The following is a 121896-nucleotide window of genomic DNA, read 5'->3' as shown; positions in this document are numbered from 1 at the left end:
TTTTTTTAGAAGCAACTTGACATTGCATGAAATCATATGAAATATCTTTTGAACAAGAAAAAAAAAAAGCAATGTTTAGATCTACACAAAAGGCACCTCTGAACAATGGAGAGCATTTTCTCACAGCTGTAAAGTACGTCTACAAAGTGAGGATGGAGACAGACAGCCAGATTACAAATTATTTCAGATTTCTCATATTCATGATATCATACACACGTTTACCTTTAAGTAAAATTTCATTAGACTGCTTCCATTCCTTCTTTGTCCCTTTCTTTATCTATTCATTTGATCGATTGACAAACTACCCACGTTTCAATGCAAATATGCGTTGCAAATTTCACATGGTTTTCATCCAAAATTTGTGCATCACCACATGCACCACTGGCGAGTAAATCCATGCCATAGTCCCGCATGTATATTAATTGTAACTGCCTTGGACATAGTCCTCCTCAGTGTAGGAAGAGTATAGCGGAACCTCATTATAATGAGGTTGGATATAATGAGATACCTGATATTTCACGGGAATTTTACAGGTCCCATTCCTTTAAAATTTGTGCTTTTATCCCTGATTTAAAAAGATTTTTGATACACCAAACTAATTTTAGAAATCCCTAGCCACTTATTATAAGGAGGTTCCCTTGTACTAGTTTATGAATATGATTATGCTAACTTCTACAACTTTCATCTCCAGAACTTGGGCAAAGTTGCTGCAAGTCAGCTGAAAAAAAAATGAATCTGTGCATTTTTCCAGTCATAAACATATTCTTAAAGAAACAGATGTGATATTACAAGAGTTAATGAAATTCTCATTTCCAGAATATCTAAAAATTTACTGGATTCACTGTGCTAATCATGACCACTTTCCTTGATAAAAGTTGCATCTTGGAGACCTAGTTCTGGTCCTGTTACAGCTGATAGAAAAATCACATTTGTATATACACATCTACACATTGCTTCAGCATACTGTAAAAGTGGAAATTTTTGCGGTGTTGAAATTTTTGCACGTTTTTTTGCGCGTTTGCGTTTCGCGCAACCAGAAACTAGCGCAAAAATAAACGCATGTGAACATTTTTGCTTGCCATATGTTCCTGTACTTGATGTCTTGATTCAGCGGAATTAAAAACATGCGAAACTCCTCTTACGCGGCTGAGCGCAAAAAATTAGTCGCGCAAAAATCTCCACTGTGACTTTTACAGCAAGTTTCTCTGCATTTATATACTGCTTAATCGCTTCATGTTTGGCATCATAATAACAAATGGACTATGGGCAGCACAAAAGCAAATTAATAAAATACATGTATTGTTTAAAAAATAATGCAGAAAAAGACCATTGTACTGCTTCTGTATATTCAGTAAAATATAGGTATTTCAGTGAGGTTAAAGGTCAACTTTGGCAGGAATGTCGTCCATGGCATAGTACTGGTGCGAGATGCTCGTTTCGTGAACCTTGACCACTCGTAGACCCGACGGCGCCTCACCAAGTGGACAGCCCATTGCTGAGGTCACGACCTCCTCCATGCCTTTGTAGACCCCGCCCGCATTCCGGTGATAGTGACCACAGAAAATTGCATTCACACCTAGAAAGTGTTGCAATGGAGCAGAGAGAGGGAAGTGGACGAAGAAAGCCAAGTGTCAGTTGTGGTGCATCTTCATATATTTGTTTCAGTATTATGGAACATTCTGAGTACCATCCACAAAGACAAGAAACAATAATTTGCTTTTTTCAATGAAGCACTTAAGAAGCACATTTATTTCCTATGTTTTATCACACCCTGATACTAGTAATGCCACTACGGGGCAGAGGCATTAAATGCACCACTACACATCACAGCTCTTTTCCCCAATATAATACGCAGTGTTAGCGCACAGTATTTTACGAAGCTTTGAAAGCCCTTCAAACTGACAATTTGGGTACTGAAATGAACCGAATCAAGACTGTAAACACTTATGTTATACTTTCATTCAGCTATTTCATCTCTCAAATGACTGACTTCAGAATGGAAGACACAAGCAAGTGGCTTTTTATCATTTATGGCTTTAAGAAGGCAAAACTAGGAGAAAGTAAACAATGATTGCATGAAAATGTCCATTGCAATGTGTCTTAGTTTACAAATTATTAATATCCAAGGATGGATCACCACAGAGCCATAAATACTGGAATATTCATGACCATATAACCATTCTACATTCTGTTCTAAAGCATTCATTAGTTTTCACAAGTGACAGTAGCTAATTTTTCTTCAATTTCATCCGGTAATTGGGGGCTTCTTCTTTCTGAACATATCTACCCAATTTGCTGCCAAGTTGTTTCAGAGCACATCAAACATGACCTGGGGTTATTTCAACTCACCCGCAGCAATAAACTTATCCAGCATGGGTATCCTGATGTCTTTATCAATGTTGAAGTAATCATTCTCCTCATCGGCAGTCTTTAAAAACCAGGGTATGTGCTGAAACAAGACTAGTTGCTTGCAGCCTGAAGACTTCGCATCTTAGGACATTGGTGCAGATATGAAAACAAATCATTGTCAAATACTTCTTATTTTACAAAAGCAGGACGAAAGAGGCAACAAATAAAGATAAAAAAACATTATATGGGTGATACAATAAGACTGCAACAGACCAAAACGGGTCAGGAGAAATATGGCATGAATTTTAAGTTTAATTTGCATCTTGTGACCAATTTTATATTCACGCTTTTCTGCACTGTTTCAATATTTTTATAAGGTGAATCTTTACAACTGGACATATATCAACTTCGGCACTGTCTGATGTACCATCAAACTGTGAGGAGAACACTTCTCAAACATCAAACATGATAGCAATCACTGCTGACAACACTGGCAATGCTGGATGGAAATTACATGTGAGTCTTGAAGCAAGACTAGACAGTGAATTAAAACCATGTGAAAAAGCCACAAAACACAAAACAACAACAACAACAAAAACAGTTATAATCTTCTCAGGACCACAAACTCAAAATACCAGTACCATTGACAATGGGTATGCATAATTAGCATGTGGTAATTATCAGGGCTGCCAACACTGGAAACTAGTTGAGAGTGAGACTCCCATAGGCCAATGCTATAATTTAGGAGTCAAAATGAGTGAGATCAATAGAAATGCATGCAAATGAAATAAAGTTCTAGAGTGAGAAAGGACCAAAATTCGTGAGTCTCATGCTCAATGCGTGAGAGTTGGCAGCCCTGAATTATTAAGCTAATGGTGCTTAAGTCACGAATGCATTATGAAAATCTTGTTCAATAATTTACAACACTACAACGTAATTCATATTGATAATACAACCTAACTAGGTACCTGCCAAACATCTTCAATTGTTGTGTTCTCTTACATCTGAATAATCTTGGCTATGTTTTGTAGAATATTTTACCAGTATGTAGGGAAACACCACCTACAAGGGCTGACACCCTGGGGCCCGTTGCATAAAACTCCAACCGGATTTTTTTCCGGTTGAAATCACAAAATTCCGGTTGGAAGCGCCCAACCAGAGTTTCTATGCAACAGATTTTACATTCTTATGTTAGCAACCTTAAAAAATTTAGGTTGGGCAAATCCCAACCTGAATTTTTTAAGGTTGCTAAAAAAGTTTTATGCAACGGGACCCTGGACCATCTGTTTTTAAAAAGATGAAGATGTTGAGTGGGTCTGTATTGAGTAGAATAAATTAATTATCTATCTTGGTAAACTAAATTGTGCTTGCAGAGTTCAGGAAATTTATCACTGATGCAAACTGACGTCGTTACCTTCCAATTCTGCCTCCAGCCATGCATCTTGCTCTTTCTTGAGATCCTCCACCTTACTCGCATCTTCATACAGCTGGGAATTCAGCACCAGAAATCGGATACCACCAGCCCAGAATCCAAAATAGTCATCCCCAAACCTGAATGGGTACAGATAAGAGGAGGGAGAGTGTGTTATATGGTGACACGACATTTGCTCCTGCGACAATTGCACCGGTCTTATTTTCTCCAACAACTTAGGGTTAGGGTTAGGGTTGTAATAGGGGTTTAGGTTTAGTTTGATGTGAGGATTAGGATTAGGTTTAGGGTTATGCTTGTTGGCAGAGTCAATGTTCCACTTAGCATGCAGATATTTCATGGGAGCAACTGTCACAGAAAATGTCATGGAAACATGTAATACGAGCATTTCCAATGTCTAAAACTATGACTATCAAATCTTACAAAGATGTTCCCAGGAAAATTTCCCATGGTGTTCTGAGTAATATTACTGAAAGTGAAGAACTGAGTAACAGTAATAAATGACCCAAGAGAAGGAAAGAAGTACTAAAGGAATAACGAAATGAATCCAAGTATTCATAAAGGAGTAACATCAAAATTTACAGTTTAATCTTTAATTTACTACTTAATAAACCTAAATATGGTTTTGGACAAAGCATAAAAACAAGTAAAGTTTGGGTAAGTCAGAACACATCAAATAATGATGATTCTATACTGACACTGTCTTAGCCATCAAATAATTTCATTCATTAGAGCCAGTCCCATATCCACATATCCATGTAAAATAGCTCTCAAAATGATACAGTCTGAGGAGTTGGTACCACAGGCCCATTTCATTTCGGAGTGTTTGTTGGACGCACAGATGCCTAACTGATCACTTCATTCTCAGTTTACCTTACCCTAGTCTTCTGCAAAATTATGGTTGATTTCCATAACAGACCAGAAAAGCACTTGGAGAGTGCACACCTTCACCAAGCAGCTCATTCCCACTCATACACGCATGCTGAAAATCGCCCAATTTCGCCTTGTGTTCACTTCATCAGCTTCCTGTTGTGTGGTGCCTCGAGCAGAGCACGCGCTTTGGTACGCATATCACGCAAACCTCAAATGCGCGCAGCTTGAACTCCCAAGTTCATAGACCCTATTTACAAAAGATAAATAATTCTTCAGAAATTCACAAAAACTCCTAGATCACTACCAAAATTGAATCATCTGTTCCTTGAGTCATTATCAACTTTTCCTGTACGTTTCATCCAAATTCATTCACAAATTTTTGAGTTATTTACAAACAGACAGACAAGCAAACCAATGGTGACAAAAACATAATTTCCTTGGTGGAGGTAATAACTAAAAGGAACTTTTTTTCACCCGTTTGATACCCCTGTCATGACACGGAGTTGCTGTTTGTTTGTTTTTGTCATTGTCGTTGTTGTTCTAGTTGACTGTTGCTTTCTTTTCTCCATTGACACATGGGAAGGGATGCACAAACATATCAAGTGGCTTACATGTGTAACATAACAGCAGGTCTGGAAATAAAACCCAAAATATTGCCTTTGTGAGTAAGACATGTTGTTCACTGAGTAACACCATCTTCTTCCACTAAACTGATTAGGGGAAACTTGTTCCTTTTCCCCTTTTCATGAGGAAAAAAAGTTATATTCATTATTCTTTCAGCAGGTTTTCTGGCAATTTGGGCATATCTCTGACAATGCAAGAGCAGCACAGTAATCCTAATACCTTTGGATTTTTCCTTACCCAAACTTTTTACTTGGTTTTCTTCTGGACACATGGAAAGGGGTGCTGAAACATAAATGCAACTTATGGGGGTGGGTAACCACTTACTTTTAACCCCCTCCTAGCCAGCAGCCCCTAACCTTTACCCCTCACCTTTCATTAAAGTGTTGAATAGATGCACGGGTTGGAGTGTTCCCTATATCATGGTTGCCACACACACAGACTAGGGGAATACTGGGGTCAACTTTGGAAAATTCCTCCCTGAAATCCACCTCCTGCTTTTCTCGGCCTGTCTCCTCTAGAGTAGAAGGAAACAAGCACAATATTAATTCATACTGATTTTAATCATACTCGCCCATATATCTTACTCCTGCATTACATACAACAATGTGATATAATCCCAAGATAACATCGAAATAGGAATTGCACTGGTAAATGCATAAAGTCCACTTGGAATGTGTTTATATGCTTATCGGGTACTTTCCAATAACAATGTTAGTAACATTCACTCTGTACAACCTCTTCAAAAAACATCATTAAAACATCTGTTGCAACATTTGATGACACAGACAGAATTTCATCTATTTAAAAGTATACAGTCACTCAAAGCAATATCATTTCACAACATCAATTATTACAACTTGCAAAAGTTAGTTCATACAATCAAAAGCTATCATGCCACATGAATAGTATTTTGGGCACTGTTCAAGATGTCTTTCATGCATAATGCATTTACTATTGCCTTGTTAACACAACAAATGAAAATCAATGCTTTACTGCAAAAATATGATTTAAATATCAGTCCATGTATAGACAGTAATAATGTCTCTTGTGCGTTTTGGTTGAAATTTTAGATAACTGTGTATATTACAGTACTTCTGATCAGCAGAAAATTGTAGTGTTATTTTAGTTACCAGGCATGGCATGTACCAAGTCTCCACACAAGACAAAGAATTTGGGCTTTGGCTCCATGGTGTTGATGGCTGCCACAGCTTTTCTGGTGAGCTCGATCTCCGTCGCCCAGCCTATGGGGCTCTTCTCGGCCATGTCGTCTATCATACCGTACTGAGGGTCCGCCCCCTGGATGAAGCAGAATGGTCCTGTCCATTCCTTCTCATTATCTGTAGTATGAAAGAGAATCCGAACAGCACTCACACACATATATAATACAGGTAGGAAGGACTTCCAATTATGTCCACCCCCCCCCCCCCACACACACTAATTTTGCTACTAAGATACCACTCTACACTACCCTACCCTTGTTAAGCTCACCACTCATGGATTCGGATGCAACACACAATCACATGCATTTTAAAGTATTTGGAAAGTGGTGGGGACAGCATGATTTCACGATAAGATATGCAAGATAAGATGACATGTGATTCATTGATTTGATACATTTATAAGAAAAGGAAATGGAAGAGTGTTGGTCATCAAACTCTGGAAAAAGGTGAATTATATATATATATATACATATATATATATATGTATATATGTATATATCATGTATAAATATATATATAAATAATCACAAGTATGTAGCTGGCTGTGGCATTTTGGTTTTGAAATGTTAATTGTAACATAGCTCATATTATATTCATTTTCCAAAAAAAAAAAAATAATAATACATAACAGGAGCCCTGAGCTGGGCCTGGGCTGGGGTATGCATACTTCTAAAAGTTAAAAAACTAGATCTAAATAGTAGGGGCAAGCATGGTGTCACCGGACACCATGGTATTACCGGACACGCACATTTTTGCGTACTAATGACATTCTGTACGCGCGAGACTTCGTAGATTAGCCTTACAGAACTTTGTGTGGACCGAAATCGCAAAAAACGCCACATAAAAATGTAAAAACACGAAAAAATTCACATTTTACCTCAAATTTATAGTTGAGTGACCCGCACCTCGTTTATAGTTAATATTTATGCATGTTTGAATCACATTTCGCGACTGAAATTCCATGAAATCCCACTCACATACAGGAAAAATGCTGAAGATTCTATTAGAACCAAAAGTTCACTGATCAATATCGGGAAAATTGTAGCTATCGTCCTCAAACGCGAACGATGCGGAATAGTTGTGCGCTAAGGGGCACGCAACTCATCACCCGCGCGTGCAGCTCCCATAGACAAAGCACGTATACTCTAACCAGTTGTCGATTTCTCACAAGGTTTTATTGCGTGAACTGTTCGAAATGGTCAAGACAGACATTTTACTGTAAAATACGAAATTTGAGCTTCATTTGCAGATTTTTTTGTGTGTCATCCGCTCGGTGAGAATGTGTACGGTGATTTGTGGGATGAATTGTGATTCTGGTGCAAGGATTAGGTGCAAAAGACCTCGATTATTCGATTACGAAAATAGCGTCCGGTAATACAATGCGATTTTGCACCGCGCAAAAAACCACTATTTTTAGAGGGGTATGTTTGAAGCATATTTTCTAAAAACTGGAACCAAGAAATGACGTAAGTTGGCTGAATTCGTAATTTCCATGAGTCTGTGAATAAGTGGTGTTGTTTTTAGCCGAAATTTCATTCTATGAGTACGGAATTCAAAGCCACAAAGAAAAGCGTCCGGTAATAGGATGTTCCACCCTACTTAAAAGTCATTACACAGAGCAGAGTTTAGTGAATCTGTGGTAGACATGCAAACTGATGGTGACACTTATAATTGTCAGAGTATACAGGTAATACTGATAGTAAATACAGATCGTCTTTCTTGCGCATCTCAGCCACATCAATATCATTTTGAAACATGATTCTGTCACATTTTTACTTAGATACGTTCGTCTCTCTTCTGGAAGGGAAAATCCAGTTCCTTACCTCCTAATCCCTCATACTGCCGGTTTCTTGCTTTAATCTTGAACTCAGCCATGGAAGACAGTAAACAGGCCTGGTGTTGGGCTAGGTTGGCTCTTGCTGGCAAACTTGCAAGAGAAACAGCTACGTACACGTCAGTACGTGGTCGTGGATATAGTTTTTCACATTCACGTATATCACAATCTGTCCCAGACGTATCCGCCCCCACTACAGTTCTAAGCATCGGTAATTGTCAGTTACAGTACTGTAGGCGTAGGACTTTAATAGGAGAAAGTTCGGGGGAAAAAAGTTTAGTTAAAAGTGAATACTAGTATAAACAGGGAGTCGACAAGGGTCATCAACCCCCAGGTCCAGGAAGAAGTTACTCAGGGGACGCACTCGCGCCCGAGCTCCAGCAGCAGACAGGAGGGTATACCGGCTCCGACGAGGACGCCGGAGGGCAGCGAGGGGGCGAGAGCGGGGTATCGGTGGGCCGACAAAGTGTACAACGTGTGGTGCGCTTGGGGAACGTGGGTTTCCAACTAAAAACCGGAGCAGGTTTACGGATGCTCAGTCGATAGTCTCAACGTGTTCTAAGTGCTACAAGAGAAATCTGTACCGGTGATGACATCATACCAATGCTTGATAAATGAATCGACAGATTCGTCCAAATCGGCTCGGGAACAGTTCAAGGGCTCACTTCGATCACCATCTGTGCTGTGGTTCCTACAAATCATTTTGCTTATGTGACGGACTGCCAAAACGTTCCACACATAATTTGGCCGGTAGAGGGAGGTGGGAGGTATTGCTTCCGGCCCGCTTCGCCTAGAGTATACTAGTAACTTTTTGAACATCATTTTATATAGCGCCTGACAGCATAGGCCTACTTTATAATAGATATAATTGTTATGCAAATATAATACACAATGCGCAAATTAATTCCTTACCTATGGATAAATGCTGAACTTGACCTAACTGAACTGCGACCAGCCCGAACGCCACAACAACATCTAGACCTATCTGGTCAGCCACCACGCAGAGCATTGGAAAACGTTAACGTTGTTGTTGTTGTTGTTGATGATGATGTTGTTGTTGTTGTTGTTGTTGTTGTTGTTGTGTTTTTTAATCCATGATTCCTATAGAAGTTCTCAAGGCAAGGCTGTTCAACATTCCAAACGAATGAAAGAAACGAGGCGATGAAAGGAAGGTTTTACATTCTTGAGATTTGCATTTATATGTAAAATCGTGGACACTAGTTTAAAAAATAGTACAAGTATAATTGGCCTAACTGCTTCACGAGGTGGCTGTTTTTTCAATAACCAAAAAGCCTTTCAAACATAGCATGAAGAGGGCAATATCTTTCCGTTTGTTAACATTCTTATAACAACAGAATCTAGACCGCTAGTATAACTTGATTCTGATATAGCACGCAAAACATTGGCCATGGAACATTGACAACCTGTTTTATAAAACGGTTGTGCAAAGTTGATGTCAGAAACAACTTTCAAACATCAACGAAGAGTGGGTCGTATAGGCCTATACACAACTAATTTTATAGGACCGTGACATGTATACATGCCTATCTGTTAACACTTTTACGTCAAAAAGAGTCTAATCGGAACCCAAAATAGATCATATAGGGGGCCTATAGAAATGATGATTGTACATAAGTTTATTGGTATCTTATTATGAAATTGCATCAAGCAAAATCGTCCATAAGTATTTTCATAGAAATCGTTCTCAAAATGATAGTCCCTAATAAAATTCTATTCAAATTTTGTTTCCTACAAATATCATCTAGCTATCATTATTCTATTAAAAGCTTGGAGTGGTACTATCATCATTTTGGTGTGTTTCGATGGAAAGTGCGTCATGATTAATGTTCAAGAGCGGAATATTACCCCGTATGTAGAATACGTCATTACAGTGAAGAGAAAACTCTGAATATTAACACATTTATGCTTATCACAAATTGAAAAGGTCTACAGATAGCATCTTCGAATGAAGCGCCAGCTGAAGTTGTTTCTTTCAGAAACTATAATCTGCCTCGCTTGTTTTATCTGATGACTTTCTCTCTTTATGCTCATGCGACGGTCACTGACTACCGTTTCGTGTTGTTTTCTCATGCAGTGACTGTGATGTGCAGCAGATAAATGCCATCCACAAACGCAGAGAACTTGGGGGACTCGGGGTTAAGATACTATGAAGGCTCGCCATTCACTGGTCCAATGGCCAAAAAATTCGCAATTTCATATTTGTTTAATATTCATTTTTTGGCCTATATGTAATAATTTTGTTATTTTGTCGTGTTTCTTTGTCTTTTTTTCTTTGCTTTTCTTTACACGTGTACGCAATTATATTTGTCCCATAAAGAATTACAGGCCTAATGTGGAAATGTCCTGGATACAACCCCTTCATTGCTGCGTACATGAAGATATAGGTACAGATATCTATAACAATGATTATTTTCTTTATTCGTAGTATAGTGCAACTGTCAGGCAGTGTCATGATATTATACTGGGCCACTGCTTGTTTTTATTATTATTATTATTATTATTATTATTATTATTATTATTATTATTATTATTATCATCATCATCATCATCATCATCATCATCATCATCATCATTTTAAATAGCAAGTTCAGTTTCTTTAAAGTCTCAGTTCTTTTTTTTTTCTCTAAACATAACTTTTTTTTTCCGGTATGCATGTATAATTCTATTTTTTAACCATTATCTATCCTGTAAGGTTGATGCCTATGTTATACTGATTCCTGGTTTATTCTGTGTCATGATTTGCTGGGAAAAAATGAAAATAAATGAAAGAATGAATGTGCAAGTGCCGGGGTCTTTTTCCATATTCTAGATACGGCGGAGATGGTGAATTCACATGAATTTTAGATAAAAATTTGAGAAGATAAACTCTGAGACTCTTCGATAAGTCAGTTCATTTTGTTGTCCAAGTATTTATTGGCCATTCAGAACATAATTTAACTTGCTTGAAATAGATTTTGGATACGACACAGAAGAAGTCTTCTTCAATTATCAGAGAACAGTCCTTAAACAACTCACTGAATGTAGGGACCGGGTAACTGGGGGCCCTCCCCCACCTACACACATTTTTTTTGTCCCCCCCCCCCCCCCCCTCAATCAGTAAAACAAAAACTAACGGAAATAACACTTAGACATACAAATTGTAATAACAAAAATCACAAAACCCCTGTAGTGACTCACCGAGAGTTCTAACCGGATGGAGATGTTTCTTGGGCCTAATTCCTCCATCAAACCGAAGGAGGGGGGGGGGTGGCTAACAGGACCCTAACCCTAACAGGACGGGGCAAGACTTTAGGTAAAAACAAGCAAACAAACACACAAACAAAAAGGAAGAACGGGAGAAGAAGAAGGGCGAAGTACAGGTAAGAAGACACGAAAAGCTAGCCAAAAGTTTATCGACATTATTCGCATATTGCCAATCTAACAAGCCTCACTGCGTTTTCATGGCAGAATTGCGTCAGGGAATTATGTATCCATGAACTTGGAGAGTTTTTAGAGATATCTAATCATTATTTCTTTACTTTGATTGTCCTTAACAGCAAGGTTGCGCTCATTACTGCACCTGTTTTGTTTTGCTCCCCCCCCCCCCCCCCCCCCCCCCCCCCCCCCACCCGAGTGCAATCCCGCGCGAAATTTGAAGGCACCTCTATGAACGCGCGCGGAACCCATCTACACTGTGGCACCTAGAACGACCGTGCATGCACAGCCGGCTGCCAGCTGCCCGCTGTATGTACTGTATATGTGTGGTTCTCGCTGCTGATGATACACACAGCTAGCAGAGCACTAGTAGCATGCATGACAGTCGTAGAATTATACAATCTGCACCGCTTACTTGTGTTCTACTTCAACGCCCGGCCCATCAGGATTGCTAGCAGAACGATACATCGAGGCCAGGGATGGTGCAGTAAATATGTTGCAGCAACTGTATAGGATCCGTGTTAGGTGACCAGATCAATTGGTGGTAAGTGCTCGAGCCATTTCTTTTACTGGATAATTCTGAGTTGGATAGGCCACATTTTGGTTCTCATGTCAAGTCATGATCATGTATAGAGTGTCTTGTAAACACACAGCCCAGTCGCTGTAAAATGGCGTCTGGTCGGGCTCATGTAATCATGGTAATGCCTAATGGTCATGTAAGTCATCGCCGCCATCCTAAACTGTAACCAACATGAAAGAAAACTACAAATAAAATCCTACATCACATGATGTAATCATGGACTTACTACACCTGTACACATGGGGCTTTCATCGCTTGTTAATTCATGCACCTGTTTCTGTCAAAACTTAGAAGTGGCACAAAAGCATTTTAAACATTATCGTGATCTAGACCGTCCCCACCTAGCCCCGGAGACCGCACCGCAAGGCGCGGTCCTGGCGGCTACCTCGCAGCTGAGCGGGAGCAAAAATCACGAATAACTCCATTGCCACATTCACGGCGACTTCACAAATAAAGCACGGCTAAATTTCCATCATAAACACAGTGACAATAAAAAATGAAATATATATACATTACCTTTTCGACTTGGTTTTTCTCACCCATTTATCTAGAAACTGCAAAATTTTCTACATTTTTTAGGAGTAATATAAGCGGCCTGCCCTAGTGCAACAGTATTGGAGAGACTTGCTGCTATATCCATTTACGCATTACGCATGCTGTCAATGCACTGCACTGCATGCATGCTGTGCGCGCGCCTGGGAGCTGTGCGAGTGATTGTGAGTTTCAGTGAGCATCGGTGAGCTGAAGATATTCGAGTTATAAGACAACATTTTCTGCATCATAAGCGATGAAATGCATCAAACAGTCGCCGAAATTAATCATTTAGGTTTAATCGACCCATGTAAGTATTCCTAGTAGTTTTTGTTCAAAAATTAAGGAAATATAGTGCCGAAACGGCACCGTTTTGTACAACTCCTCGATCTGAATGCTAAAACGTCACAGCCCCAACGCTGTACGTTGGGGCTCCCCAGTTAGTCCCTACCTAGATCCCCACCATAGTGCGCGTGCACTCGTGCGTTTAGGGTTAGGGTACTTATAGGGTTAGGTAGGGTTTTATTTAGTACGGACATGCAGCGGTGGGGACTATGTATAACATATATATATATTCCTAATTAAGATTTTCGCGAAAAACTCTTGGGTGTTTACCACGGTTTGCTTGGTTGTGGAAACCCTGCCAAGTTTCAAGCGTACCGGTACAGAACACAGCCCCGGCCCAGCCTACCTAGGCATAATTTTTTGCTGTAATAATTTTAAGCAGGGTGACGGTATTACTAATTAGGGCCCCTGATGAGCTGCGGGCATCTCACTATACTAGTAGTTTTACAAAAAAACAAACAAACAAACAAACAAAAAAAGCTAGGCTTATATGTCAGGAGATGTAGTAGATCTAGTAGTAGATATATCATTAATCTGAATCCAGTAGACCCTCTAGATCTAGAGTTCTCATTCACTACAACTTCACAAGCTAACAGTATTCCTGTTTACAGTTTAGTAACACACCAAACCTTTTAACTCCAACCCAAACCCCTAACCCTACAGTATATCAATCCACATCCTGACCCTTGGCCTTATCACTCGGGACTCTGTGTACCACTGTACCTGTAAGAGCATTCACCTTAGTTTAAAACTTTTAGACCCCAAAACTGTTACGTATTCACTAAAAAATGAAGTTGTTAAAACTGTTAGAATATATTTTTATTTTCAGTTTGGGTGGCTGTCCAAAAAGAAAATCTTGCCAAGGCAAGGTGTGCATTTCCATGACTAGTACTAGTACAGTAGTAGCCAATATCGAGAGGATAGTGAGCAGTAATGAATAGTATAGAGATTATCATGAATCAACAATGGCTATGAAATTCAAACAGCTAATGTGTGAAACTTCAAGTCTAACAGTATCCTTGATACTGAATTTCTGTGGGACTACCAGGTAATTTTATTATTTGCTTCAAAATTGCAGCCAAAAGACTCTTCACAAGCCAGCAACATCTAAGGAAACAGAGATGGGAATTCAGGGACTCCTCCCATTTCTCAAAGAGACTTCGGAACCTATCCATATCAGAAAGTACAGCGGCTACACTGTCGCTGTGGATACGTACTGCTGGATCCACCGTGGGGCTGTGGCCTGTGCTTCCCAGCTGGCAAAAGGAGAGCCTGCTGATCAGTAAGCAACAGCAAGAACTTCGGATGTAATGTCATTAATTGTCTATTGAGAAGCAAAAGGGTGTTATCTTCCTGGCATTAAGGGTACAATGTAGCTCCTTAAATTCTGCCCTTGATATACTGTACGTAATTACACCATAACAAAGTTTGAACAGCGTCCATTCCGAATTTGTGCACTGCATGTGTAAAAGATCACAGGGTTCGAAATTGGCGATGGTCCGCTGGCCATTGGCCACCCAAAATCATGTCGGACTAGCTAAAAATCATAAAATTCTGAAGTAACTAGTCCGTCTGGCTAGCCAAAATATTGCTTCAGTGTCAAAATTGATTCTAAGTAGTCCGCCTGGCTAGTTAAAAAAAAAGTTAAGTGCGACCCCTGGCTTAAGGTGTTAATTGCAAACAAAACCTGCATTACTGAGAGCATACAGTACATTAAACTAATCTTGTAGACAGGAGGGAAACTGTTTTCTATCACAAAAATAGTGATGATACCCAAAGTCTTGATTTTGCCCATTTTGATTTTCTAATTGTCTACCCTAATAAAGTGAAGTGAACTTGAGAAGATATCTTAATTTTCATGTTGAAAGTACACATGTGTAAGTTGACTTAATGAATGTTATACATGTAAGTATTTGCCAAGTTGTAGTGTTAGATGATACATCATTTCACATGCATTTCTTATTGCCAGATTTTGAGTAGTGAGGAATAGTGCAGTGTGAATTTTATTGACATGCTTATGTCCTTCCGTATCTATCGTTATGATTGTTTGAAATGCATTTCTCATTTTCACGTTTCGACCAGCTATGTGCGCTACTGTTTGAAGTATGTCAACATGCTCAAGTCCCTGAACATCAGGCCGGTGATGGTGTTTGATGGAAAGAATCTGCCCGCCAAGGCTGCAGTGGAAGAGAGTAGACGAGAGTGAGTCTACAAGCAGTAGAACTGCAAATCAAGGGAAAACTAGAAAATCTTCTTAGATATATGAATACAGTGTACTCCCATTATTTTGTAACAAACATGGTTATAACGAAATTCTTGTTAAAACGCAGTAAAAATTCAGGCCCCAAAAGTATTGCCAATATACTTTACTGTTTGGCGTAGAACAAAATCTCAATGTTACGAAAGAAAACTGCCCGTCCAGAGGACTTCATTTTAATGGGAGTTGCCTGTTTAGAGATCAGTGACTAGCATCAATGTCACCTCAACACATGCAAACTCACTAACTAAAACTGCGTTGTTCTGTGATTGAATGGGAAAGAAATATTGTTTTGACTGAATCGTGCTGTGGGATATTACCAAGAGCACACACAAAAAAAAAAACAACTTTTAATGATTACAAATGGGGTATTTTGCAAGAATATTGCTGCAGTGTTAGACTTTCCACACATCTGATTATATTTGTAAACATACAGTTTTTCCAGATCTATTGATTGAATTTAGCCTTTGGATATATTCAAGAAAAAAACAAATATTTTTTAATAACTCAAACTGGAAGAAGGGTACGTACATAGTGTAGGTACATTGTGAAATTATTGCTATGGTGTTAGACAACAGAAAAAAATAAATATGTCATTGTTTTCCATCCATTCATATTAAATTTTGTCCCCCCATTTTTTTTTTTTTTTTGCATATTCTTCAGTTACAGTGAATATCTTTTCAAACAATGGTAATGTTTGAAGCTATACTGTACTTTATAATTACGACTTTATAAAATCTAAACTTTTTATTTCTGAAATATTATGATCGGATAAGATCATGTCCTTTCGTCAATGTTTTGCAGGCGGAGGGAAAACTACAGCAAGAAAGGCCGTCAGTTCCTGCGTGAAGGGAAGGCCAGCGAGGCCCGAGACTGCTTTGTGAAGTGTATCAATGTCACTCCTGAGATGGCTCTAGATGTTATGAAAGTGAGAAATTTTTCTTCTGTATAAGCTGTTATTTTTGCATACAGATATTTTTGCGAATGAGCAGGTCACAGACATTTTCGCGAGATGTTGTTTTCGCGAACTGACATGGAGGCTACTGTTGGTGCAATATATGATAGCTTAGCGCATGGCTACATTTCGCGCGTTGTTAAATTCGCGGTCCAACAGTGATTTGTGATATTAGCGAAAATTAACCCTCGCCATACTAACAGCTTATAAGTTGCTTGGTCTCTTTTGGATAAGGATCCTGTGATCAAGTACAATGTACATGTATTCAAATTTGAATGGTCATGCATGTGTTCATCGTTTTGTCAAAAGTTATTTTTGTGAGGGTTTTTGTAAGAGTATGACTGTAGGTTGCAAGTGTTTTTCTGAAGTGGAAGTTGAATAGTAAAATGTGTTGAAATGCTTACATTTTTGTGTCCCATTCCTTTAGCACAGTGAGGTCGGAAGTTAGTCCCTTGTCAAATGTAATAAAAGCAACGTTATCTAAGTGAACAGCTGACATGACAACACATCAAAACCATTTTCATTTACCGATCGCAGGCTGTGCGATCTCTAGACGTGGATTGTATAGTGGCGCCATACGAGGCAGACGCCCAGCTGGCTTATCTGGAGAAGAATGGATTCGTCCAAGCCGTCATCACGGAAGATTCTGACCTCATTGCATTTGGCTGCAAGAAGGTAGGCCTTATTGTGCCTGCATACCATTCCTAACAAAGATGGGATATCATACAGCAGTTTAAATATTTCTTTTTTGTTTTGTTTAGATTTGTGAAGACCTACACTTTGTACCCATAACTCTCCATTTATTGTCAGTACTCAGTGAAAGGAGATACGAAAAATTCCTGTAGCTTGATAAGAATGGCAAATATGAATAGCTCTGAAAGATTTGTTGATGTGGTGTGAGTTCCTGAAGGTAATTCACACATACTTCAGTTTACAATTAGGCTTTTTCCTGAAAGTGAAGACAAAATGGAGCCATTGCAAAATTCAGAGCATATGATGAACTAAGAGTTTTGAACTTGGTTTAAAGTTCAATTAACTACATGACTGTACCCTAATATAAGAAAAATGTTGTGTTTCAAGGTCACTTACATCCCATTTCTGAGCAAACACATTCTTGCTGTGCTTGCCTCAAAAAGGTCATCGTCAAGCTGGACCTGGCCGGCAACTGCCTGGAGGTGGACTCCTCGCGCCTCAACCGCGCCATGAAGGCTGGCAGCAAGTTCACGCCGGACAAGTTCCGCTACATGTGTATCCTGGCCGGATGCGACTACCTCTCCTCTCTGCCGGGCATTGGCATCGGCAAGGCGCGCAAGCTCTTCCAGCTGACCGACAATCCAGATATCTCGCAGGCAAGCAGTTAGCTCTTGGGGGAAAGTCATTGCAATGAGCCTGTTTGTAATTAGCTCATGTGCACATCTTCCTTCTCTGTTCTCAGTTGGTTGGACACTTCTGCTGTTTTCAAAGTGACATGATGAATTGATGCATAAGCTCGCTCGATGCATTAAACAATTTATGGAATTCATGTTCAAACAAAGAATGAACATGCATAGACCAGGTGACCAGAATGGTCCTTCAATTAAAACTTGGAAAGGCATCCATTTCATTGTTTTACAGTGAATGCATTAACATTTTGTTTGTATCGTTATTGCCAAATACTAGGCGGCTGTAATGAATGCATTGTTGCTGTCAGGTGGATGTGCTGGCAAGCAGCATTTATAAGGATGACATGAGTAATCATTTCATCGCAGATGCTCATCTCAGTGCATTTAAAAACCAGCATGCCTGTTGGTACAAATGGCCTGTTTCTACTCATTCACAAAGTGGAACTACAAACTGACTTTTTATTGTTTTCAGTTGTAATGATAGGGATCATGATGCTGAGCAAACATAGTATCAAGATATTAACAGTGATTGATTCTGATAATTTTGCATGATGAGAAGTTACCATATCGTTGCTTAATATTTCTTGACGGAATGTTTTGAAGAGCTCCAGCAATGATATCACCGATTAGGAAATTTTCTTTTCCTGCAAGATGTACACAGCATAAGTTTCTTAGGTTCACCAAGTCATCAAGTTTTACACATGGGTGTGGAAATGAAACACCACAACATGGCAGAGATCTTGTCAGCACCATTCCTTTGCAACATATCTTGAATGTCTTAATTACAACAAAGTTGACCTGTCATTTTATGAATTTTCCCAGCATAAAGAGATGCAAAATTTACATCCAGATGCCAGTGGTGCTGAACAGTACGAGTTTTTTACATTGAAGAAGAGAAATTCATCACAGTAAGTTACAGAGTGATAAAGGGCTTTAAAGAGTAAAATGTATCACAAAGAGCAGTGAAGGTCCTCAACATTAAGAGTTGCAAATTGGCATGAAATGCAAGGAACTATTCAAGCGAGTGCATACAAACTTATGTTTTATACCAATAGAATTAGTCGGATTACATGAGTGAATTTAGCAAATAAATGGATGCACAATCTTGTGACTAAGACGTGAGACTTCAGCATTTCCGCCATTAGCATAATGTCTTTGCAATTGCTATTTGATGCATGCAGGTCGTCAGGCGGATGGCCACAACGCTGAAGATGAAATTCACTGTGCCACCAGAGTATCTCAAGGGGTTCTTAGAAGCCAACAACACGTTCCTCTACCAGCTGGCATTTGACCCCAAGCTGAAAAGGTTACAACCTCTGACCCCGTACACTCCTGAAGTGGGCCCCTCTACATTGACGTACGCTGGAAAGTGAGTACTGGTCTGAAGGAATATCTTTACGCCCTGATGCTAGGTTTACATTACATTCACGGCAGCCGTAGCGGTCATTTTTGGACCATCATAGACAAAACGAGATGGATGTGAAACAATGCGGGAGAATGGGATGGTCAAACATGACAAACCACGATTGCTCTGGATGTCAGGCCAGATTATTAAACTGTCAAAAAATCTGTCATAGCAGTCATGGTGTGGATGAGAAACACATTAGGACGTAGTAAAACATGGTGAATGACACATCAATGCATCTACAATACAAGGAGAGGAGACCGAGATATGATGAAAGAAGGCCAAAACTCAGAATGTGGAGGGGGGAAAAAATGGTCAAAATCCCATGGCACACTATGTTTCAAGCAAAGAGGGCTGCTGTGGCCACAGGGAACATAATGTTAACCTTGTTTTTTCTTCGCATACGGTAACTTGTTACTTGTCCACTCTTTCTTCACTCTAAGTGGTTGAAATGAAATTGCCGGCTGAGAATGAGAAGGGCGTTAAGGTGCCTTGAACACTATGGCTTTAGTGGCAACTTAACGCCCTTCTAATCCTCAGCCGACGAAATGTTGACTATTTAGGCAGTTTCTTTGACCAACCAACTCTTATGTGACATATACACATTTTGTGGACACTTCTCAACTTCAAGATACCATGACCATCTGCTTTATCTTCTGACAGATATAATGCAGACCGTGAGGCATACCAAATGGCTCTGGGAAACCTAAACTTCAACACATTGGAGACAATGTGGGACTTCAAGCCACAGATTGACAAGGTACGCCCATCTCCACGTGAGGCAGCAGCACTTCCTTTTTTTTTTTTTGGTAGTTTGATGCAGTGATGGTATAAGGTTGACCTTTGGTATAATGGATGGACCTCATTCATTTTGAAGCTTGTGTGTCTAAACCGGTTACTTTTGTTGTGTGTTTTTTCAGATGCTAATTGGAATTTATTATTTTTTTAGAAGAAATTCTGATGTTGTGACATGATTGTCATCACTAGAATGGCATTCATTCGACTATGATGTCTATCTATGTAGAAGTGTCTAAGAATTTTTGTATCATTTGAGAGGTTGCATCATACTTCACAGTAATGCCTTCACTCCCGTATGTTTGCAGAGACAAAGATTATAAAATGCATCATCACTTGTAAATGCTGAAATGCAGAAAATTCTCCAAATTACTCCACACAGGTACATGTCAACAACATGTTGGGATTATACAATAATCCAAATATGTTTTAGATAGTGTGTATGATTTCCTGTATGAGTAGGAAAAGGAAATGCATTGTTATGATTCATTGAATTCTATGAAGTCTGCACCTTTGAAATCACATACATGTCGTGTTTGAAAACACTTAGAAATATTGTACCAAGCACTTTATAAATGTACATTATTGATTTCATCTTTTCAGCTGACCATATTAACATACTTGTGACAATCATCAAATTCATCAATTGCTTTTGTATGCATACTGAGTAAGATATTTCCTCTAACTTCACTGATAGCCCTATGACAAGAAGAAAACACCCAGACACATGCTGAGTATATGGCACCAGGACTACAAGCCAGGTCCTGGTCTAGCGAGCGAGGACCAAGTCCAGGCGGTAGACCGCAAGAGTACCAGAGGGAAGGAAGTCACTGTTGATACCAGCCGACAGAAGGTCGTCCACAGGAAAAGGCAGATAGAAGGTTTGTCTCACAACAAGAATGCAAAATTCTTACAGTGTACTTCTTCTACATAAAGTATACCAAAGGGGTCTTTCAAACTTGCTGACATACATCATATTGTGAGGTAAAGTTGTTGAATATTCAAGCCATTGCTCTTGCTTTGATCTAGTTTGGGGGAAATGAATGGCAAACTGCTATTCTTCAAACTGACTCATAGCAATACTTTTACAAAATCTAACTGAATTAAAAAAAAGAAAGATAATTGATATGACATGGATGAGCTGTTGCAGTTGATTCCATTTAGAGATAGACAGCTCTTTAGGTATGACCTGGGGCGTGGCAAATTGTATTTCTTCCTATTGCCTGAAAAGGAAATTGTACAAGTGTCCTGATGTCTTGCAAGTAGATACTATGGCCCAGCAGGTACGCAGGTTTACCACACCTTATGCATAGTGCATGGATATCATGGATATAAGGCACACTAAGAAAAGTGTATATAGGAACATGTAAACAACAACCACAATACTGAATATGTGCAAAGAGAAAAAAATAAATGAAAAACAAATTTTGTTTTGGTTGAGGACATATTTCTGTTTTGAGGGAGAAAATTGGAAAATGTTGGTTTGGGCTTTTTTTTTTTTGGGGGGGTATGGTTAAGATTTGGCTTTTATAACTGAGGGTAATTGCTATTGTAACATTGTGTGAATATGTCAAAGACTAACAGAGTTTCTTGCTCATTTTCACTGGGAACTGTAAGAGTCTGTTATAGCAAGATCTTTCAAGAATAAAGCAAATAAGAGTCTCTGTCTTTCATCAAAGATGTCGAAGAGTCAGCCCCGCCCTCCGATGCACAGCTGTCTGACATGTATGCCAACCACCAGCCGTCCAACCACACCCAGCAGATGGAATCCAGTGTGGTTGTCCCGGAAACCCCTGACAAGGATGCGTCCAAGCCAGCCAAGAGGAACAGATTTGCTTCCAAGATCCTGTCCAAGAAGAGAGCAAACATCTTAAAGAGTGGCGAAGTGGTCACGAGCAGGTATCCAAACATGTTTGTCCACCCTTATTGTTTAGTTTGTTTACATTTTAGTTGAGTTTGATTAGTTTGAATGAAATTTGTAGTTTGAATTTAATAGTCCATGGCAAATATGAGGGTACCTTGCCCGTGTGCTTGTCGGTGTGCATTCATTAATGAATGTCTATTGGTATAACTGATTTGTTGTACATATTTACGCAATTGACATTTGGATAATTCTTGGATTAATTTTAAGCTTTCTTTGTAGTTTCTGGCCATAGTGATTAGCAATGGGCTTTTTATATGCATTCAATGTTATGCATTTATATTCTTCTTTCACAAAGGTGATTCAATGCAAGACAATAGGTAGTCAAAGGTATGTTTTTCATGTTGACTAATAGAGCAAAACTAGTGCATCCCATTTGAATTCATCAGGCATAGAAATGATATTCATTAGAAATAAGTGAAATGAATATCTTGTAATGGGCATGTTGGCAGAAAACACAAATACTTTACTCGTATGCTACATCTTTATTTCCTTTGCTGTAACTTTTTCATTCAGTCCATAAAGAACCTGTCATGGAAGTTTACAAAACCTGAAATTTATCTTTCACTTCTTCAGACATTATGAAGTTGTCCTTTCCTTTTCACCAAAGTATTTGTAGACCAATATTTTCTGTGTAACATGAAAGCAACTATTATCTCAGCATACAAGATGCTTGGTCAAAATGTGTCAAAAGCATATCGTCGCTGGGGCGATAAGACCTCGTATCTACAAAATGTCAAATGTTCAGGAGAGCCAAAAAAACATGGCGGCCAAAGCACTGTGGTGAATGGAAGAGCCTTTCCTTTGACATGCCGTGGTGGCTTCTTTTTGGAGTAAGACAGTTGGGATTTGGACAGGACATCACTTAACCCATTATTTGACCATTAATCCAAAAAACTCATTTTCACCAAAATTGCAAATACAAGGTCTTATCACCCCAGCGACGATATAGCACATTACGAGGAATATATCCAAGTTTCATGTTTCACAGTCTACAATATCTGCCAATACAGAAGACAAAGGAGCCCATGATTTCAAGGACCAACAAATGACTGATTTATACTCATGGTGTTTTTCACTCCTGTGTTTCATTTTCATACTTTTAAATATAATGTGAAGGAGGAATCCTGAAAGGCATCCAATTTTTGTCAACTCTTTAATATATCTGTGATATTCCTCGCCCAGGTTTTTTAACTCAAATAAGCCTGCTCCTTCCGAGCCAAAGAAAGCACCAAGTGTCAAAGAGGAAGGCTATGCCAGTGAAGGTGACAAAGAAAATCATGGTGATCAACTGAACAACTCTGGTCTCCTGGAAGGGATTGCAGACATTGAGATGGAGCAGGAGAGGCTCACCAAGAAGGAGGAGGATGAGGATGATGATGACGATGCAGAATCTGTTGTCAGAGATGAGAATATATCGCTTAGAGAAGTGCATAAGCAGACACATGTGTCCAAGAGCTTGGATGCACTGCAGCGATTCCAGAGATCAGCATCTAATCCCATCCTCAAAGCCAGCTCCGATGTGCCACGCCATCATCCTCAAGGCATAGATGCAACCTTGTCCAAGGCTCCCTCTGACCCAGTCCTGAGACGGGACTCGCAAGAGAGTCGAGCAAGTGTCACTGACATGGACTCCTCACAGGAGGACGCGGGCAAGTCCTGGAGCCAGTCCTCACTGGACTCTTCTGCCAGCAGCCAGAGGCAGGGTACCCCTCGACCCAGAGGTGCCTTCTCCTGGAGCCGCAAGAAGGAGCTTCAGGGGAAGCTGGGAGGTGGTGAGGCGAAGAAACAGAGCTCCCTCAGTAGTTTCCTCTTCAGACCGAGCAACCAGGCCAGGAGGATGCCGAGGAGCTCCTCGAGTGTGAGTCAGTCTTCGGGTGTGGAGTCTCTGAGGAAGGTAGACTCCTTTGAGATGCCCAGTTCTCAGGATTCAGCCGATGCAGCATTCTTGCCTCAGTCTTTGCGAACTGGCAGTATGGATATGATGGATCTAGAAGATAACTGCTCTGTGGAATCAGTGGTAAGTGTAACATTTCAGTTTACTTCAGATTATTTAAATGTTATGTCTGATGCAGACATTGATATCCCAAGACAATAGTACACACCTGATGCTGCTGAGACATGGTCCATGAAGCAGGCACTCCTAGTATGAGGAAACTGATAGTCTAGAGGGGCTAGAAGGGAAAGGAAGGGAAAGAGATTTGTAAATGCTCAGTCATGAGCCTTGACTCTGCCAATGTACCTTTTAGACATTTTCATTTCACTACAATAGGTAAAAATGTGGAGTCTTGTCATCATCCACAGTGCGTGGGGATATTACACACGCTTTTGATATTGCCTGAGATAGCACCTACAATTTATGCTGAGATGTCGTCTTACAGCACAATATTTGTTTCCTCTCTCTCTTGTTCAAAAACCTTTCTAGTAGAATAAGATAGTAAAATGATAAACCTTGAATAAACGTTTGATTTAAAACTGCAAGTGTCTGTTTATCGACCATGCAAAAAGCATGCATTTCTTCAATGCCAGAAGTAGTCGCACTCGTTTGCCTCATTTGTTATCCACAAGGAACTTCAGAGCAGCACCGGTGGGAGTCAAGGTCCCTCTGTCCAGTCAGCTGTCCAGTTGCCGACCATTTGTGACCCTCCGCTCCCCTGCCTGGACTTGCCATCATCACCTGGCGGGGTTGAATCAAAGGTTAAGGCAGACATCACTTGTAAGCGTAAGAATGACTGCAGCAATGGCATTAGAAGAACCGGCCTTTCAAGGAAGAAGAGAGTAAGCCATTCCCCTTGTGCTTTGTTATCCATAATATTCTGGCCATTCTAATACTGTATACGCAGAATATTTCGTGAGGTTTTTATTTTCGTGAATTTCGCGAGTCGGGTGCTATTCGCGAAATTAAAGACACGCGAAAATATTGACTCTGATCCTGATGTGAATGTGAGTACGCGTGTACATTTCTCCGTTCAGTACAGGACTCCACGATCGCGAATTTAACCACTTGCGAAATCGTTGGGAATTCCCGATTCGCGAAAATTTAGACTCGCGAAATATATGGCGTATACAGTAAGTAACTGTACCAATGGTATGTCAATCAGTTGCAATGTCAGGACAGTGTTTACTGTTTCATGCTTGTTTCTCAGAAATTGGCTATGAGTGCTTATACTTTTCTGGTGTGTGTGTGTGTGTGTGTGTGTGTGTGTATATGCATATGTGATTTAAACAGATTGGGGGAAGGAACATTTTTCATTAAAGATCATTTATTCTAATTTATTTCATCAGCATTTGAAGAGAAGAAATGCTAAAGTTAAAACACTGGGGGTTTTGTATGCTCTCTATTCAGTGAAACGATAAAGTCATCTTCAACATTTATTTTGTTCGTGTGAAGATTACAAAAATCATAAAGACAGTCGAAAGAGACATGTGTTCATTTGTTATTGATTTCATGTATGATAGCTTAATAAGACAAGGAAGAAATGCTGGCATACGGGGAGCCGTACTGGGTGGTCATGGGAGGATAATTACCGAGACTCAAAGGCAAAGATGAAGAGAATACTTTTAATTTTAAAGCTTTTTGTGGAAAATACCATACCCTAAGAAATCAATGTATGCAGGCAGAGGTTCATCCACCTCCGGCAAAAGTGGGTAGGCCTGCAGGGTTATCGGTACACATGCTGTTGGGAAAGGAGAAGTTACCCTTTTCATCATCTACAGTATCAATCAGATTCAAGCAAAAGTCACAAATGGACCCAGAATTACATATCAGTGCAACTTCTTTTCTGACATTCTGTCCTCCCCCACAACAAAGTCATTTTTCAGTATAATGTATTTAAAATTTAACTTCCTGACACTATGTCTTGTTACTATCACAATGGTGTATTCTCACTTTACACACTCACCATAATTTATACAGCTCTTTTGAGCACATGGAATGAATTTACCCGAACGTGTCTTTGCAGCTTCAATATATATTCATTCATTTTCGATGTCTGTCCCCTCTTCAGTCCTTATCAAACTTGTCTCGGGAGGGATCCCAAAGCAGCGAGACCTCCAGCCCAGACACTGACGCCATCAGTCTCAGCCAGTCATCCTCCCCATCACCACCACTGCCGTCGCCTCCCGCATCATTGAAAGACGACCCACAACGCTGCGGGATTTTGGATACGGGACTATCCTCCTTACCGTTGTCATCCAACAGTCAAAGCGTCATCGTGAACCACCACGAAGAGAGCGACACGAAGAACTCTCCTCCGAGTCAGGGTAATTCCTCCAAGTACTTTGGAGCAAAGAGACGGAGGAAGCAGCCGGAAGAGAGTGAAGGGAGCGAGAACACCCCCCCAGGCAGGATGCAAGTCTCGGCTTCCCCCACATCAGAGCGACAGAGAAACATGACGTTACTGGCTCCCAGAAATTCAAATGTAAGATTGTCACACAAGGTTATGTGATGTGTGGAACAGAAATATCTGGGCCCCGTTTTATCAGAAGATATACTGTAAAACGAGGAATTTTCGCGTGCATTTTAATTTCGCGAAATTAAAATGCACGCGAAAGTTCTTATCTACACTATATGCATTGAATGCCAATGGCAGTTCGCGAATATTTCATGCCACAAAAAAGGCCGTCGGCTCCAATTCGCGAAAAATTCATGCCGCGAATATATCATGTTTTACAGTAATCTATTATAAATTTCCTTACCACACAGGCTGCCATAGACTTACAATAGAAATCAACTATACAGTATGTCCCCAAAAAAATTACAACGGGACCCCCCGCAATGATATCTTTAAAAATAGTGAATCAATCTAAATACAAATTCAGGGTATGAAACTATAACTCATTGCCCACATCTTACAGAAAACCCCATTCGATTTGCTTCAGTGGTCAAAGAGAAATGAGGAATTTTATAGAGGATGTCAGAAATCCCTTTTGTCCAAGTTCTATCTATTATTCACGCACTAGAGCATTGAATTGCAAAAATTGGAAAAATTAGACTCATGACATGCTTTACAACAATCTACATCTGTCTGTGACCGCTTAACCAAATTGAATGAGGTTTTCTGCAAAATAGAGCTAAGATGTTATATTCTAAGGCCCCGAAGTAGCACTTAGACAGGTCAATCATTTTGGATGTTATCAATTCGAAAATTTGATTGTAATTTTTGAGGGACATACTGCAGTATGTCCCACAAAAATTACAATCAGATTTTCGCATTGATAACATCCAATATGATTTTTTTTTTTTTCAATGCTACTTCAGGGTCTTAAGATATAACATCTTAGCTCTATTTTGCTGAAATCCCCATTCGATTTGGTTAAGTGGTCACAGAGAAATGGGGATTGTAGTAAAGCATGTCATGAGTCTGATTCTTCTAAGTTTAGCACTTCGATGATTTTGTGTGTGAACAATAGACAGAGCTTGGACAAAAGAGATTCCCGACATCCTCTACAAAATTCCTCATTTCTCTTTGACCACTGAAGCAAATCGAATGGGGTTTTCTGTAAGATGTGGGCAATAAGCTATAGTTTCATACCCTGAATTTGTATTTAGATTGAGGCAATATTTTTAAAGATATCATTGCGGAGGGCCCCGTTGTAATTTTTTTGGGGACATACGGTATAATCAATTATAATTCTTCCTAAAACAGGGCCCTGGTTAGTGTGTTTGTCTTCACATTCTTGTGTCTGTTATACTTGCAGGGTATTTTTTTTCCCCTTTTGATTGCTGTTGTTGATGGCATGTCACATATATGTTAGACGGTTTTTAAAAAAACCGAAGAAAAGGAATGTTGTAAAAGCAAGTGTTTTTAATGCTTAACCCAGCCTGGAGAAGTGCTTTTTGGATTGCGTGTTTATCTGATGGGATTGAAGATTGAAGAATGAAATCAAACTAACCATGATCAAATTGATTTATTTTTATGCCCGGTATGTATTTGTTGTTTTAATGAGAGCCCATTTTATACACACATGTAGATCATTTTCGCAGGGTTCATTGCATTCATTTACAACAATTGCTTTTTACAATTTTCAAGTCAAGTCTTGCAAGATCTTTTGACTGGTCCAAATTTGTAGAAGGTAGAAGGGATAGAAGTTCAACTGTGAAAGAGACTGCAAATTTTTATTTGGGATGTAGTTAGGGTTTGGCCATTATATCACATTACAGATGTATTTGTCATGTCTGTGCTGTCATCGAGCAAACAGTAGCATCAGACAAAGCAGCCTTAAATTTTTGTCAGTTCACATTTCTTGCTGTTGGACTGAAAGTACCCCATCTATTGACAAGCCTGTACCAGTTAGGATAAGCATGCAACCATGTTAACTTGATGTGATGTGGTGTTACACCCATTTTCTTAACCCTGACTTACCTGGGGGGGCATTATTGCCCCCCCCCCCCCCCTCGACGAATTCCTCGACCATTCCGGCGCGCAAAATTTTTTGACCGCGCCGCTCACTGACTTTTTACTTTCAAGTCTCGCGCAACTTTTGAGACCGGGCATACCGTTCCGAAGCCATGCCCCTTCAAAAAATTTTCGTCAACCCAAAAATTGCTCAAAAACGTGATTTTGTGTACAAAGTCAATACAAATTGTGTTTTTTCAATTAATTCATATAAAGATTCATATTTTTTATTTTAATGGCTGAAATTAATTTATTTTAGTATGATTATGCTTCAAAAAATGTGTATGACAAATTCTGCTGAAAAAAACAACAAAAACCAAAGTTCGAAAAAACAAAAAATACATAAAAAATTGATAAAACATTAAAAAACATAAGAAATTAATTTTGATACTGAATTTTTTTTTTACGCACAAATGTTCGGAACGTCACTAGGAATATTTACACCAAAAATCAGCATTCCATAAGCTTTTATAAGCCAATTACAGACGAAAATGAGGTTTTTTTGCATATATTTGCATAATTAATTAATTTAAAATAGAAAATGCACATTTATTGAAAATTTAACTGAACAGTCTTGTAGATTACATCCGGCTTTATGTTCATGCAAACTTTTGCAGCGATCGCGCGATCAACGGCCGAGATCTGAAGGGGGGGCCCATAATGCCCCCCCCCCCCCCCCAGGAATTCAAGCTCGTTAAATAGCCCAGGTAAGTTAGGGCAGGCCACCTCCTTGGTTAGGGTTAGAAAGAACCTGAAAGTGTGCATCGTAGCAGATGTGTATTTCCAAAATAACTGTCAGGAAGGTGGTTTCTTGGTAAAGGGGAATTCCTGCTTTAACCAGGTATGCTTCTTACAGACGGCACTTTGTTCAACACTATGTCTAGTGTACGGAAATGAAACTCCTGTTTAATCATGGGCATCTCAAGGTGCATGGACAGTCCAGTCATGTTTGCAAGGGTCAGCTCAGTATGCTTCCTGCTTGAATCGAAACAGAAGATCTGTTGAGTTTCCTTTCAAGGAATACCTTGATGATTGATTATGAGTTAATACTGATGTTGAGGTAACCTAGAACTGCGCTGGCCATAGGTTTATGAATGAAATCGGCTCATCTTGGTACTTTTGTTTCTCTCTCTTTTCTAAAAGGACCAAACGGAGAAAACCAGAAGTATTCCCAAATCAAGCATCCCTGCATCAAAAAGTAAGTTAGGAAAGTGAGTACTAGCAGGCCTGTCCAGTGTGCTTGCAAGGCTGCTAGCGTAGCATCACTTAACTCTTTATCTCTAGTGCATAATGTATCTCTCTGAAGATTTTAGAACTGCTTGCATCAAGATCTATCTCTTGCTGACACAGTACAGTACTGCTGTGCTGCATTTGGGGGAAAAAAACACCAAAAAAAAGAAAAAAGAAACAAAACAAAACCCATTCCTGATTTGTGTAATGTCAGTCAAGTGGCATGTATCTAATATGACATTATGATGACATGTGCAGCTATAGAAGCATACATTTTATATATTGTAATGAATGTTGCAAAAGCTTCCACAATACAAGTTGATCAGTGTATGCACCCTGCTCCACTGACCTATTCTGGGCATTTGATGTCCTTACATCTTTCAAGGAGCTGCCTTGATACTTTTGTTCAGATTCTTTTGAATAACTATAATCTGTAACTTTGCAATTTTTCACAGTTGCAATATCTGATTGTTGGAGCATAATAGTGACAGACTTTATCAAACCACCCAAAGTTGCTCATGGAAGTGCAGACATGTTGTAAAAACACAAAACATGAGGCTATTCTTCACTCCTCAAGTATCGAGAGGAATGACGTGCATGTTGTCTTTTCTTTTCTTGTGAAAATCCTGTTGTGTCTTGTTCATTTTTGCTGATCTGATGCTGATCTGATGCCATGCTTACAAATGAGCAAAAATTCCCCCAAAATGAGCTTTTTAACTACTTTTCAGTTTCATGGAGATTGTGCAATGAGTAATGCATGTTAGGTGCATACATCGTTGCAGTTGTTGTCTCTGAAAGAGAGGGCTTTGCAAGCAGCGAAAACAAATTTGTCAAACAGAACGAGGTAGATTTTAGTCTAATCAGGCTGCAGTGTGTTCTGATAATGATGGTGGGAAATGCTTCAAAGCTAATCTGTGAGCCTGCTTGCTTCCATCTAGAATCATCGGCTCTCCTGGGGCAGTGTAAAGTGGCTGGACTCTCGAAGAGGCGACGCCCGAGCGACAAATCTGCCAGCGGTACACCCAAGGGGCAGACTTCCCTTCTCGCCTTCATGACCAGATCCAAACCAAAGTAAGGGCTTCCACTACTTGATCTTTGAAATTTAAAGGAGATTTTTAATTCTTATAAGTTTAATGGTTACCGGTACTAATATTCTGTGCTATTATCCCATGCTGGTAGTTTAGTTACCTGGATAAGAGATGGTATATTTTCTTTTTATCTCTTTTCTCTTTCTTTTGCTTTTGTTTTTCGAGAAGGAAGAGAGAAATATCTGCATATTCTTCATTTTACCCCAAATCACCTAAAAAATCTTTATCATTCTTTTCCTAACCACCATATTTTCATTATTTCACTTGTATGACTGGAAAAAAAAACAAAAAAACTTGCATATTAAATAAAAAATCACTCGCCAGATTACTATACATCTGTACTTCTCTTAGCGTCCATTCCTTTGGTGTATTTCAGTTTTGTAGGCCCATATAAGCACTACATTTTTTCTTTAACTGGAAATTTCTATTCCCTGCATTGTTTTTTAGGTAGTGTTATGCATTTCGGACATTATTCATGCTCTTGCTAAAAAAAAATTATTACTTTTTATTGTTTTATTATGCTTTTTTTATCAGTAGTTTCTATAGCACTCATAGGTGTCTTCAATCGTGCACCAAATTTTTAGTGTATACGAATGATTTAGATTATCTGTTAAAGAGCATTTCACTGCACTGCCTCTCCTTACGATAGTGACATGAATGCATCGTTCATATCTGTGCCCCTCCCACAGAGCCGAGATGTCACTGGAAATGGGGAAATCCCCCACTTCCCCGGAGGAGACAGCTGGCCTCTGTGACCTTACCCCAGAACTGGAGGGTAGTCTTCTGTCAAGGCAGGCTGCTATTACGACCAAGAGAAATATATTCACCTGATGCCGTATCCACTGTCGGCAGATTAGACATGAATTTCTTTAAACTCTATTCCTTTAAGTATTTGAGCAAGGTAAGTGTGCTGATTATGGATTTGTTCTTATCACTGCAACCTTTGATTTTTGTTGTCAACACTGTTTTATGAAACAGGAGTTCAAACTGAGAACCTTTTATCATTCTAAGCTTGTTTTACAGTACTATTTTGGTCATCATTTTGTCAATGTTTAACTGATGTGAATATCTGAGAGCTTGAAGGTCTTGTTCTCAGAGTTGTGTGACTGTACTGTGAATGAGAAAGGGCTGACAACCCATGCAAGCACAAGAAAAAAAAAACTATTTCCTCCTCATCATTACTCTATGCCATCATTACCATGCCACATTGTATTTGCCATGACAAACCAAATCATTGACACAAGATGTGCTGAAGATAAAAGTACTAATTGACATGCCTTCCCAAATATCAATTCTATTCGACCAAGTGTCGGCATGTGCCGGTAGTATCTTTATGGAATTTGCAACCTATTATGGGTTCATGCTATCTTCGCATTTCTTAGTAGTAAGATGTTAGCCAGTAAAGGTACATTTCATGTAGCTCATGTATGAATGCTCGAAAACTGTTGTAGGATGTATGTGCTTGTTTAATTTAAGTCTTGTTGCCTGTGGTGGGATTTTGTGTGAAAGTGTGGGGGTAGCAGTGATGTTTTACCTTTATGCAGTATTAAGTACTATTTTTTTTACCAAAAATGCTGCAGGTTTCATGGAAAATACATGTACTGTCTTTCCCAGATTGTATTGCTACACATGTCTATTGCAGGAAAGGTAAAAATACTGTTTTTCCACCCAAAATATGCCCTTTCAGCCCTCAGAATGTTGGGTACTGCAATATGCTGTTTTCAAGGTTAGCACTCCAAAGGTAACCTGTAGTTTTCTGTGAAACAGCTTGAGGTGCAAGTAGATATAATTTACCACCTTTCAGATGTGATGTAGATGATTCTGTTTGCAAAAGTATTCGTGTTGCAGTAAGTCACTTCAGTTAGTTAGTTTCAGGTTGCACAATGAACAGTAATGACACGAGCACAAAGTTTTTCTCACCCAAACAAAGCATGTGTTGTACCGTATTTGTGACAGGCACAAAAAGGTGGGCAAAACAATCTGATAAAAAGTACACCATTGGATAATAGAAATGAAATTGATGCTATGGTGAGAGTGACTACCTCTGCCAACATGCCAAATGTGACTTTAAACTCATCCAGGGAGGCTGCCGTCCTGTCTATTAATTCGTATGTCAGTGTGTAATTGTATGTACAGTAAATCTAGGCGTAAGCCAGCATCCTGTAAGTCGACAAATCACGCAAGTCGATGCAGTGAGAAAGTCCTAAATTTGTTCTTGTCTGTGTTTTTTTTAATTTTTTTATTCTGTTTTCCAACTTTGCATATGTCATTAGATTGTTCTCTGGTCTCTGCATTTTGACTTGTGCATGCTTTACTTTATTCGTCTTTTCTCTCGTCGTGTTATGGGATCCTCCTTGTAGAACTAATGTCTATATTTTAGGTGAATCCAGTTCTGTTGTCCGTCAGCTAGTTGTTTTATTCGTATCAGGGCAGTTACCCCCCAAGGGCAATTAACCCCCCTGCTAATTACTGGTTAGTGATAAAGTTAGAGTAAAGATAAGGGTTAGGTTTAGGGTTCAGAGTTTTGGTTAGGATTAGGTTCAGGATTGGGATTAGGGTTAGGGTCAGGGGAAGGGTACAGGGTAATTGCCCAGGGGGTAATTGCCCTAGACCCGTTTTATTATCGATTTGTTTTTAATTTGTCTATTCATTTCCCTATGAAGATTATTGCAGGCAGATAATTATGAGATTTTTGCAATTTTTTTGATACCCATCGATTTGGTAGGTAGTGTGTAGAACCAACTAGACGTTCTATGATGCTATGTTCATGTAATGTACAGTCACAAGCATATGTAGCAACAGTTTCTAGTACCTAATTACTGGCATGTGTGTGTGTTTTATTGAGCAAAGTTGGACCTCCAGTGTATTTTTAATCATGATCACTTTTCTCGCCACAGTATTCACTTTTGAGGGTTGTTTCTAATGTAAGTGCCAAAAATCAGCTCGGTGAATTTTATGTTAACCAAAACTATGTGTAAATGTTGTAAGACATTGCAAACATTAAATTCATTTCTTATCACTTGTAATGATTTTGTGTCGGCTGTTATGTCCAGTTTTTGTTAATTAAAAGTGTTGTCATTGATTTCATATATACTCAGCAAAAAAAGAAAGTAAACACTTTTTCGATTTGAAATTTTTTGTAGGAGAGTTTGATGAAAATCAATTTTCCTCCATTACTTTTTGCCTTTATTGATCTTTTGGGCTTCGTGTAATGTTATACAGATCATAGGTTTATTTTTGCAAATAAATTCATTTTCTTATTGTGTTCAATTTTTCTTTTGTTCCTATTGTTATATGGAAGAGCACTTACCTACGCATGAATGACAATTTGTTCATATTTGCAATTTTTACTTTTCTGCCTTGAAAGAGAAATATAAAGGTGTTCACTCATGTGTAGAGCTTCCCTTTTTATTGACCTAGCAGGTTGATAGCCATATGAATTACTGTTTGTAATAGGTATATAATAAATTCACTTTTAGCCAAATATCTCTGAGAAATATAAACTTGAAAAAGTGTTTACTTTCTTTTTTTGCTAAGTGTATATAAACCAATATGTATGTATGTATATATACATACATGTATATATATATATAAATATAAATATATATATATATATATATATATATATATATATATACATATAGTTACAGTGTATATGTGAATATATACAAGTATAAAGCATATAGATATACATGTGTATACAATGTATATACTTCTACCCTACCCCACACACATCCACTCCCAACAAACAAACAAACAAACAAAATGAAAAACTTACATTCATGGCATCCTACATGCACATTTTTTTTTTTTGCACACATTCATCATAGCAGCACATACATTCTTTTTTCATCAGTATGGTAATGTAAGTTTTTATTTACACAAATGTACATTAAATTATACAAACATTTACAACACATAAACACTATCACTCTTGGTTTTTTTTTCACTATACACATGTCACTTTAACAACACAGAACAAGAGACATACAAGGCTCAAGTATTTTACATTTGGCATATTTCGGACATACATGTAGTGATAAACAAAATGGGTCTAAGAATGGCAGGTTTTCAGTGGACGTCACACACAGTCATGTCTTTGTGATGTGTTCAATTCCTGCGATGCACAAAGCGATAATGTACAGAAAGATTGCCATGTGTCTAAAGTAGAGCGAATAATTCTTACAGGTTGCCACCCCGTGCAAGTCGAGCCTTTCATTTTTCTTTATAGTACATGTATCACTGAACGCCCTTCAAGTAACATAAATGTCCTAATTAATTGATCCGTGTGTATTTCCATCACAGGCAATATCCAGGAAAACATTCGACCCGTTTCATGTTGCAATTTGTTGTCACGATGAGTTGAGACCCTTTGGCATGCCATAACTTGTTATTTTATCTTACATTGTTTTCATTGTTCATTTTCGTTGTCATGTAACATTATCAAAGGTAGCTCTTGTGTCTTTTTACCAAAAGACATTCTGAAAAAAAACAAACAAACAAACAACCTTTAACTGACGAGGGTGTTCCACGGTACGCCGTGAGTGGAAGATCAAACTGATTGGATTGATTGAAGTAGACGTGACATCCTAGTAAGCATCTGAATTCATAATCACGAGAATTTTAACTACATAGCAGGTGAAGTGAACTGTGTTTCACCTTTCACGTTAGCGAGAGGACACAGACTTAATACAACTTAATCTTGGCTGAGATCTTCTTTGGGCTTCCCTTGCCAATTGCACCTCCATTTTTTTTTTCCTGAGAACCAAGCAACACGCAATTCAATACACTGTTTTACCAGTGTCCAAGTACATCTGTACCATGTACATCGTAACAACCAGAAAGCTTATCCCAGACATTGCAACATACAAGTGCGTGCAAGCTGAATTCCTTGCACAAGGAATTGATATGTATGTTATAGGGAAAGATGAATGGAATAGCTCGGAAATCTGTCTTCAGGGTTAAAAGATCGGAACATTCTTTATTTAATGAGGAAAATGTCCTATGTTGCACAAGCCTGGTAAATCCAAAGGTGCTCCATATAGGACACTGAACACATTTCCACACGTTTTCGTTGCAATCGAGCAACATGCTTGAGTAATGTGTATTTGCCAAGCCTCGTGCAAGCTTTCTGCTTTTCGGAAAGAAACTGTAGTCTGATCAGGCATGCTTGTAGTTTTCGACGTTCCTGAACCGGTTTATTATTTCCTTCACTAACCTTCTGCTTGCCACATTAATTACGTGTCAATAGGTACAGTATGTGTGTGAAATTAGTACACATTCAACTGATTGGCACAGAAGGGGTTAAAAAAATCGACTCACTGTATTACCTACTATCACTGTACGTTGCGGCAGCATGCATATGGGCCACACAATCACACAATAGTTACTAAATGCGGGCGTACAGGAAGCCTTCTATACAGCTGCAATAATTTCATTACCGATAAACACGGGTCAAAAAAGGAAACTTTGATAAAAAATTATCTTTCTTTGTGCCTCTATCCCTTCTCTCCCTCTCTCTCTCTCACTCTCTGTCTCCCTTTCTTCCTCTCTTTCTTTTCTTCTCTCTCTCTTCATGGTCATTCTCTTTTGACTCACTGAAAATTCAAGCATAATACATGCCTTCGTCACCTAGTCAATGCAAACTATCTCTCGATGTACATTTATAAGTCAACTCATTAACAAAACTTACATATTGCAGAGTATAATGAACGATCTCTTACAGCATTTTTTGGCCATAGTCACATCTTTTCTCAAAAATTTAAGGCCAAGAGGACATTATCTTTTGCGCATGACAATTGAATATTTATACAGTACTAAATCACTAGCGCAGGCGACAAAACATACTCAGTGGTGGTACAACAGAAGTAGGAATGCTAATTGTTTCACTTTCCTGATGCATCTGATTGTTTTTATGTCCAATCAGCGAGCGATTCGGTATTCATGCTGAGTCTCAGTTGGCTTTTCTTCAAGTGATCCGGCACTTCTAAATCAGGTGCGCTTAATAGTTTGCAATGTTATATACAAGCACCATAGAGTTTAGCGACAGTTCTGCTTCAAAGTGAGCAGATAACTCAGACTGAGCATAAACTAACTTGTCCTCATTTAGATACCAGTATGGCACCTCAGAACGTTGAGGTGACAGAGTATAAAAATATGAAATAATCAATATTCGATTTGATATTAGCATAATTTATTTTGCTCTGTATATCGCAGCTTCGCTGCCACGAGTGCCACTTTAACGCATGAACATCCCCGTGGTATAACGAGTTTTTGGTGTTGTGCAAACTAAACGGCAGTCTCAAAAAAGGAACGCTCCGTTATCGAACTGAAATCTCGGCAACGACGCGCCTGACGATGAGTCCGCTCGACTATGACCGCCATTGAAGCTGTACCGAAAAACATTGCTCTGCGGTCTCGAGATAACACCACTGTTTAGAGGTAGCATGTGCTGTTCTGCCGACCCCGCTGTCGTTTGTCGGGAGCCGGTGGTTAGCGACGTTGACGCGGTTACCTGACCTTTCCGTTTGGGACTTCGCGGTAACGGCGCGGTAGACATCTGGTTAGGCGGTGCAGGTGACCGCCGCTCAGCGGTGCTCGCCATCTGACGTTCAAGTGTGCCTGTACCCAGGACGCGGTCAACATCCGGGAAAGCTTCGTTTCGATGATACGCGCTCAGCCTCGACGGTGACGGAAGTGAATTTTGTGGCCACCACGTCAGTGAAGCGCGGGACAGAGCGAGGTCCTGCGTTTTCCCGCCAAAGTATCCGCTGGCACTCTTAGGCCACGTGCAGACGACACGTCGCGAACCGGGAAGATTCTGACGACGGTGCTCAGCGAAGATGGAGCACAAGTGATACACCTGCAGCATAAGCACGAAAAAATTCTTCCCAGCAAAGAAGAAAGTCGTTTCGTCGAAGATGTGAAAGCGAATCATGAAGTAGAGCCGCATGACCAGGAACGGACCGTCTTGCATGAACATGGCGACCGCGACGTCTTTTACCTCCCAGGAGCACGCCGACAAGAGGCCGGAACTCGTCGTGCCGTCCCAGCTGAGGTCCTCAGCGGAACCCCACACATTAGAGCTGCAGGGTCCTAGGGTGTACTGCAGGAGACTCCAGGACCAGATGATCATGATGATGAGGAGTAGTACCCGGTCACATGACAACATCTCGACTTTCATACCTTCCGAGATGAATTCCAAGATGTCTGCAGCCGACGCCACGTAAACCAACATGGCCAGGGTGAGGTGCTCTCGGGATACCTCGCTGGAACCAAGCTTAGGGAGGAGGAATCGCTCGAGAACCAAGAGTAGCAGGAGGGACTGGTGCACGACCATCAGCCAAGCTTCGTTCGTCATGGCAACCAGAGACGGGGCGTGTCCCTCGTCAAACACCTGTAATAGGTAAGAATGAAATGGGAAATCACCGTTAGATGACATAACAAAACAAGCTCACTTACATGAACAGTAATCCACTTTGTTTGACGTCACATAGTGTTCATGGCTTTTACATTACATTTACTTTTTAATAGACACATAGTCGTCATTTTGATTCCATGCACATGAATGATGATAATAATATTTATGTTCTGCGGCGTTGTAATCTTACGCGAGCGTGCGATTTCATTAAACAGCAACAGCCAAGGAAACATCTGTAATCACTGTACACGCTTGATACATGATGAGATCCTAAAAGGGTATTAGTGAAACAATGTTTCACTTATACTCTTTTAGGATCTGATTGCGTATCAAGCATATCAAGCAGCAAAAGGCAAAAATGCAAGGTGAAGAATTACAGCGTAATCGCGGTAACCATAGTTTGGGTTTGAAGTTATGTTCTTACTATTCGAACAGGCATTGTCACCTTGCGAGGATATGCTCATGAAAGCATAATGTCCTCAGAACTATTACCATGTGTTTTGCCACCAAGTGATATATATATATATATATATATATCCACCATTTGTTTATTTGCAGACATGATGATAATGATAAAACTCTACATTCATCCAAGCTTGCCATTAATGCGCCTCTCATTTCCTGCCACCATTGATATTCTTGTCCAGAAACAGGCCTAGGATAATTTATTGGTGATATTTTACATCTCACTTCGTCTTGAAAGTCATTTTTGTTGTCGATGCAAACGATCGTAAGCAAGGTGGTATACCACAATGTGTTTGATCAACATGTCACTTAAGCACATGCACGGGCATTTTCATTCATTCGATTTACGAGGTCTATTATTCGTAGAGTTCGAGAATATTATTTTACATCGTATAATGCACACGTTCCATCAGGTTGATGATGCAGTCTGATTATTCAATAAACGATATTGTTGTGTTAAAATGTGCCATCACGTTTGAGTGCCAGTAAAATCAACAGACGTAAAAGAAAGATACTCTTATCTCCTAAGATACAGAAATACTGTTCCTAAAACAATGTAAGTCACATCTATGAGCCAGTTTGTTTCCTGGTGTAAAACATGTCACGCTTGTAGTTATCAAATTTGTACATAACTCGCCTGTAAGTAAAAAAAAAAAAAAAAAAAAAAAAAAAAAAAAAAAGGAGCGGTAAAATTGCAACATGATAATGATCGTATCGTCTGTCAGTTTAAGTAACACACGGTGATTCACGACGTCGTTCTCCCTGTCAACCCAATTTTTCTTGAGTCTCGCTACCGGCTGTAGACTGACATCCTATTGCGTGATTTGCAGAATGTTATATACGCAGATATTTTGGAGGAAGTGTTTTCGAGCTACAGCCGATGCTGCTTATGGAGCTATTTTTTGCTTCGACTATCCGGATCGAGAATTTTGATCGATGAAGTCATCCAGGATTCATAACGACTTCATGCAGACATTTACGGCGTTGCTATTCCCTTCATCAGGACTGTTTGTCAATTGCACACAACAGTTCTTTGGGCTGATATTGAGATGACGAATAATTATGATTTGACCGCGAGAGGAATTTATGGAGAAATGCCACACGCAAGGAAGATAGCAATAGGCTCAACCGCTTATGTCAGAGATCATTTCACACTGCAAATAAAGAGGAACGAACAAATGAAGGTATACACTTATAAGTCCACTTCCATGCCTCATCTCTGATCACCTGTCCAGCTGTGTTTTCAGAGAGTCATTGTACTTTCTTAGACTAATTACGAAATTGGGAGTCGCTGGTCATGGATCACTGCAAATTAAATTTCTCCGCAGAGAAAAGAACCGAAGACGTGGCTGTCTACATAATCATTGTCGGGGACTCGACAGGATCGCATGATCTGTATACAGGAATACAATCCCAACCACCCGCTTACTTCCGTATCTTACTCCTCAGCTCCTGAATGCGAGATATAATTTTATCCTTTAAGTCAGGAGGTCCACTAAGAATATATTTCTTGCCACCCTCCCCCGTCCCTCCCCCCCCCCCCCACGTTCCTGGGCCTACGAAGAAATCTGAGCTACGACTCTCGGACCTCTATTTCATTACTGAGTCTGCAAGATTTAACCGAAATGTTTGTTGTTGTTTTTCAAAGAATTCATCCCAACACTTTTCAGTAAAGTCGATAACATCCTGTAGATTTCAGGGAACAAGGACACAGCTACCCTTCTCTATTCCTGTAAGCATTGACACGATGTTTCTTTATATTAATGAACCCTTGTAACCTAAAACCTGTCTCTGCATCAAGATAAATAGACCCGGTGGGGCGGGTGGGACGGATAAAGGCATTATTCTCTTTTCATCGCCTTTATACTTTACTAGTTCAGAAGTGAAACAGGCGACTGGAGCCTTTCCTACGGTCAGTCGATGGCGCCAAATTTTCCTGTACCTGCATGAGTGTCGTCTGCACCCGTTCAGAGTCCTTCCTCTGACTATGGTAAGCTGAGAGGAGAGTTCCTCTATGGGAAGGGACCTGGGGTCCGTTTCATGAAAGTCTTAGGAGAGACTTTCTCTCTCCTAAGTCATACTTAGGAGAGACTTTGCTAAAAGCCGTTTCATGAAAAAGCTATCATATAAAGCTAGCACATAAACTCAGACTTAGGAGAGACTTTTTCTAGAAACCATTTCATGAACAAAGCTAGCACATAAAGTCTCTCCTAACTTGGCAAAGCTATCACATAAATCTAGGAGTGGTCAGGAGCACTCCTAAGTTTATGTGATAGCTTTTTGAGAGAGCCATTGTATCCAAATTTGGCTCATTTTTGGAGTAATTGACCCTAAATTTGGCATGTGTGACCACTGTCAAAGGTAGATGTGCAAGATATCTTTTTTTATTTTAAATATCGCATAATACATTGTCATGGCAACGGCAAATTTTCACAAAAATAATACAAATTGTTGTGGATTGAACTACTGCCCTCAGTTTTAAGGCAATGCAGTTGAAATTCAGCATAGAATCAGATGAATGTAATGTGTAGTTATGCAAAACTCTTTTTTTTTCATGTGTGGTGTGAAAAAAATTTGTTGCCATGGCAACAAGTTTTTCTATATACCAATCACACAAAGAAATATGTGAATTGACCTAACTTCCTTAATTTCTTTTAACATTTGACCAAAAATTTGGCACGTGACCATTACAGTATGTAGATGAGCAAAACTAATCTTTGGTTGATGTTGAACAATGCGTTGCCATGGTAACAACATTTTGTCACTAAAAAGCATACAAAAATTGTGAATTCGCTAAATTTGTTAATTTTTGTGCATATGACTTGAAATTTGGCACACATGTGACCGGCATAGTGCGTAGATGTGGAAACTTCATCTTTCGCAATTGTTGAACAATGCGTTGCCATGGTAACAGCAGACTTTGAATGAAAATCATACAAAAATATTATGGATTCCGCCATCTCCCAGCTTTTGAGCATTTTGCTTAAAATTTGGTACATGTGACCACCATGATATGAAGTTGTGTAAACTTCATCTTCCACAGATATAGAACATTGTGTTGCCATGGTAACAGCATTTTCAATGAATATAATAAAAAAGGGTGTAGATTCAGTTTACTCCTTCAGTATTTGAGCATTCTACTTGAAATCTGGCACATAAGACTGCTTAAGTACATAGACTGATGTGCAAATTTCTTCTTTGTTCTTTTTCACACATGTTGCCATGGTAACAGATTATTTTGAATGAAAATCCTTCAAAAATATTGTGGATTCAGCTAACTTCCTAAGCTTTTAAGCATTTGACTAGAAATTTGAAACATGAAATTTATACTATGTACTTGTGTATATTCATCTTTCGTTAATACTGTACTGAACAGTGTGTTGCCATGGTAACATCATTTGTGAAAATCATACGACTTTCCAGTTTATTCATCTAATTCACTAAGTTTTTGAGCACTTGACTTGCGATACATATAGACACATGTGACAAACAGATTTTTTGAATTAACCAAACACAACTTTATTAAATGTTGAACAACGCATTTCCATGGTACAGTTTCTTTCTTTTTTAATAAAACCATATAAAGTTAGAGCTGGTTGAACAAACTCCCTCAGTTGTAGGTGGGGGTAAAAATCACAATGATAGTTCTAATTTCTGCAGGTATTCTTTGTTTCTTACTTGGATATGATTTCACTTATCAATTTCCACAATGGGAACACATTTCATTGAAAGAGGCAGGAGGACATATGCCGACAATGATTCAATTATTTAATTCATTCACTGCTATCAATATCATACTCATTAATATCAATTCCTCACAATTTAACTACACGTCATGTGAGTGATTATGTAACTGCAAAAACTATTGGAACAGCTGTTGCTGTCAAAATTTCATACATTTTATTCTCTTTGCCTGTTTCATTAGAACATCTGATCTTAAATGTCAATGTCACCATAATCACAGAACAATTATCACAACCACATTCGTGATACTGGTAAGAGTCATCGTGAAAATATTATCACTCACAGTATTTTTTGGTATTACATTATACTTCATTTCTACATTATAAGCTATGCCTAATTCTATCTTTCTAATCAAATGATAATTGCCCGCATAGACATAATTTCTAACTGGGTTACATAAATATTGCCGTCATACGCCTGGAAATAATAGCAAAAACAATGCACTGCAACGTTCACTGATGTATTAATGTTTGGATCACTTATACAACTGTACATCAACAGATCTTTCATAATCATTTGAAATGTTTTCATGGTTTATTAATCAAAATATGAAAACAGCTGAACTTCACACAATGCTATCATTGCAAATATTTTGTAAGCATATGATAATATGTGTTGCAATCCACCTTCTTTGCACTCTAAGGTTTCCTATATCAGAATATTAATTATGATATTAATACTAATAATAATGACCTTGTCTACTGCACAATAGCTTTTAATCATCAAATATCAGAAATCAAAATTTACATTTATCTGTTTGAAAATGCTTTCTTACACTTTACTATTAATCTTTTTTTTCCAGAGTGCTTCAATTCACCCATTTCCTTTTCATTGAATTGTTTGCACGCTTAATTGTTCTGTTCTGTTTTGTATTGTAATTTTTTGCTTTTTCTTTTGAAGGGGGGATTTTTCTCATTTCTGGTTTGGTTAATACATGTACCTGGCAAAGCACTTATGCCATGTGGCCTATGTGGACTCGTCTATGACAAAACTCAGTGAAGTTCAGCAGTCAGACTGCAATAGTCTGATTGTAGCTTCATATCTAACACTGCAATTGTGACTCTGTATCACAAAATCAACAGAAAGTCACCAAACATGGATTTCTGGTGAAAGGGCTGGTAAAGTTTTGGTTGAGACCTGGTTTCAGATTTTTAACATTTCTCTTTTTTTTTCTTTTTTTTTTGGGGGGGGGGGATACAAAGAAACCTCTTATGAAATATGAAAGACCATTAATTCAAAGAAGAATTCAATGTTTATTTGACGAAAATTAGTTTTGAAATGATTGAGATATCCAAAAGCAGAGTAAAACAAAGCGATTCTAGTAAAATGTTGGTTCCATTTTTTATCAGAATCCTTTATTTTGGATATCTCAGCCATTTCAAAACCATTTTTCGTCAAATAAACATTGAACTCTTCTTTGAATTAATGCTCTGTAGCACTTCAATAGTGGTTTCTTAGTATCTTGCAGGAAAAAAAAAAGGCCAATCCTGTTTCTGAAAGAGCACACTCTTTAAAATGATGTACAACTGAATTCAGATGGACTCTCCTAACCTATTTGAATATTAAAAAGAAAGCACACACTCTGCAAAAGCATAGCTAGCAAATAGGTTCTGAAGTATGCGGTCTATCTTAAGCTCTTAATCTTACCTAGCTATGTTCGGTGCAATGAATGGGACAAAAACTAGGATACAAAACTCTAGAGCAACAATAATGAAGGGATTACCAGAATAAGTTGAAATTGAGCATGCCAATTATGTGAACACAAAATAGAAAAGCAGACAGAAAACAGTCCAGATGTTATTAGGTTCTGTAATATAGGTTTTCCCGGTCAATTTCATACTTTTATCACTCAAATTCATTAATGTGCATTCAAATTCACGCAGCGCACGCACGCGAAAATATCGGGGCATTCAAATTCAGAATCCGAGCGATCAATTTCATTTATGAGCGTTCTATTTCGTTTTCGTGAAATCAAATTCACGATTGGGCATTCAATTTCAAAATGCGAGCACCGACTTTCCTACTCGTGCATTCAAATTCATACGATAGTCACGTGATAGTCCCAATGAGCTTGTTTGGAGCGTTCAAATTCATTTTTAGGCGATCAAGTTCCTACTTCGTGCAATCAATTTAACGAGGAAAATGGAGGAGACTTTTAAAAAAGGAAAAAGTGCCAACACAACCAATGAATGCTTGCATATTGTGTAATTAGGATTGTTTACATGTTCTACATTGTTCTCTGTACATGTATTCTTTGTTTTTCATCTCAATGAATGTCAAATGACAATGTCCAATCAGCAGTGCATCCAAACAACACAACGACTAGTAATCATATTTCTTGATGATACTGCATGCTGACAACGCCCCAACACCAACCATATAATGACAATTCATCAATTTAAGACAAACTAACACACAATGATCTCACATAGTCCCGCAAAATTAAATCAATAAGACAGCAATACACAACAGACAACACGTATAAAATGCTCATGTATCAGTCTCCTCGAAAGTGTCAACCAATCCTCCGTATTATGCTCGTCTGTAGGCCTATACAGTGCCTAATTTTTGTTTGTTTGTTTAATTTTCTATCAAAGAAGATGGCTGGATAACCCATATTCAGCTGCAAAAGCTGGTCTTCCATATGGGGTCCAGTTAGATGTTTTGCTCTTTGCTATGAATAATGAAGTGGGATCTTTTACATGCATGAGTTGTGACTCTTTTACACGTGGGACCTCCATTTTATGTCCCATCCCAGGGAAATGTGCCTGTATATTCCTATTTGCTAAGCGCGAGTTCAAAATTGTCAATTAACAGGTGGACCTCTACTGCAAAATAAATAATCATCATAAATCCCAATATATTCAAAGCCAAGTGAGAAACACATGTATACACGGCCCCAAACTAACTAAATTCAGGACTTCTTTTAAATTGAATGCAGTTATTTGGAACATGGTTGCCTATTCACGAATTTGAATGACCGACGAGATTCCGTCGCCAGCTTGACATGAATTTGAATGCTCTTTGATGAAATGCGTGCTCCTCTCTTAAATTTGAATGCTCCGATAGTGAATTTGAATGTTCCGATAGTGAATTTGAATGCTTCGAGAGTGAATTTGAATGCTCGGATAGTGAATTCGAATGACCGGATTTTGAATTTGATTGCTGATTCAGTGCTGCGAGAGTGGAATGCGTGAAATCGAATGCTCGGAATAGGAACTTGAATGACAAAAGTATGAAATTGACCGGGAAAACCTATATTACTCATGTCATTTGCAGCAAGTGCATGAAATTTGAAAATTTATCATGTGTGTAGGTCTAGCAACAATAGACCTATTCTTATTTTCCAAATGATGTCCTGAAAGACATAATATTCACACTCCATTTTAGGAATTTTTGTTGTGCTAGAAGCTTTTGTCATAAGGATCTATTACAAAATCACCATGAAATTCGCATTCATGACTTTCATCACAGTGCTGCAGGTACACGTCAGATCCTTACGTCTAATGCAGCCACCCTCCCCCCCCCCCAAAAAAAAAAAACAAAACAAAACAAAACAAAACAAAATTGTATATATTGTATACCATTAATTTTTGAAGGATTGAATCCACAGCGGTCAAAACCAACATATGTTATATTCAACCTGTCTGCATCACCTTTGGCAAGCTCCATGCCTTGAGAATCTATATGAAAGAAAAAAGAAAGAAAGGAGAAAAGAAATAGAATATGGAAAAAATAAACAATACTGGTTACATACTGAAATTTTGCGACATGCAAATCACATCCCCTCTCCCTGACATTATACAGAGTGGTAACATGTGGGTGTACAGTTGAATGAATACACACACGACGACCACACATATCATTACACAGAGCTGCTTGTCAGCAATATTTCATATACAATACATGTATATTAGCGACAGTTTAACAGCATCAAAGGCAAAAAAAAAAAAAAAAATCGTCTGGGTTGTCATACACAAGAATAAGTTTATCAGATTCTTCCTGATAACAAAAAAGGTGTGACACAGACTCAAAATGAAAATGTGCCTGTGACTTAAAACACTCATCTGACATAATGTTATTCATTCATGTCAGTAAAGACTTATTCAACTTTTTTTAGAAAGGATTGTAAATCATATCAGGCAAGCTGGGAGTTCAAAAATAAACAGAAAGATGAATTAATGGGTTATGCAACAAGTCAGCTGCATTGCCATGTCAGTGCATTAATCAACTCTTGTGGCTGATGTAGACATAAACATTGAATCAACTCCCAACTGGGTTATATAAATGCACTAATTTCTTAATTTCTCATGTGGAACAGTTCACATACAGAGGTGACATTGTTTGTCCACCAAGTCTACAATAATTGCTAAAATAAGAAAGACCAAATTACCTGTAACTGATATGTCATCAACAGAGGTTGCCTTTTTTCAACTGTTATTCAAGTTGTTTATTTTGTAAAATCTTTATACTTTCAGGTTTAATTTGAGAAAGCATACCTGTGTTCTGTCATAGATAAGATGCTGCTATACAGATCGTAGCCCAATTGCAGTCTGACTCTGACCTGGGTGAAGTTAAGTTGCAGCTGTCTGTCCCAAGGCTTGGTGAGGTTCAGCTCTCTTCAGGCCTTTGGGTTTGCAAATATAAGAACAGTTAAATGCCATACAAACAGAAACATCGGATGCACAAATGGGATATTTGGAAACTATTTAAGATGAGTGTACATTTTTATTAAAACAAGCAATAACAACAAAATGTTCATTAATTAATATCAATTTTGTCAGATACATTATGTGAACAACAAGTTGTAATTGCCAGTTTTCACAGTTTGAAGCACTATGTAATGAGCCCCTGTTAGGAAATTGTAAGAATTTTTAGTAATGAATGAGAGGGGAAATTAATAACAAGCATTCACTTTATTCAGTTGGCAGCAGAATTATTCAACTCCATTACATTATGGACACTATGGCAAATTAAATAACATCACAATTACTAAATCACATACAAGTGGTGAACAGATAGTTTATGACAAATGCTTACCTTATCAATAGTCTTTGATTTGCATAAAGTTAAAAACTTTGATCATTCATGCATGAAGAGATAAGGTCCAGTGAGCACATTGTGGTCATTTCAGACCTTTCTGTGATCACTGAAGCGTGACATGTTATGGTCTGATGATAACAATTAATTTCTTTTGTTTTATGGAATTTTTGTTGTATCTTGCCATTCTATACACAACTCTTAGCATTTCAATGGGTTATATTCATTTTGTCATGACTTAAACTTTGAATTATTGATATCATGGCTAAACCTCTGTACAAACTCTATGGTGGCACCTTTCACTAGAAATTAGTTCATTTAGATGTTTTTGTACAATGAAAAATGCCAACTGAAATATTAAGAATCCTACATCAAATTCCATCATATTGTGTCACCTATCAAAACATTGAGTGAACAAACCATATTCAACGAAGTATTTCAGTGATCACTGAAAGGACTGAAAATGACCATAAATGTGATCACTGGACCATATCTCTTTATCCATGAATGATTAATGTTTGTAACTATACGCAAATCAAAGGCTACTCATCTGTTATTTACTTGTAGCAAACTATCTGATCTTCACTTGTATGATTTAGAAATAATCTCAGTTAAAATGTAATTCACTATGCCAGAGTGTCCAAAATGCAAGAGGGGTTGAATAATTTAGCAGCCAACTGTAGATGATCAAGATAACATATGATTTCTCATCTTGCTTCAATAGCTAAAAATAATTATTTAACATACCAAATGAAGATGGTGGAATATCCATGACACTGTCACTTGACTTTTCCATTTGCATCTTGCCCCCAGTCCTTAACTCTGAACTGGATGAAGTTCACCTTTTGTCTGGTCCTTGGCTGTTTGGAGTTTATTCAATATACAAGAACAGTTAATATCTTACAAACAAAACAAGAGTGCAGGACATGGGACATTACAAAGTATGTTAGAGATGGGTGCTATAATAGCCGTTGCTATACACGCTATAGCAATCAAATTGTAAAGCCCTACCATTGATTTTGAAAGACTGAATTCACTAGTATCTACTGATAAGCTGTAAATAGGACTTTTCACAGTTTAAAATGATAAGCTATGTCGAATATTCTTGTTTCAAACATTGTAAGAGCATGAGGTTGTTTTGATACTAGAAAAGGGAATGGGTAATAATAAACAATCATAGTAGGACCTACATTATTAAGATAACGTGACTGCTAAAGTTTGTTTCAGGAGCTTGAAACATGTAGACATGCAGGTACACTGTACCCCCCCCCCCCCTTTCCATGAATTATCTCTTTTCAATTGGATCAGTATGTCATATTCTACAGATAGTGAAATTTAAAAAAAAGAACGCACAGAACAGTTGTTTCTAGAAGGGTCACTATTCATTGGATAAGAATGTTTCTTTTCAATCACCAGGTTGGACAGTACAGCAAACATCGTTTCAATATTTCCTGTCTAACACTATTCAACTAAAAATCCAGAGACAATTTGATGTCCAAATGAAAATAATGTTGCAATTGTAGTATTTGAAAATATATTATACAGATATGTTGTCTGCTAAAATAGTACCGGTATTAGCTAAAATACTTGCATTCTGTTGAAGGTGACCATGCCGGTAGCTAAGTCTCAACGAAGTTCAGTAGCAGTATAGCTGTGGAGAAGATGGAAGTTCAGCAGCTTGGTTCTGTGTTCAGTGAAGTTCAGCAACTGACTCTGGGCTTTGTGAGATGCAGTAGTCTGATTGTAGCAGTCTGACTGATGTTCCATATCTAACACTATAATTAAAAATGTGAATACAAAATAGAAAGTGTGTTTTCAAACTGTTGTTTGATTATACAAGATTTTACACACAATATCTTGAATATGCATGAAATTTGAAATCAGTTCACATGTTTTTGCAGTTTAAATATGTAAAGGACCTTATATTATTTTTTTTTTTTGGGGGGGGATGATTAAAAGACACACTACTAGTATTTGAGTTGTCTCAATTCAACATGTGCAAGCCTATAGTTTGGGGTATTATGACTTGAGGTTCTAGATCTTGTCAATAGGCATCCACGTGGCAAGGTTTACATCTACCTAAGATTTGGTAGGACCAGCTGTACTGTAGTTTCACATTTAGGGCTGGTCGCAGTTACAGCCTGAGATGCAGCCACAGTCTGACTCTGACCATCAACTGTTGTCATGTCATCATGAATTAAATTGCTAAAAGAAGTTGTGTAAGCGGTACTTGCATCGGAGTATGGACCTATAGAATCTACTAATTGCCTTGATAGATAGCACTATTTAGATGACCCATCAACTTCCTTACTGATGAGTGATAGGCCTACTTATGTTAGTGATAATGTGTTTAATTAGATCTAGGAATACCAAGGCTAAGGGTCTAGTCTGGTTATATTTTTGGTATAACACTGGTTAAGTTGTATCTAGGTCAGTAGGTGCTACTCAGGATCACTATACCACCGGATTCTAGATCTATAGACATCTAATAGTATAGCAGTAGAATTCTAGAGGTTCCATGCCAATGAATTTAGGTAAACATCATTCTCTACCTATATTGTGACATATGCATTGCGATTACAGTGCTGTATGCACTTAGAATTGTTGAAGATAGCTTTCAAGTCTGAACCAAGATCTGATTGAACCATGGTTTCCAATTTATATGGTATTCTGTGTAGACCTGGATCTACGTACTACTACTAGGCCCTCCTACTACCACTAGATCTAGTTAGTCTAACCACTGTCTGACTCTCTAAATAGAACCCCGGGGCACTCCCTGTTAGTTGTACACTGTGCTTTGTGTTCGGGCTGGTTGCGGTTATAACCCCTGAAACCCCAGTACTTTACAAATTTTGGTTGTAGACCTATAGTAACGTTAGATAGTAACATTAGGACTTGTAAATGTAACAATGACACAGGTAATGTTACACTAGGTCCTACAGCCGCTTCTCTGTAAATGCTAACGCTCTACAGTTCACGTTAGGGCGTAAAAACATTAGGCCTAGTTAGGCTAGGCCCATAATTCTGTGGGACAAAATAACCTAGATTTTCTAGACTGAAAAAAAAACCAAACAAACAGATCTTTCCTGTCGATTTGACACAAAACGGAAAATTTGTATAACTTCTGAATACTATCCACACAGGCAAAACAGCTAGTGACAGTGTCATTATTTAATGTTAAGGGTTAGACACGTCTTCAAAAGAATAACAATAGAAATTAAAAATAAATGCAGACCAATTCTTATGAAATTTCCGGTTTCTTCTTCGATCCCCTACACTATTCAGGCCTTAAGCAGGGCTCGACACTAACAGTGGCCCGGTGGCCCTGGGCCACCAAAAACACACGTCGGGCCACCAAAATTTCAGAAATGAAGAATTTGGCGGCCTGATCGGGCCACCAAAAAAGGTCGGATGTTTGCCTTTGTTTGGGCCACCAAAAGTAAAAGTTTGTGTGGAACCCTGCCTTAAGTTACCTGCAATTCAGCCATACATGAACAAATCGGGCAATTGCTCTCATGAAATATCTGCACGCTAAATATATCATAAAAATCAACCGACAAACATTTCACTATTACTAATTTACCATGCTAATTACTAACGTTTTACCTATTTAGCTCCATAAACTCAGCTGGCTATTTAGTCTTTCAAACAAACGGCGATGTGCCTATGTGGGACTATTGAGATAACGCTACTACCGGTAAGACTAGATCTACATCTAGCTAGCCCTTGGAGAATTGTAGAAGATTCGAACAAAAATATATCCACATAATATAATATTATGAATCCACATGCATTACTTTTCAATTGCAGGCAGCTTTAAACATACTCACTAATTGAAATATGTACTATTAGCGGTGTAGAATGCAACTTGGCCTTTGGGATCTTGCCTCCGTCGTAGATTTGTTGCCTCTGCGCTGTATAGTGTGTATACCCTGTGTGTATACGTGCTATGTCTATGTAGCGACTGCACACCGCATGTAACACACGTTACTGATATGCTAATGATATGTTAATTAGCATTACCCTCGAACATGATGATTGAAATAATTAAAGTCTCTCCTAGCTTAGGAGAGACTTCGTGAAATGGTTTTCACTTCTCTGTGAAAGTCTCTCCTAGCTTAGGAGCGGCTTGGCCATTCTAAGATTTATGTGATAGCTTTTATGTGATAGCTTCATGAAACGGACCCCGGGTGGCACAGGGCGCGGGATTTGATTGGATGTCTGCTCCTGGATTCGAGGCAAATATAATTTGGAGGAATCGTAGACGTGGACATCCAAATTTAGACAGAGCGATAGTGAGTTCACAGACTCAGATTTATCCTGTTGATGTTGTTGTTGTTGTATAGATTGTTGCCATGAATAGTGTTTCCATGAAATTAACACATAACACACACACACACACACACACACACATGCTTGCAATTCATTTAGATCTTACTGCTCTTCCAAATCCTTGTCAATTCTATGCCTTTGCAAGCCCTTTAATCATCTGTGGTAACTAAATAACAATACTTTAAGTGATGAGGTGGATGAAGTTTCGGTTGCTCTGTCCTAGACAGTGTCTTAATTGGGCAGATTGATTTAATGCTTATCCGCTAAAGATCAACGTTTCAAATTCCACTTACGTTAACAAGCCGCCAGTGCATGGTAACGACAGGTTATTGTGTTTCATTATTCTTTCTCTCCTAACCTCAATGTTTATACCTCTTTTCTTTATAGATAAACACATAATTATCTGTTCATATTCATACACGCACACACCTTGTATAGTGTGTTAAGTATTTACTTTTGTTTTGAAACAAAAGATTGCTTTTAGGTAAATTGTCAAGGGAGGTATCAAAAGCAATGTCTAAGCTATTTGCTGACAGAAGTTACACTCGATAGCCCCTGCAAGCATATAGACCGGTCCTTCCCACTATATTCATCGCTCCTTGATTCACCCCAAAGTTAAGCCATATCCTGCTCACTTGACATAATGGATGGAGGAGCATCCAGAAAACAACTTATGACTCATTGAACCCTCCGTGGGAGAAACGAAAAGACAACAGCAGAATAATAGAACAGAAATACAGGAAGGGGAAAAAAGCGAAGTAGGTGTTGTCTGTATATACCCTTACAAAAAAAGTACCATGGCTTTACCATGGTAATACCATGGTATGGTAATGAACCATGGAAACCTGGTAATTTTGCCCTAATAAAACCATGGTACATTACCATGGTATTACCATGGCAAAATACCATGATATTACTGCTCTTACCATGTACCATGGTATATTACCATGGTATTACTGTGCTTACCAAATACCATGGTACCGGTACCATGGTACAATACCATAGTATTTCTGAGGTGAATTTACCATGTACTGTGGTGACTTGACCATGGTTTTACCATGGTATTACCATGGTATTACCATGGTAAAATTACCATGATATCACAATTTGAAAAGAAAAATAACATTAATGATTGTGTATTTCCAACATGCAGTACTAGTATGTTACCTACTTAACATGGCCTCGAATCGCATACACCTGTTTCTACACTATTGTACAAGACCTACATCCTACTCTACACAGGTCTACCTATCTGTATACCTAGAGTATAGCTACAGCTTGTAACATCGTGCTCCAGTATAGGTCTTTCTTGCCTTAACATTTAGGCCTACCCTTTAAAAAAGAATCAAGCCCACGGTCTATTTTCCCTGGTTCCAACCCGTCCACTCGTGGCCTAGTTCCACCCGTTAAGTTTTCTTCTTCCCGATTGTTTGTGGCTTGATGTGATGCGATTAGTAATCCCTCTCTTAAGAGGGAGTTCAATTTCCAGATATCATCTCCAATCGGAAGTGGGGCACAAAACAAACTCCGAGCTGTGCGCCGAGCACGCAATTGTAACAGCGCAGAGGCGTAGCGAGAGGAGCTCTGAGCTGGTTAATGGGTGTCCATGAAATCATTGACACAGAAACGAAGCGAAGAGTGCATGTCATACACCGTCAAGAAATGTTCATGCACTTCTTGACACGAAATAAGACAAGTGTACGTCGTACACCCATACACAGAGTTCATGAAATCACTGACACAAGAACGTGACGAAGCTGGAGTGTCAGCATCTGTAAGAAATGTCCGTGACATTTTTTTTTTTCACATAAGGACGTGACGAACACCAATATGGAGGGTTTACGAAGTCCTTGTCATGACAATGTGGCAGAGGGGTAGTGTCAAAAACCCAGGAGGAAAATGTATATGTCTGAGAAGTCTTTCACAGGAATTTCTCACCAACGTGGGCATGCCAGACACCAGAGTGAAAATGTGGCAAAGGAATCCTGTCCAACACGAAATTATTGATGTTTCGCTTTGCTTCTTCTGGAACTCAAAATATTGTAACCTCATGCAGATAAATGAGGACATGAACGTTAAGAAAATTAGAATTTCTTCCATTTTCACTTTAAATACCTATCATCCAGTGACTGATTGTCCGCACTCATACCTTCGTTATGAAATTCAATTGTTCTCCATGGATGTAATTATAGGTTATTTCTTTTTGACGAGATTTTACGGTTCCATAGCGTGCTGCACTTTAAGTGCTTTGATAAGAATCTCACACTGCTCAACTTTACAAAGGTTCTGTTTGATCCCTTGTTTTTTGTTTGTTTTTGTTTTTTGTTTAGTGTTCTTCTTTTTTTACGAAGCCACACCTCGTCTCGTTGTTGTGTACAAAGTTGCCGGTCTTTTTCGCAGAAGTTATCATTTCGTTAAGGTTTGACAGAGTGGTGGAGATGGATACTCTGATGGTGTCTGTTGTGTTCCTATTTATGTTCATTTGGCCCCGGAAGATTCTCAAATCAAAATCTTGTATTTTTTTTTTTTTTTTGGTGTTTTATTTTGCCTTTTTTTTTTTGGGGGGGGGGGGGTCTTTTTTCATTGATTTCTGCGAGATGCTTGTCAGAAAAATTTGCTATTTGTTCATCATACTCCAATGTGCTATACTAGCTATCAATGGGTGAGACAGCAGGCATTGCTTGGAAGTATGGAAGACCTCGCAAAAAGACCGTTTCATCCCTTAACCCTTAAATTTTATTCAACTGGGCTGATGATCTGAATCTATGTCATGTCCCACTATTACCTATGCCAGAATAGACCTTGCTATTTAATCAGCTGATTGCAGGTGGCACAAGGAGTAAAAGGTACAGTTAAGAACGAAACGTCTCAAGGCTTGGGAACACTATCTTTATTACTTTACTGCTTTGTTAAGGAATATTCTAGTCACCTCTTTATTTTGTAACATATCATAAAGTTTCACCTAAGTTATATTTTACGACTATTAAACTGAATTACAGGAATATTTTCTCATACGTGTTGTCAAGTTTTGGTGATAATGAGTTACCTTCTATTTGAGTCTCTCCGTACTTCGTAAATGAACGCTGCTACTTTTTCACTTTAAGATAAAGTCTTTCGGTAATAAAATCGTTTGATAGGCTGAACTCTGGCCTATTTAAACCCGAAATGGCGAAATAGCAGGTGCAAGCGCCGCCTCCGCCCAGACATTTTATATGGCCCCCAATCATGATCACCCTTTAGCGATATCCATCCTGCTTTCGGTTGCCTGGGAAGAGGAAATAAATGTCTGTGGTCTGGGGCACGAGTCTAGAGCAGAACCGTCCAGACGCACCCCACCAGGTGCAGTCCGTTCAAGACGCCCCCTCCGCCAAACCATGGATTGATACTTGAAGGAGGTTGCCTTTAAGTAAATCAAAGAGTCGTACTCCGAAAGTTTGATGATGAAGACACGATAAGAGCAATTGATATTCCCTATCAAGAAATGTCTGTGTTTGACGATCATGTGGCGGTTTCTTTTGACGAATCCTTGGTGAATTACGACACTATAAGGTCAGGTGGTAACTGAGATAGTGCCATCTTCGTGAATATTTCTTTGACTGCTACTTCTTTTCGATTTTGGTGGTTTCTGTGGGCCCCAGACGAGGTTGATGATATCGAAGCAATGGTGTGTATAATGTTATGGTCTATATAGCAGATTCTTGTACTGCAATCTCAATATTAAGGTCCTGAATTCGAGTCCAATCTTGCACCCTTGGTCTTCAGCAAGGTAATTGATGTATGTATCTATACCCAGGTGTATAAATGGGTAGCCTGCAAGGAGATGACATTCAAGGTGGCTAGATACAGGACATCATGGTAGATAAGGAGGTAGGCTCTTGGTAGGCTCTTGGCAGGATTCGCAACTCGGGGCCTCTCATTGAAAGTCGACAATCTTGACCACAGTGCCCCCAGAAGTAAAGAAGGTGAAGAAGAATAAGTAGTTTTTGAGATAGGTCGGTAGGAATGAACCTGGCATAGTTTTCCCAGCCACGGAAAGACCATGACATGTCATTGAGAAGTCAGTGTGTCACTGACACGGAACTTTGGCGCCCAACACCAATCCAATATCCTGAAACTCTCCGCGTTTTTTAATAAAGGAAAAAGAAACAACCAACTCAAGATCTAACTGAACACCATACACCGATATTACTGGCTGAACATTTCAGCACAACTCTGGGGCCATTCGAGGAAACACTGGAGGCGCAGCGCGTCCGTGAATATTACACGTCGAGAGAAACGATGGTTGAGGTCGCTTTGTGGTGACGAAACTTCCTTGTTTCCAGTGATCACAAGCGAGCTTGCCGTACCTGTTTTACCGATTTTATTACAACCAAATGTCAGTTTTCTGCAGTTTGGATAGTTTGTGAACCCCCCTGAGCAGTGGTCAGGGGACCAGCTGTTACTGGGAAATCGGAAATGGTTTGCGATTAACAGCAAGGACAAAGTGAACTCGGCTTTACGCAAACCAAGAGCAGAAATTGACAATCAGCATTCGTTGTGTTTTTCGATTTAATATAGTTTTAAATGACAAGAAATGTTCTTGGTGATTTAATCAACAACAAAGTAAAAATTCTAATAGTGACGATAAAAGTAATGACAACTGTAATGTAAATATATAATTAAAAAAGTATACTGATAACAATAATCATCGTGATGAGAATAACAATGTCAAGAAAACTGAAAAATGATAGAAATAACAACGATGAAAATATAACAATTATGATCATAATTATTTAAAATGATTTCTTCAGTACCCAGGTAAGCCTAATTCAGTTCAGCACAATCGTACCACAGGGCCCTGTCATTATTACCCTCCCCCCCCCCCCCCCCCCCCTCCGCGTCACCTGCTACCCATATCATACTCCTGGGTTAAGAAACATAATTATATTGTCCAAGAATAACTGCACCGGACAGCAGTCGAACACATTGATCATCTTTTTTTTCAGACTTAAGAGCCTTATCCACATCATCTTCGTAATTTTGAACTGACAAACTTCATTTCATGAACATTGTTTTTTTATACTAAAACGTGGAGTGGCAAAGCTATTGGAAAATAAGAAACGCAACAACTTCGGGAAAGATATAAATTCTCCTTCTAGTTCAGTTTCTAATCAAACACTGATCTTTCCTTATCCCATTGTAGGTCAATGGGATTAATTTGATATCGATTCACACAAAGCGATACAATCATATCATAGGTTGATGTCGATAGTAATTATTGTTATCGACCGTAGACTGCATCAGCCTTGTGCCATTGAAAAAAATCACTCGTCTTAGGAAGACTGCCTAATTTTGCTTCTCATTAATGTCTTCCTTGTCGCACAATCACTCCCGTATCTGCTTATTAGCTTTCATTCACCTCATTGGTTCCCTCCCTGGAAGAATATCTAGGCACTTGTTTTTTAGCTGAAGAATCCTTCAAGAAAAAAAAATGTCTCGCCTCCTGTTTTCACTTCCACGGGAGCGCATCAAGCGAACTCGCCTGACCCGCCGGCCCGGAAGGCGCCAGATTTCCGCGCGGATGGCTCGCCGGACTGCTGCAAGAGTGTGAACTCGACAAGACAGTGTCTATAAGACGACGTTTTCTCGTCTACGCCCCTCCTTTTTTACCCTCTCTTCCGGAGCACCACTGATGAAAGAATTGAAAGGTGACTACTGTGAGACCTGGGGGATGTCCATGATGTCCCGGTTACGGTGTCGACATGGATCTTCTCCTTCTCGAAGCCTTTATGTCTGAATTACCAACTGAAGAAGACCTGCCTCACATACGCGGGTCTCAACAAAAATGTCATCAAAGTTCACCTAAGTCGCAGTCATAGCGTGAACGCGTGAGAGGATTGACATGCATACAGGTGCAGTCACTAATTGACAGATATGTCGTCAAAAATAATCATCACTGGCGGCTAGGTGATTGAAGGCGCGAAATACTGTGACATTGGCAGAGTGAAGCATGTGAGGCCATTCTCCTGTAGTATCAATCACGCATGCGCGCTACCCGGCATTTGAATGGTCGTTCGTGTTTTCATTCAAGACACTGTTCATGAAGTGGATAATCACCACAATCTCTGTGCAATCGGAATCTTGGAATGCTAATAGCTGGATGAGATATTTCTTGGGAGAAGTCAAATTTTAAGATTGTGAAGTTAGATTTACCTTTCACTCGAGTCATCCTTCGTATTTCTCATTGAACAGTATTGTAGTTATATTATACACGTAATAAAAGTGCGCTATCATTCTATCAATTTGACTTTCTCTACTCGTGTTCAAAGTCTGAGCGAGGTGCAGTATGCAGTTGAATTTTTAGACGATGGGTCCCGAGATTGCCTTTTATCTTCTGTGGATTGCGATGTGGTTCACCTTACAATTTTTTAAAGGTAAAATACACTGAAATCAGATTTAAAACACATTTAGATTCATACCAATGTGTTCAAATTGTGTGTGTGTGTGCGTGTGTGTGTGTGTGTGTGTATGTGTGTGTGTATGTGTGCGTGTGTGTGTGATTCACCAACACAAATAATAATACAGCTGCTTATTTTTGTTCATATTACTTTCGTTGTGAAAATGAGCCTGATAAAGAGAATGAGATTTAAATAAAGAATATCACTAAAAAAGTGTGTGTGCAAGTGTGTGTGTGCGTGCGTGTGTATGTGTCTGTCTGTCTATCGGTGTGTCTGTGTGTGTACTCAGAAGCTGAACTTTTCTTGATCTTTACTCACCGGCATCGTGTCCGCCACAGACGATGACTCGTTGGTCAGTGTGCTGTTGTTGTCCACCATGTAGTTCGGAAAGTTGCTACAGTGCTCCGACGGTCGGAGCAAGGCCCAGAAGTCCAGTTCTATCTGGAGGCGGTCCAGTTCCAGGAACCAGAGGCACGGTATGACGGAGATGAGATAGATCAAGACGCTCGGGCAGAACCTGGAACGAAAGAACGAAGTATCATTTCAATTTCAGATTTCTTTTATTTGTCCCACTTGAGCAAATAAAAACGTAATAGATCAACAACAACGATGATGTGAATAATCAGTAATAGCTAGATCCGCGGGTATGTCATCGAGTGGAGGCTCCACTTCTGACGAGTATTGTAGATGTTGGAGCGGAATTCATTGACAGATTTTGGGAGGTCGCAAGACAAAGAAACAGAAAATGTGAGAGAAAGAAATATATTTATAGGTCTGTATGTATTATATCTGTCACCTATCTTTATAAGTGTATAGAGCCACACAAACGAACGTTTGCTTATATGCAATGTATTTTGTCTTTTTTTGTGTATGTATTTTTGTTTGTTATGATTTGTGAGTATGTGTGCGAACCTCCTTTTATCAAATCTATTTATTTTATCAAGATTCTATTCATTCAGTTATGATGAGTTTGTATACAGACCGTCCAGTGAACGAATATATTTGCCTAAAAACGAATATTATGCTCTTCCGCCTCAGCTAACCAATAACTAGTACACAAATACTTAACATTTGGAAATAGTTACGATGTCAGAAGGAGCTACTCTACGATGCCTGAAGTGCGCATTTCGTTTTCCCCTCGAAATTAATACGATAGAACTTTATTCGTTACAACCATGGACCTAACAGAATGTGATGTTCTCGTTCTCATTCTCATTCTCCTATTCTATCATCAAGAAAATGCGCACCTTGGAAGAGGAGGGGAATAGGTTACGCGCCAAAATTAATCCTTAATGGTAGTACGTCCGCGTCTTAATCTCATAACTTCCTTATTTGTTTGGTTAGGACTTATATTTAGCCTGAACTCGACCTCGTTTGTTTGGTTGCTTTTTTTTACGACCAAAAGACTGTCTGGCCAGTGAGTTGGCGCCAACTTTGGAAGAAGGAAACTGAACCTGCCCTCAGTCTAAGACGGTGTGAAACCTATAATCAGTCTGTAAGAAACCTTGTATCTACTACGGATCTTTGTTGGAAGTATGCCAGGAGCGCCTTGTGTTTCGTCTATTCATTAGCTTGGCGTCAGATACATGACATTTTATGTCATTAATGAGTTTACCCTTTTGTCGTACTGACGCTACTTTCCGTTAAATGAGATCGGTTTGATAACGTTAAACGATGATATCAATAACCAATATTCGAATACATAATTGTGATTAATATTATCGTTATCATTCTAATGTAATATTTATCACAAATGTGAGTATTGTTATCTTAGCAATGCAGTGGGTGATCACTGATCGCTACTGCGAGATTTAAAAAAGAATTGTGATCAAAAGAATATTTGGGCTCTACAAAATATCACTGAGTTAGAGCCAAAAGCTTTTAATAGTCAACTGGCAACATGCGAAGCGCGATCACAAGTAAACTTTGTCCGTGTAGTAGTGTCATGGCTTAGCGTCGTATTATATGCATCGGAACCCCTTCTAACAGCATCCTATCAGTGCGTAGTATCGATGTTGTTCAAGTACAGTTTTTCTTTCAAATTAGTATGTCCTAAGAGTGATGGTATCTACCGTCCTAGATATTACTGCCTCTGAAAACGACTCCTATTATTCTTTCAATTATTGAAGACACCGTAGATTATTCATCTCTAAACTTTTTCATTGCTAGCTTCTATTTCTGTAGGGTACTCTTTTTATAGCATCTGTTCGTTTCTTCCCGTCTCGGCGTGTTCTCTGTTGTTATTGTGAAAGGTCCGGTGTACTATTACATTGTTGTTGCGTGTTTTGCGACTTGCCGTGACGTATGGAACACCACATGATATTTCATTCTGTTTGTCTCTACGAGCACAAGACATTTCACATAATCGCGCATCTGCCCTTGTGTAAATACATCATCACGCTCGCATCCGAAGGATAACATGGCTGAATACTCTAAGGGTACTTGGCCGGCAGATGTGCGTGGAACAGCGGGTGCCTGGGGACTCCTCGGACTCAAAGTGGTCTATCCAGATACCTTATCGCTCCTTTCGATGCGTGATGGTGCGACATCAATTGAGGTGCTGTACGTCTGTGCTACGTTGCCCTAACGCATGCAAACATCATCGGCAGCCAGTTCAGCTCCATGCCAACGTCTTCAACGGCAAAATTAACGCGGTATACAGCAGACCTGGGAAAGAGTCTCTTGACATCCAAATCGCGAGTACTTCAATTCAACAATTTAAGTTTCAGCCGTCGGGGGCTCCTGTCTTGTTAACGCTGAATCAGGTGCGCTATAACACATTGTTTTTTTTTTAGACTATTAACTGTTGATATAATGGACTCTAAACACCAGGGTTTAATTGCAATGGCAATTGAAGAAACATAAAGTACATAACTTTAAGTTGATGCGTGTGCAGAGCCACCTATACCACAGTAAATAAGGTTTTACAATGGAGACATTTTTGTGAGAACGTTCTACAAAATAATTGAGCAGTGTAAATATCACCAACCCATCGCCACTCTCTAGCCGAGCATAGGTGACAGTTTGACATGATGATGCTTCCTTTTCCCATCAGGCATGAAAAAAAAAAAACCCGAGAAGAAGCAATAGAAAACAAAACAAAAAGAAACACTTTGGATCTTATCCGCTTTCACTTCAAACCCGCTCGACGGTGAGTGATGACTGTCGCGTCGCGGGCCCCGAAAGAACTTTCGAAGGTTCCATTTCTTATTCTGATCCAATCATTGGAGACCCTTCTAAATCTGTGTTTCCACATCAAAAGTTGAACTGCTACCGCGTTCCTCGGTGACGCCTATTAAACCCTCATTGACAATTTCAGAGGCTGGCAACAAATCCTGTTCCCCGCGGCTCACCGATCCCCAAGCGAAGCCGTATCATGGGGCCTTCCCTTTCCCCACGAAAATTGGATCATTATCACCCGTGAAAGATAGATGATATCTGCGAAGGTGCATGAACTCGGAACCGGGGGTGTTAGAAAACGACTTTGACCTCCCCAAGTGCGGAATCGCCCGTTTAGGTCTGTTACCAGTAACGCTACTTGTGTTACCTTTAGATCAGCAACCGGGGAATTAAATGGCTGAGAAAATTACCGCGCAAATATTGCCCTTCGGAAGTTCGAGGAGTTGGGTTCTAAGAACATTTTATCTCATACTGTAGCATACATAGGAGTTATTGGAAGCATAACTCGTCATTGGGTATCAATGAGGGTTAAAGAAACAGGTGACGCTGGCTGGATCTTCTCTGCTCTTTCCTGACAGTTGAAAAGAAGCAGTTTACTAGAGTTACAGCTCATCCAGGTGATGTCCTGACGAATTCTAGAAGGGTGGAAACGGCGTGCTGATTGGCATGTCTGTGTTTGATCAAAGACACATTTCCTGAGCAAAACGACAACAGAGGAACATACTCAATGCTTTCCCCCGTTGCTATGGGGAAACCCACTCACGTGCCCCTCCCCAAAATAGCTCGCCGAACTGATAGACCGGTTCCGCTCCCGTTGCATCCCTATCTATCCACTAAGTATCATGAAAAGGGTTGGAGAAAACTCCGTCCATTTCATTTCGATTTCGGAATGTCATAATGTTTGTATTTGATCTAAGCATGGCTTAGTTTTTCTCATTGATGCAATTGTATGGTCACACCGTGCGTCTCGATAGGAGTGTTGTCAGCATGCAATCCATACGAGAAATTTAAAGAGGATGGATTAATATTTTGATGTTGATTTTTTTTTCTATACCATGTTTGGGAATGCCGTAACGTATATGTACAATGTCGTCCGCTGTACCATTCTTTTTACCAATTTATCTTCTTCTGAGTCTTATTAAATCAAACGCTAAACGAAGATATCAAAATGATCAGAAACTATTAATCGGGGGTTCTCCTTTTGGCTTTACACTTGATCAGCAAGATCTCTTAGATTCTGATTGGCGAACGCCCACTCATGATGTATAATATAAACCACAGAATGCGATCTTACAACCATGTGATAGTGACAACCACGCAGTTTGTTCTGGCATACCGTATTCTCGTCATGCGAATAATATCTTTTTCGTGGCGTCCAATGATGTCATGCTCTATGATCGGGACCCGAGAAAACCATAGGATTAGGGTCAGGTAGAAGGTGGCTCAAACAGTGAAAGGTTAACCCTCTGCTTGCCACATCATACCTTCCCATAGGTTTGTGTGTGATATTTGTGTACATTTGACTCACTGGCATAGAAAGGGTTAAAAGAACATCCATCCATTTCATGTAGGCCCCTCCCATAAACCCTCATTACACTTGAGTTTTTCGAACACTCTTGTTATCATCAAAGCATGTTGTGGAACTGCTCAGTCGTTTCATCTGTAAAAGTCGTGCGTGACTCTTTTGTGTGTGAGGGAGGGTGTGTAGGTCCTGGGTTCGACACCATCGGACTTGCCTCAATCAAGTAGTGATGCAGAAAATGAAATTATGATCGATGCAACAATACAAGACCATAGATGTTGTCTGTGGGTTATGATTGTCAAAACATGTCGACGAAATTAGTGTCATATGTGAGAGTCGCGGCTCGGTTTTCGGAGTGACTCTCTGGCAGGTTGCCACTGATGAAGTGCTCCTCGAGTGTAGGAAATGACGGCCTGGAAAATATTTCTTTTCCTTGTTTCCAAGTTCAACATTGTTCAATCAATCAGGTGACTTGGCATAGAGATAGCCAATAAACGTCAGTCTTCATCAAAGAAAACAAGAAGCGAAGAACCAAAAGTTGTCTGGCAATACGAGCAGTCAACATCGCAATGTTAGGTCATGTTGTCCTTGTGCCAGACGAAGTATGTATATGCTCGAGCTATTTTTGCGTTTTTATGTCTGTAAATGAACGCGGATGAAAAGGCTGATCTATTTTCAATGCAATGAAGTGAAATTGATTGAAACATCGGTTAAGAAAGGAAGGGTCAAACGAATGTGAAACTGTTCTTTAAGTGTCAAGAAATGCGTCCCTTGCTTCCTAAGATAGAGAATACACACCGCTCTGTTGGTATTGCATGTACGTAGGTCGATTGGTATTATAACGTCTGGTGGAAAGAAAACTCCCAGACTTGGGAGCGTATATCGTATATATATATGATACTCTTTAGCATGGTCATTACTTAACTATCCTCAAAGATGTTTGTGCTTGCTTTCTTCCTATAGTAAGACATTGCTAAGTTTGTTGCATACGTAAATGCGTCAGTTGGTGAAAAAGGTCCAACCTCAAAATGGCAAAAAAGGGAAAAACCCCTTACTTTTGAGTGTACCACGTGCTTATGACTGATACTCTTCAATGTCAAAAGGAATATTTGTTTTATTTGCTTCCCTACTTCCTAGAAATGCATTGGTAAGTTTGTTGCATACGTAATTGCGTCGATTGGTAAGACACACCTACTCAAAATGGTAGGAAGAAAACCCCCAGACTTGATAGAGCATCACGTGTTTATAAATGAAATTCCCAATTAGGTTCATTAATGAGTTAGAAATACTTCCTTTTTCTTTTTTTTTCTTTGTACTTACTACCAAGAAATGCACAGATAGGCCTATGATTGGTGAATACGTAAATATGTCGGTTTGTAGGTAACTCCTGCTCATAATGACAAGGAGGAAAACACCACACTTTGAAAGTGTATCAGGCGAGTACATGTTGACGCCTAATTCGTTAAAGTTCACATGCTTGGAGATTATTCAGAAATGGGGGAACCGTTCTGACGTCATCCTTCTTTACAAAACACACACGCAGTGGTCGTCCAATCGTTCTATCCACGACGCAAAAACCGCGAACAATTAATAATGACGTCATACGACTAGGGACTGGACAAAGCGAGAAGAATATTGAAGGGGAAATATGAAGATTATTTTCTCAAAGCTTGGAAGCAATCGTCACTTTCCCAAGAAATAACCTCAGAGAGGATGGGAGAGTTATCAAATGGCAACGAAAATCAGATAAAATAAAAGTAGACTCACGACCAATGCCGAGTTCAGTCAACTTTTAGGGCAGTAGCCTTCAACTTCTACCATAAAATGCAGTTTGTAGATCTCAGAGAACGGTATTGTAAAGATAATCTCAAATCTTAAGGTTAAGTTGCCACATTGTTTGGCGAGAGGGGGTGCTTAACTAGAAACGTGTCAAGGTAATTCTTCGAGATCTTTTGAGAGAAGTTCATCGGTAAAGAATGACTTTGATGCAGAAATTCCAGGTTCTCATGTGCGGTTAATGTGTATCGCGTCTCGCAGTAGAAATCTTTTTGTTTTGCCACTCTAATTTTCTGAAGAGGAGAAATCATTACCCCAAGGTCATCGTGATGTATTCGGGGATTTTTATCGTGTGTATGAATGCGTTAATGAAAGAATTTAATCGCTTCACGTTTACTTTTTCTCTTTTTTTTTTAATCAAAGCCTTAGAATGATGCGTTATAGGTTTTGTGATAGTTATACGCTCGATCAACCTATTCTAATTATTTTTAGCATTGCACACGATAACTTCTGAAACTGTTAGAAGAATTCACAAATGTATTATGAGAGTAGATTGCATTTTGATTGCTTCGCGTGGTTAGTGTTTGTGCATATGTCATGTGAGTCTAAGTACTTCCCGTAACACGATGAGACCTACGTGACGCTGTATCAAACGCTGGTGAAAATAAATCTCACAAAGCGATAAGCTTTGGAGAACCACAGCTGCCATAAAGTTCACAAGTTCAGGGTGGCGAAAATCTTGACTTTTTCTTGAAAGAGTGAGAGAAAGGGTGAAGCATTTAACCTTAAGAATTATGTAAAGCATAACTACGTGTCAGCTTTGGTGTAAAATATGACCTAACCTTGTTCAATCAAGTTCTATATCGCGTTTCCCTATCAGTTTCCTCCACCATACGGCTTCCCTTTCTCTGGGTAGAAAGCGTGGAAATTTAAAATAATCGAAGTCAAGCTCGGGTATGGACTAAATAGAAGTAGTCGTGGAACGTAAATGTTTATAGAACTCTTTTACAGCGGCACAGGAGTACATTGCCATTATGGTTACATTTTACCCGTCGTGAGGCAAAAAAAAAAAAAAAAAAATCATTGCCGAGGTGAATGAACGATTTTATCGAATCTCAAAGACTTGTAATGTCATGTTCCGAAAATAAGATACCCACCAAACGGCCAGTTCAGAAATCAAAAAGTCCATGTGTTCAAGGAAATGCCACAAAAAGAAACTATTCTCAGATGGATGAACAGTGAAATCAACCACTGATGATACATTCTCTCTTATGTACTGACAGCGAGAGTGCGGTCATATCGCATAATTGTATTTAAACACAAATTGTATAGGTAGGCATCACAAAGCGATGCGAAGCATAAAAAAACACACACACACAAACGCACGCACACACACACACACACACAGACGCACGCACGCACACACACACACACACACAAACATGCTAACCCGCTAAACAACCGCTAACATGGACAACTACCGTTCACTGTGCCAGGATGGGTTTGTGACGCCGTGACGAGAATGTTCGACAACCAACAACTTTGTCGTGTCTTTCAGAAGCAATGTTCTTTTCCGTGTAAGTATTTTAAACCATGCCCTAAATGCCGAACATGTCCAAAGTCGCAAAGATTCTTACAGACACCAAAGGTACGCACACAATTAGAAACAAACACACACACACGCACAAAAAGGGCATCCATTGATAATTGCAAACTCACTCTCAATCTCTGACAATTTTGCCACATCCTCGTGGCATCATTAATTCTTCTCCTTTCCAAGACGAAAGAGTAAGAGCCGCGTAATGTCTCGGTGGATCACGACTTCGCCAACTAGGAGCTTGACTGGGAATCGCCAGTTCTCTACTTCGTGCGTCCAACTGAGCGGCAAGGTTAAAAATCAACCGTATTGTCATCTTAACAAAAAGGACACACGTTATTCGAATTCTACAAAAAAACGTCGAGCTCGAATGGCAGAACTGACTAAAGAGGGTTATCAGTTTGGAAAACAAAAAATCAAAACAAATGGACTGCATAATGTCAAGGGAGGCTGAAAAGTCTTCAAAATTTGTGCTATCAAAATCAGGCTCCCCTTGGCCTTAGCTCAGGCAAAGCGTTATGAGCAATTTTGTTTCCAAGTAGCTCGACAGATATACCGGGAGGGTACCAGAAAACTGAGGTAATGACTAAATTCTCCCAAAAGCTCTTCTAAACACAAGTCATGGCGCTCCTGGTCATACATGCACTCTTCTCTCCAGCCTTGTAAAACACGTTGCCAACGCAAACCTTCTAAGGAACGAAATCGTTTTCCTGTAATTAGGTTTTATTTTTCTCCTCGGATCTTTTTCTGTTCTTTTCCTAACTTCGACTCCTCAAAACGTTGCTGACTGGGTGCGATCGTTTTGTTTGTGTGGTTTTCTTGAAGGCGAGAGAGATGCAAACAAGACTGTTTGAAGGTGATAGCCCATCGCTGGATGGAGATCGCGTCGGCTTCGTTGACAGATCCCTGCATTGGCTCACGTTGTTAACCCGTCAACTCCCATAAACCATTTTAGGTGATGATTATATCTTCTTATTACAATTTTATCATTCATTTATAGTGTTTGATAAGGTAGCGTAAAAACAAAATATTTTTTATCAATAGGCCAGTTGTTATTCACATCGGATTGTTTTGATTCGGTTGTAGAAATTAAACAAACAAACAAACAAAAGAATTTTAAAAAATGACTCACCAGAAATAATTAATTAAAATGTATCATATTTCGCCGGTTCATGAAGTATGATTGCCAATTACGAACCCGACTTTTTCATAGAATGGCAAAACTCTCAATGTTTGTTGCCTTACACGTCATCTGCCTATTATCATATTTTCCGGAATGCAACCGCTTACCAAATAAAAACGATGACCGACTATTGATAAGTGGTGTCTTCAAATTAGTTAATTGGCCTTAATGGGCTTCCTTCCATGATTTGGTTCGCTGAAACAGAAGTGGGCGTATCCCTTCTGCTTTTTTTTTTGAAGACTAACGAAATAGTTAATTCAATTACCAACGGGATCATATCAAAATGATCAAACAAAACATCCATGATAGAAGTCAATTTCCTAAAATCGTGCGGGATATTTGTGCAGCTGCTATCTCATCGGTTTCATCATCGTCGTTAAAATATTTGTGCTCAAAACACGGAGACCTGGAGAAAATTTCTGCACGACTTTCCAATTCATTGCCTTATTTGCTCTATATACGTATATTTATATAACCGACAAGGATAATAGTTAACGATTGCATGTATTTTGTAATGTAGAAAGTATAGGCACACCTAAATGGGATCTGTTTTTGTTGTAGTTGATGTTACTGACAAGTTAATTTTACTTTCAACTGACTTTCATGTAGAACTGAACCTTGTAATGATGCATCGGAATTACGGGCTCCCTCAAAGAGACTCTTTCGTGGACTCAATTTCTGTTCACTTAAATTCTTCAATTACGTTTGATGCGAGGCAAAGCCCAGTTTCCAATCATACATGCTGCAGAATGGTGATTAAAGAAAGCTAACGAATATGAGATACTGACAGAATTCAAACTAGCTTAGGGGAAATATGTTAGTACCCTAACTCTTTGACCCAAATACGCACATTATCCCAAAGTCTCCGGGATCTCTTCGCCTCATGAGAGTGATGCATCTTGGGTTAGGAGAGAATCGAGCTCCACCCGCAAAGCAGCCGGAATATGAAAATTCTGCTCTCTATACGTCCCTCACTCATCTCCTTGCGCGTGCTTGCATTTCCCGCCAAAGTCCGGAGAAGATCAAGGGAAACGTTCCCCGCGCAGACGACCATCACCACCAGAGCGCGACGTTGACTTGAATTCGACCGATGATTCACACCATAAACAGGACCCACTCCCTTCCCGGTGAGATTTCTGCCAAGTGGTTGTCAAACACGCGTCCGTCACCACATTGTTCCTATACCTTCCAGTGGAACCTATTGAAGCCCACATTCCCGCAGGGAATGTAACTTCTTCTTGTTGTTGTTGTTCTTGTTGTTTATGATGTAAAAAGAGTTCCCGATGAAGAATCTTGATACGGGATTTTAAATCTGCATCCCCCTGTTTGAAATCATAATTCCCGCTGGGAATGTGACTTCCCGATGTATGGCTTTAAGCAAGAATTCTATCTTGATTTCCTCCTCAAAAATTGAACATAATATTATATTCCTTTTGATCTTTTTAAGTCAATATTTCATACAACGCTCAGATTTTTGTTAATTCTACAATCTCGGCTTATAATGAGTAAAAGAGTGATAAAGGAAGGACTTTTGAGTAAAATGATGAAAGACATAGCACACGTATTGCCAAAACTTATCTTTGAAGCAACTTGGAATCATTTGTTTAATGGAAACGATAACAAATAAACTAAATTGAATAATTAAAATGAATACGTAGATAGATAAATAAATCAATAGATAAATAACAAAGAAGCAGTTTCTTCAAGGTAAGATGACAGCAGATGGGACGATGATACTTTATCTGTTTGTGTTTTGTTTGTTTTTGCTAGGGATGAGAATGTTTTCATTTAAAATCTTACCATTAAATAGATCAGACGAAGATTAAGAAGCCGAAGATGTCAACCACCACATCTCCAATGCATGCGGCCATTCGGTTTCTATACAAACCAATTTGGAGCAAACTACAGAAAAGACAGGCTTTCCTTTGAGAAACTCGGTACGATATTTTCGACATGTCTGGCCAGATTATCGGATTATAATACTTATATACATTTGGGACGAGAGATAACGAACATAACGAGATAACGGTCTTCCTCTTGACAGCCTAAGGAAGCCTTAATCCGCAAAACTTCGAGGAACAAGATCGCTGAAAATGGGCAAAGATCATTCATGCCACTATGATAATGACCACTATATCAATCAGCAATGAAAGTCAATAGACACATTCAATTTTCCCATGTCTAAAATCAATGGACAATAATGATTATGATCTCAGCTGAGGTTTGAGATAGAGATAAAGTAAATTCCACCTCTCGGCAAAGTTGATAAAATCTGGTAATGGGAAGAAGAAAACTGAAAAAGTGGCTTCTGCCTTCGAATAGCCTGTGTATAAGTTGTCAAGAATCATTGCTTTCGCTTTCAGATACTTGATGTCGTATGGAGAGCAGATAATTTGTCTATGTGGACCTTTTCCCTACAGTGTTGGCACACACCCCTGATTCCCTTCAGTACATTCTGTCACGAGCTCTATTCTTGCCTTAGAAATGAGAGCTGATCTGGCTAACCTTTTACACTAACTTTTAGAGACAAGTAACTGCCCGAGAGATTTTCACATGACACTCTTGGTGTATGTGTGTGTGTGTGTGTGTGTGTGTGTGTGTGAATGTTTGTTTGTTTGTTTGTTTGTTTTAATCTGGTATCAAAATATTGAAGACGCAAGCAAAGAGACGCGTGAATGAGTGTTCGTATAACATGTGATGTCCTCCTATCGATAGTGACACACGCCTTCTCACCAAACTAGATACAGCTTGCTTCCTGCTTACTTCACGCGGGAACATCCAAACCAGTGAGATTAAGATAAAATTTTCGAAAATGTCAACATCGCCACATTTTCAGTATTAAGTCAGTTGATGCACTGCAGCCTCTAGGGGAAAACTACTATAAATGACAGGGGGAGGGGGTTGAATATATCCGGGATGTAAATGAAGAGTTCTCAAGCTGCACGATTTCTATGTAAAAGGAGACGAAACTGAGCAAAATAGCACAAACTGTCATTACCCCGCTTCCATCGCAACATTGAAGAAAAAAACACCACACCAGTTATTCACTCATTCGTATTCCAATCACAGAAACATTAACTTCTCGTTAATCTTCGTAAGATGATCGGAAACGAAGTCAATTCCCGAGATCAGAATCGCAGATATATCAGGCGCACTGTAATCCCGAAATACGATAAACGATATCAAATTTGCGACCTTCGCTGTTGAGTTCTTTTTGCGGTGTTTTCTTACCCCCAGCGGACACGGCGATCTGAGATTTCGATATCTTACCCAGAGTCAATGTCGGTTGTTCACTGAGGAATGCACTTGTTGCTTTTCATTTGATTAATAAACCATATTGCCTCAAGTAACTGCCTTGAAGTCGTCTTCTTTTGCGAGGTCGTGCCATCCGTGAATTTAGGAAGATTAGTTTCCATCCTGGAAACAGACGGAATAGTTTTTTTTAATAATTTTTACTGTTACAATACTATGATTCATGTTGGTGATTTTATAAAACAATACTGTAAAAAGCTGCGAAAAAAATGGGGAAGTACAACGCATAATCAAGTCACAATCACATTACTTCAGCTGTTTTTTTTTTCCCTTTCAATTAAGATGATCAGAGGAAATCCCTTTTCTCTAATTGTTTACCTTTGAATTCAAATTATAGTTAGTAAAACTTGTCCTTTTTTTCAAATTTATCAATGAATTTGATAAATTCAGTGCTTATTTACGTCGATGTAGGGCAATTTGTCAATCAGTTGTATTGTCGAGTTTTGTATGAATTTCCTCAAACTTTTGTCCACGATGTTTAATTTCGAGAAATGATCTTTCTTATGGATAGATATATATTATATGATCATACTATGTTTCACTCAGCTCAGTCTCTCTGTATATAATAATAACCTCAATGTACGTTGTGCTGTATGGGCGGAGTTTAACACAGCGTTGCCATGGTATATAGCGTTCTGATGCCTCGTAGAGGCGGAGTCAAGTGGGAAGACTCCTTTCCTGTTAGTTACACGCATCACCTGCTACCTGACTGGAACGTCATCTGACGTCACCAGTGGTGGCGCCCAATTCTCAGCGGAGGGAGAGATCTTGGGTAACACGATTCATCTTAGTGATACGGACCAGAAAGGTGTTCGGTTCTGTTGAACGTGATCCTTGACACCATTCGTAGACCGAATCTTGGCACTTCTGTGATATTTATCATACAGAGTAAATATTAAGGTCTAAATGAATAACAGAAAGCGCCACACTACATGACAAGTTGTAGAAGCAACAATGACAGAAATTACATATTCACTCGACAAAATGAAAATGCTAGTAGCAACTGATAATTGAAGTTGTAAAAGTACTTTGAATCGCAAAGCAACTAAATTAAAGGAATTAATTTGAAATATGAATAATGTTGCTTTCAGCTTTGTTTTGTGATAGTGAATTCGGTTTCACATCCTGTTTCGTAAAACAGGTTTTTCTAACATCCTGTGGTATTCCATGAACCCGTCTCGCGCGAATGTCAAATGCTGGTTTGTTTGTTTTTTGACAAGTAGAATATAGGGCGCCTCCAACGCTGTCACGAAAGCAGCAATCTGAACGATAGATAGCTGGGACGAGCACACAGAAATATACAGTGTGGAGGTCACGACTCTACTCGGGGAGGAAAGTGTGGCCGCAGTGGGAGGAACATTCGGATCAGCGTGTTCCGGGATGAGATGGTTACCGGTTCCATCTGGTATCAAGCATATCCACATTTTGCCTATGAGTTTCCCCTGCATTCTTGTTATCTAAGGAAGTGGTTTGGTGAGATTACACGAGTCTGCATCGTACTATGAATCCGGCTGCCAAGGTTGGTATAGGATAAATGCCTTCCACATCTGTTTGGTAAAGTTGAACCTTTCCCGTATTACCATCTCTCAAATCTTTGCAGTTTATTCCCCAAAACGTAAATATAAGTCTGTGTGTAAACCAAGATCCTAGTTCCATAAAAGAACGGGCGTTGTGCATCAGTTAGGGTCTATTGCATAATGTCTACATTTTTTTTATTGGCCAAAATAAGTGCAGATGACATTTTAACTAGGGGAAAATCGTCCGTGACACGACCGGACACTTTTTACAATAATGAAATCAAAGTCTATCACAATGATGAAATCATCTTTTATTTGCATTCTGAGTGACGTTTGGTGGTCTTCTTGCTCCGTCGATATTCAGCTATAGAGTTGATTCGCCTCTTAAACCCCGTTTAACGGCAAGGACAAAATATAACTTGATAGTGTTGTTCAAGCATTCATTCGCCAGGTATTGATCCTCGTATGCAATAGGCCGACTTCTGATTTCCTTCACACCCCTTCATGCAGGTGACCTCAACATTCGTTCACACTCTCCCCCATCCCTTCATGTCTGTTTTCCCTCCTCCCTTTCCATCCCTTCTCCCTCCCCCATCCTTCCCCCTCCCCCATCCTTTGTGTCTTATAACATGCAGGGGTGAGGGTGCCACGTTGAACTTCCCACGCAGTGATTTCTTCTGCCCCAGAATGGCGGGACTCGCATCTCGTTTTCACCTGCGACATTTCTGTCCCCGATGAATCAAAGTCCGTTATTTCCGCACCACTCATCGATGTTGGGATGCATGGAAACAGGAGACTTTCTTTACAGGAAGCGCCGGGAGGAAGGTGTCATTTTCCGCCGAAGAGGGCGTCACGGAAGTGCATATTATTTTCCCTGATAGATATCTCTTTAAGTTATTTTGATTTTTCCCCAGCTGTAATTTGTGCCTCCTTTACGAACTGGAAACCTCTGACGCTACGGCTTGTCAAGCAGGGCGGAGGCATCAGGGCATAATATGCCTTTGGTAGTCACGCGTTACCACCAGAGTTCGATGCAAGAAGGCGGCTCAAGTAAAGTTGGTTTACCCGAATATCTGTTGTTAATGTTGTGTGTGGGTTTTTTTTTTATCCACCATATAAAGAGGCAAGAGAGAGCATATATACAACTTTTTACAGTCTGAGCTACTCAAACTGTAAGGGGTTTATTCCAGCTGAAAAAAACAACCCACAGATGTGTCACAACGGTTGACAATGTGCGCGAGTGTCTGTCTATAGATTGTTTTAAATCTTTGACAATCGACCCATGCTTCATACAGAGAAGTTAAGGGCGTGCTGTCTTTCATCATTACAATGTAAAATCCTGAATGTTTTCATTTCTATGTCACAAGCAATCTGGGAGATATGGTACAAGACGCAATGGGATCTGGTAACAGTTTTATGAGGTCTGGTTACATGCTTGAAGTGACGATATGCTCATCAGGTATGGGTAGCATAATTGAAGTTATCTTCACTTACATTCGAATAGTATACAAATATTGACTGCTCATGAGGATGATGGTGGAAATTATCATTCCCGAGGTGCTTTTCATACCGACCCTTCTATCACCCCGAGGCGTTAGCCGAGGGGTGATGGAAGGGTCGGTATGAAAAGCACCGAGGGAGTGATAATTTCCACCACCATCCGAATACAGAGCAGTTAATATTTGTTTTATATACCTCATCGTTTAAGACTTAACCAAGATCTAGGGCTAGGCAAATACGAAGTAAAAAAAAACGAAAACGTTAGCCCTAAACGTTAGCCCTAAAATCAGGCCACAGCCTGCGCTTGCTTGCATGGTTTTCGTGGGGAAATTACAGAATACCGGTTTTGCATCATATAAATTAGCATATTAGTGCGTATAAGAGCCGCCGGAGGCGGGGCCGAAGGCCCCGCCTCCGGCGGCTCTCCCTTAGAGATGAATTTCAGCCCGAAGGGCTGAAATTCGTCTTTCCTGTCGTTTGGGGCCCCCAAAAAGCCCGGGAACGGAACGGCCGTCAAAAAGTAGGTTCAAGATATCTCGAGTAAATCGTCGATAAAGAAACTTGAGCCGATTTTGACGGAACTATTTTAAACGTGATGACGTCATCACAGCTGGCAGCTCTTCTTCCTTTTACTCTTTTCGACACAAGTCATTCACGATCAATCACACTACACACTAGTTTGGCAAGACAGCGCGTATACGCGTATTGTCAAGAGACATGTGCGCACTCAACTGCTATGCGTATTGTACACTGTACTAGTAAACATGCGCGCGTTCTGCAGACTCAATACGCGCTATCACTGCACACGTACGCATCATAAGCTGTTGTGTGTAGGTACTGTTGTACGACTGCATAGAGTCAACATGGTGGGCTGTCAAGAGCACCCACACAGTGCGTAAGCTCTACTGTAAGCTAGCACCAGCAATTAGATAAGTGATTGTTTTCTAGTCTCACTTTAATTGCTATCGATTTCTAGTATACGGACTATCCTCAACTCCTAAAAAAGTGAGTATTCATCGTAAATTCGGGTAAATTTTAACGGCTAGTCTAGACTAGCATATGCATCGTCAGGATCTAGAACTACATTATTCGGGGGACACCCCCGAAACCCCCGAGAACAACGTAAGATACCACACTTCTCATCGCACAGATCAAAGAAAACACACGTAAACAAATGCAATCGTCGACAGCCGAATCACGGACCGTATCGCAGATCGGATTAATATTTCAGATGGTTGCTATCGGCAAGCGTAATTACGCTCTTTTCAGAGCGATTTGCGCTCTCCGTGATTGGCTGCCGGTATTCTGTAATTTACCCGTTTTCGTGCATTTCGTACACTACCCAGTACGCACGGTACATTGTAGCGTTACTCACTCACACGGCCTTCGGCGAGCTCCTGCAAAAAATCTTGGCAGAAGATTACAGTATACATCCAGTTTCCCGTCGCTCGTGTTTTAATTCGATATTTCCGACATGCTGAGATTTGTCTCTGCTTCGGGATCCTAAGAAATTCTAATTGCAAAGTGTACGATCTTTGATCCAGCTCACTTCAAATCACGGAGGAGCGCTCGATCACCATGCCACGTTGAAACATGCCTGCTACTGTATGCGCTAGTGCGATGATTTTGCATGTGTTTATACGATGCGCGTAGTGAACGTCCTTGGGCTGTGATGTGGGCCATGGGTGGAGGGGTTGCGGACACCGCGCGCGAAGTCTAGCGTTAGTGTACTTGTTATGTGTACAAAAGTCACGGAGGGTTTACGAATTCTATCACGAGGGTTTTGCCTTTCTATCACGAGGGGTTTGCCTTTCTATCACGAAGGTTTTGCCTTTCTATCACTTACATGAAAACCCTAAGGCAAGATAGACGGGACTACACCTTGTCACGTGATATACTTTTGACCAATCAGTGATACGAATCTCACTTATGAGGTATATAAATAACGATAACAGTTTCCTGTCGACTTCATTGATGACTGTGGTTCTGCCAGTCATTGCTAAAACACAACCCACTTCTATTGGCGGTAAAATAACATCAAAGTACATTGTTATCCCATATTCCGGTTGACCTTGATGAATGGAATGATAATCATCGGAACGTTAGAAGTTCATAAAAATCGGACCTAGGATAAGATCGCCACAAAATTTTCAAGTTTTATATGTTTAAGCTGAATTTTGGTATTGGTCTCAATCAGACTTATTTAAATTAGCTAAGGTAATGATGACATCGGTTGACAGTTAGGTCATTTCTCTGTGCACAATGATGTCATAAACGAATGCTGTCGATCGATGAATTATTATGATAATAATGTCTTATTCATCCCACTGCTCTACCAGAGGGCCCTGCCATTATTATTACCCTAGCCTTGCCAGGTACCCATCGTTAGGCCTCCACCTGGGTCGAGAGGGACATGGTGGGTAAAACATTTTGTCCAAGGACGTAAGCACTTGGCGGGAATCGAACTCGGGTACTCCGATTGAGAGTCAGGAGTCGTATCCCGTAAAAAAAGCCACATCGTGCACGTGCAGAAAAGTAAAACGAACGAACAAACAAACAAACAGGTACAACACCAAGCCACGGGAACTTGGTCTTCGGAACTTGATGGGTTAACAAATGTTCTCCTTTGTGACGTCAAACCCGCAGGAACTTAATTTCAAGCACTTTACCATTATTCTGATTGATGCGAAGAGGACTTACATTTTCAATTTACTGTTAAAAAGAGTTTCTGAATGTGTTCACGAACACAACTTGTGAGCAAGACCGTGCTTTTTTTGTAATTGTCTTGAGGAAAACTGAACAATAGGACGCAAATCTTGACAAAAAGTTCGCAAAAAGTGTTTAAACTAGTTGAAGGAACTTAACTTTACTCGCATCAACTGACAGACACATTAAAGTTGAAACATTTCGAAACTCCCTGAAGTCTCGACGCACTACCAGTACTTTGGTCTCGTCTATCGAAAGTGGTTACAATAATAGGAAATAATACATGTATTTGCATTAACGTAGACATGGGTACAAAAGCATTTCATATGGCCAACACAGAAACGCTCTCACACATCTCACCAAAAGAAACATCAGCCTTCACGCGTCTCACCTCTCCTCTAACTCAATAGGAAATATCAATATGCGATGACCCGTAGGTCTCGAGGGATTTTCCCTCCTTGCTAGGTACACTACATATAAAAAAATGAGGGGTAGAAACATTTTGAGAGGAATGCAATGAATGTCATCAACTCGGGATGATAAATAGGACAGTGAATCAAAAAATCTCGTCAATCCCAGGTCACGATTCCGCCACACCTATCAGCGCAACCCATCCCTCTTTTTTCCCGCCTCACACGAACCCTCTTCCGTAATTACTTCGTCAATTTACTCATTAACACGGCTACAAGGGCGACAGGAGCTACGGTTACAGCCGTGCAACACGTGTGACACACACTGCTATATGATTATTATGTGTTGAGCTCAATGTGCGTGTAGTGCGTGAACATCGGCATTATCTATAGCAGTATCATCACGTGCATCCGATGTAACGTGTTATTCAGTTGCCGAAACAGTTGTCGAATTCATACACGCATATCAATTATAGTTGATCACGCCAGGTGTGGAATAAAAAGTTAACATCAAATGAAGGCCAACCATATGTCACCAAGGTTACTCTTATAGGAGCAAAAAAAAAAAAAGGATGAATCATTATCTTATGAATATTAGTGAATACAGTACCAACTATCACTTAATCATCAGTTTAAAGTATTTAAAAAAAATCTCACTCAAAACGATTTTGTTAGGGCCTATCATCGGTAAAATGAATGAATGATCCTGGGATAGCACTTTGTTACAAGTTATGATTTGTTTTCAAGTATACATCACATTTGTTGCATTTTCCCCATAATTTTGTTTTGTACAAAATTTTACTAAAATTTTGTATATTATCACATCACCTGCGAACATGAAATCTTTTATAAGGGAGCTTCAAAATGTTTAAGTAACCAGAAAACTAAAAAAAAAAAAAAATCTTAAAAGCAAGAAAGTTTGTTGGCCTTGTCCTACATAGCAACATATAATGCAAATTGGTTCAAACTCGCGCGCTATAACATAAGAGCCATAACTACAAACCAGGTACGTAAAAGAATTATAAATCAAAACCATGAATCACAAAAAGAAAAAAAATAACAAAAATCCCTCAGTGTAAAAATTTTGTAAATAGGAAAAACAAGGGACTAGATTTTACAGACTGGCTAAAGTGTCACAGTTGAAGTTCGAGGTAATTTCGTTAGCGCTCGTCTCATTCCATTCCTTACACAGTTCGTCAATTAACCTCCCCCCTAAAAATAGCCTGACAGAGAGAAATCAGGTAAGGTCGAATCAAGCAAATGAAGGTAGCAACGACCTGTAGAAGAAGCTTCGTCTGAAATAGACCTGGTACATACGATTTTCCAATTCTGGAGCTACAACATTCCGCGTTTCGTTCAAACATTTGTTGATTTTTCAATTCCTTGCAGCTCTTTTGTTTAAACATGGGCTAAATTTTAAAAGAAATAATTTTAAAACAGAAAATAATAAGATATTCATATACATTTAGTGATTTTTTAGATATATGAACTCGTTTGCATAATCAGTGAAAGGAATGAATGAATAAAAAAAAGTAATGTAAGGCAAGAATTGTGATTCCAGGAACAATATCGTTTCTATCTATCATGTTACCCTCATGAAAGATTAACTTTGGTTTAATAAAATGCTTTCATTTTATTCAAATCCGATTCAAATGAATATAATTTTTGACTAGATCTGTATTTTAATGCCGCGTGCTTATTTTCCATATGTATATGTGTGTATTGGCAAAAAGAAAAATCAAATAGAATTATATTTTCACCAATTTCTCCACACTTATACAGTTGGGGCTCCCAAGAATCACAATATCAGTCATTTTTCGTTTTCTAGACGTTCGCAAATCTACAGATTAACAAATCCGAGAACATGCTACCTGCAAAGCCAAGTTATCTCCCCTTTGCAGTCAAAGGCAACAGCTCCCCAATGTCTCGGCTTGTAACATTTTCTCTCGCTTGTCCTAAACATTATAGGTCTTTTAGCTCAAGCTACCTCACCATCCGTCTTCTTTGCGTTCCCCTTAGCAACCCGACAGAGAAAGTGGAGCGATATACACCGGCCGATGCCGTCGTGTTGCTGATCAGCGGGTCGCACAGGGGTCGGGAAATCCCGCTAGACCAATGGGCCTTAATCCGGACAAGCCATATCTCAGACTAACATGCCATCCCCGGCTGAGCTCTCATAATACAGACGATTCTTAGAAAAATTACTGAGCCCGTCGAGAGAAAACTTAAAGCCCGTGATTTGCAGGGGATAACTGCCTCAGAACCGGTTAGAAATGTTAATACCTCCAAACGTAGCCGTCTTTTTTATCATTATTATTATTACATGCCTGACGACCCCAGACACACACATTCACACACGCAAAAAAAAAAAAAACAAACAAACAAACAAACAAAACAACTCTGCAGTAGAGCACCCCAATATGAGTTCGAAAGTAGATCAGTTTCGGTGTAGATTGTCTGCCTACTTTTAAAATCTTCCATCAATTTAAATCTTATGCGACCGTACAATGATTGTTTAAGGTTCGCGCTAGACTCAAAGTACTTCATTTCAATGTACGCATCTAATGAAATGTCAGACATGCAATCTTCTAATCCTTGCATGCATTTCTGGGTTGTTGTTTTTTTTAGCAAGGATTCCGACAACATGGAAAAAATTGCACAACTAGGATGATAATTATATTTCATATCTGCACCTCAACTAAATTGAAGTCCTATCAAATTGTTAGAAGAAGACGTTTTGATAGTTCAAAGCATTATGGGTGGATATCAAGAAAGCATTTGGCACATTACACCAGGCTCTAAATAACAATATCACGTAATTAAGCTACTTTGCAAGAATTAAGTGCCATTGACTTTTGCGGCTATGTAGCTGATTAGACTTCGGGTGTATGACAAGCCAGGATTAGCTATTCGCCCGATACATGAGCGTCATGTACTCATTAACTCAAGTGTTCATTTCATTGCGGAAAGTCTGCACATTGCAGCCCTACGCATTCATTTTGTTACAAATGTATGTAATCCATTTTAAATTCATATAATACCGATTTGATATAGCATTCGTTACGATCTGACGATAGAAAGTAGGATAATTTTACGAAGTATGGTAAGAAATATCACAGGATATATTCAAACCTCCAGCCAACACCCCCCTACCCCAACCCCAAAAAGAAGAACCCTCATAGCTATTTTTTTTTTTAATACAACTGCTTTCGCGGAATGCAATACATATTTCACAAATGAGTGAATCTTTGTGTGCCAGCAAAATCTCATCTTATTTTATTAAGCATCAAAACTTTTAGTTCAATAATTCTCTTTTGGTCATTCTCTCTTTGTGCAAAACTCTCTCTGAACAAATACAAAGGATTGTCAACACGCAACACTTATCAATCGCACTGGGATTGCAGCTTACCAGTTCACTTTTATTTTTCTCTTTTTCCTATCGCTGTCATAGTCTTCATTTGATCTCGACAATGATGGACGTTTACCGCTGTCATCTTGTCACCTTATGACTCACCAGGCGATGACCGATGACAACGGAATAACAAGGGGTCTTTTGGTTGCCGCCTCTCCGTGCGGTATGGTACAACTTTTGCGAGCTGAGATCGTGTGGAGACAAAGTTAGGTCTCCTATGCTTCGTTAATTTGCTCAAACTTATTGACTTTTTTTTATTCCTTGAGGATCAAGAACTAGGCTAACCAGTTCATGTGTTCCTATTATACGTAATACATACAGTACCTGATGGAATCTATCGTTAAGAGTCATTCTTGTTGTTATCGAGGGCAAACCAGGCTAGGGCAAGATCGTTAGTAGTGTAGATAGCGGTTATCCGGTATTTTCTATTTAGAGCCACTATATGTTGGGTGATACCCACAGGGGAAAAAAATCCTGTTTTCATCAATAGAAGGTGATCAATATAGTACTTTTTATTTCTTGCAAGCAAAATGGACAAAGAACTAGTTTTTTTTTTTCTTTCGAAGAGAAGTAGGAGACGATTAGACAGATAGGAAGCCGCCGAGATTTAAGAAACCGTTTCATCTGTAATCGACTGCGGACAGTTTCAGTGTGAATTTGAACACAATACTCACTGTGCTATTTGCAATTTACAGGTGTAATTGTGGAAAATTGAGCGGTTATCCAACAGAGGAGCTCTTCACTTAACCCTGTCGGTATGAGCGGCAACCTGTTTCTACAGTATGTTAACGGCATTTTAACATAGTGGTCCTCAGACAGGTAATCCGTTAACCATAGAGCTGTGTTTTCATGGAAGGTGCGTGAGAGTCCACTCTTCGTTCACCTTCATACAGCAAACGAGCACCTGCATGGCGTCTCTTTGCGGGGATGTGTTTCTGTGATTCATCGGCGATGAAACATGAATAGATCCAAGGCGCCACCATACATTATCACACGACTTGGTGTTTGCGGATTCTTGAGAGGGGGTAATTCGGTGAAACCTGAGACCCCGAAGTGTCACTCGTGGCTTAAAGTCTGTCCCCTTGTAACAGGTCTATTTTAAGGTTCTTCTCCACCTTTGTTTTGACCGATTGCACTTTTTGAGTCACATCAATCAGATGTATACATCTCTTGTAGGAAGTACGCGATGTGTTTCGCCTTAAGTCACTCCCCTGTCATCTAAATTTGTGAATTTGATGAAAACATCAAATTCTATATATCATATGATTTGTATTCTAATAAATATGCGATAGCTGTAAAACATTGGTTCAGTCGTTTATGCGCGTGACTCAGTTGTTGAGATCCTGTTTTTGTTTAGGTTTTTGGGATTTTTTTTCAAGTATCAGGTACGGAATTTGAAGCGCCAACTCATTGTAATATATACTGAAAGGCAAGTATGACAACTTTTCACCAATCAAGCAGTCTGTTATTTCGATGCATTTTGCAGGTCTATTACGGACAGCTACATTATGTCACCACATTCATGTTGGCGTGTTATTAGGTGATAGCAAATGACCTGTTCTTATCGAACGGTATCAGCTCGCATTGGTGGACACGTTGTTTCTCGCGAGAGCGGTTAACATGTATCACTGTTTCCTGTGATATAGTCGGGTCACTCTTCCTTTCTATCCCGGCATTCCATTCATTTCTTATCTCAGCAGTAGGAGTTTTTGATTTGTACTTAGCCTGATGAGTACAAATGCAGCCATTTGCTGTACTTTTGTTATATATTTATACCATTATTTTGATACACATCGAAAGCAAGACGGATTTAAGAAGCAGTTTTCTGTATTATCGTGATCATGATTATAATGATAACTCGTGTATTGTCAATGCTGATAGGGTAATCAAAAGGTGATTTCAGGTTCCCTCCGAAGGACTAGGTAAGGTGGGTAATGTGCTTTCTTAAAAACACTACAAGAGCTGACAAGGGACTTGAACCCGAGACTTGAAGATTGAGAGTTTGCGGACTTATCCACAGAACCAAACCGCTCCTTGGTGTATATACATGGGTTGGTGCGGTCATGCATTCAACAGGTGTTTGGACAGGATGCAGGAGTGTATCATTTACACTGTGTGATTATCGCATGTCTTGGTTCAACATATCTTTGTAGACAGCTGAAGACCCACCTGCAGCGATCACAGAGAAACGATTTCGCAGGTTGCTTCTTGGTTCCGCTGTACTGTGTGAGCAATTTCCTTTACTTCCGTTACACCGGACTCATTCGGTACACACAAGGCATGCAGGGGAAAGTGTCTTTATCTTTTAACTGTGTTTCAGGCAATCAACACCATCCATGTCGGTCGTTTTATTTCAGAATGTCAACGTTTCAAGAAATTTCAAAGAAACGGTGTCATAGACAAAAATGTCTAACTTTCTAATTCACTTTTCAACCCTACCTGAAGAAAGCTGACGATAAGAGTTTCGACAATACTTGAAATATGAACATTGATTATGCCAACATACGGTCTTGCAGAAAAACACATGTGTGAACTTGGGCTCTGTGGTTAGAAAATAAATAAAATTATGACATGAGGCATATTAATAGTGAAAGAAAAGCAATCATTAATAGACAGTGTATTTTTTATGAGTTAAATATGTCCTCCCCATAAACAAACGCTAAAAGATACACTTGTGTGTAGTAGTTACATGAGGTACATTTTGCTTAAAAAGGGAAAACCTCGATTCGTAAAACAAGGTCTTGTGATATGGAGTATTACTCACCATTTCCACTCCGTTCCTTGTTTCATGCTCAGTGTAATAAATGCTTCCAGCAGCACGAGCAGTTGAGCCAGCAACAAACCCCAGTATCGCCAATCGCCGGTTGCCGCAACAACCCGCCACACGCACAACGCGGCGTGGGCACTAAGCAACAGGCGGACCAACACGCCCTTGATAATGTGTCCTGCACGCATCTTCATAATCTGGTATAGCTCACAACCATCAGCAGGATCAATGCGGAGAGTGGCCAAAATGCCGTTATGTGGAGAGAGTGTAATCACAAGAACTCTCAGAATGTTGCTACCTGTTGCCAATGGTGTACCACTGCATCGTGTATGATCCCGGCAAATGAATACGTACTGACTAATCCCCACAATCAAAGACTCGTCTTACTGTAACACCAGCAGTAATCCTCAGTAATTGGCGTGATCGTGTTCTGTGCAAACGTCATTGTTAGGAATCACCGTAAATATAACGGGCTTCATAACCCCGACGTGCTTGTCGTTCTACGTACGACTACACTACTGTGGAAAACGATCAGAGTTCGCGATTGCTCGAAAGTACGTGAGCCTCGCAAACAGTCTACCAATCAGCGCACGAGATTGTCCTAGTAACCGGTGTAACCCCGCCCACACAGTTGTGTGAACGCTTCCCCTACCTACATCATAGTGAAAGTGAAGTGCGCGCCCAAGCTCGCTAGCTGTTGTATGTCTAACTTGATTTCCATTCTCCCTCGAGTTGGCCAGAGATCCGTGTCGAGAAGTCAAGACCTGCACGGCTTACTCACGACCAGTCATCCATCGATTCATAACAAGATGTACGACGGCTCTCAACGTGCGAACTTCACTAAAAGAGCAGGAATGTAGCTCATTATAACAATATAGTACTAGTACTATCCCGCGACTGATTACGATTCAAAACAATTTCTTAAACGCAAAGTACGCTTCAGAAATGGAGAATGCAATTTATCATCGAAGTAAAATGCTAATTGTACAATATTGAAAATAATGAAACTTGTTGGTTATCCCCATATACTTAGTAGGACACTGAACAATGGCATTCATTTAAACTGCGATAATATCAATCTATGTTATTATTCTGTTCCCAAGGATTACCTCCATGGTATTTCATAACTACGTCCACACAGGACCTACACCAGAGGGAAATATCGTACAATAAAATATTGATAAAGTCACAATATGTCAGACCCATTGTTACTCTATGTGCTATTTCTATACAAACGCTGCTACTCATCCCATCTAAGTGCTTCTGCTACTTTTGATGCTATCATATTTCATTATAAAAATGTTTTATATTCTTTTACTTAAAAGGATATCATTGTAGTCACCACAGTTATGATTATCATAACTGCAGTAGTAATAATCCTTGTCATTATTATCATCATTATCATTATTGATATAACTTATTATTTGTATTGTTAAATGTACTATTGTATTGCCATCATTATACTTTCATGATTATCATAGGTGTTATGTCAATCGTTCTTGTTGTTATTACTTTTCCTACCACTAATTCTGTTTCATATTCTTTGCCATGAAACCACAGACTCTGATCACACACAGCATTAATTAATTCACATAAAGGGGTGGTACAGTTTTGGTTGAGATGAAACTTGAAGTTTCCAACGTTTTTTGATGATTTTTTGCGATAGTCAGAAATTTCTTATGAAATATGAAAGGGCATGAATATAATTCTAAGAGGAATTCAAACTTTATTTGATGAAAATTGGTTTTGAAATGGTTGAGATATCCAATACAAAGCAATCCTAATAAAAGGTGGGGCCCACATTTTATTAGAATCGCCTTGTTTTTGGATATCTTAGCCACTTCAAAACCGATTTTCATCAAATAAAGTTTGAATTCCTCTTAGAAGTGTATGGTTTTCATAAAGTGGTTTCTAAGTATCTCGCGAAAAGTTAAAAGCTGAGTTCTCACCGCAACCAAAAGGAAACCATCCCTATAACATACACCAAAGCGCATGATGACATAGGTCCACACAACCAACAACAACTGACAAACACACTTGTTTCTATAAATTCACACATATTATTATGTACCTTAACCATTCCCAATCTCATGCAATCTCATGTATTTTTCAGTCATTTACTTGATTTACAAGAGATTGATAATAGGCCTATAATTAAAGGCATTATTTACAATTTTGCGGATGAAACTAGGACGTGCAGCTTTAGTGCTTCAAAATAGTTCTGCAATATGAGTTAGGGGTAGAAACAACCAATGTAAAAATCTTAATCAGTATGATCAATGTTAAGTGTTGTTAAATATACAAAATATGAACAATAGTTATAATAAAATTGTTTCTATCCCATAGACTAAGCGTCTATAGTTATGGTTTAGTGAGAAAATTAGTTATATCTCCTCATATTTGTGGCTTTACTGCAAGATATTTAAGTATATGGTGGGATGTTTTGTGATACAACTGACCTACACATATGCATCAAATGTGATAACTTGACCATTTTTAAAATCACTGCTCCCAATGGCAAACAGTACCTTTAAATGAAATTTTATTAATGTCATTTGTAAGACGTATAATTATATTAATTTCTTATGTCTGATGTTCTTATATTTCTTATTATATCGTTAAATTATACTGTATTATGTTTTTTGCCTTGTATTCAGTTTTGTATCGAATGTATATCATAAATTTTAACTACATGTATCATGTTATGTTTAATTTTACATTTGTGCTTAAAAAACGCAGAAACACACACACACACACACACACACACACACACACACACACACACACACACACACACACACACACACACACACACACACACAAAGAAACCAAGCCAAGCCAAACTTTGATGTCTCGTGTCTTCTGATGCGGCTGTTGTTTATTCCTTTCGTCAGAGTACAACAACCTGCATCTTTAGACGATTACATTTCACCATAAAATCGAAGATACAGCTCTTGGAATTGTAAGTCTGCGAGACACAACATCAAGACAAATAGTGTGCGGCGCGTGACTTCAGTATCCTGATACCAGCAACGAACCTGTAAACACAAAGTTACGTCATTTTACGGGGTATGCACTGAAAGATTGAATGTAGATGCATGGAAATGATTACTATAATGTGGGGAGCGAGACGACTGAAAAAAAATTATGAGCCATAACATCTTAAAGACTTCCGGTAAACATCGCATTATCCACTTCTCACTGACTGGGCGCACACCTGTGCCTCAGGAGTTGACGGGAGAAATGGGGTAAAATGAGGGGGGGATACGACGAATATTTCTCGTATATCGTATTTAGAATGGGTAAAGAAAATACGAGTTGATTAAAGGAAGAAAGAAAATGATACTCATGGTATCACTTCTTACTGAAAGCAAGTTCAGTGTGAAAAATCCCACTACGTTCTTGTTCTTTGATTTATTTCAATGATACATGTACTCCGTTCTGCCTGTTTCACTTTCTTCTCCTTAATTGAACTTGAAGAAGGAGTGAACTGTGCATTTAAACATTCACTTCAGAAAGGACTTGTTTTCTCTCCTATTGCGTCAAAGAATGATAAGATGTGTCGAGCGATTCATGGCCTTGTATGAATCACCGCGCTTTAAAACGGTGCTTATTCCATCCTTATCTACTTATGCTCTTCCCTAAGTTTGTAGTTTTGCGATTTGCAGTTGTTTTTCTCAGGCTCGCTGCTTTTCCCATGCCAAGAAAGTGATATGGAGTCTATCAACGCAAGAACAATCAAGTGTTTATCAATGCAGGAGCATTAAGGAGTACCGGTAGATACATTTCAGACCTTCATCGATAAGACTTTACGTGCAGTCACGTGACATACTTCTTATATATGAAAGACCCGAATGTGAAGAAGTGAAAAGTACCTGCATTTATACCTATAATGTATATTCCTTCCATGTCGTATTGTTTTTCTGTTTGTTTCATTGGAGGTCTTGAAAAGTGAATAAGAATCTGCCAGAAGAAGGGGAGGATGACAAAGTTGAAGAAGAGTAAAAAAGAAGTTGGTGATGTTTAATAGTCAACAGAGACAAAGAGAAGAAAAGGTGCACAACCCGGTGAAGTGGTCCGCCCCAACAACTGGTCCCGTGCATATGGAAGACCATAATAATTAGAAACAGCACTATATATAGTAGTGCTACAGAATATTGGTTATCCAGCCGTCTTGTTTTGTCCAGATAGAAATCCAAGAAATCCGAAGATCATGAAGTTTAGAGTAAAAGACAACGAAAAACAAAGAATAGAATTTGAGGAATTCAAAGAGGAAAGGAAAGTCATAACGAAGAAGATAAAGCTAATCAAGGATGGGTCGTATAAAGTCAGTAACTCTCATACACCTTGTCAGTGTGCATCAGACAGATGAACTTTCTTAGATCGACTCGTCATTTTGGATTCGTCGGTGTGGAGTGTCTCATCGCATTCAATTACGCTTTGCATAGACACGGATTGATACAATGCATTGTTACGTCAAATTTAACCCTCATAACAGCAGTAACTGCTAACTGTTGAAATTCGTATAAACGGTTCTTTGCACATTTGGGGTTTATTTTCATTTATCGCTTTGCTTTTGTTTGGTTTCTGTTTGATTGAGATGCTCTGTCTGAAATCATCGCCGTCGAATAGCCCCTCCCTGCATTACTCACCTGGATGACCAAACCTATAATAGCGTCCCCCCCCCCCCCCCCCCGGTGGTGGGCAATGGGCGGTGATAACATGTCCAACTTGGGTTAATAGGTGATGCATTTCCTTTATGGCTAGACCTGTTGAACGCCCTATTGTGATGAATAGGATTATTATATGCCCAACCTTTGCTTCTCCGTCTGTTGTGCGATTCGCCCCTGCATCTCTGCAGTGCTACTGCTTCCGTCGCAAATGCATCTAGGCCTACTTTCTATGTAGGCTACGTCTGCAGTTATGTGACAGGTCGAATTGTAATGCTCAATTGAATATAAACATGTGATTACGAATATGCTTAGCTAAATACTGAGGAAGTTCCGGCAATCTGAAAGTCAGTAAGAAAGAAACATCGCTGAATTTCAATTAGTTTTCATTCTGATCAACAAAACAAAATCAACAAAACACGAAGACTGTTATTTGGTCCCGCTATAGCAAAATTCGTTGGGCTGGTGTGCAATTGCCTCGTTTTTTGGTGACACGACATTTGTTATTGCGACAAACTATTGCTCCGGTCTCGTTTTGTCCAGGAACTTAGGGTTAAGGTTAGGGTTGTGATAAGGTTTTAGGTTTAGGGTTATGGTTACGTTTGTGAGTAATTTTTATGGTTGACTTAGCGTGCAGATATTTCATGGGAGCAATTGTCGCAAGAGCAAATGTCATGGAACCACATTTTTGGGGAGTGGAGGTTTAATAAATTCGGACTGGCGTTTTTCTGACAAAAAAATAAACTAAAAACGACGACTTTATTTTTTTTTCGCTTTTTGGTGACTAACACGTCGATGACATTGACCTATTTTCTGGTCTTCGAGTCAGTAGTAATGTCTAAAAAACTTAAAAGGACACTCCACCCACTGTGTATGCATATTGTTTATGTGTCCTTGTCAATTCGTTGTTGGTGTTGCTGTTGTAATGATTGTTTTTGTTTGCGTGATTGCTTCTTATTAGAGGGGTCGCATTGCCATATACGTTATGACAACTTTAGCTTGGAGAGTATTAGACGTGATGAGTCTAACGGTCCTTAATGCCATTTCAAGAACCAGAGCGATTAATCGCTTGACCGCAAAGTGACGTGTATAAAGGTAAGAAGATCGAATTTGCTCAGATCTCCTATTTGCGTAGTAAATCATAAAACGGTGAAATCTTCCGTGAGATAGCCGCAATAGCTGTGGAAATGTTATAATCGTCCACTCTTCTGTGAAATCAGATTCGCTATCACATATAGCAAGGATTAGTGGCGGTGGGGAAGGGGGATCAAAAATGATAAACGGTAAGGATGTGACCGACCATGTTCTCAGCTTTCAACAAATTAGAAAAAGGATTAGTTTTCGTTGGCAATATCCGAGAAGTATTTTCAATCTGTATTTTCATCACGGTCAAATTGCGATAGGATTTGTCGTACTACCAATTACACCGACCCAACCCCCCCCCCCCCCAAAAAAAAGAAGGAAAACAAGCAGAATTCAACGTGCCTATATTAACATAAGCCAGTTAGAATCTCATATTCTGGAATATATCTAATCCTATACAGTTGTGATCAATATCAGCTTTCTATATGCAACAGGGCTATATTATATCCTATCATGTATTTTCGGGATTCTCGTCTTTAGCAACCAAATAAAGTAGTCAGCCAATACACCTAAAATTGCTATGACACGCTTATTGTAAAACAGCGGGGTTTTTTATTTTTGTTTTGTTGTTAATGTTGTAGTTTCGGTGTTATCCTTCATTCAGTCGTTACTATGAACTTAACAGATGGCAAGCCTCGCATGCTAGTCGAAAGTTTGAAGTCTGATCACCATCAGCAACCCGGGAGAAGTACCGCAGTGACAAGCCGCATACTCTTATCTGTCTACATGTCAAAGTAGTGCAATAGTGTCAAATTGGTTGAGCCAGTAAGACGGTAGAAACGGAGCGGAATCTCGCCTCAGTTATGGCTAAGGGAAACCATCTTTAGTCGTAGCTTTGTCAGACTTCCGCTTGACATGCTTGAAGGGGGAGTTGACAAAAAAAAAAGAGTAAGATTGTGTTATCTATGACCTTATAAATGACTGAAAAATGAGTTTGAACAATTACTCACGCCTGGATACAAGTCGTCTCGAGTTGATCCATACGACTTCTCGGAGGTGGATTAGCACTGAAAAACATTCAATGCGGAATAACAGCTCCAATGATGGATTAGACTGTGTGTAGATTTCACCACGTGTTATTATTCATAATCCCAACTCTTGTCACACTTGCTTGTCATAATCCAACTTCTACACGTGCCACACGTGTAAGGCATTATCAAAAGCGTAAATAGCCACTTCTTATACGGACTTTGTAAATGCACTTACCTTCCCGTGCGCAGTTTTAAAAGAATTGAAATCTTTCAATAACGTAATTGTATTTGATTCAATTGAAGTCTTATTTCCAATATCAAATACATTCTTTCAAATACAATTAATATTACAAGAAGTCAACGTAGTACAAAATATAAAAAACATGCATTTAAAAGCAGCAAAGAAAAAACAGGTGCATAACATTGATATATCAAACTGTTTGAACAAAATCATTGGAATAATGGAAAAGAAAGGCTCATGTATATAGACGACAAGTTTTTAGAAATGTGGGGCACTCAATTTGTTTGAGGTACATAAAGTAAAATATGGTAACTACTTTCGTCAAACTTAGCGTTCATTTTAAACCGAATATGAATTGTAAGTGATTAAAGTCAACGATTCGAAATTACAGTGAATATGCCTTGAGCGTAAAATGGGTTGCAAAAGTTATAAAATTCTGCGCGCATTTCGTGAAGGCTTGATAAGACAGATGTGAATGAAGTGTACGTCTAATGGTGAGGAAGATTCTAATGATAATGATTTTTTATCAATAATATAAAGATATATAAAATGACAAAAATAATGATAACCAAAAGGAAAAAAAAGAAGAACAAATTAAAACTGATACAGGATTATACTTATGGAGTAGAGACCTTCTGGGAGATATATTAGAAGATAAAGTAAAATTCGATATTAATATTTCTTGAATTCTTTGGGATAATAGATATCTATCGCTCTTGCATTTCCAGTGCCGCGCATGTGGGGAAATAGTGGAATAAAGGAAAGAGGAGAGTCAGTAAAGGAAAATAAGAGAAATAAAGCAGGAAGACAAGAAATAGAAGGAGGAGAAGGGGAAGAGGAAAACCCCGTAAATTAAGGAGAAGAAGAAGAAGAAGGTGAAGATGAAAAAGAAAAAGAACAAGAAGAGAACGACCAGGGAGGTCGTCTCACCTCCCTGGAAAGACGGAGTATCTTCCGTAGCAGCACAGTGTCACAGCCACGGGACCTGTCCGGTGAGATTAACGCTGTTCCAGTGTAGCAACATCGGCTTAGTGCATGTATCACATAGTGTTACGCACCGTTTAGTCATCACTGGATGTTGTCCTTTCTGCTTGGAGGGGAAAAAAGGAGAAGACATCTAAACAAACAAACAAACAAACAAAGTTAGTGACTAGTTCGTAGTGACTGGACGTGAAAGTTGTCGAGGACCGTCTGTTCACGAAAGGGACAGCAACGGCCAATGATGAGTTAATATGTGACTCAGTGTAATTGTCTTCACCAACGCCGACACCTGTGGTGAAAGGGAATACCCCTATTCCTGATGAACTACTCACCGGGATGGCTCGGGCGCGTTCATTTGGGGAAGCTCGGGTAACTGAGTTATAAACACTCATAACCGCTGGGATGTCGTAGTAATCACTGCACAATGGTCAATCATATTAAATAATATTTGGAAGGCCCGCCTGGCAGTATATCTTTTATGGCCAGTTACAGTGATGAATCACTTATTCAGGACAATGAGATCCTAACATCCCTTTTAACTTTATTACCTCTCTTCCAATTATCAACAGACGGTAGGTATATGTTCGTCATCACCAGAAATGAAGATGATTTTGGTATGATTTCGCGACAAGAAGTCATGGCATGGTTCACTTGGTGTTTCGTCATCAGCATCATAAATACCAATTGTTCGAATTCATAATGAGCGACAAGTTTCAGTCCAAACAAAAGAAACTTAAGTTGAATAAAGTAAGAGGTACGCATGCTTTCTCGATGTTAAATTTGAGAGCACGACTATTTCTCGTTATATTTTTATTCTTGCTGCGATTCGTCTCTACTTTTATATCATTTTTTTTAAATTTCATTTATCATTCAACATTCTATCGACTAATGCTGTTCACTTCTTCCTCGTCTTCTTTTCTTTATACAATCAAAAGCAGCAAAATAAATATAAAGGACCATTTTTGATCATCTAATTTTCTATTTGACTCACTTCCTTTTCTCTTTCTCCCCAATGATTATATTATTTTGTTTCAATAAAAAGCCGGAAAACACAAAAATCCGCGTAATTGATGATAATTGTTACCTGAAGTCTAAACTTTGCAATTTTATACAGACAATCGATGTCATTGCCTTGGCGTGTAAACAATGTGCAATCGAAATTCCTCCTACAGTGACTTTGCATGTTCGTTATCTATTTAACAGGACGTCTCTTCCATGTAATTACAGTTGCAGAAAACTGCAGGCCTATTATTACGCAGACCTGGACGTTTCCGAAGCCACTCAAACATCCGCTTAGAAGCCCAGAAATGTTGATACAAAACGCACTCTACAAACAGAGATGTGCAAAATCATGCATGAAGTTCAGGTGAGACTCTACTCCACGCTGAAGTTGACTTGAATTAACAGAATAAAACCACACAACCGAACCTGAAACTGGAGGAAATTTCGTGAAAACCGGACATCATGTCAGAAAGTTCAGGATAAATGAAAACATTTCATGGAATTATTATTTTGAAACGTTGAATTCTATGTAAATTGCATTAGATAACTTTGCCATGGCCTCACTAGTCTGCTAATGACCTGCACACAAATCCCCATCGTTTTTAAGTGTATGAAAAAAAGTATCCCTGACGTTAGATAATTGTAAGGTTGCTAATAACTAACTATGTTTACTTTATAGGAAGAGCGGCCTGAAGTTGCTAGATTATGGACTAAAACAAAATTCTTAAGATAAGATATCGTAAGTACAGACAAAATCAACTAATAAGACAGTGTTGTGAGGCGACAACGACATCGATTTCTCTAATTTGCACGTGCGGTTGCTACCGACATCATACACCGCTTTGTGAAAACACTTTTTTAAATTGTTTTCAGTTTTTAGTAACGAGTGGGTATGAAATATGTATCTTGTGTGTATGTTTGAATAATTATGTACATAATCGATATTATGGTTTTCATTGTTTATGTGTAGGCCCTACTGGACCCAATAGAAGAACAGAGTCATTATAGGACGTAATAATGACTATGAAATGGGCTATCCACATCCATCCATTTTTTTGTGTGCATGTATAATTTGTGTATTGTTCTCTGTATTTTCCTATTTGAAATGGAGAATAAACAAACAAACAACAAACAAACAGACAAACAAAACTTGAAACTGCAAAAATCTATGACGTCCTCTCGTTATATTCCATTAAATGAAACTTCCCCCATTCCGTGTGTATGATGCAACCATACCTATTAAAGTCAACTTTGAATTGGATGTTGATCCTTGTTTTTGTCGTAGGTCCCGTTCTCGTGATGTTTCTTGATGCTCATCACACAAACCTTGATCTTTGCTGTATCTCTGGGACATCTCACTACGGCTGGCATTGGACACAACCCTCGCGTGACAATGACTTCGGCAAAATACCGACAAGAATACAGTCATCATTCAACCTGACGTCATGGACAGTGTTACAGATTTGATATTCATACGTCTGAGCTCCCTTCGTTGAAGATAACGCAATACACCCGCAGCTATATACATCGCTGGTGTTTACGACGGATTGATAAGAAGCTTAGCATCATAACAGAGGCCTCTTTACAATCGTGACGATTGACAGAAGATGATCTCCATTAAACGCAAGGACTGAAAAAACAACAACGTTAGAGAGATTAATTTTGATTAAGAAAAAGATAAGAGACTGGCTGTAATCAATCGGGGCACTCATTGATACATGTGGGGAGGTTCAGGGACTGAAATCAAGCGAGAACTCCATAGAAATGAAGAGGATAAAGGAACAGGATGCCGTTGAATTATAACTCGGGGAATTTAAAACTATTCATCCGCAGCTTCATCTCGACGACATCAAACAAACAAACGAATATTCTTAACACAGTATGCATTCTGCTATGGAAACTATCTGAAAGTATTTCAGAAAACAAAAAGAAATATGACCTAAGAATGGCGGGAGTATCACTGACCCACTGCTTCAGTGCTCAGTCATCAAGTCAGACGATCGATAAGTATCGGTCACGTATCGACGCTATAAAAACGAGCGCAGACGCACTTCCGTCAAAATCTCGTGGCACAGCGTATGATTGTTATGTAAATGTCAGAGACAATTTTTGAGTGATCAGCTATAACGCTGAGACCCAAACATCACAGTATTCGTTGTTACACTGACCAACGGATGGGGGGGGGGGGGGATGATGGAGGCTGAGAAGTGATGGTAACTGAATGGCCATTCTTTATATTTTTGAGCATCTAGCGTTGCTTTTATTCGTTTGTTTCTCTGCTTGTTTATCTTCCTTAGAGGCACATGGGATCATGGGATCAAGTATTGTTAAGGGCGTGTTATGTGCGGCCAGACCCAACGTGTTGATGCCTCTGGCGGTGTTTTCTCTCAGAAACTTTCAAACACTCCACTGCTATGATCCTTTATATTAACATTACCTTCTTTCTTTCTTTTTTTTTGGTGAAATCCATGACCAATGCCTGACGTTAAGAATAAGTAAACCATACACTAATTGCAAGTGTCTTTGCTGCTGGTCATTTTCGTGTCTAACACCAATGCAAAGAAGAAGAAAAAAAAGAAACGTATCCGTCCTTTTTCCCCTACTTCATTGTATTCCAGGACATTTGGAAATGACAAGAAATCGTCAAACAAGGACATATTCATCTACTAGATAACATTTTATTTTCTGGGTGACATACACAAAATCCTGTCAGGTTCTTTCTTTCTTTCTTTGCAGATTTTGTAAAGAAGATCCAGAAATTCAATCTATTTCGGCAATGATTTGGTCGGATGAGTCGTTGTTTTAATCGTTAAACAGGATCCGATCACAACGCAACATAACATTTTAAGTTGATCTCCGTTCACAACACGATTGTTTTATCGTTATACTTCTGACAAAGAAGCAGTAAATCAAGCATATTCGAATGCCAAAGCTGTGTTTTGTGTCGAATATCATATTTATCTTATATCTATTTCATGTGGAATGAATTTGCCTTCATGATAAATTTGAAAAGATAAAAATAAAAACTTATCATATTTTACAATATTGCGTCTTTTCATTGAAGAAGAGCCGGAAATTCAAACTGCCCGTTTATGATAGGAAGAGCCAATAAATTTGTATATATTGCTGTGGATATGTGTATCACCATACCAACTTAATGTCAGTCGATAACGACATGTTTCAGATGCCCTTGACTGTCATGTCATTTGCCCGTGATTGTGATTTGATCTGATTTAATTTGATTTGGTTGATCGGTGTCTGTGTCGTCACCATAGATAGCTAAGAGTACACATTTTCGTGTGATCACAAGACACTAGTGATATAATTCTTTGTGCAATATGAAAACAATGCATGTAAGGGATTAAACGTATTGATGTATTTTACTTCTGCTTGAAATGAAAAGATACGAAAAGATTTAGCAGATACGCCAGCTGTGGTGCTGTTTTCGTTTATTCCACGTGTATTTTTCCGTCTTTTGTACGTCTCACTTCTTCTCGTCCCCTAATTACCACAGTAGCACAAGAACATTCTTGTTCTTTTATATTTTTTTCCTTCTTATTTTTTTTTTCGAGCACTTCCAACACTTTCTCTTTGTTTTTTTTCGGTTGGCTTAAAACAATGTGCCCCCAAGAGTACTTAATTGCACGATTGTTATCATCATTGTCATTTACACTTCATTATCCTGTAAGTTTGAAGTTGTTGACTTGGAAATGAACGATACTTGAACTGAAAATGAACCGACACCATTAGCTGCTTTAATTCTATTTTCGCTTATTTTTATCGTATATAATTGCGATGCCCTAAACTGAGCACCCCGGTCTACGGAAGCTGCTAATCGAAACGATAAGTTATTACCCCAACTCAGTTTGCAAAGAGCAACTTCCATGGGGCCTCCGAAATGATCAAAATGTTAAATACTTTCACGCTGGCTCCACAATGAACACTCCATCGAAAATGTCATCGTCCATAGGTAATTATTGTCTTAAACCCCCATCAAAACTGTTTAGGTGACACTCAAATTGTCAATTCCTCGAGTTTATATCAATACACAATCCAATAATCGATGGAGTAATGACAGGGTCAGAATAATTTGAATAATCATGATAATAAAAGACCCGCAATGCTGTTACATAGACATAGTCTGGTAGGAATGGGGGGTCCCCATGCACCCCCCGGACACATTTTTTTAACTTACTTTTTTGTAAACCTTAGGGTGTCTAGTTAATGAATTTTTTTGTTCCCAAGAAAAAATCGTGTCCCATGGGGGTCATTGGCGGCCATCTTGGCAGCCATCTTGGATTTTCAGGGAAAATCATTATTTTCCATAACTTTTGAACTACACAGCATAAAATTAGAAATAAAGCATTTCTTCAGGGTAAACTTGACACGAGGAATCGATTGCAATGGTTATTTACATGATTAAAGCAAGTTTGAAACAAGAAAAGCCTAAAAGCATGCAAATTTCGGTGTCATTTTCACCGAAAAATACCCAAATAGTTTAACTTTTCAATTACACAACATACAGGGAAAAACAAAACAGTACTCCAGAGTTAATACGGCATGAGGAATCGTTTGAGATAGTTATTTACATGATTAAATCAAGTTACATACAAGAAAAGTCCAAAAATGCGAGGAAAACCAGTGTCGTTTACTCTAGAAATATTCTCAAGTAGTCCATATACATGTACATGAAAATCTCATACCACCAAAGAGTGACTAACCACTTTTTCTTAACAGTCTGGTAGAAATGGGGGAGGGGTCCCATGCACCCTCCTTTTTCTATCCCTTAGGGTGTCTATTTGATGATTTTTTTTTTGTTTCAAGTAAAAATCGTGTCACATGGGAGTTATTGGCGGCCATCTTGAATTTCCAAGAAAAATCATTAATTTCTATAACTTTTGAACTTTCCAACATACAAGGAATAATAAAACATTTCTTCAGGGTAAATGTGACATGGAATCGAGCGAGATGGTTATTTTCATGATTTAAAAAACGTCTCATACAAGAAAAGTCCAAAATATGAAAAAATCTATATCGGTTACACCGATCGCTACCTCACAAAGTGACTAACAACTTTGTCTTTTGATCATTGCCCAAATAGGCCTTTTTTGTTTTGTGTCAAAAACATTAAATAAAATCTGAAGAGAAAATTAATTTCAAGCATTGTTATCCCCTCACTTGGTGAAATCGAATAAGAATTTAAGCACTATGGTAATTCATATGCAACTACCCTTAAAAGGAGGTGACACGTGATAATGATGTTGATCACAACACGTGAAAGCGACTAATGGACAAAGATAAAACTTGAACTGTAATTTAACATTCTTTGTGCGCGTTCAATTTCGTTTCATTGTGTATTACCTGTGTATATTGATTGGAAATGACAATAAAAAAGCATACATGTGAACATGCATGCATGTGTGAAGTGAAGTGAACGTATTTTGAAAGATTCATGACACATGGTAGCGTTTAATTACATGCGTTAAAACATCAACGGCATATAAGTAGACCTCTTCAACTGTCTTGACATAGTTATAGGTTTTTCTCTGTTTCATCCATTTTCAATGTATATCAGTCAATCGATCATATGATTTCTTGCATTACGTGTGGGGGAATGTATCCTACAAACCGAGCTTTTTAGCATTCCTCCCCATTTCCAACATTTTCGTATACTTACAATTTTTCTGTAAACTTATCCTTTATTTTGTATTATGGTGGAATTTATGTACTGTATTCAATTTCTGTAATATATTTATATGTTTTTGTTGGAAATGAAAAATAAATGAATGAAATGAATGAATGAATGAATAAATGAAATGAAAACGAGTTTGAGTTGGGATTTTTTCAAGGAAACAATCACTGTGCCAAAATCTTGAGCCGATTTCAAAAATTTAGATGCCAAAATATATTTAATTTATACTCAGGTTAAAAAAGCAATTCATTCAAATGTATTTGTTGAAAGCTTATTGTCCGAAAACAAAGAGAAAATTTTCATTTGACAGCCGAAAATCTACCCTGTGAATAGGGACTGTAAATCAATGTGGATTGCTGCTACTTCAATTTAGAAATATTTGCATATGAATCGCTTTTGTGCTTACATCCTGTATACATTTAATTCAAGTTCACATTGATTGGAATTAAGTTTTCTTTCGAATTCGGTGAAAAGTTGTCTGATACAAGACACAATATTCAAGCTACTTTCAACAGACAAAATGATATCTTAAATGGGTTAGTCAAATACCGATTAGTGATTGGCTGAACACAGTCACGTGATGGAGGTACATTCGTTCTTGTAATGTTCTTCCATGGGAAAACATTTTCACGTAACAAATGACAGAATTAAGGCCTAGGACCACACCACACTTATAACCTCCCTCAATAGCATTTCAAACCCTTCGGGTGGAATATTGGGTATGTTCCCTCCGCCGCCAGTCACCATCTATATATTTTAACGTTTGTGACATGTGTATATGCTTTCCATGAAGTACGGAATTAACGTATTATTGAAAAGATAAAGAAACACAATATGACTTCGCTTTCCTAAAAGTATTCTGAATTCGCATCCTGTGTAACTGTACAAACCACAGAAGCGGTTATGCGATATATCAGCTTTTAATTTCACACTTCTTTAATTTCTAGTCATCATCAAAACGATCATTGTAATCAATGTCTGGCTCCTCTTCTTCATCCTCCTTCATCTCCTCAGTAATTTTCTGAAACAAGTCAATGAGGGAGGTCGGAAAGAAAGGGCCACTTGACCACACTGGCTCCATCATAACAAAGGCAATCTTCTGCTATCCTTGCCCAGGTTCAAAGTGGTCATAGAGCATCAGAAGATTGGTTGGTCAGCTCTCTTTAAGATGGCAAGGCAAAGGGTCACACATTTAATGTGTGGGATAAAGTTGTCTCTGCAAGGTGGGAGCATGAAGAAATCCACATTGGAGTTTGTCGTCATTTGTTCGCCCTCTCCCATCATTTACTTTGGATGATGCTGCTGTAAATAGACTTCTCCAGCTCTTATGGTCATACCAAGGAGGTTTATATGAGAGAAGCCATACCTCCTTGGTCATACATTAGGCATGTGAATGCTCCAATGTCTTCTGTCACCTCTTATTGGCTCTACAGACCACCCATCACCAAGATTTAAGTGGGTGATAAAAACATTGGCACATCTTAAAGTCATGTTCTAAGATTTCAGCAGTGTTCATTATAATGTAATATTGAACAATTTACCACATTTCAGCAAAATATTGCAGAAATCATAATTGCATATCCTACTCTCACCTGAATGCTCTGTGTTACATGGGGTGGCTTTGTAGATTCGTTAGGGGTCCGACTTTGCCCCTACTCTTGAAGGCACTTGTTACATCTTCCCCTGTAAACACATGTAGTCCAAGTATATTGTGGTACAGTAGCCAGCTCCCTTTGATTCTGTATGCCAGTTCAACGACATTCACAATCTGGCAATGCTCGAGAGTCCATTTATCAAGAAAGATAGTGAGGGTGACGGAGTAAGCATGGTGCAAGAAGATCAAGAAAATGCCCGTGTCTGGTTTCCTTACCACAGCTGCTTTGCACCCAAGCTTAATAGTGGAGTACTCGAGGTAGGGCGCTACCCTGGTGTCCTTCTCCTGGTTAGACAGCAGCTCATGGACAGAGCTTTTTGTCCCCTGGGATGATTGGATGAACAAAAAGAATGTAACAGGAATCACTTAAGCTTCAGAGAATATGATTTCTGTTATACATTCCTTTTGTTTACACAATGTCATGTTCCAGGAGACAATGGTGCAATATCCATGAGTGACCGTCTAACCAGTATAAGGAGACGGACACCAGGGTCGTGCTCTACCTCAAGTGCGCTGCTAAGCTTGGATACAAGGTAGCTTTGGCGAAGAATACAGACACACATTTTCTTGATCCCCTTGGTCCATGCTTAATCCATTCTACAATGTAGTATCTTTCTTAATAAACGGACGGTCACGTATTGCCAGGTTGTGAATGTCAATTAACTTGCATATAGAATCAACGGGAGCTCATTACTGTACCAAAATACTTGGACTGTACATGTATAAATATTTTCACCGGGGAAGATGTAACAATTAAAGTGCCTTCATGGGTTGGGAAAAGTTGGACTCCTAAAGAATCTACAAAGCCACCCACATAGCATTCAGGTGAGAGTTGTTTGATATGATGATTTCAGAAGTATTTCACTGAAATCTAATAAGTTGCTCAGTATTATATCATAAAGGTGTATTATTAAAGACTACTGAAATCTTAGAATACGACTTTACAATATGCCAAGTTGAGTGTTTTTTCCTCACAAATCTTGGTGATGGGTGGTCTGTGGAGCCAGAGGTGACAGATGACATTGAAGCATTCACATGCCTAAAATGTATAGCAAGGCCCGCCCGCGGGAGAAGTCTATTATAATGGCGTTCGCAGCATCATGCTGAAACAGATGGTGGGACAGGGCGAGCAACTGATGACCAAATCCAAGGTGGATTTCTCCTTGCTCCCACCTGGCAGAGGCAACCTTATTTCACACTTTCAATGTGTGGACGACGGGTACCACCTTGCCATCTTCAAGCGATCTGACTAGCCAATCTTCTGGTGCGCTACCTCGTTCATCCTGGACAAAGGTGGCAGAAGACAGCCTTCGGTATCATGGATCCGGTGTGGCCAAGTGGCCCTATCCTTCCCCTTCCCTCATTGACTTGCTTCAGAAAGTTACTGCGTAGACATGCAGAGGAGGATGAAGAGGAGGAGCCAGATATTGATTACAATGATCGTATTGATGATGACTGGAAATTACAGAAGTGTAAAACCAGAAGCTAACATATCGCTTACCGCATCTGTGGTTTGTATGATTGCACAGGATGAGAATTCAGAATACTTTAGACAAAGTAAAGTCATATTGTCTTACTTTTTTCGATATGCGTTAATTCCATACTTGATATGTATGAAAAACCAAAACGGCAAATATATATATATATATATATATATATATATATATATATATATAATATTTATATAATATGTATACATGTATATATATATATATATATATATATATATATATATATATACATATATATATATAATATATATATATATATATATATATATATATATATATAGATAGATAGATAGATAGATACATATAGAGTAGATTTCTGGCTGTCAAGTAAAATTCATATGTTTTTTTTTCAGACAGGAAGGCTTTAAACAAATACGTTTGAATGAACCATTTTTAACTTAATCTTAAATAAGTTTTAATGATAACAATCTGGCACCTAAATTGGTGAAACCGACAGAGCATTTTGGCACAGTGATTTCCTTTATGAAAATACCCTTACTCAAACTCTTCAAATACAAAATTAAATGAAATAAAAGATGCACACAAAAAGTGTTCAATTATATTTTAGGTTTGAATTTTGTTGATTAGTCACTTTCACATGTTGTGATCAAAATTTGTATGTTCACCTCTTTTGATCTGCTATTTTAGGGGTATCTGCATATGAATTGCCATCGTGCTTACATTTTTCATTTGATTTCAACAAGTGAGGCGTCAAAGTGCTTAGAGTTGCATGTTGCATCTTTTTTTTTTAATATACAAAACACCATATTTGAGCTATGATCTAAAGACAAAGTGCCAAGTCATTTTTTTGAGGTAGTCTGTCATGTATGTATACGGATTTGGGGTAGTCTACAGTGTAATGACACCAAATTTTTCGTATTTTGGCCTTTCTTGTATCAAACTTGCTTTAATCATATAAATAACCATCTCAATCGATTTCTCATGACACAGTTACCCTGAAGAAATGTTATATTTATCTCTGTATGTTGTAAAGTTCAAAAGTTACAGAATTTACTGACTTTCCTCTCAAATCAAAAATGGCCGCCAATGACCCCCCCCCCATGTTTACTTGAAAAAAAAAATCAAATAGACACCCTGAGGGGTGCGTGGGGATCCCCCATTCCTACAAGACTATTAAGACTTTAGTGGTTAGTCAATCATATGAGGTATATAATTGTCATGTATGTATAGGGACTATTTGGGCAATTTCCAGAGTAAACGACATTGGGTTTTTTTTCGCATTTTTGGATTTTTCATGTATCATACTTGTTGTAATCATGTAAATAACCATCTCAATCGATTCCTCATGCCAAATTTACCCTGGAGATATTATTTTTATGTCCTTGTATGTTGGAAAGTTCAAAAGCTATAGAAATTAATGCTATTCCTCGCAAATCCAAGATGGCTGCCAATGACCCCCCATGCATGTGACATGATTTTTACTTGTAAACAACAAAAAAAAATCAAATAGACACCCTAAGGGATACAAAAAGGAGGGTGCATGGGACCCCTCCCCCCGTTCCTGCCAGACCGTGTTAAGAAAAAATAGTTAGTTTACTCTTAGGAGGTATGAGATTGTCATGTATATGTATATGTCCTACTTGGGAATATTTCTAGAGTAAACGACACTGGTTTTCCTCGCATTTTTGGACTTTTCTTGTATGTAACTTGATTTGATCATGTAAATAACTATCTCAAACGATTCCTCGTGCCGTATTAAGTCTGGAGTACTGTTTTATTTGTCCCTGTATGTTGTGTAATTGAAAAGTTAAACTATTTGGGTATTTTTCGGCGAAAATGACACCGAAATTTGCATATTTTTAGGCTTTTCTTGTTTCAAACTTGCTTTAATCATGTAAATAACCATTGCAATCGATTCCTCGTGTCACATTTACCCTGAAGAAATGCTTTATTTCTAATTTTATGCTGTGTAGTTCAAAAGTTATAGAAAATAATGATTTTCCCTGAAAATCCAAGATGGCTGCCAAGATGGCCGCCAATGACCCCCATGGGACACGATTTTTTCTTGGGAACAAAAAAATTCATTAACTAGACACCCTAAGGGTTACAAAAAAGTAAGTTAAAAAAATGTGTTCGGGGGGTGCATGGGGACCCCCCATTCCTACCAGACTAACAGACCCTCTTCCACACACACTCACATACACACGCACACACACACAAACACACATCATACCTGTCTTCATCCTGACACGACTGTGTAATCAAAGCAACAACAAGAAGTGGTCCCTTATTAAAACCCTATTAGCGCGCGGCGAGAGCGTGCGCGTTGCGAAGCAGTGCGGCACGCAGTACGAATGATAGCCATCGATTGACCATACAGGAACTTGGTAAATGTCAACGCCGTTATGTGGTGACGTAACTCGCGTAGTTGCTGCCGTCACCAAATTCGTATCTCCAATGCGTTACCGGTCGGACCACTTGAACATGAGAATTGTTTTGCCGCCAAAACAATTCAAAACAACTTTTGTTGCCTACGCCGAAGTTGAGGTGAAAGCGGTCGTTGTTGAAGTTAAAAATGTAGAAAGTCCTAATAGTGCCAATAGTACGCATACGATTACTATAATACTATTTTTCCCCGTATTCACCCATTTGATAGTCACTTGATAAGCTAAATGCTTAATTATCGGCCGTTCATTATTTTGGAGGCCACTTAAAACAGACGAATGACTGAGGAGTATTTCGTTGTAAGAAATGGTAAGCAATACCTGGGGATGTGGATTACTATTTTGGGGCATGTGCTAACCTTTTTTTTTTTTTTTTTTTCCTCAGGTGAAAAAGAACTTTAGAAATTCTGGATCGTAAGAGAATGGTACTGTTCTGATAGTGTGGGGACCAACCGCAAAGAACTAAGAAACAAAGTTAGTTTAATTTAGGTCAATTTATTGAAAGGACATTTTTTTGAAATCAAATATTTATTTACTAGCATGTTCAACAGTTGCGTAGGTGTTGCTCCAGAAATTCACTTGAGGTATATAATAGTGGTAAGAGCACGAAATCGATGAAGAAAACGCCTCTGCCCGAAGAGATCATAAATATCCAGTAAAGGTTAAAGGATTCACGTCAATTACACACAACTGAGTGCGTGTTACTGTAACGGCTGGGCACGGAATCCAATTCCCCAACACGTGACTCGCGCGTCGCACACTACTAGTAGTACCCGTTTCTTTCAGGGGGAGGTGTGAAGTTAGCTGGTATATCAGGTGACAATCAGCTCGGAAGATGAGGAAAAAGCACGTGACGTGTAGTGGCCTAGTTTGGTTGCACTCAGAATCCCACTACTATCTTTTCTCACTTTTTTTTTTTCTTCTTGTCCTTTAATGGTAGTGGGCGTGGCAGCAAAGATTCCTCGTTTAGAATGCGTGGAAGCAGGGAAAATTAGAATGCTCTCTTCACCAATCAAGTTAGCACGTCATATTGACTGCGCACTTTCGGGAAGGAAAAGTGACAACATATAAATCAAAGAAGAAGAAGACGAACGGGGAAAAAAGACATAAGACGGGGAAAACTCCACTTTTATGGATAGAAGTTGGAACTTATATGTAATATACCGTTGGATTGTGTATTTGGTTATAAACATTGATTGTGAGCGTCTTGAGCACCTTTGTGTGGATATGTTGCACGTTATAAATGTCTATATTATTATCATTAGTATTATTATTATTATTATTATTATTATTACTACTACTACTATTACTATTGTTATTATTATTGTTGTTATTATCATTATTATTATTGTTGTTATTGTTATTATTATTAATGTTATCATTATTATCATTATCATTATTATTATTATAATTGTTAACTCGGGGGCAGATATCATACGTGAACACACACATCCAACTAACCATATAGCTGCAACTATTAGCTGACAAACACAAACCCAAACACAACCAAAAATACAAGACAAACACAACAAAAATACACAAAAACAAACACGCAAAAAACCACACTAACAAAAACACCACAAAATAAAGCACACAATCAACAAAAATACAAGCACAACAAAAAACATACAAACAGCAACACAAACACCAATAACAGGTAAAATATTTTTGAGCGACATCATTTTTTACCCCACATTCTGTTTTGAACGTACATGTATATAAATTACTCTTATTCTAAACACACCTAGCATGAAACCACGTGTGAAAAGCGCACACACACACACACACACATACACACACTATCACTTAAAGTCTTGTCTTAAGTCATTTACTAGTACTTTAATCTGAACAATCTCTAAACTTTCATTTCCTCCTCCTCCTCCTACTCTCCCTTCCTTTTTCTACTTCTTTCTTCTTTATCTTCACATAAAAATCCCATTACTTCCCTATCTATCTCTCCTCTCTCTCTCTCTCTCTCTCTCTCTCTCTCTCTCTCTTTCTATCAGTCTTACTACCATCACCATCTTGCATCGCTGGGGTACGAATTCAAGCAGATAAATTATTGATCAGGGTCATATTGTCGTTATCATCTTTGACTAAGCTCATAAAAGGCTTGCAGTTTAATCTCAAAATGTGTCATGGTCACAGCTTTATCATCAACTCACTGATTCTTCTTCTTTTTTAGTAACAAAACAATGTACAGACGAGTCATGTTTACAATGCAATCAATCATCAATCATCAAGGATTTGAGTTATACATCACGTATCCTCTAAACTTCTTCTTCTTCAGGTTTACAAAAACACAAAATGAGCTGGCAGGGAAAGAATGGTTTGTAAAGAATACAAAAACAAAAATATAGATTATGTAAAACTTGTTACAGGAGGTTGATAGAATTGTAAAGTAAATATCTTCACTCAAGATAGTTGTCCATTATCTGGGGATAAGTACATATGCAATATAGTTTTTTTGGCTTACCTTCTATGGTGTAGGAATAGGGCCATAACATGAAAATACTATATCCATTTCATGTGGCCAATTACACTGTCACGTCATTACATAGGCCTATAGTATTCAGAAAAGATATCATCCAGAATCTTCACAAAAACTGTAGAGTACGAAGACAACATTCCTGCATCGGGAAATGGTTGTGCCATTCATTTCGTAGCATAAATGCTATATTATGATCAATGATCACATACTAAATCATCTTCAGTACACACTTTGATATCCTATACAATCATTTAGGAAAACAAAAATTGACAACACATCATGGTTGTCATGGCTACAGTGTCACTCTTTTGGCTGTGATACGAATTTGAGTGGAGATGGGTAGATACCTCCTTTTTGTTGTACAGGTGTACTTGCATCTTTATACCATTAAATTCTGACACATATATATATGGAATCACATTATAATTTTCATGGATGTGAAGATCACAGCTACTGAAAGTAAAAGACAAAGTGACCCCCAAGGGTAATCATATACTTGATCAAAGTTCTACACAGAACGTTTCCAAATTTTGTCCTTGCAAGTTTTGCCCCCCCCCCTCAAAAAAGAAAAAGAAAAAGAAGAGAAAATCAATGACATAAAACAACTACCAAGTTTTAATTTCACAATTTCTGATATCAGCCATGCATGTGAACAAACGCAACTCAAATGAAATGATCTAGAGAAAGGACGTTAGCAGAGGTCATGAGCGACCCAGTAGATTCAGAGGTCAAAGGTTAAGCATCCCTAGAAGTCCAAATAGACACGCCAGTAACCGATATTCAATTTTGCACTGACGAAATCTCATCACACTCATCATACTCTATGTCTTTCAGAGAGAACAAAATTCACATCTTTATTACGTAGGTACATCTAATCAAAGTACAAAAACAAAAAAACACATAGAAAAGTGGACCTAAAAAAGTGCCTATTTCTGTCAGTAATTGTAAAGTGAAACAAGTGGTATAAACTTTAATATAAAAGAATACCGAGATAGCATTGTCTTTGTTTACAGATTTCGTTTTTTGTATCTGTGTACAATCGTAACCTAAATGAAGAGAATAAACATGTCAAGTCTTACAAAAGAAATACGTGTAAAAATGGGCATCAGTCACGAGCGACTGACACGCCCTTATAAAAGTCTGACAGATACGTGAACATGATTCATGTGATAAAACACATTTCAGTATTTGCACAAGTGTAAGCTAACAATTGCATTGCGTGCCAGCATGACTCATCACGCAGAGAACCAGTAGTACACACACTTCACTTGCCCATGACTACACGCCACAAAGTCTCGACAGCAACGACACGATCGTCTAAAGCATCTCTTCATAAATCATTCGGCTATAGATATAGATACATCGCATAAAACTGTGAAATATCCCGCTATAAATCTTCTATGTACAAACGCCACAGCGACAGAGAGGTGACCTATATAATATACAGCTACAAGAATAACTCAGTTGTCTTTTTCCCCAACAGGAGTAGAATCAAATAAATCTTTAGTACTTTTCATGAATAGAAAAACAAAACCTCAACAATGACAATCAAACATACTTTGTCAATGCATAGTGTATATTAGGCATTGGCGTGTCATATAGACTTTGCTTATTACTGATCAATGAGATGATAAATATTTTTTACGATGCCTTCATTACTTACATTATCATACACACAGACATTCAAGGAGGTTGATTTTTTTCTTTTTCTCTCCATTACAATAAATACAAAAGTACTGGTGGGGAACTGCAAAATTGTAACATATGTGACCCCCTGACAACATGTGTAATGCTAATTCCCCTCAAGTCTGCATGCATGCACCTTTTACATTCTCACTGCAATGAGCTGCTTTTTCCTCTTGGTTTATTTTTTTGTTGTCTCGTAGAAAAAAAAAAAAAAACAACCATTGTATTATCAGACACACTTCTATGCTTTATGCTTACTTTTGCTTTTGTGTTTTTGTTTATGCATCAATATTTTCATTCTTGTTGTTCAATCACTTTGATCCTTTTTGTTTTCTAATGAGCTGGAATAATATCTATGGAGTTTTATATCATCGTTGTTGAAACTTAGTTGATAAGCAGCCATAGGTGTTAGTATCATGATAAAAGAAACTGAGCAAGACATGCTATGAAACTGTTCGAGAGTTATTCTCACAGATGGCAAAGCAGCTACACATTACTGTCAATGACAGTACAACCTCTGTGACTCAACTGCCTGGCTCCATGCTGCCCTCATAAACTAACTTGACGATGTAGTGGCTTCATATATTGTTCGCAGCAGATTAAACAAAATTGCTTTCTTATCTATGGAAATACATATAAACTATAATGTACACCAATCCATTGGACACTAATATGACATACTAATAAACCTAACCTTTCAACATAAGACTGTTACGACATCATTACGCAAGTAATTTCTAAATGCTGAAAATATTGAAGACTCTTCTTGAAACCCTCAAGGACTGCTCATGAATCAGTAATTGTTTGACCTACAAAGGAAATATCAGTAGATGCTCTCAATTTCTTCCCTATGAAAATAAACAAACAGACAGACAAACCCCAAATTGTATTGTATCACTCACATCTGGAATGACTAAGGCAAATCCAAACTGCACTGTTTTAAAGGAGTACATCAAGCGGGTGTGCAGAGGCAGTAAAATCAGACTTTGCTTCCTCAGTCCTCGCCACAAGTAATATTCCACGTGAGGTCGGAGCTACGACAAGTTTCCACATATGGTGCAAAGTACTGTCTGGTCAGAGCCCTGTCATGATCATTATTATTTTTTCTTCCTTCATCATGTAAAAAACGACTTCAAAATGACTCTAGAACGACACCAAAATGACTTCAAAATGAGTCACTGTGAACACCGACTCCACAACGACATTCTCTCGAGACACCACCGACACTGTGTGCAACGTGATTGCCAATACTGACAGCAATGTCTGATGTGAAAGAGTTCCTAGAGAAAACAACAATAACAATTCTCTCTAAGTAGTGCCAAGAAGCGCATTACTGATAATTCATTTACGAGAGCTGCACAAGGTTCACACGTGCCATTCTCAGCCACTTGACAAAATGCAGTTGGATATTCCTCTGAAAGAGCATACCAACCCCACCCCCAAGCATAATGTTTTAAACTTGTGAATACCTGGTAGTCTGTAAATGAAATCACTGGGGTCAGCAAGGGGGCACAGCATACTTGGCATGCATGTTCACTTTCTTCTTGCCAATTCTGACGGTAGGTATCATAAAAATGAAGGTTTATCTGCTCTTGAATAGGTTTTTCTTTAATATATCCCCAAAAGGAATTCCCTTGAAAGCAACAGATTATCAAGCAGAGGGGTGAAGGCTGAGGTGTGAGTTTTTTTCAACTTTTCTCCCTCTTAATATTATCTTCTTTTTTTTTGTCTGCATGCAAGCAATAATGTCATAATCATAGCATCTGGGGGGAGAATGAGTCTTGCATTGTCTGCTTTTTCCATGACCAAGTTAGCATTATCTTGTGGCATGAAATGCACAGGTGATGGTGGGTTTTCTAACATCACAGCTCTATAGTTGGTCTCCATTCACTTTTTGAGAGGTTTTGACATGTAAAAACACTTCATACTGATCTATGCCTAGTAAACACTACGCTGCTTTCAACAAATGGAAACTTGAGCTACAGTCACATGTAACATTTTGTATGCAGCACCCATATATGCAGAACGAATGCGAGCTTCACATAGCATAGGATATTTTGTCACCTTACAGCTTCAAAATAGTGCCTTTATCACTGATAATGGTATATAGATAGAATGGTACACTTGTATAATAAGTTCCAGTAATTTCACAGCAGTAGTTTATATTATCACTTGATTTTGTAGAATGACTTTTCGTATCTTTAGTTGTATTCCCATTACACCAGATTCAAAACTGCCTAATGCCTACTGTAAACGAGAAATTTTTGCCTGCATGAAACTTTCGTAAATTTCGAGACGTGCTAAGATTCGCAAAAGTAAAATGCGCGCAAAAGTTTCTGTTTGCACAACGCATCGAATGCTAGTCATCAATTCACAAAAGTTTCATGCCGCGAAAAAAGGCTGTCAGCTCCAATTTGCAAAAGTTTCATACCATGAATGTTTCTGGTCTTTACAGTATCCCACGTAAGATTTCAATTAGAACACATCCCACAGGGACAGAATGTAAACTCATCTATGAGCGAAAGCTTTCACAAAAGCATATGATATATCACATTTTATTTCTAATTTCCACTTTATTTGAAAAAAAAAAAGAAAAATGATAAACTTCTCTATTAGGTTGTATGGTATTTTTTAAAACAGATGGTTTGATGACCTGTTCTACCACCAGCCTGTTAGCATATCAAATCTAATACTATACAGGTTAGAGTTAAAATTCTTTATTTTACTGTTTACTTTGCAACAAAGAAATATATTTCAGGGTACTTGAAACAAGCTAATGATAAACTGTGTTCTATCAACAGCAAAAAGAAAAAGAAAAAGAAAATGAAAAATATATTTACATGGCTAAGAACAAGCCTTGACTTTCACAGAAATATTACGTTAGTCCTATTGCAGTGAAAAAAGAATGGTCCAGATGAAAATATCAAATTATAGGTATTTTCACTCATTTGGAGGGATTGAAATTCTGATGCACATTAGAACACATTCTCTGTGTTTTGTTTTGTTTTGTTTTTTTCCTGCTCAAAACACTAATTAAAGTCTACATTATACTTGCTGCTGTATTTGGTGACATAAGAGAACACAGAGCGTTTTACTAAATCCAACAAGATGTTAAGAACGTCAATGGCTTAAAGGGAGAGTATTTCTGCTTACAAGTCTGTGTATTGAGCAACATTAACACCACTAACAACAAATAAGAGACACAATGCTTTGATAGACACTTTCATGTTTGACTGCCAATACCAACTAAAAGAAGTTATAATCATAACACTATAAGTACAAACAAAACATTTGGCGAAAAGTATTTGTTTTAAGCTACTGTAAACTTCTGACATTAGCTTCCCTAAAACTTTCTGCTTTTTTTCTTTAACCCATACATTCTTATGAGATTCTCACTATGAATTGTATCATACACAAGGTCTGAACCGGCAGACTTGCTAAGATAAAGACAATTTCTTTTCATCTTGATAAACTGTGTAACAATTTTAGCCAATAAGGAGTTGCACTGTGAGTTAATTACATACATCTAACATGCAAAAATCATACAATATTTACTTCTTCTTCTTTTTTTTTTTGGTCTGAGAGTCCGACTCTTAAACTGTGGCAGCAGCAGGGTGTGGTCATGCTTGAGGTGGTCAGTCTGATTTTGATGAGGTGCTATCGAGAATCTTCTCGGACCAGCAAACTGACAGCAGCATCACTGAGTAAACCGAGCAGAAAATCTGTGAATGGGCCTCTCAACGATCTATTCTTGTTGGATGGCAATGCTTCTGTATTTCAGTTCGTAAGAATTCTGAACTACGGCAAATTTTTGCGCAACGTCGACGCGATGCGCATGCGAAACAAATGAGAGAGAGAAAAAAAATTGTCTGCATTTTCGGCACGAAGCGGTTTACCTCTCCTGCAGGATGACTTGCATGCGGGACGGTACAGGACCACTGATGCGTCTTCCGAGCTACTTGCTTTGAATGAATCGCTGATCCAGTATCCATTTGGCGCGTCATCGCTGGCTATTGGCCAAACCAATTCCCCCCCTCAACAGGAGAAGATCCAAAATGATGGAGATACCATGAAGAATTCTTCAGCCTACAACCAGAGGAAGTATTCCTCAATTTACACTCACCATGCCATCTCGCTGAATGACCCCAAATCCATTTTGTCATAAAATCGTGTTCCTCCTATGATGCCCCCCTAGGGTGCCCTCTGCAGTGCGCGCTATAAATGTATCTCTGGTCCAACGTCCAGCACCCCGTTGTCGGCGATGGGGACGAACCGATTGTCTATCTTGACCAGAAGGATGGTCTTGTCCAAGTGTGACCGTCGGGCCTGGTCCATGTGGAACGGGACCCAGACATGGACCACCTGGCCCTCCGCCCCTGGCGTGGGGGACCACCCCTTCCAACCACTCGAGCCACCGCTCTGCCGCATCGACTCGTCCGGCCACATGACGAACTTGTTGATGTTCAGCCGGTCATACACTTTGGATTCATCGATGATCTGGAATGAATAAAAGGACAGATATAAACCATACATGAGGGTAAGGTTACATAATCATCAGTCAGTTATCTGATCATTAAAAAAAAAAATTGTAGCTACGGAAAAAGGGTAGGTCTATTCACACACCTATCAATATCAAATATACACAAACTGAATCAAACTGATTTGATCTTGTTTGTAGAGTAGTGTGACACTAGAACCATTCCAAACCTACAGTGGGATTTACAATCTTCTTTAATATGTCTTATCACCAACTACAGACATGCCACACACAGGTTTGAACACTTTGAAGTATTTTCATATAAATAAACCTCTGGAGGTACAATGTCTTTGGCCCATTTCTCCCATTCGCTCTGCAATCTAATCTCCTCTTTCTACCAAGGTACCTTGTTAAAACACTAAATTCTGTGATGGCTATTACTGCAGGAAGCTCTAAAGAGGTGCACGCACACTTTCGAATCCGACACTTGTTTGTTGTGTTTCTGAAATGACGTACAAGAAGACACAAGCAATGATACCCCCTCCCCCAAACCTTTCCCCCTCTTCCAAACACGATGGCGAGATCACGTCCCCCGTAAGAGGGGGAAATCGGTTAAGAGGTCTGCGCTGATGGCAGGAGTCTGTCATCGTAGGCCATCAGTCAGAGGTAGAGTGTCCCTGTCAACGCCCCGTTCGTCCTGGTGAGCCTTGCCGCCATGCCACATGCGTGTGCGGCGGCGGCGGCGAGGCGTGCTAATGTCCTTGCACATCCAGGTTTCTCAAAGACTCCACAGATTTTGCGACCGAACATGCTAAGTTTTAAAGACCCCCAGAGGTTCAGTACAGTCCACTTTTCACGTAGCTATGTTATCCTCTGTTTGATTGAATGCAGTTTCATCTACTTCATATCCTGTCATATACAACTGCATTAATGAAGTGTATGGATGTAGAACCACGACTCCACCAATTAAATTACAAACTCCAAAGCTCTTTTGATTTGTGTTTTTTGAACTTGATAGCATATGTCACTATCTAGATTATAAATAAACATATGGATAATATTCTCCTTTTTCTTTTTTGAAATCACATGGATGCTTCTAACCCATTGAAGACGAGTCCCAAGAATACTTGGGCAAGTGTCTATGGGAAATGCCTGTTAGAGCAAAATCAGTCCATCCTCAACGGGTTAAATGTCTTGTGACGTTAACATCAGAATTTCAGCATTTTTTCCTTTTTTTTTGGGGGGGGGGGGGGGGGCTACCATTAATTCCAGAGGTATGAGTAAAGTAAAAATGGCTGAGACACCAATTCCGGTCCCCAGAACAGCACCAGCAAATATGAATAATGCAGCCAGAATTAGAAGCAGCAACCAAACCCTTTAAAACCACTTTAACCATGACAGACTAATACATTCATAACAACAACCCTGCACATTCCTTCCAAAGGCGTGGATGAAGTAACAACGGTTTAAGCCACTCAACCCACACCTCCCTATTTGAGGTAACAAGTATTGAATAACACATCCAGAAATAGGCATCATCAACCAAATACCGCTGGAAAGCAGCTCACTACGCACAATACAAAGCCTCCCTGTTTAGAGAGAAAGGCTTTGCTGAACGAAAATACGCGAGCCGCTTAACCAGAACTCTGTATCACAGGTAAATGCGGTGCAGCACTGCATGAATAAGATAACCAGAAATAGCGAAAAATGCAAATCCATCATAAACCGACATACCGCATCACACTGAAACTCATACAGAAATCTCAAGACGCTCCCAGAAATAGGATGAAGTAAGCAACTACCCCCATCCATATCATCGCCAACACAAATCTCAACAGGTGGAATGTGTGCACATCGCAGAAATATCTGATCCTCGTGAAAACATAGAAAAAGCTGGGAAGTACACTCACTCAGTCTCAGAACATGAGATAATGTTACTCTCAGCTTCATTTTGCAATAAAACTACATGTTCTTCTCATCCTCTCATTTTCACGCCAGTCATCTAAGACAGTGGGACCTGTTTATCCATTTCAGAAGACCAGAAACATTTTTTGTTTTTGCTTTATTTTGCTCATACTCATTATGTCATTTGGCATATTAGGAAAGTGTCAACTTTGTCTATCATTAACTTGCCATCAAAATGTATAATATAACATACTTCAAGTTTGTATGGCCATTTTTTAAGAGTTCTTCTCTACAATGAATCTGCAAAATTTACCAGAATTACGACAATTGCTGGCCAACAATAGATATTTTAGGTATGACGACATCAAACCATCATTTGTAAATATGAGCAAAATCTCATAGACACAGAAATAGTGCTTACATTCATAATCTTTGAAGCTCCAGTAAATCTGGCAGACTTTTTGGCAACAGACTTTTAGTGATATTCAAACGAACTAGGACTGCAATTACAGGCATAAGTGTGTTCAGAGTCAAAGTATCAACATGACAACAAGCAGCGATGTCCTTGGATGCACAAACCGGCTTTCCCCTTTGCTTGTTTACAACTTCTGGGCAACAAACAGTCCTACGGGCCAGGAAGAGTGCCGTGCATGGATACTGGTAGATCAAGGGTGGGGCCAGCTAATGGAACGGAACATGAATGCGGCTCTTTGGTGTGTCAACAATGCGTTTCCCCCACAGCATTGCACGGGATGCGTGTCGATAAAGAGGGTATAACCTCATACCCTTTTAAAAGCCCCGCGGGGTGGTTGGTTGTCGTCATGCTACATGTACCTGAGATAGGGCTCCGTATTATTCAGAGGGGATACTTGGCATTTAACTTGATATCCTGAATCCCCTTACTGTTATCATTACTGTTTACTGCTTCCGCAGGGCAATGTTTGTGGCTACACAATAACAAGCGATTATGTGCATGTGTGTGTATGTGTTTGTGTGGAACAACAACAACAACAACAACAACAAGAGACCCGCGGGTCTAGCGCTCACCTGAGTATCGCAAGTTCACCTTTCACGCAGTCACTAACCTAAATTATTCACAGCTCTACCAAAATTTGACCCTTGACTGGGGCCCTCTGGGTGGGGCATGGTGCCCATTTTGAAAAATTGAGATCCTGACCCCCTAGGGATGCTACCTGCCAAGTTTGACAAAAATCCATCATGAGGTTTTCAGGAAGAAGATGAAAATGTACAATTCAGGCCCCCATTTGGACCCTTCCAACCACCCCCCCCCCCCCTACCCAAGAGGGGCACCCCTGGATCTCCTATGAACAAACTTGAAACTACAGTCATTAATGTAATCACTCATAGTATTATCTCAGCTCTATAACTTCTGATTCTAGAGAAGATTTATAAAGATTCCTTCATTTGGGGGGTTTGGGACCCCTGGGGGCCCCCTGGGTGGGGCATGGTGCCCATTTTAACAAATTGAGATCCTAACCCCCTAGGGATGCTACCTGCCAAGTTTGGTGAAAATGGGTCATGGGGTTCTCAAGAAGACGATAAAAATGTACAATTTAGGCCCCATTAGGACCCCTCCTCACCCCCTCCCCTGGGTCCCAAGGGGGGCACCCCTGATTCTGCCATGAACAAACTTGAAACTACAGTCATCAATGTACTAACTCATAGTATTAACTAAGCACTATCACTTCTGGTTCTAGAGAAGAAGATTTTTGCAGAATCCTTAATTTTGGGGGGCTTGGGCCCCCTGAGGGCCCCCTGGGTGGGGCATGGTGCCCATTTTAACAAATTGAGTTCCTAACCCCCTAGGGATGCTACCTGCCAAGTTTGGTGAAAATGGGTCATGGGGTTCTCAAGAAGAAGATGAAAATGTACAATTTAGGCCCCATTAGAACCCTTCCCCACCCCCCCTCCCCTGGGTCCCAAGGGGGGCACCCCTGATTCTGCCATGAACAAACTTGAAACTACAGTCATCAATGTACTAACTCATAGTATTAACTTAGCTCTATCACTTCTGGTTCTAGAGAAGAAGATTTTTACAGATTCCTTAATTTTGGGGGGTTTGGGCCCCCCTGGGGGCCCCCTGGGTGGGGCATGGTGCCCATTTTAACAAATTGAGTTCCTAACCCCCTAGGGATGCTACCTGCCAAGTTTGATGAAAATCGGTCTTGGGGTTTTCAAGAAGAAGATGAAAATGTAAAAAGTTTACGCACGACGCACGACGGACGATGGACGACGGACGACGGACGACGGACGACGCACGACGCACGACGCACGACGCACGACGGACGCCGGACGAAGGGCGATCGCAATAGCTCACTTGAGCCTTTGGCTCAGGTGAGCTAACAACAGCAATAAAAACAACAACAACAACTTGAACAATAACAACAACAACAACAGGGAAGGAAGAGGCCAGAAAGTAGTGTCCAGGCAAGCACACACCAACGCCAGGACTGCCATAACTTCCATCCATCAATACTCCGAGAGGGTGCACAGAGTGATCAGGGAGATACTTGTTTCGAGTGTTGCATGCCTCTCAAAAGCCAGCAATGACCATCAAATCAGGGTGGCCTTTGTATTCCATTTGTCAGGGCACGAAAAGGTATATTTCATATTTTTCATGGCACTTCCTGCAGATTCACGAGGACTTGGAAGTTGCATAACAATAAGTATACCATAAGTAGGGGTGGGTCAGTCTTGTGTATAATGCAAAATTGTACATGACAGATATATGAGGCAACAGTAGAAGCCTTTTCCATACAGAATTATTAACAATGACGATGTTTGTAAATTCAAACATTCCAATTTACGCATGCTGACCTGTGGATGAACTGATTATCGCACCTCCTTTTTCCCATTAAATTCTATGGTTGTCTTCACTTGTTTCTTGCAAGGATCAGCCATTGCTAGGTCAAGCCTATTATTTTTGGTTACTATGAAAACCTACCTTAACAGAAGCACTTGTAAGATTTGAGTTCAACTCTATCACTCTACTCAGGAGCACAGATATTGATGTACTCACAATTTCATTCTTTCTCCATTTTTCTTTTAAAGGGGGAGAAAAATAGAAGTTATGGGTCATATGTATGATTGCTGTAATTCATGCTGCTCACATCCTCCTCACCTAAATCCCTACCATCCTCATCTTCCGACAGGATGTGTCTCAAAGGTCGTCATCGAGCTCGAAGACTCAGTTGCGATAACCATCTCCACCCAGCCCCCCTTTCCCCCTTCAATCTTTCTCTCTCTATCTCTCCCTTCCCTCTCTCCTTCCATTCCTCTCTGTGGTTTTCCCTATGTCTTTCTCACACTCCCTACTTCTCTAGCTCACAAAAAAAAAGAGAAAAAAAAATCCAGAAAAGGAAGTTGATATTTTGATACCCATGTTGTATTGGAAATTCAAATTAGGACTTCCCATTAGCTTGGCACAGCGGGTCGTGTGCTACGGCCGAAGCACCATCAGCAGAAGAGCCGCTCTAGATAACAAGCTGGATAGGGACTGTTTTCATGTTCAATCGCCCAACATGACAGCATACCTCTTGTTATCAGCAAACATTATCACAGAGCACTCAACAGGGGAGAGATTGATGCGGGGGCTCTCTGGAGAGCAGGCAGTAGTGCAACACACACACGTACACAGGGCACAGAGAATGGTTGCCAAGGAAACAGACCACTCCTCACAGGTAAACACTGGAAGTGGGGGGATGTTGGAGGCTGGGATCCGTGTCAAAATGTTATTCTCGGATACCAAGACTCTGATCTGCCTATAAATTTCCTAAATGAGGTTCAGCATTATTGTACAACATGTTTGGAATAACTTGACACATGAACAAATACAAATCTTTTGTAATAAAAAGTCCGACATCACAGGAATTCCTCACATGAAAATAGAAAATATATATATACATGTCTTAAATGAAAGTGCTTTGGGGAAACAGCTGCAGCTTGCAGCTTGTTTAATGAGTACAAATATAGCAATCGTATATTGTATTCCTAACTTTACAATGTTTTGAAACTCGCAACAGATCAACCAACAAGATGTCTAATACGAGTTTGAGAAAACACTTGACTCAATCAACCAACTATGATTATAGCTACATGTACTCTGTGTTTGTTTGTAAGGCACATAATATAATTTATCTCTTTCTTGAAAGAAACACAAAGGAATATGGAAGACTTTATATCCAGATGTCTACAAAGACAAGAGAAGTATATACAGTATGTTAAGATATGTTTTAAAGCTATTAGTCTATTTAAATACAAAGCAAATGAGATGATAATACTGTACAGGCCATATATTTTGTGAGCATGAGATTTTGGAAACCTGGTCTATATATTGGCACAAGCAGTCAAATTTTGCAGTTGAAATGCAGTCAGCGACAGAACAATACGCAAGTATCATCATTTCAAGAAACAAAAGTGAAGTGGTTTCAACCCTTGACGCAATATCAACCATAAAGGAGGCAATATTTTGGCAAGTAGATACTTTCATGAATGTCAGTCAACTTGCGAAAATAGACCACCATGAAATACAGTGCGTACACAGCGTACAAATGATGTCATGGTCATGTGATCAAGATGGCTACCCTGATCACCAAAGAGGGATGCCATGTTTACATGTTTTGACTTCCAAACATTTTAATTAGATTTCCACTCTTTGCTAATATTATAACTATGATGGCTCTCTTTCAAAACAGTTTTCTTCACTTCGGGGTGAAATTTCCCTGAGCTATGACACCTTAAAACCTCAAATTATTTCAATGTGGAAAAGGACATGCAATCAAAGGTACCAGACATTTGCTCTAAGTATTTGGTAATCATCATCTAACAAAGAATTTAGTCGAAATGCACAACAATGCATTGTGATAATCGCATAGCCACTGTGCATGCTTGTCCATGTCTGACATGTACTGGTGTCATTTGACTCTCTAACAGACAAATACTACAACTTGCTTGTTACTTAACCCACTTTCAGATAAAATGCCTTCCGCTCTACAGTACATGTCCGTCTTTACCTGTGCGTAGAGCATGATAATAATGACATTTTTTTCCCTATAGGATGCTCTCTCTTCCTTTTACAGGAACAGCACACACTCTTTAAAAAATCATCACCTAACCAGCAAATTACCACTAAGGTATTATACTTGAAACATGCCATGTTGGTTGGAAGGTATTCTTTTCAGTTTCGCAAGTATATCACATTTATAATTTCAACTAGGAGTATACAATGTAAATTACAAATTTTTCCCCCTGTAATCATACAAAAAAATATAGCTTAAAGACTGCAAATGAATTGTGGAAAAGTTAGTATAGGTTACTGTTGTTTTTGTTTGTTTATTTGCTTGTTTGTGTGTGTGTGTGTGTATGTGTGTGTGTGTGCATCTCTGATAAACTGGAAATCAGAAGTGAATGTGAATGACGCCAGGTATATCCTTCAGCATTACGACAAAACCAGAACAAGCGATGCAACTCGGGTTCCAGTGAAGATAAAGAAGCATTTGCTCCAATTAGAATTAATCTATAAGAATGCTCACATCTAATAAAATGGAACAAAACGTCAAAACTTCTGATAATGAGTTGCGTCCTTCAAATACTTTATCAAACGCATTAACAAAAATCTTAAAATTTTGACATGATTTGGCTCATTTCATTGATGGAAAGAATTTGAACTTTTCACAACAGAGACAAAGCTCCAGTACACAAAGAATAATCAACATCTGTCAAAAAATTTAGATCATGCTCAAATGTTTTCAATTGAATCAGATTGAATGAATTGTCACATCAACTGAGTTTATCAATTTTTTTTCATGTCCTAGAACACCTCAATTGGCCCTCTTGGATAAAACAGCAGAATTAAAATCCTAATGCTATTTACAATGTTATAGCATTCTGAATATGTAGCTGGCTGACTGACAGATTCAAAATCATGTCATTCATTACCCAATAATTTCTCGCATAAAAATAAACAAATGCAAGTACATGTAGGCAAACAAACAAACTTGTCTATCAACCATCAGTCATCAAAATCATGAATGCAATAAGGAGGATTTGTTCAAAAGTGGCAACTTTGGGACCCTACTGTTAGAACACTTGTTGTTGTATTCTGCTTGCTCTTAAAGACAAAAATCAGGGCCCCATTTCATAAAGAGTTTATTTGATGACAACTCTTTGCTGGAATGACTATTGTCATGGTAACGACAAGAATACAGCTTCCTGATTGGCTGTTTGCAGTGGAAAGTTGTCATCCTAACATCTTTTATGAAATGGGGCCCAGATCTTCTAAAAATGAAAACAGTCGATGGAGCACCACCAATCTGCAGCAATGAAAGTGTCGATGTGAGAGTCTCGTCAATTGAGGAGTCATATCAAACTGGGCAAAAATAGCGGGGGAGCTGCACAGCGCTGGATGCTATCACTTATAGTCAATTTGGACGAGAACTTGACGTCCTCGGTAGCACCTATGGCCCCTTCTCTGCTCTTGTTGGTGCGCACCTTGGCTTCAAATTCTCCTAATTGCTGCCACAGCGTGAAACCAAAAGCTCTTGTCTGTCCTACTGTCATTCAGCCTCTAGATGATGTTGATAATATGCTCATGCAGACACTGACAAGGTGTGTAAATACTGCTTAAAGTCATGGCATGAGTTTGGGAAATCACTGGGTAATTTTTCACAGAAAAACAAAATCCTATTATTATTTAATCTAGAAAAGAAGAGGTGAGATGAAGCTATGACAAGACAATTACACTGAGACTAGATCTAGTAATCATACTGACATACTTTTACAGAATTAAAGAGAAAAAAAAAAGAGGGCCCATGCAATATATACATGATGTGACCACCCAGCTCCAAACTCACAAAAAGTAGGGCAAGATGAATTTCCGCTTTTCAAGGGGGACTTATGAGGTGCAGTTTCAAGAAAAAGTATCAATGAAAGAAATATGGCCCAGAATAACAAACCAAAAAACTATTGATATCTCAATTTTGGCTTTGTTTTAAGCTGCCAAATTTTAGAGGTCTTGTTTACCTTTGGGAGCAGTGATTTAAAAAGTGTTCAAGATATCAATTTTGATGCAGTTGTGTACATGTAGGTCAGTTGTATCACAAAACATCCTACCATATAAAATTTTTGCAATGAAGCCAAAAATATAAGGAGACATATTTTTTTCTCATAAAACCATAACTGTAGACGGTTTAGTCTGGAAACATTTTTATTATAACCCTTTTTCACATTTTGTACATCTAACAATACTTAACATCAATTATACTGGTTCAAATTTTGACATTGCTTGTTTCTATCCCTAACTCACATTTTAGAACTATTTTGAAGCACTATCAAAGCTGGGTTTTTGTTTCATCTGCAAATGGTAAATAATGCCTTTGACAGCAGATAGAAAAAAGTTTACTCTCTCAGGTAAGACAACCTTTAAAAACTTGATTTGGTCAACCCAAATGACATATTTTGGTCCATTACAGAGAATCCTAATCTGTGACTTTTCGTAGGTTTGAGCTGGGTGGTCAAATACGATAGATGATGTGGACGCTTTCTCCAAAGCGAAAAAGAACAACCTACGCAATCAGAATGCATTGCTCTTGATGGATGCTCCGTAAAACAGATGTGCAATATTTCTGGCGAACCCAACAAGTACTAAGGCACAAACAGGGTTTACTGCAGGACTCGCCAAAGACCTGACTTCTTGCGCAAGCCTGTGCCGCTGCATTCAGAGCGTGTCCGTGAGCCGATGTTCCGTTTATCACAGCTTTCACTGATCCGCATTTCCCATCGACGGAAGCAACATGGTATGTTTCCCCCCTGAGGGGGGGGCAGCCTAAGCATTTTGGCTGGCTAACAAACGGTGACTGATGACTGAAGTACCTACTCTATGTCAACAAACATTAAGACAAATATTTTTCTCCCATTTAATTCTCACGCTTCCTCTGGCTCAGACATGTATGACAGCTGTAACTTTATAATAGTTGCAGCAGCATCCAGTGCCTATAATACCACATGCATTGCCCTAAACACCTATCTTCACTAAGTTCCCTTTTTTGACACGAGATAAAAAGGTAATGCTTGTATCC

The 121896-nt window shown here is 39.1% G+C and overlaps 4 protein-coding genes across 4 annotated transcripts in view; 1 reads left to right on the top strand and 3 right to left on the bottom strand.

Moving 5' to 3' along the window:
* Window positions 1-1376: 1376 nt before the first annotated feature.
* Window positions 1377-8533, bottom strand: LOC139738038 (serine/threonine-protein phosphatase CPPED1-like). Its single transcript, XM_071648704.1, has 6 exons — window positions 8319-8533; window positions 6406-6612; window positions 5645-5789; window positions 3764-3900; window positions 2350-2490; window positions 1377-1576 (listed from the first exon to the last, which is right to left on the bottom strand). Exons 1-6 carry the CDS (start codon window positions 8368-8370, stop codon window positions 1377-1379), a joined length of 882 nt encoding a protein of 293 aa, XP_071504805.1. The 5' UTR covers window positions 8371-8533.
* A 4553-nt stretch (window positions 8534-13086) lies between these two features.
* On the top strand, window positions 13087-31482 carry LOC139739589 (uncharacterized). Its single transcript, XM_071650196.1, has 16 exons — window positions 13087-13185; window positions 14299-14502; window positions 15303-15422; window positions 16282-16405; window positions 16970-17107; window positions 17569-17781; window positions 18996-19183; window positions 19883-19979; window positions 20712-20895; window positions 21694-21913; window positions 23121-23955; window positions 24504-24713; window positions 25943-26356; window positions 29477-29531; window positions 30502-30634; window positions 31341-31482. Exons 2-16 carry the CDS (start codon window positions 14342-14344, stop codon window positions 31480-31482), a joined length of 3234 nt encoding a protein of 1077 aa, XP_071506297.1. The 5' UTR covers window positions 13087-13185; window positions 14299-14341.
* A 5470-nt stretch (window positions 31483-36952) lies between these two features.
* LOC139738027 (transmembrane protein 26-like) lies at window positions 36953-83243 on the bottom strand. Its single transcript, XM_071648696.1, has 3 exons — window positions 82969-83243; window positions 58423-58606; window positions 36953-38047 (listed from the first exon to the last, which is right to left on the bottom strand). The coding sequence occupies exons 1-3, from the start codon at window positions 83163-83165 to the stop codon at window positions 36953-36955; spliced, it is 1476 nt and encodes a 491-aa protein (XP_071504797.1). The 5' UTR covers window positions 83166-83243.
* A 28050-nt stretch (window positions 83244-111293) lies between these two features.
* LOC139739042 (pecanex-like protein 1) overlaps window positions 111294-121896 on the bottom strand; it is a 136182-nt gene continuing 125579 nt past the window's right edge. Inside the window, exon 38 of the mRNA XM_071649658.1 lies at window positions 111294-111915. Coding sequence (XP_071505759.1) covers window positions 111634-111915 — 282 coding nt within the window. The 3' untranslated portion in view covers window positions 111294-111633. The remainder of the gene's footprint in view (window positions 111916-121896) is intronic.

The sequence above is a fragment of the Diadema antillarum genome, unplaced genomic scaffold (assembly GCF_040938485.1).
Source record: "Diadema antillarum isolate AM-2024a unplaced genomic scaffold, OU_Dant_1.0 scf00000029, whole genome shotgun sequence".
Classification (NCBI taxonomy): domain Eukaryota; kingdom Metazoa; phylum Echinodermata; class Echinoidea; order Diadematoida; family Diadematidae; genus Diadema; species Diadema antillarum.
Note: the sequence above shows the minus strand (reverse complement) of the source record. Positions and strands in the feature narration are given on the sequence as shown.

Coding starts and splice junctions, on each gene's coding strand:
- LOC139738038 (XM_071648704.1), bottom strand. CDS start 8,370: ATGGCTGAGTTCAAGATTAAAGCAAGAAACCGGCAGTATGAGGGATTA. Junction 6,613..8,318: donor GCAGTATGAGGGATTAGGAG/GTAAGGAACTGG, acceptor TTCATACTACAG/ATAATGAGAAGGAATGGACA. Junction 3,901..5,644: donor ATTCAACACTTTAATGAAAG/GTGAGGGGTAAA, acceptor GTACCCATTCAG/GTTTGGGGATGACTATTTTG.
- LOC139739589 (XM_071650196.1), top strand. CDS start 14,342: ATGGGAATTCAGGGACTCCTCCCATTTCTCAAAGAGACTTCGGAACCT. Junction 23,956..24,503: donor ACTGCTCTGTGGAATCAGTG/GTAAGTGTAACA, acceptor GTTATCCACAAG/GAACTTCAGAGCAGCACCGG. Junction 24,714..25,942: donor GCCTTTCAAGGAAGAAGAGA/GTAAGCCATTCC, acceptor TCCCCTCTTCAG/TCCTTATCAAACTTGTCTCG.
- LOC139738027 (XM_071648696.1), bottom strand. CDS start 83,165: ATGAAGATGCGTGCAGGACACATTATCAAGGGCGTGTTGGTCCGCCTG. Junction 58,607..82,968: donor CAAGGAACGGAGTGGAAATG/GTGAGTAATACT, acceptor CTTTCGTTCCAG/GTTCTGCCCGAGCGTCTTGA. Junction 38,048..58,422: donor CCAACGAGTCATCGTCTGTG/GCGGACACGATG, acceptor TACCTATTACAG/GTGTTTGACGAGGGACACGC.